Consider the following 133,237-nt stretch of genomic DNA (forward strand, 5'->3'; position numbering starts at 1 on the left):
AAAACTTTGTGCCATGAGTGTGCCTGCATATCATTCTCATTTCCACATAATTTTAAAGTAGCCCTAGGGGGATTGCACTCTGTTCTGGAAAATATTTCTCTGTCCCATTGCAATGTTATTTTGTCAGCAAAGAAGAAATAACAAAACACAAAATATTAAGCATAGAAATTACGTAGACACATTCTTATTGGTCATACTTACAATCAGTTCTTCAGAGTTTGCCATTTAGTTAATTATACTCCAAGAGCCCGAGGTCTTCATATGGCTTTCAGTTAGATTCTTGTTGTTGTTGTTCAGTTATTCAGTCACGACCTTGTGGACTATTCTGTCCATGAAGTTTTCTTGGCAAAGATGCTGAAATGGTTTGCCATTTCCTTCTCCAGTGGATTAAGGCAAACAAAGGTTAAGTGACTTACCCACGGTCACGTAGCTGGTAACTATCTAAGGCCACATTTGAACTTGGGTCTTCCTGACTCCAGGCCTAGCACTCTATCCACTGGGTCACCTAGATGCCTCTCAGTTAGACTCTAAGCCCCTCCAAAGGCAGGCCACATCTTATACCTTTTTCTGTATCTCCCACAGTTCATACCACAAATATCCTAACAAATACCCAGATTGATATCAGATAGGAAGAAGTCAACCTGGGGACTGATCTCAGAAGGATTTTCATAAAATCCAATCAGGGAAGAACCTTATGAGGCTTGAAAGGTAAAAGGTCAAAGGATTTGACACCCAGTGCTACAGCCAGTAACAGAACTCAGGTCTCCAGAGTACTCACGTTAAAGTCCTTACTACTCTCTATCAGGACACTTCTGCTAAGATTCCTGGGAAAGAGATGGTCTGATATCTCAAAGGCCAAAGCCTGGGGAAAAGCAGGCACTTTGGATAAAACAAAAATTATCACCAAAAAGAGATTTCCTCATAGGGGACAGAAAAAACATTCTAATAAGGTCTCTGCTGCACCCATTCATTCTTGCCATGCTTTTCAACTACCAAGGTTAGAAACCCAGCCAAAAACAATAGCATAAAATAATTAGCAACCCAATAGTTATTTAAATGTAAACTGAATGCAGTGCTTTGGGTTCTACCAAGAGAATCACCCTCCCGTTGGGAATAGATGGAATCATCTGAGGAAATAAACCTTTTCCTTCTCTAATATATATTTTGTTATATGTTTGAAAGATGGAAGGTTTGCTGAACTCCAGTGATACTTACAGAGACATGTTTGGGGCAAATACCTCTGCAGGGTGCATTCCCTTCAGAGCGATCATTAGTGGTTTAGAGGAAAAGCAAATGTGGATAGATAACTAGTAGTTACTAATTAGTATATATCATAGGGCTTGGCATCCTCTAGACAGCCCCATCATTTCTTCGTCTTCAGAGGACTTCAGCATAATTTTTTTTCTTTTAGGCTGAGATTCCCTATCTCATTCAGACTATAAATGTAGTAGAAATTCCCTGATAGAACCCAATATCAATTGGCATGAAATCTTTAACCTGCTCTACTTTTCAGATGCAGGCTGGCAGGGCCCTCCTTGGGCAGTTTGGTGGTCCTGGGGGCTCACCATATTGTTGTTAGGACACCCAAGGTGGACAATGTGAATACCCAAATTTAACCCCTGAAACCTATGCAACACATCAGCCTCAATTCTGAATAGTAGATTACAAGCACCACACTGTTATTTAGGAACCTCTAAGTCAGTGAGAATCAAAACAGAGTGACAGGATGGGAAGACTGTCAGACCTTAAACTAGGACACCTGGCCTTGAATCCTGCCTCATACATTTAACTGGCTATGTCACTGTGGACAAATCACCTCATCCATCTCAGCCTCAGAGCTCTGGTGTAAAATGAGGATAATGCTTGTACTGCCTGACTCACTAGGTTCTGGGAGGGAAGTTCTGTTTTAAGCTTTAAAGTATTATCCAAATAGGAACATAATTTTTCCTTGTCCCACTTGAATTCGGTCTCTCTACCCCACTCTTGGGGGGAAAAAAATTCTTCCTTACGAATTACCCTCCTAGGGCAGCTAAGTGGTATGATAGCTAGAGCACCAGAACTAGAGTCATGAAGACCTAAGTTCAAATTCAGCCTCAGACCTTTAGTAGCCATGTAACCCTGGGTACTTCAAGTCACTTCACCCTGTTTGCCTCAGTTTTCTCATCTGTAAAATAAGCTGGAGAAGGAAATGGCAAATCACTACAGTATCTTTGCCAAGAAAACCCCAAATGAGGTCATAAAGAGTTGGTCACAACTGAAATTACTAAACAAATCACCCTCCAGTATTTACCAGATCAGTCATCCCTTTTAGGTATTCAATTACCATTTCTGGGCTCTTCAGGAAACTCTTTTAGTTTTTCAACATCTCTCTAGGAGTCATATGAGAAACATTTGAAGGCTATATCCCAACTGCAAAAAGTCTTTGCCAAAAAGGCAGTTGTCTTATCTGCACAAACATTTCCACCAAAGTAATGGGTAGTTGAATAGACTCTAAACAAATATTTATTTCTACCAAAAATGCAAAAAATAAAATTTGCAAAATGTAAAAAATTAATCCACAATCTCAAAGATGCCTGAAAATTGAACTTGCTAAATTAATGAAGTCAAAACAATTTCTTAGATCTTTGTGATTTTTTTTTTTGGAGGCATGGCAATTAGGGTTAAGTGATTTGCCCAGGGTCACACAGCTAGTAAGTGTCTGAGGCCAGATTTGAACTCAGGTCCTCCTGACTCCAAGGCTGGTACTCTATCACTGTACTACCTAGTTGTCCCAGACCTTTATGATTCCCAAGCAAACACTCCCATGAACTTGATAATGCCAAATGGAAAGAACCTAGTTATTCCTGGGGAAAGGGGCAAAATATGACATAGAAAATCACATAGCTCTCTTACTCAACCATCACTTATATTTGTATAGTAATTTATAATTTCCAAGGCATTTCCACATCCATGTTCTGCTTTGATTCTTGTAACAAAATTGGGAAGACAGGTAGTGCAGGAATTTCCATTTTATGGAGAAGGAAAATGAGGCTCAGAGAAGTTGACTTTCTCAAGATCACATGAATCCAAAATCAGTACTTGAACCCAAATTTTCTGACCCTAAGTCCAATGTGTGAGATTCCATTCTCTATATTTACTATGCTACCACCTCCTTGACATTGTTAGAAAGTGAGAGACCATTCTATCTGGTCTCGATGATTAGGACCTTAGAGATTCCCTTTTCTCAATCATTCAGTCACAGAGCAGAAACTCTGTCTAACATTGTTACACCAGTGAAATCTAGTTACAATGAATATAAGAGCATAGGATTTAAGAGGTAGATGGGAATATCGAAATTAACTGATCCATACACTTATTTTACAAATTAAGAAGGAAATTGAGGAAGTGACTTGCCTAATATTAGACAGGCAGAAAAATTTGTAATCGCTAAGATTCAAAGCAAGGTACTCATATCCAAATTATGTGGGTTTTTTTAATTAATCACTTTCTCCATTGTTCTTGGAGAAAGGACCTTGGTCTAACATAGTTGTACCCAATTTTAACTCACATTTATATTAACAATGCATTTTTATATACTTTATTATGGTTTGGGTTTCACAACTCCTTTGTGGAGTCAGGCAGGGCAAGAATTCCCACTTTTCAGATGAGGAAACTGAGGAACAAATGTCCATCAATGTCATCCTTGATCTGGAAAACTTAGAGCAAAAGAAAAAAGTCAATAACAGCATTCAGTATGTATAGGCAGGTAGGTAGAAGTTATCACTAAAGGGTCGCAAATATGTAAGAGAATTGGCTAGGTTGCAAGCTGACATTAATAAAATTTTGCACACTGATGCTGACTGTATTTTAGCTGCCAGCTCACTGGGAAGAATCTGGCTAAAGCTACAGGAACACTACCACACAAGTCAAGACTATTATGTTGCCAGTAGAGTTGGCCCCTGGCAAACCTGTGAATTTGATAAAGTTTTTCTTCATCACCACATCTCTCCCTTCTGTCTTCCACCCTCCTCTTCTGGAATGATTTTCTCCATCCTATGTGCCTAGTACCTTCATCTTGCAATTCCCTGGCTGTTCAGCACATGTGCTATACACACATACAAACAAGCAGCATCCCATGCTCTGGGCCAGGGACTGTCAACCCTTGAGAACCAGGGTATGAGATGGCCCACCCCAGGCAAGAGGCATAGAAACACTATTCAGCCCAAACAGCACTAGATTTCTAGCCAGACAACTTCTGCTCAAATCCTTGCCCTACCATTTATCTTCATGATGACCTGGGGTGAGTCCTAAGATCTCTGGGGCCAGAAATATCTCCCCAACACTTCCCACTAATTAGAAAATTCATATGGATTAGGAAGGTCTCCAACACCTTAGCATAAATTACTTTAATAGGATAGTGAAATATTGAGGAGTGTGGGGGAATGGTGCAATAGCAGAGAAAGTGATGAATTTGGAGTCAGAGACCAGGGTTCAAATCCAAACATTTCACTTGTGACTTTGGGCAAGTTATGTAAGCTATCTCTCTGGGTCTCAATTTCCGAATATGTACAATGAAGTAGTTGAACAAGATGATTTTAAGGTTCCTTGCAGCTTTAAATCTATGATACTATTGTCCATTCTGATTAAAATCAATTATATGGAGAGAAACAGATCATTAATTAAAGCTATAAGTGGGAACAAGGAAGGAGGGATAACTTTGAAGTAATAAAAGCTTTCAGAAAAGGTAAACCTAGGTGTGGGCTTTGACAAGATACCTAAGTATCTCTGGGACAGTGGATAGGGAGCATTAAAAGGTAAAAAATACAGAAAGGGAATTCAGATGGCAACAAAGTTGAATTTCATCTACTTTGCAATTTCCCAGGTGGATGCTGACTTTAACTCCCAGCCTACCCACAATTTCAAGCTACTGAAGCTTAAAACTACAGTAAGACTTTTGAGGAACACTATATTTTTAGCCAGTCCAATCATTCTGTCAAAATCCTGGCTTAGTCCAGGCAAATGTCTGACCCATTAGCACAGATTAGTTCGTGTATCACCAGTTCCAAGGAACACATTAGCAACTGCTTTTTAATAGGGAATTTCTGGAGACAGTGTCTTACTATGAATGAATGACTCCAGCCTAAGAATTGCTGGCAATCCACTAAGAAAAATACATTTTGTCAGGAAGGCCTTCCAGTCCCACCCCGCCCCCAATTGTACCACATCTCTACTGGTCCAGGTTGGATACCACTGTAACCTAAGGACACAGAAGTCTGCTTCTCTGTTTATTTCATCTCCAGTCTTCCAGCCAATCCTTGGGACAGGGGTATGGGGAGAGGGGATACAGTATGTGGGATTCCACTTCATTGTCGGGGTTTTTTATCTTTAAAATTTTACAACCAACATATATTATGATACTAATCAATAAATGACCATGGTGAAATTTAGGTCTTACAACTTACAACTTTCTAGCCTTTGGATATCAACAGTATCTTCTTCCTTATTTATTAAAGCTGAGGTTTATTAGAAACACAAAGAAGTATGAGTCAATAACCTTGCCAAAGACAGGTGGCAGATGAATGATCCAGTCTTCCTTGCATGTTAGTGGCCAGGGATGAGTGTGAGACTGAGTATAAACCAATTCCATATACCCTCTCATACAAAGGGCAGGTAGATCAGCTACAACTAGTAATGGGAAAATTAACCTTTGCCCCAGGACACCAATAGTGTACTTCCATGATTCCTCCCTTAGCAACTGCCATCCCCACAATGTACCACATAATCCTCCAGAGGTGAAACTGCCCCCAGCTGCCACCACCAGGGTCCTATCACCACCAAGCCCCTCTCTCAGGATTGCCTTTCCCCCAATCCTTGATGGCAAAGACTCTAAGAGAAGGAGGCAACTGAGCCCTGGGACTGTGCTGATGGCGGCACTATCCTCTGCACTGATGCTCCCCCCTTCCTCCACATGAATTTGCTCCAAACGTAGTTTCAGCTAGCTATAGCTCACCAAGGGGGAAGGGAACCATAGCAGTGAGCAACTGGCCTGTGAGTCACCAAAAAAAATCCACACAAATGCTGTCAGTATGTAAGCTATAAGTTGCCAGATCCCAGAGCCCAAGCTGGAAGCCCAAGCCACAGAAGTATACTACAGATAAGCAACTGCAAAAATTTCTCTTCTTAAATCACCTTGGTTGGGATCCATGGGGGATGAGTAACTGAGGTCACTGGTCCAGACTGGGCAGCATCTGGGCAGCATGGCCCAGTGAAAAGATGACAAGGACCTAAGTTCAAATACAGGTTCCAACACTTCTAGGAACCTCAGAGATATTTAAGGTCATTTTTTTTTCCATCCATAAAATGGAGATGTCAATACCTGAAATACTAAATGTGAGAAAAACATTTTGAGCTGTACTGGAAGAACACTAGACTTAGAGTCAGAAAGGGCCTGAGTTCAAGTCTTTCCTTTGATGTTCACTAGCTGTGTGACCTTGGGCAAGTCACTTAACTCCTCTAATTCTCAATTTCCTCATCTGTAAAATCGGAATAAGAATACCTATGGAATATACCTCCTAAGGTTGAGGTGACGACCAAATGAGATAATACATGGAGAGCATTTTTTAAGCCTTAAATTTATATATAAATGTCAGCTACTGTTATTATCTTATTCTTATTAATAAATCATATAATGCTCTGTGAATTCAACAGTAATTCCACAAGCATTTATTAAATGTCTATAGTATACTGATGCTGTACTAGGCACTGGGAATATAATGACTAAAATGAAAACAGTCCCTGCCCTCAAAAAGCTTACATTCTACTGGGTGAGGGGGGTGAGAATAATAGGCATAAAGAAAATCCAACACAAAATTTATAGAAAACTAAATAAAAATAATGAAGGGGAAAGGGAGACCACTAATAACAGGAAAGTCCTCACATAGGAGACAGCACTTGAACTGAGCCTTGAAGGGACCCAGAAATGCCAAGAAGCTGAGGTGAGGAGGGAGAACGTTTCAGGCCTGGACAAGGGCATGGAATGTGGAAATGGAATGTCATTTAATATAAATAGCAGTTATTATTATTATTGGATGAGATATGGTGCCATAGTGCACAGAGCAATGGGTCTGGAGTCAGGAAGACTCATCTTTGTGAGTTCAAATCTGGCCTCAGACACTTACTAGCTGTGTGACTCTGGACAAGTCACTTAACCCCGTTTGCCTCAGTTTCCTCATCTGAAAAATGAGCTGGAGAAGGAAGTGGCAAACTACTCCAGTATCTTTGCCAAGAAAACCCCAAACAGGGTTATAAAGAGCCAGACATGGCTGAAAACAACTGAATAGCAACAACATATAAGTTGCAGCAAATGCTATAGTATGTTATATCATATCAGCAAAGCTCTGTTACAGTTCTACCAAAGTCAACAATAGCACATTCTATACTTTCCATGGTTTTAAGTAACTGAGTGACAAAATCAATGCCACCCCTCAAGTAACTAGGGGCATAATGTGCCCTGCCAGTACCGGTCCAATTTATTGCTGGGTTCTACTATCAAGGGAATGTTACCATTGATTCTAGGGCCAAACTTCATATAACTTTTTATACCATCACTCACTAAAGAAAGAAACCCAATTTTCTTATTTGTTTCAATGACAGGCTGATATGTGACTGCTTCCTAACTGGATTACCATGAAAATGTTTCAAATCTCTTAGGATAAAATTCCTAAAGGAAAAATCATTTGAAGTGTTCTGAGGGAGTAAGCTGTTTTTTAATTATCCTTTAAAATAAATAAGGCTGTACCCTCATTCTTCATTATCCTACTTTGATGCTCCATTCTCCAGAGGAAGTCTGGATTGGACTTATTTTTCCTTTTTCACTCTAGTTTAATAGCAGAATTTTGACGTCTGCAGGAAGATTCCCCCAACTCCCATCTTGTGAATTTACTACACTTACTTATATGACTCTAAAATTTTCCTTAATACAACGTTTGTTTTTAAATATCCCACATCATGAGCTTTGAAGTGAAACTCGGGGTACTGCATGAACCTAGAACCAGGACTTGATTTCAGCCAGAATAGTCACTTTCTCTTTCAGCCTGAGTTCCCATAAAGATCTAAGACCTGTGGGATCCACTGCCCAGGAACTATGGATTAAGGGAACTTCAACCCTGTGACTAAGTTTTTCTCTTAGGTCTTGTTTTCTATTTTTCAGTTTTGTTTTGTTTTCATTTCTCATGCTAGGGGGTCAGCTTGTTGGTACTAATATAGGCAGCTTTCCTGAAACTCACTGGGCCTCAAAATCATTCCCTGGTAGTAGAATAAGGAGGATCATTAACTCTTACTAATCATTAAAAATAAAAGGCTATGAAGTTTTGACACTAAAACAGTCTGCCCCCAGGAGAGTGCACGAAATCACTAGTAGAAGCATTTTTGAGTAAGGCTGAAATCTGACATGATGGGACAGGCAAGCTGAGTATAATTTGACCTTTAAAGCTTAGGGCAGGGGCACCCTCAGACAAACACTGCAGGGTCCGTCAGGACAGAGCCTTCTTTCTACTTAGGGTGATCAAAGGCTGTGCTTGGGTGGCATAATTAAGCATAAGTTTTCTTCTAGTATCCTGTCATACCTAAAACAAAAGGTTCTTATTTCAGTCCTGTTTTTAGTGGTTTTCATTTTTACAAGTCTTAGCTTTGATTAGGTCTGTGTGCAATCCTCCTTTGAAAACACCATGTTCCAGAAAATTAACAGTTTCTCTTCCAGGTTTGGGTCCTTTCTCCAAAGGATGGTTTTTTAAAAATTATCCCTAAAATTTTTTGCAGGTTGTTAGCAGCTAAGACCATGGTGCAAAACAGTAATCCTCCAAGCCTGTCAAGATGTAGTCAAAATCATGAATACAAAGCCCAGGATCTTGGACAATACTCAGCCCTTAATGCTAGGAGGAGGTAGGGGTAGGAAGGCTTTCATTGGGACAGAGCTCTTCCACAACAATTTTACGGTTGTAACTGAAAACTTGGAAATGTTATAAATTGCCCTCATCTTAATACATACTTTTCTATAACATACTTCTGCATTATTTACTACATGCACCAATTAATTTCTAAAACTAATAAGCTCTCTGCAAAATTTACAATAAACAAGTCAGGAACTGCTGCCTCGTTTAAAAAGGTGGATGAGAAAAGTTTAAATTTCAAATCTTTTCCCCTTTGTGCAACACTGAAAGTCTCAACATTCCTTGATTGCTCCCCCCCGGGAAAATTTTTCATTAGTTTAATTTCCTCATGGAAATACTTCAAATCTCTCAGGATGTAGATTTTAAGGAGAAATCATTTCAAGTGATTAAGAGAGTAATCTCTGGTTTTTCATTTGCTTTTCATCATTATCTTTTAAAATATACAAGGCGGTCTCTTTCTTCTACCCTGGTTTCCTTTAAGTCCCAACTAAAATCCTAGCCTCAGGAAGCCTTTTCCAATCCCTCTTAATTCTAGTGCCCTCCCTCTCTCAATTATTTCCTATTTGTCCTGTAGATGGCTTGCTTTGTATATTTTTTGTTGTATATTTTGTTTGTTTGTTGTCTCCCCCATTAGATTTCTTTTGCATCTTTTTGCATCCCCAGTGGCTGGCACATAGGAGATAGTACTAAGTGTTTAAAGACCGTCTGATTTCTTCAGTGAAATAAGACCTAGACTTGACATCTGATCAAATCCTGATTTCTACCTACTACCTACTGGTTATATTATATCACATCACAGGGCCTCAAGTTATCTCAACTACAGAATGGGGATAAAACATGCACTACCTACCTCAGCTGTAAGGAACAGTTGAGACAACACGTGGAAAAGTGCTTTGCAAAATAAATTATTTTGTAAATATACTGTGTTCTCATCGTTATTATTGCACATCTTATTTTGGAACTTTTTTTTTTGCTAAAGAATTTCTTGGTTCCTTTTTCTGTATTCCATACAACTTGAGTGATTAAAGTGACATTGTCCTTCTCTTTTGTTCCTTTCCTGTGCCCACCTCTGATTTGCCCTCTTTGTGTACTAGCATACCTCTGACAAAATCATATCCCACCCTAAAGCAACAAAAATTTGCTATGGCAATCAACTATCATATTATTTTAAATATTGTTCCTATGGAATTATCTGCCCCCCTATAGTCTATGTTCTCCAAATACCGTGCTTTTGTGGAACTGAATGATGATATTACACTCATGATGACAATCTCCTACATGCATTTTACAACTGTGTATCGGCTGATGGTTAACAAAGTATTTTCACATTATCTCCTTTTAGTCTAACAACAACAATGCAAAGCAAGCTGGGCAAGTCTCTCTGTTTTTCAAATAAGGAACTGAAGGCTCAGGGAGAGGTTAAGTGATTTGCCCAGGGTCACCAAGCTAATAAGTAGCAGAGCTGGGACTAGATCCCAAGACTTCTGATTTCCCAAGTCTAATGTGCTATCCATTATACCACACTCCCCCTCCATTATAATGGTATTTGGGAATAGTTGTACTCCTGACCCTTAGAGAGGCTCTTTATCTTAATTCATAATTTCTAAATAGTCTAATCCTGAGCTCAACCCAAAACAGACTGATCCTACACATTGAATTTAAATACTGTTCAGATCCTCGGGAATTTTTATAATGATACTGTGACTTCCCATGGCTGGACTGAATAACTCTTGGTATAAAGTCTCTAAATTTGGCCAGATACTCTATCAAGCCAGTTCCTAACTTGGGTATTTCCTGGGAGTCACTGAAGCATCCCTGGAAGCTTTATTTCAAATCCACAGCAGGGTACCATTCAATAAGTTACAGCAAGAATTACAGCAGCTGCCAGAGATGTCCAATTTACATGGGGATTAGTTTGGGCCTTCGAAGAGTCTAGCACTTTGGATTTTAGAGACTTTGAGCCAGAGCAGATGCATAATGTGACACAGCTCTGGGATATTGCCACAGAAAAATACATTGAAAGTTCACCAGCAGCTTTTTCATGATTTTTTAAAAAGAGTCTCTAAGATAAACTAAAATCATTTTAAAAATAATTTTCTAGGAGAAGAGCAATTCTGAAAAACCCTTGCTTTCTGCATATCTATTTCTAGTTTTCTAGTAGAGAAAAGACAATTTACCAAAAAAAGGGGGGGGGTTGGGTTGTACTGAACAGGCAAAACTTCTTTGAAACCCCATTGCCTTTGACGGTTCGAATGCTGCTGCTTTTCTGTCCAGTACGTCTGAATGAATATTTTAAAGTTTGGATATTAACTATACTTTGTGGTATCACTAAAATAGATGCAACTACATTAATGCAGCATTTCAAAGACATTCCATTGCTCTAATGGCCAAAACACACAGATGTTTCTGTTCAATTATCATCATTATCTTTCATGAAAAGTATATAGCCTAGGGATGTGGGAAAATAGGGTGAAAGGGAGAAAGCCACAGCTTAAAAGAAGACAACCTCCTATTTCCTGGTTGCTCTCCCATCCTTTCACTTTCCCTTTTAGGAAATAAACTTCTCTAATCCCTCATTTTGAGCCTCAGAACTATGTAGACCTTTCTAGGTCTACCTGCTTAGCTACCAGCCAGGTAGCTAAGAAAGTACCTCTCCAATACTTTCCTTCCTATAGTTAGGACATAAATGGCAGTGATTGGATGGACTTCTGATATCTTTCTTTGCTCATGCTTCTTAGTTCTTGTCTCATGTTATTAGGTAAGGGTGGTGGTGATGGGAATAATTATAGAGCTAAGAGGAATCTGAGAGATCATACAGTCCAAATTCATTTTAGAGATGGGGCAACTTGGGCCAAAAGAAAAAAAATGACTTAGCCAAGGTCACATGGTAAGCTAGTCACAAAGACTACATAAAAACTTAGCTCTCATCACTCCCAGCTCTGTAATTTTTCCCCCACGAAAAACTACCTTTTACCCCCATGTTGCAAATCTCCAATAGCCTTTATTGATCAAATTCAAGATGATGCTTTTGTCTGTAATAGAGTTTGGATTCTTGTAGTGCCTCTTTCTTTGTATATAAGTTTTTACTTGGAAATCAGGTAGTAGGATGTCAACATTCCTTACTTTCCTATATGTATGCACACATATAAATGTGATTTTAAAAAATGGTCACTGCATAGTTTTTAAATAATTAAAGAACATTGGGACTACTCTCTTTAAAGTTATTCCAATTTTAGCCTTTTGGGGACTTTAAACCAAATCGTAAATGTATATGTGTTACGGTTCTTCTGTCACTGAATGGTCACTGTCCTCTATTTCATACATTGGTAGAAATGTACATTTATGGTAGGTCAGGAAAAAAAATCTTAAGAGCCTTGAGTGATTTCATTGATGTTCTATTCTTCTAAGCCAGGACAAGCAAATGGGGGATGGGGGAGAGAGAGGGAGACAAGAGGGAGAAAAAGAGAGAGAGAACGAATTAATTTTGATAGTCTTAAATTATGAATTAGTGTTTTAAAATTCATTAATTCCAAAATGATTGCAGAGAATTTTAGAGCTGGTCACTGTTTCCCAGTTATTAATACCCAAAGAATCTCTGGACTGTTTATCATGATACTTTTGAAAAATGGTGTTCTAATCTAGCTCTTTCCTCCAGTTATTTCCCTCTTCCCTTGTCTGCCTTTTTAAAAAATGGTAAGGCTGAACTTATAACGTATTTAGGGGGAAAAAAGAAGTCAACCGTCTGTCTTTAAGGATATACACTAATGACGAAAGATAGGCCCCAAATTTACCAACCAATGTGGATCATTATAAATTCCTTTATAGCATTTAGAAAATGTGTCTGTCTTTCTTCAAAAGTCTGTTTCTCTATTGTTGGGGACAACGGGGCTCGTACTTTAAAGCCACATTTTAAATTGTTTAGGATGTACTTGTTAAGTTACTGAATTAAATTATATACTCCCTAATCACATTTCTCATCTGGAACCATTCACAAGAATCCTTAAGAAAGGACCAGTTGTAGTGGGGTTTTTTACATGTACCCTGAATCTCATGCTTCTCCTCTTTTCTTAATATATGAGACAGAAGAAAAAAAAAAGATCACCGGGAAAGAGTTTCCTTGTAAATCACTAATTTTTCTCCTAGTTTATGTGAATCTCTCCATTTCCCCTACTTGGGAGCTTATCTCCATTTCAAAGGCATCATCTGGTGGTCATTTTCTCACAGTCGAAAACAACCAAAATTTTAAAGCAAACTGAGAAGGCTAAGAAAGAGGAAGTTTAAGATACATTCCTGAATTGTTTAAATTGCTGCAATTCTTCCCCTAGAATATGGATGGTTCGATCATCCTGATGGAAACCCATCATTCAATATAAATGCCCAGCTGAACCCTTTACCTTCAGGACATCTAATTTATTAGCCTGACAAACAGAAGTAACTGGTACTAAATTAATCTCAGTGAGAACACTTTTAGCAAATGGTAAAAACATTTCTATCTCACTCCTTTTCCTCAGTGATATAAAACAACACATCCTCTAAGTAGAACCACCTAAGGATGAGAATCAGAATGAATTTAACAGAGATCGATTTTAAGCTGAGCACTATCTAAAAAGGGAGCTTCTATGGGCAGCATTCACAATTCAACACAAGGGAAACTTACTTTCTATTACATCAACTACAGGCCCACAACACCTACAGACATGATTCTCAGGAAATTATTTCAGAGTAAAGAAAGACTGAAAACTTTTGCAGCCCCTATAATGTATAATGATTTTCCACCACTAGCTGGCTTGCAACAGAGGTTACAATGTTTTATTATTATTAACAATAATAATAATAGTGGTGGTAGTAGTAGTAGTAGTAGTAGTAGTAGTAGTAGTAGTAGTGGTGGTGGTGGTGGTGGTGGTGGGTGGTGTGGTGGTGGTGGTGGTGGTGGAGGTGGTGGTGGCAGTGGCAGTAGTAGTAGTAATATGCCTCCAGATCTGTTAGCTATCATGAGACAACATGGTGTCTCCTACACAGTGATCACAGAACCTTTGCCATATGGAATTTCTTATCCGCAAAGTTACTGTGACAGTTTTTTAAATCTAGCCCTATCAAATTCCAAAATGTCAAAGTACTGTCATTTCCTTTTAAAGGCTTTTAAAAACAAAAGATGAGCTGTGACTGGTGAAGGGGGAAGGGAGTGGGAGAAAGAGACCATAAACTAATTAGAATGTGTGTCCTGTCTCAGTTTTTTCAAAGAGGACCCTCCAGGGAGTGTTTGAGAGAAATCTAAGTTGAAGAAGAAATACCTAAATACCATCTCAAAGTTCCTAAGTACAGCCCATTTTGGGGCCGTTCATCACCCTCCTACTAGAGCTGGTACACAGATGGAACCACTAGGTAATGGAAAAGACTGAATAAATAGGAATCATTTTATTTCTGGTCAGGGATTCTCCATCCATTCATCAAAATTAGTGAATGAAAATGTTAAAAACTGGGTAAGGCAGGTATTGGTATCCTTTTAAAAGCCAGGATCTTACATAGCAGACTGTCTATATTTGGTTTTAAATAAACCCACGTTACATGAAGTGGAAAACCACTTCCCCTCTTATGAAGATGTTACACACCTGGCTTGGAACTTGTTGGAAAAAGAGATGTTATATAAATCCCAGGTATTATGTATAGGAACATACAACTAACCATTTGAGGAAGTATGTAAGTTTCTTGAAGACGTAAGTTGGATTTTTTCATATGAAAGGATAGTCAAGGTATTTGGTCATATGTATGTACTGCCTGGGGATCTCTTCCACTCACTTTATACAATAAATCTAGACACACTAATTCTAATAAGCCTAATAATATTCACTTCCCCAAACACATAACATCAGAACACTCATTCTTTCCAAAACTTAGCCAGAAAACAAATAGTTTAGGAGTTGGTTTATATATATATATACATATATATATATATATGTATATATATATATGTATATGAGCATCTTTTAAATCTGCATTCTTTTTCAAGCAATGTAATCTACCGTCTTTTCAGCATTCTGTGCACAGGCTAATTACTGAGCATCTCAGTTTGCACTTACATGGTTTTCCTTCACCGAACTGGATTTTCTTAAGAAATATTAACAATGGATGATTTACATCACTAACCTTGTCCTGCGCGTGCAAAAACTAGCTTTTTGCTCATACTCCCTTACACACCATCTACTCACACCCACACCTCTCCTGCACAAACACACACAAGCAAAGTAAATGCTATTTTATCCTCACATTTGCTAACCTCTGCTTGAATGAATGCATCTCCATCTGACCTTTTAATAATAGCTACTGAAACAGCCGGGTCGGCAGGATTCGTGTTGAAAACTGGTGAATATTTTATTCAACCTGCAACCTCTGCATTTCTTCCTCAGAAATTTCTTTGGTCAAAGTCAAAATCTGGCTATACATATGAAGCATTTGCAGTGCAGAATTGAGATGTCCCGGTAGAAACCTAAAAATGCGGGCATCTTTTACACATTTTATCTCACTCAGTTCATCGTAAACCAGTGAATGCGACAGGGATGCACCAGCCCTCTCGGACTTACCTTCCCTGGCTTTTAGCAAGACAGTGTTGGCAACAATGTTTTCCAGCTCCATTGACAGTAGCAGTCTTTGCAAGGTAGCAGCTCGGCAGTGGGATGTCAATTTCTAAAGGTGCTGCTGAGAATGGGAAGCCTTCTTTGCCTACCGCATGATTCCTTTTTATCCCTTTGAGTTTTTCTCCTCAATAAAGAGCCGAGGCTTCTTCCTCCCTCTGTTTTCCCCCCTCCCCCCCTCCCTCAACAATTTCCCCCCCCACCCCCCACCCTCCGTATTTCTCGGTCACTCCATTCTCCTCCCCTCAGGCTCTCTGATGGTTTAATGTTTCATATGCGTCTGCCTCCACTCTGTCCCTCCCGGGGGTGTGGCGGCGGGTTCCACGGCAATGCGCAGGCGCCATCCTTGGAGTTTGTTCATTCCACAGCGCTAGTGGAGACAGGGGATCCTGGGATTTGTAGTCTCCCTTCCCTTCCCTCCTTCCCTGTGCCCCTCCTCTCTCCCCATCCTTACTCTGACCGCTGAGATCCCCAATGCTAGGAGAGTGCGTATGTGTGCATGCGTGTGTGTGTGTGTGTGTATGTGTGTGTGTGTGTGTGTGTGTGTGTGTGTGTGTGTGTGTGAGAGAGAGAGAGAGAGAGAGAGAGAGAGAGAGAGAGAGAGAGAGAGAGAGAGAGAGAGAGAGAGAGATGAGAGAGAGAGAGAGATGGCGAGGGGATTCCCTTTCTCCTAAAAACTGATCGAATCGTGATTAACTAAAACTTCTCCTGTGATTTCCGAGGAGTGCAACTTATACCAAGCTAATGACTTTCTCACTACCAATTCCATGGGGAGGAGAAGGCGGGGGGGGGGGTTGGGAGAAGGCGGAGGTACTAGGCAAATGAAAAGGATTCCAAGGTCTTTTTAAATCACTTAAAACTTCTCTGTCTCTCTCTGTCTCTGTCTCTGTCTCTCTCTCTCTCTCTCTCTGTCTCTGTCTCTGTCTCTGTCTCTGTCTCTGTCTCTGTCTCTCTCTTTCTCTCTCCTGTCTCTCTTCTCTCTCTCTCTCTCTACGTCACCATGTCCCTTCCTAACGCCCCTACCAAAAAGTCGAGAACTTTTCAGGTCCCTGCTTTTCTCATTTCGAGATCTGATGAGAGAAGCAGGGGCCGATGAAAGGTGGGAAAGCGGAGTTAACCAAATACGCTCACGGCCAAACCCCATCAGCCTTTGCCAAAAGCCGTTTGCAAACTATGTTCCAGCACTTGAAGTTTCTTTGGGGTGGGAGGAAGGTCAAACTGTACCAAGCTAACACTTATTAATAGTGCTTGTGAAACGTTGGACTTTGGGTGGCTCTCGAATTTGGGCTTTCGGTTTTTAATTTCTCACTGGATAAGAGGGGTCTAGAGTGAGCTAACAGTGAGAAATGCAAGTGTCTGAGTGTCTACAGAGAAGGAAGGAAGGAAGGAGCTGCATTCCACTCCCCATCCCCCAGGTCTCCGGCTCTTAACACTACTGCAAACGAACTATGCGTGCGACCAACCCCTCCAGACTATGCCAGAAGCGATCCAGTAAACCTGGCTGGGAAACCAGGCAGCCAGCCCAGCCGTCCTGGGTTCTGCGCAAGATGCCGCCTAATTATTTTTTCAGATGTTTACACACACACACACACACACACACACACACACACACACACACACACACACGTCCTATTGCAGATCCGCTCTCAGTGGCTCACGGTTGACAAAAGCTCGAAGTACTTTGTTTCCTGTCAGTGTGTGTTGATGCTTGATAGAAAGAAGAAGAGAAAAGGGGGAAAGGTCTATAAATACGTCCGTGAGAAAGGTGACAGGCCCGCGGCTATCTCTGGTTTGGCTGGGGCGAGAATTGCCGGCGTTTTCCGTTCTCACTGGTGGATAACGTGACTCCCACCCGGAGAGCCAGCCCGGCTCCTTTCAGAGCTGAGCTCACAGCCCACAGCGTCTGTGGCCCGGCCAGGCTTGGCCTCCCAGCGCCACCCAGTGGCACAAAAAGAACTTAGTGGTCCTGCGGTCGCTGCCTTTGAAAACTACTTGGCTGAATTATGATTCCCACTTTCTACACTAGACTTTTTAGCAGCACGGGCTTGCAAAAAAGCGCCCCCGGTCATTTTTTTAAGAGCCAGCCTAGTGTTCTGTGACACAAGTTATACACTTGTTTTAATGCCTCCAAGCAGCTAACATTAGTTCTACAAATAAGTATCTCTTTACAATCCAATTTATTCCTTTGTTCATTCATTCACTCATTCGACAAATATTTATCAATCTCCCACCACGTAAAGAGGACTTGGCTAGGCACTGAGGGAATACAAAATTCAGATAAGATGGTCTCTGTTTTCTTTGAGTCTAGTAAGAGAAATGAGACACAGAGAACTATGATATAATCAACTAACAAGAATTTATTAATGGCTTTCTGGCTGCCAGATACTGCCACATTCTAGAGAGGAAGAAAGAAAGAATAGAAATTGTCCCTGCCCTGAAGAGTACTTACATGAAAAGGGCTTTGGAAGGGTACAAAATAAAGTGCTCTGAGGTCCTTAGAGGACCTCAGGAAGGGGGTCAGAGAAGGCTTCAAGGAAGAGGTAACATTTGGAATTGAGGAGTAAAAGGAATGTGGGAATACAAAAGGTGAGGGCTGAGAGGAAGGACATTGCAAAGACTCCCAGAAAGTAGAGGGTAATGTGTGTTGCAGGCAGACACCAGTTCTTTAAATTAAATAGAATGGGGGCAGCGAGGTGGCACAGTGGTGTACCAGCCCTGGAGCCAGGAGGACCTGAGTTCAAATTTGGGCTCAGACATATGACACTCACTAGCTGTGTGACTCTGGGCACGTCACTTAACCCCAATTGCCTCACAAAAAAGTTAAAACAGAATTAATCAAACAAGTTAGAACCTCGGAGTTGATCCAGCAAAACCCCTATTTTAGCCTGGCATTCAAAGCCTTGCAAAATCCAGAACTACCCTGTCACTCACCTTATCTACTGCACTACTCCCCTTCATACATTCTGCTTCTGCCACACTAAATTATTCACATATTTGGATACATCAGAGCACGTTCTGTATTATCAGTCTTTATGCACTCCATTAGGCAGTACAAAAGAGAACTGGCCTGGAAGTGGAAGACCTGGGTTCAAGTCCTGCCTCTGACAAATACTGGCTGTGTAACCCTAAGCACATCACAACTCAGTGCTCTAGGGAGCTCTATGACGCTATAAATTAAAGAGAGTCGCTCATCTGTATTGTTGGAAGGAGTTTCCTCACCCCAGAATTCCCTATACCAGTGAGATCACAGGCCTAGGCTCTCTTCTGATTTATGTCTATAATGATGTTCTTCCCCTGTGTCTAATTATGTCTTTTGAAATCCGATAAATCCTTTAAGGCCCAGTTCAAATGACCTATTCCAAGAAGTCTTACCTGATGCCTATATCCTAAATGATTTTTCCTTCCTCTCACTTTGCATTTACTCATTTATTCATATAACAAATCCTTATAAACACTTTGGAAGGTGGCATAGTAAAAGTAGGAACTCAACTGAGCTCTCCCAAATTGCCCTCCAAACAACTTTAAAATAACTCCTCCAAATGAATTCTAGAGTGAAAGAACCAACAAAAGGACCAGGCGAAACACTTTCTAGCGCTCAAGACAACTTAGAAAGCCAGTATGAAAGGTCTGTCCTAGTGGGGTGAAAGTAGAATGCAGTCCAGCAAAGGTCAACCCGGCAAGCCAGCAGCAGGTCTTGGGGACAACTGAATTGGCGGCGGCGGCAGCTACTTTCAGAGCTCTCAGATCACAGATGGTCAACTGGTCAGAAGAGATTACAGGGGACCCTTTATTGGCACTGGGTGCAGGACTCTGTTGCCTTGCCAATACAAGGTTCCCAGTCACAGTCCAGGGTGAGAAGGAACACTTCTCAGAGTATGAAGGGGAGCAGGGACCCTGATCATAGTTCCAGGGCAGGAAAAAAGTGTTTGTGGTCACTCAAAGTCCAGAGCACAGGCCAGGAGAGCAGTGACCACACCTCTCCTGAGATCACACCACATTGCAAGAAACAAAAACTTACAGATCCCCAGAACTAGCTCTGAAAACAGCAGCAAAAAAAAATCTGAGGCTTGGGACAATGTTCCTTCTACTCTAGGAGCAAAGACCAACTTTAACATAAAGTTAAAAGTCAAGAAATAGGCTGGAAAAACGATAGAGCAACAACAACAAAAAATTCATCATAGAAAGTTACTACGGTGACAGCAAAGATTAAAACATAAACTCAGAAGACAACAAAGTCAAAACAGCTCCATCCAAGCCTCAAAGAAAAATGTGAATCTGTCTCAGGCTTAAAAAGAATTCCTAGAAGACCTCAAAAAGGATTTTTAAAATGAAATAAGAGAAATAGAGGGGAAAATGAGGGAAGAAATGAGAGTGATGCAAAAAAAATTCATGAAAAAAAGTCAACAGGTTGGTAAAGGAGATACCAAAAAACACTGAAGAAAATAACACCTTAATAGGCCAAATGGTAAAAGAGGCACAAAAATCCACTGAAGAAAACTCCTTAAAAAGCAGGATCGGCCAAATGGAAAAAGATGTACAAAAATTTGTTAAGGAAAGGAACCCCTTAAAAAGCAAAATTAGCCAAATGGAAAAGGAAGTACAAAAGCTCACTGAAGAAAATAATTCCTTAAAAATTACAATTGGACAAGCAGAAGCTAATGATTCCCTGATACAGCATGAAATAATAAAGCAAAGTCAAAAGAATGGTGAAAAAAATAGAAGAAAATGTGAAATATCTCATCAGAAAAACAACTAATCTGGAAAATAGAGGGAGGAGAGATCATTTAAGAATTATTGGACTAGGGGCAGCTAGGTGGTGTGGTGGATAGAGTACTGGCCCTGGAGTCAGGAGGACTTGAGTTCAAATCCAGCCTCAGACACATGACACTCATTAGCTGTGTGTCTATGGGCAAGTACATAACTGCAAATGCCTCACCAAAAAAAAAAAAAAAAAAAAAGAATTATTGTACTAACTGAAAGCCATCATAAAAAAAGGGGGCCTAGAAGTCATTTTTCCAAGAAATTATTATGAAAAACTGCCTTGATGTCCTAGAACCAGAGGGTAAAATAGAAATTGAAAGAACACCGTTCACCTCCTGAAAGAGATCCCAAAACGAAAACTCCCAAGAATATTACAGCCAAATTCTAGAGCTCCCAAGTAAAGTAAAAAATACTGCAAGCAGCCAGAAAAAAAAATTCCAATATTATTGAGCCACAGTCAGGATAACATAGGAGTTACCAGCTTCTGCATTAAAGATTGAAGGGCTTGGTATACTATATTCTGGAGGGCAAAGGAGCTAGGAATACAACCAAAAATCACCTACCCAGAAAAACTGAGTATAATCCTTCAGGGAAAAAAATGGATATTTAATGATATAGAGGACTTTCAAGCATTCCTGATGAAAAGACCATTGCTAAACAAAAAATTTGGTTTTCAAATACAAGATTCAAAAGAAACATAAAAAGGCAAATAAGAAAAAGAAATCATAAGGTATTCAATAAAGTTAAATGGTTTGCATTCTTCTATGAGAAGATGATAATTGTAACTTCTAAGAACTTTATCAATATTAGGGCAGTTAGAAGGAAGTATACATAGAGAGAGGGCATAGGTGTGAGTCGGCTATGATGGGACAAGATCTAAAAACATAAAAATAAGAGGTAAGACAGAGGGATGCACTGGGGGAAGGGAGAGGTAGAATGGAGTAAATTATCTCACATAAAAAAAGGTAAGAGCCTTTGCAGGGGAGGAAAAAACAACACTTGAACCTTACTTTCACCAGAATTGACTTAAAGAGGGAATAACATACACATTCAGTTGTTTATAGAAATCTATCTTTCCCTACAAGGAAGTAAGAGAGGAAGGAGATAAGAGAAGGTGCAAGGTGCGGGGTAGGTGTTGATAGAGGGAACAGCAGATTGAGGAAGTCAGTGGTCAGAAGAAAAACACTCTTGAGGAGAGATTGGGTGAAAGGAGAGTGAGAGAAGGATAAACAGGAGAAAAATAGGATGGAGGGAAATATACAATTAGTAATCGTAACTGTGGGAAAAAAATGTATAGCAAGTTTCTCTGATAAAGGCCTCATTTCTCAAATATATAGAGAACTGAGTCAAATTTATAAGAATACAAGCCATTCCCCAACTGATAAATGGTTAAAGGATATGAACAGAGTTGTCAGATGAAGAAATCAAAGCTATCTATAGTCAGATGAAAAAAAATGCTCTAAATCCCTATTAATTACAGAAATGTAAATTAAAACAACTCTAAGGTACCACCTTACACCTATCAAATTGGCTAATATAGGCACAGCTAGGTGGCACAGTGGATAGAGCACTGGCTTTGGAGTTAGGAAGACCTGAGTTCAAATTCAGCCTCAGACACATAACACTTACTAGCTGTGTGACTCTGAGCAAGTCACTTAACCCTAATTGCCTCATCAAAAAAAAAATCAGCAAAGAAACAGTGCATATCAGAATTCAAAAAAAAAAGTCTAGCAAATTGGCTAATAAGACAAAAAAGGAAAATGAGAAATTTGGAGAGAATGTGGGAAAATCAGGACACTGAAGTACTGTTGGTAAAGTTGTGAACTGATCCAATCATTCTGGAGAACAATTTGGAACTATGCCCAAAGGGCTATAAAATCGTGCATACCCTTTGACCCAGCAATACTACTACTAGGTGTACATCCCAAAGAGATTTTTTAAAAAACCAAAAAGGAAAAGGACCTATGTGTACAAAAATATTTATAGCAGCTCTTTTTGTAGTGGCAAAGAATTGGAAATTGAGGGGATGCCCCTCAATTGGGAAATGGCTGAACAAGCTGTGGTATATAATTGTGATAGAAAACTATTGTACTATAAGAAATGAAGAGCAGGATGCTTTTAGAAAAACCTGGAAAGTCTTTCATGAATTGATGTAAAGTGAAATGAGCAGAACTAGGAGAAGCGTACATAGTAACACCAATACTGAACTATGATCAACTGTTAATTACTTAGCTATTCTCAGCAATACAATGATCTAAGACAATTTTGAAGAACTTATGATGAAAAATGCTATCTACCTCCAGAGAAAGAACTGATAAAGTCTGAATGCAGATTGAAGCATACTTTTTTACTTTATTTTTCTTGGGTGCTTTTTTTTTTGATCTGTGTTTTCTTTTACACCATGACTAATATGGAAATGTTTTACATGACTACACATGCATAATTCATATCAATCGCTTGCTTTCTCAATGAGAGGGGAGGAGATGGGTGGATGGAGGGAGAGAGAGAATTTGGAACTTAAAATTTTTTAAATGAATGTTGAAAATGTTTTTACATGTAAATGGAAAAAATAAAATATTTTTATATTAAAATTTTGAATCTGAACTTTTAAAAATACTTTTATGTACCTGTGACATCCCATTTTGTTTCATAGTTCTACTAGATTTTAAATTCTATCAGAACAAAAACATGTCTTATTTAAGCTTTATGGCTCCTTTCTTTTCCTCCACCCTTCAAACTAGCATTGTGCTCTGCAAATATTCAGTGTCCAGTAAACGTTTATGGAATTGAAATTTGGACCCTCCCAATACCATCCTACACACAAACACACACACACACATACACACACACACACGAGTAGCCATTTACCCTCTGTTTGGAGACCAAGATTGTGTAGTGGGGGGGGAAATGAAGTTTGAGAACTTGGGTTTAAATCTTGGTTTTGCTATTATCTTTGTGACCTTTCACTTAAACCATCTGGGCCTCAGTTTCTTCATCTGTAAAATGATGGAGTATGCACAGATTATCTCTACGGTCCCTTCCAGAACTAAAACCCTAGGATTCTTTGATTTCCAATGGCAGAGAGCTCACTACCTGTAAAAGGTAGCTAGTTCCATTTGTTTTAGTTCCAATAGTTCTAATTGTTACGAGTTTCTTCCATATATTGAACTTAAAACTGTCTCCCTGCTTCTGATGTTGAAAGAAATCACAAAGAACATTGGGAACTCCATGCTAAAGAATGGAGCAAAATTCTGGAGCTTCAGGAAAAATACTGTGATAAATAGAAGCCTTGTTCATCTATGGATAATTGAGCCCTCCTATTTATTGTCAGCCCTATGTCAATGATTGTCAAATCAGGCTCCAAATTGACAGTCTTTAAAAAAAAAAACAAAAACTTCCTATCTTTTATCATATTGTCTTTGCAAATCTAACATCCCTTTTGATCTCCAGTGCTCTGGGATGGCTTTAAATGTCTTTTTCCTAATAGTCTCCTCTATGGTTTCAGAAGGATCAGAATGACCCCGAGGACACTAGAGTATTTGCTCCTCTATCTATGGTACTCATGCCAAATATCCTTTCCACCACTTTCTTCTATGATTTTCTTTCTATGGAGGTCCATCAGTCTTGTCTCAGTCAAGACCCTTTGACCATGACTTTAAAGGAGGCTCCTGAAACTAGAGTCTCAGACTTGGAAAACACTTTAATTAATGAGTAAATATCAAGTAATAATTGATTTTTGTACAGTTGTTTCTAACAAAATGTGCAGTGGGGTTGAACAGTACAAAAATTCCCATGCATTCTAATGTGGAAAATGTTCTGGCAGTGACAAACCATACATTTATACCACATCACACTTCATCTTCTCTTTAACTTCCATTAGCCTTTTGTTCATTTCACAGACTTTTCCATGTGGATCAGGCAAATGAAATATATAACTGAAGCTGGTCAGAAGTGAGATATCTTAAGGTAGGAGGTTGTGCAGTGGCTAGTCTTGAGGTTCTTTCCAGCTCTAAGATTACTCACCATAACTATGGCCAAAGGGCTACAAAAATGTGCATACCCTTTGATCCAGCAATAGCACTTCTAGGGCTATATCCCAAAGAAATCAAACAAATGGGAAAAGGACCCACATGTACAAAAATATTCATAGCAGCTCTTTTTGTGGTGGCAAAGAATTGGAAATTGAGAGGATGCCCATCAATTGGGGAATGGCTGAGCAAACTGTGGTATATGAATGTAATGGAATACTGTTGTGCTATAAATGATGAACAGGCTGACTTCAGAAAAACCTGGAAAGACTTATATGGTCTGATGCCGAGTGAAGTGAGCAGAACCAAGAGGACTTTGTACACAATAATAGCCACGTTATGCAATGAGTAATTGCATATGAACCCTTCTCAGCATTACAAGGATCTAAGACATCTCCAGAGGCCTCAGGATGGAAAATGCTGTCCACATCCAAAGAAAGAACTATGGAAGTTGAATCGCCATCACTTATTTTTACCTTCTGTTGAGTTTTGTTTCATCTTTTTGATGGTTCCTCCTATTGGTTTTCATTTTTATTTACAACTTCACTAATGTGAAAATATGTTTAATGGGTATGTAAATGTAAAGCCTATATCAGATTGTGCGCCGTCTTGGGGAGGGGGGAGAAAGGGGGAAAAAATTTTCAACTCAAAAGCATATGGAAGTGATTGTTGATAAATCAAAATAAATTAATAAAATTTTTTAAAAAATAAGATTACTCACCATAGCAAGACCAGCCTGGGACATTTTCTTGTCAAGATTAGCCTTCTATTAACAGTCTTAATATTCTGGCTTTAATGATGTCTGAACTTTCCTTGTCCTGGGTATTCATTGGCCCTTTAATATTTCATTTAAAGAGTATTGCTGGATTCCTAACCAGCTTATATACACCTGAGCTACACTCTTGGACTTGCCATTAGAAGCTGGAGAGCAGGCTAAGGTTGACAAAGAGAACCCAGTCAGTCACAAACATACTTTGGTTTTCTATACCAAAGTCAATACATTAATATCTCCTGCAACTCGCTCCTGGAAAACATATTCACCAAAGGAACCATATTCCCCAATAAAGCCAGGGGGCTCCAAGCAGCCTTGGTTCCCAGGTCAAAGCAAGAGTGGCAAGGATCTAAGCTGACTGAATTCAAAAGGCAGCAACAGAATGGTTCAATAGTTTCTGGACAAGCAAAACCATTCCTCAGCCATATCTCCTAAACCCAGGGGAATAGTTCCTGGGTGATGCCAAGGAGGTCCTAGACTAAGTGGAAGCCAAAGCTGAAGAGCAGAAGAAAGGGACAGATTGAAAACAGGAAAAGGTATAGAACGCTTTAAAATTTGCAAAGTGCTTCATACACATTATCTCATTTGAGCTTCACAATGATATTGGGAAGTAAACACCATTTTACATAGAAGAAATCTAATGCTCAGAGAAATTAAGAGACTTGTCCATTTTACACAGCCTAGTCTCAAAGGTAGGATTTTAAATAAGGTCCTCCTGTCCAACATGCCAGAGCAATGAAGGGTGAAAGGCATTTACTGACCCTAACCCAGTTAGAAGTTAGGACTGGAGACTTTTCTCTGAGGAGGGACGATGGGTAAGGGAAGACCAGGCAGCTGCTTAAATAACGCTTTCATTTGTCAGCTGCATGGGGCCTGACTAATAAAAGAGTTGAAAAACTGGAGACTAACCCCTAACTGGTTGTCTGCGGACAATCTCAAAAGAACCATAAAATTAATGCAAGGGCAGATGACAGAAACAGAGTAAGATGAGAGTATCAAGGAGAATTCTGGGACCATTCTAAGGGCATGCTATGAGAGAGCTCCAGCAGCCAGTGAGGTACAGCCGTTGCCAGGAGAAAGGGCAAGGAAAAGTGTCTCTACCTCAATTCAAACTTCCCTCAGCCTTTCAGGAGTTTTCCTTTAGCTCCCAGGCTTGGGATTTGGTGAGCAATTATACCCATTTTGCATACTGAGACTGAGAATGATTCTATTGCTTCATTTCCCCCCCCTTCTTATTTATTTTGATAGTCTGTCTCAATTAGATAATTGCTATTTGATTTATGGTTTCTGACTGGTCTGCTAGTAGAGAAGGCACTGGATTCTGGCTTAGGAAACATTTGCATAATTATTATTTCAAAGTAAAGCAAAATGTACCCAAACTGAACATGGGTAGCAATGGATTCCAGAACTGAAGAGAATCTATGCTACACTCGCAACAATCCTGTGAGATAGACAGAATAAAGCTAACCTTTATATATAACGCTTTATGAGTTGCAAAGCACTTAAATACAGTTATCCCTTCCACATCCCACCTTTCCCCATGGAGGTTTCGATATATCTTGGATCCATATAAGAAATTAAATCAGAGTTTGGGGGGAGTTTTCTGGAAGCTACAGACAATACTCTTGAAGGCCAGCAGATAACACAGAGCCTATGACCAAATATTTGGTCATAGGTACTATCAATACCCCGTAAAATAAAAAGAAAAAATTGAGATTTCTTCTCTGGTATGAGAGCCAAAAAATTTTAAGTAGATTTTACAGATCTCAGTGCCATGCCCCTAACCCCCAAGATGTGGAAAGGATAACTGTATCTCATTTTCTCATCACAACAACCCTAGGAGAAAGTTTCCATTACTAATCCTCCTTTTACAGATGAGACAGATAGAGGTAAAGTGACTTGCCCAGGGTCACAAAGCTATTAAGAATCTGAGGCAGGATTTGAATCTGATTCTTCCTAATTCTAGGTCCAGTGCTCTTTCTACTCTACCATGCTGTTTTTCTTTATTACCCCAATGAGTTCTTATTTAGACTGATTTTTTAAATTTGCTTTCTTTAAAAGTTCCTACATTGTTCCTAGTTTTGCCCTCTCAAACAACTGCCAAAAAAAAATAGCCTCAGCCACATGGCAGCCTTTCAAATATTCTGGGGGAAAAATCAGGTCCCCAATCAGTACTTTTTTGGAATAGCAGTTCTTGAAGTCCAAAGGGCAACTGTAACAGCTGGAACTTCTACAGAGTAAGTCCCCATAAACTCTAACCTGTTTCTAGATTCATGAACCTGGAAAGGATCTTAGAGCTCATCTAGATTTATTTAGTAGATGAGAAAAGTGAGATCCAGAAACATACTTAAGGTTACACAGCAAATAAATGGCAAAGCTAACACTGGAATCCACATGTTCTAACTTCAATGTCCCTTTCTATGCAGCCTCTAACTCTCATGGACTCAAGCTAGAGCCATTAGCTATCAAAATTCCCTCAGTCTTGTTTGATTGAACATTCTACAGGAAAAATGGGGAAATTGGAGGTCACTTGTGGTAGGAGCTGGCACTCTGCTGGAACCTGAGAATACTCTTCAAGGGCCTAATTGTGCTTCTGAATGCAGCTTCTCCTTCCAAACCTGCCTCATCCCTTCATTCAACCTGCTTGTTAAACTAATCACAGACTCCAAGTGGAAATTAAGTAGACCATTCAAGACCCAAATTCTATCAGTCATCTTTCCTTACACCAACCCCCATCACCACCCCAGTCCTCAATTCACGAAATCTGCAATCCTTCCTTTTCCACTGGTCCCCTCTTTTTTGATGGCAAAAACATGTCCAAATCCATCTAATTCTAGAATAATCTTCCTTTTATTCTTTCATCCCATCCAACAACCACCAATCAATCAACAAGCATTTATTGAAGCACTTCCTTTGTGCCAGGTACTGGCTTACGCACCAGAGATATAAAGACCAAGAATGCAACAATCACTTCTCTCAAGTGCTTGAAGTTTAACTTACCTCCCTTCCTCCCTTTCACTTTAAACTACATGAGAAAGTAACTTGCTCTTTATTCTTCTCTCAAGTGCTTGAAGTTTATCTTACCTCCCTTCCTCCCTTTCACTTTACACTACATGAGAAAGTAACTTGCTCTTTATTCTTCTCTCAAGTGCTTGAAGTTTAACTTACCTCCCTTCCTCCCTTTCACTTTAAACTACATGAGAAAGTAACTTGCTCTTTATTCTGATTTCAGTTCTGTCTGTGGCACCTTCATTCACCCTTTTTCTTAAGATCATAACATAGAGTTTGTCTAGATGGCTTTTGAGGTTCCTTCCGACTCTGAAATTCTGTGATCCCATGACTCCTTTGCTGATTCATGGCCCTCTAGCCCTTCACAGACTTGGACCAATGTACCTCTCTCTCGAGCCTTAGACTTTTCCCTATGCCTGGAATGCCCTTCTCCACATCCAGCCTCACTTTCACCTACTAAATTTCTGCCCATCCATTAAAGCCCATTTCAAATTCCATCTCCTCAATAAACCTTTCCATGACCCACCTCAACTTTGGTTGATGGCAATCTTCCCTCATGGACCTCATGCAACACTTGATTAACAAGTGTCTAATATAATTATGACTTAATATTCTGTGTTCTAGTTACCTGTATTGGTGTCTTGCTCCTTTGATGATACTATAAACTCTATGAAAGCAGAGGGCACATTATCTAAATTCTGTAGTGTCCTTCAGTACCCACAACAGTATTCTACACAGAGTTGTCACTTTGAAATGCTGGATCAATGAATCTAATACCCAGTTTGAATGAATGAAATGTAAAAAAAAAAATACAATAAAATACTCCAAAGAAATTATACAACTAAGGTGTTGTATATACAGTATGACAGTTAAAAAAAAAAGTCTGGGACTGGGAGTTAGGAGAAATGAATTCTAGCCCTGGATCAGTTATTAAGAAAAGCTGTATTTAAGTAGTTATGGTATTCAAAACAATGGAAGTAGTAGTCCTGATATACTTTGCCAGGATCAGACCATCTGGGGAGCACTATGTTCAGTTATAGGGCAACACATTTAATTATAACAACATTATAGCTAACATTTAAATAGAGATTTAAGGTTTGCAAAGTGCTTTTCAAATATTAACTCATTTTACCCTCAAAACAACCCTGGAGAAAAGTATTGCTATTATCCCCATTTTACAGACGGGGAAACCAAGAGAGACAGTCATTGAATGACTTGTCTAGGGTCACATAGCTAGTAAGCGTCTGAAGCTGAACTCAGGTCTTCCTGACTGCAGGCGCAGTATTCTATCCACTACAACACCTAGCTACCTCCACTTAAGAAGGATATTGATAAAAATGGAAAATGACCAGAGGATACCTAGGAAGGGGGAGGATCTTGAGATTATGTCAAGAAAGAAAAGGCCAAGAAGAAAATGGAGCTGTTTAGAAAACAGAAAACATGGTAAATATGATAACTGTCTTCAAGTACTTGAAAAGCTGTCCACAAAAAAGGGAATAGGTTTGTTCCACTTGGTCCTAGAGCAATGGATGAAAGTTGTTGGGGAGGGGCATCTCATGGGGTAGAAAAAGGGGAAGGAAGCTTACTCTGGGACACCATAGTTTTCTCTGCTACTGAAGGACTACTAATTGTTAGGGGATCTGTGAATATAGCAGGGACTAGGGTAAGAAGCATACACCAAGACTGTGCTGTTGATATCATCTAAATTTTCCACCCTGGGAGGATGTCCCAGATCTACTTATAGATCTTGTTTTGTTTTTGTTTTTGTTTTTGTTTTTGCTAGGCAATGGGGTTAAGTGACTTGCCCAGGGTCACACAGCTAATAAGTGTTATGTGTCTGAGTCCCGATTTGAACTCAGGTCCTCCTGAATCCAGGGCTGGTGCTCTATCTCCACTGTGCCACCTAGCTGCCCCCAAGTTATAGCTCTTGTAAAAGCTTCTAACAATAGAATGATTGCTTCTGAAGGGCCTCAAATTCCCCTCACCAGAGGTCTTCAAACAGATTCGTCCAATGTGCTGCAGAGGGGATTCTTGTTCACTTATAGGTTGGATGAAATACCCCTTGAATCCCCCTTCAAATGCTGAGAGTCTGTAATTCTGTAAATCACATCATGGAGTTTTCTCTTTTTTAAACACTAGCTAGTTTTATGATCAAAGTCATAAACATATTAAAGCATTTGGGATTATTACCCTATTTCAAGATGTCTGGGTTCCACTATAGAATGTTCCTTTCTCATCCCTTTTGTGACTTACAATTTATGTGTCCCTTTCTGTGACTTACAATTTATGTGTCCCTTTACCAATTTCTGGTTTCCAATTAACATTCAATTTCAGCATACCCTTCCACTTGTGACCTTGACTGAACTACTTCATGATTTTGAACCTTGTTTCTTCATCTATAAAATGAAGGGCTTAGAATAAATAGTCTCTAAATCCTTCTCAATTCTAAAAAATAAAATCCAATTTGATAAGATCATTTAGAGAAGGAAGGGATCTTTGAGATCATCTAGTCAAAGACCTTCATGTTATACTTGAGGAAATTGAGACCTAGAACTTGCCCAAAGTGACATAGGTAGTAAATGGCAGGACCAAGACCTAAACCAGAACTCCTTCTACTGTACTACACTATCCTGAATTGTAGATTCAAAATTGATAGAATTTGATTAAGTGGGAAAAAATGACCAGGCTTGTGATTACACAGCAAGAATCAGAAATTTCATTTGGTCATTTTAGAGAAAGCAAAACTACTTTCAGCAGCCTTCCTTAAGCAAAGTACTTTCAGTGAAGGAAGATTAAGAAAGTAACCAAGACATTCATTTATGTTTTATTTTGATGACTACCATTATAAAATGATGAAAAAGCCAATTTCTACTTCTATGAAAATGGACACTTATAATAGAAACGTTGCTTATACTCCTAACAACAAAGGAACATCACATCACAATGGAAAGAGGAGGCCGGAAGTACCCTCACCCTTCTCTCTAATGATCCATTATAACTGGGTGATTCACTGATGAAGAGGACATCTAGGGAGGGGCCAAGCTGATCATTAAGCAAGATTCACACATCTAACCTTCCTGAGCCCTACAAATTTTAAGTCTAACATCCTTTCAAATCCCAGAAGTAGGCTTCCAGCATCACAGAATATTCTCCTAAGAGAGGCCACTTTATGAGAGTTGTATATTGAATATACAACTGAGCCAAGCAGAATAGAACACATTTGCTTTCTGATTCACTTCTGAGATAGTCAATTGCGAGCCAAGATGGCGGAGTGAAAAGGTAGTCACTCTCACTCTCCCCTGTCAACCTCTGCAAACCCAGAAAATATCAGCCCAGGAAAAAAAAAAAACTCTGGAACACCTGAACTAGGAGAAAGACAAGGAGCAGCACTGCAGTAGCCCAGCAAAAGGATCTCTCAGTGCCTCAGCAAAAACAAGGGGACCCAGGCGGATAAGTACCCTGCGGCATTCATCTGAAAGGAGGTGAAGAAAACAACCTAAAGGCTTCCTAAAGCCTTGCTGATTCCAACTCAACACCAGGTGAGCTGTAGGAAGCCTCCAATTGTGAAGAAATCCTGAAGCCCAGGTGGTAGAGCAGGCAAACACCAACACCTGGACCTCCGAGTGCCTCAGTGAGGGCGGGGGAACCGGTGGAAACCAGCTCAGAAAACCACCAGGAGCCTCGCAGTCCACTGCAAAGGAATCTCCGGTGCATTAGCAGAACGAGGGAGACAACACTGCAGGGGGCCCCAGGCAGATAAACATCCTGCAGCAGCCATCTAAAAGGAGCAGAAGAAAGCTAAAGGAAAGGAAAAGCAGGCAACCTAGAATTGCCTGAAAGTTCCAGCCTTGCTGATTCCAGCCCAACACAAGGTAAGCTGCCAGAAACCTACAGCTCCAAATCCCAGCATAAGAGGCCCCAGAACGCAAAGCCAGTGACCAAGACCTAGGCTCCCAACACAAGAAGCTTGGGTCAGTACCCTCTGTTCCCCAGCAGGAGAGCTCAATCTCTTTAAAGGCCAGGGAATAAGGAAACACCATGAGTAAAAAGAAACGTACCATAGACTCATATTATGAGAAGAGTGAAGATCAAGACAGAAATTCTGAAGAGGACAACATTGTCAACAAACCCACATCTGCAACAACAAAAGGGAATATGAACTGGTCTGAAGCCCAAAAAGCCTTCTTAGAAGAGCTCAAGAAGGATTTTAATAGTCAAATGAGAGAGGTAAAAGAGTCCTTCAAAAATACAATTGGCCAGTTGGAAAAAAAATACACTGAAGAAAACAAGTCCCTAAAAAACACAATTGGCCAGTTGAAGAAGGAAGTACAAAAACTAACAGAAGAAAACAATCTGTTAAAAACTAGAATTGGACAAATGGAAACTAATGTCTCTATGAGAGAGCAAGAATCAGTCAAACAGAAACAAAAAAATGAAAAAATCGATGAAAATGTAAAATACCTCATCAGTAAAACAACCGACCTGGAAAATCGACTCAGGAGAGACAATTTAAAAATTATTGGACTACCTGAAAATCATGATGAAAAAAAAAAAAGAGACAGTCAATTGCATGTTCACTGTGAGATTCCATTTGGAATTCTAGACATGTAATGTTTTGCTGATTGTTCTCTTTTTTTGACAACTGTGTAAAACACCATATGCTGTAAAAGTTATCTTACTGTATAATGGAATACTCATCACCAGAAGGCTAGAAACCAGGTGATCATTTTTTTTATACCACAGAAACTCAGGAAGACAGAAAGAAGGATGGTGATGGTGATGGTGTCAGTGGAGAAATACTCACACCAAGAAAATCATGAGTTCTGAAGGAATAGAAGCAGAAGTGTTTTGAATAGCTTTCTTCCACATCATCATCATCATCATCATTAGCATTTATATAGCTCCTTAAGGTTAGTAAAGCAGTGTATATATGTCTGTATTAAGATCTTTTCATCAAAGCTCAAAGTCTCCATCTTAATGTGTTCCAGGGTAATGTGTCATCAGAATGAGTTCTTGCTGGTTTACACAGAAAAAGTTCACCAAAATATTCCATTCAGTGCTTGTAAATATGCTTTTGTATAGAGAGGCTGCCACCTAGCCACGGCAGTGGGTTGTTACACTACTAAACTCTAATAGCAAATTCAAGCTCTAACTATATATGGGACAGGTCTTAAATCACAGTTTTATGGGAAATTTAAAACATCCAGATGGGACATATGGTTGATTATTAGAATACAAATTAATCAAATCTACTATGTTCGAGATTGTGTTCTAGATGTTGTGGGTTCTTTCTTCCCTCACAGATCTAACAAACAAATTAGTTGGAAAGACAAAAGACAGACACATGAAACAACTAATGAATAATATAATGAGATTTTTTTTTTAAAGATTTGGTCTCCCTATCTTGCCCAACTGGAAGTGCAGGGGCCACTCATGGGTCTAACTCTATTCTGATCAACATAGTACCTTTGACCTGCTCTGCTTCTTCCCTGGGTTTGTACACCTCTCCTTAAGCAATCTGGTCATCCCCAGTCCAGGGGGCTCAACATACTAGTACCAAATAGTACAAACCTGGCTGCTTAGGCAGGTGGCTGCTTGAGCTCCTGAGCTCAAGAGATCCACCAGCCTTAGACCTGCTAGTAGAGGGATTGCAGGTATGTGTTACCCTTGGCTATAACAAGATTTAAATACTAGTTCAAGACAACAGAAGAAGAAATCTCTCAGGGCTCCTCTATATAAGAGTTGCATGAGTGTTACAAACAGTTAAACGCTATCAAGATCTAGAAAAGGGAAACTCTAAGCTAGGATGATGAGGAAGAAATTTTCATGGAAGAAACAGGACTTGAGCTGAGTCTTAAAGTATGGAAAAGATATGGGTAGAAAGAGGCCATCACAGAAAGAACTGGCATCAACAAAAGTACAGATCTATAAAACACAAAGTTTTGTAGATCTGAGAACATAATGAGTAGACATCAGTTTGGCTAAGGGTTCTTATAGTAAAGGATAATGTGGGAGAAGCCATTTCAGCCAGCTTTTGAAAGGCCTTGAGGTCCAGAAAGAGGAATGCAGATGTTATCCTGTAAGCAGTGGGGATCATTAATTATTCCTCTCCTTTTACCAATCCATTCTCTTCTGTGTAAAAAAGGCAGGAGGTGCTGATATACCTCTGGTACTCCTTCATGTAAAAGACAGAGCCGAATGCTTTCTGCAGCAGAAAAAAAAAATTGAAGAACTTAGTGAAAACTGTGGTTTGCCATTTCTTACAGCATTCCCAACCACCAGCCAGTCAGTCAACAAGCTTTTCTTCAGCAGTTACCATGGTATTCGCCAGGCACTGTGGTAAGTGCTAGGATACAAAGAAAGTCAAAAATATGGTCCCCGCCCTCAAGAAACTCACGTTCTAATGGGAGAACCAACGTGCAAACAACTACCCCAACAAGAGGGAAGACGCTTGAAAAAGCACCTTTCGTTGAAGGTGGGATTTAAGCAGTCTTGCTGTTGCTGTTCTTTGCCCTTCATTCTCAAAAAGAAGCAGTCTTGAAAGAAGCCAGAGAGTGGAGGTGAGGAAGGAGAACACTCCAAGCATGGAAGACAGCCAGTAAAAAGACACAGAATCGGGAGACAGAGGGTCATGTACAAAACAAGAAGGCCAGCACTACTGGATCATAGAGTACACAGAGGAGACTAAAGAGTAAGACTGGAAAGGCATGAAGAGACCAAGTTTTGAAGGGCTTTAAATGCCAAACAGAGGATTTTATACTTGATCCTGGAGGCGATAGGGAGCCATAGGAATTTATTGAGTAGGAGGTGACACCATCAGACTTTCACTTTAGGAAGATTACTGTGGCAGCTGGGTGGAGGATGGATTAGGGTAAGGAAAGACTTGATGCAGGAAGACCAACCCAAAGACTATTCGGTAGTCCAAATGTAACGTAAAGGCCTGTACTAGCCTGGTGGTCATATGAGTGGGAGAGGGGTGGGGATATGTATGAGAAATGTTATAAAAGTGGAAATTACAAGATTTAACAATGGATTGGTATGTGTGGTCAGTGAGAGTGAAAAGCTGAGGACGATACCAAGGTCTGAGGTTAGAGGACTAGGAGAACGATAGCCGTGCCCTTGACAATCATAAGGTAGTCAGTCTGGAAGAGGAGAATTTGGGGGGCGGGGGGATCAGTTGTTTTAGATATGTTGAGTTTGTAGTGTCTATGTGAGAGAAATGATTACTAATAACCTAATAACACTAATGATTTGGGGAGACCCAGAGTTCCCCCTGTCTCCAAAGTCCTCATTTTAAAAGCTCAGTCTCTGAAGGTCAGACCCCACCCAACTTTACAAGGAATCTAGTCTAAGAGGAATTCCTGCCCTTTGTGGTCTACTCAGGTTTGGGTGGGGATAAATTCTTTCATTAGATTGCCCAAAGCTGGGGATAATTTAGAAGTAAACGACATAATCAAAGTTCATTAGAATAGGTCTAGCCCCTCATTGTAATATTCATTCTCTCTCATTACTTCTTGACCAATCAGAGCTGATTGCCACCCTCTGGAACACCCACTTTTCCAAGGACATATAAGCCATGAGCCCACAGCCATGATTGTCTTTGGCATTAGGGAGTGCCATTGACCTCTTTTATTAATAAAATGATTAATTACACAGAAACCATATCTCTCAAACTTTTTAAACATCACATATGGAATATCCAGTTAGAGATGCTCAAGAGGCAGTTTGGTGTGAGGAGATTAGAACTCAAGAGAGAAATAAGGGCTGGATAAGTGAATCTGAGAATAATCTTCATGGAGATGATAAATGAATCCATAGGGGCTGATGAGATCATCAAGCAAAATAGTAGAGCAAAATAGAAGAGAAGGCCCAAGACAGAACCCGTGATGATTAGTCACCATGACCTGGATAAAGATCCAGTAAAGGAACTGGAAAAGAAGTGGTCAGACAGGTAGGAGGAGAATCAAAAGAGAATAGTATCACAAAAATCTGCAGAGGAGAAAATATCCAGAAGACAGTGATTGACAGGTCAAAGGCTGAAGGGAGGTCAAGAAGGATGATGATTGAGAAAAAGTCATTAGATTTACAATTACAAAGGTACTCCATATGAAAAGAAACATATAGACTAGTAACATCTTTCCATTTGTCATTCTACTTAATTCTCTCAGAAAAAAATAAAAGAGAGAGAATTCGGCCATTTTTCTGCTCTTAGGGTAAATGGGGACAAAGTCAGTTCATTTTTTTTTTTTACTTTGGAGAAACATCTTGGGTCATTGCCTTGAATGCTGTAGAAAGTCAGATTTTTTAAAATCCTTTTACATTTTGGAATGAGTTTTGATCTCCTTTTCAGTTACAAGGAAAAATATCAGTCATTGCTGGTTACATTTTTAAAGCTTGATGCTGATTCTTAATGACCAGTAATTCCATTAATTACCCTATAGGATTGGGTAATGTAGGACAACCCAGGGTTGTGTGTTTTTTGTTTGTTTGTTTATTTGTTTGTTTTTCAGAGAAAGGCTTCAAGAAGGAAAAAAGGAGAAATGTCAAGAGCAAGTTCAGTTTCCATTCAGTTTACAATTCTGGACAGGCCATTGTGACCTGTCTAGAAAGGTCTTCATGAGGTTTCTTTTAGGGTTCTGAGCCTGAGATTCTGTAATGGTTCACTTTGTTTTTAAACAGGTAGCAGGGGAAGCTAGAGGATCTGAGTTCAAATCCAGCCTCAGAGCAAACACTTGACACTTACTAGCTGTGTGACCCTGGGCAAGTCACTTAACCCCAATTGCCTAAAAATAAAATAAATAAACAAGTGGCATAGATTAGTAGACAGAGCAACAAAGGGCAGCATTTTGGGTCTCTTGATCCTAATCTGGGATCAGATACTGAATCATTGTGTGACCTTGGATAAGTTAGTATCCAGCCTGGATGATAGAAGAATCGAAACTATATCACAGTAGGTATTAACTGAAAAACTGGAGTTTTTTTAGACTGGAGAAGAGGAGGTGGGGAAAGAAAGAAAGAAGAGAGTATTATTCTGTTTTCAAATGTTTGAAGGGCTTTCATATAGATGACATGTCCAACTTAATCTGTTTGGCCCAAAGTGGTAGAACTGGACCAATTGGTAGAAATTACAGGAAGATTTATTTTGTTTCAAGATAACAGAAAATGTCCTAACAAGCAGAGCTGTCCACAAATGGAATAGGCTGACCTAAGAAAACGGTGAGTTCCAGGGCACTGGAGGTATTCAAATGGAGGTGGGATAAACCACTTGACAAGATTCTCCTTCAGGTACAGGTTGGCCTAGTAGGACTTTTAAGGTCACTCTGAACTTTGGATTTCCATGAATTCACAACAACCCTTTGGCCTCAGTGTTCCGTCATTAATAGAGATAACCAGTAAGAGCTCATTCTCATGTTACTGGAGAAAAAAAACAAAGCACAATGATTTTGGAGTCAAAGGGCCAGTCTTCAAAATGCTTGCTTTGCTACTTGGGACTTTGGCTTTGGGTAGATCACTTAAATTCACTTGGTCTTACTTTCTTCATCTATAAAGAGAAAATTGGCCCAAAGCGCCACTAAGGTCTCTCCTAGCTCTAAATTTATGGTCTCATGTTTTACTGGTAATCCAGCTTCAGGAACTGACTGATCTATTTGGCCTCTTCACTTGGCTTAAGACTCATAATTTAATGCCTTGTAGAAGATGATAAGAATGCCTGTAACAAAGATGAACTAGTTTATTGGCTGAGATTTATTGAGATTTTTTTTTTGAATCACAGAATGTTCTAACTTTATTTATATTAAGGGAGAAAGCAAGGAATAGAGTAGATAAATAAAGGCAATCCATGTTTAAGATAGAAGTGAAGCCATAAATTAGACAGAAGTCTCAAAAACACAAGGGACAGATTTAAGAGGTAGAAGTTAAACTGTTTTCCATCTGACAGAGAACAGGGCCTAAATAAAAGCAAGCCAGCTGTTTTAGAATATCTCCTCCCCTTTCCCCTAAAAAACCCTGAAATCTACATCCATTTCAGTAGCAGCCAAAATCAATTTACATAGTTCATCTTCCCCACAAAGACAATGTCTGATCATAGGCATCTATCTTCTAACACACTGGTCTGCTCATGTCACTCTCCTCCCCAAAAATATCTGGGAACTTCCTATTGTCTATTGTGTAAAATGCAAAATTTTTGCTTACTGCAATAAGGCCTGACCTATCACTCCATCCATTTTTTTTTCATTTTATTCTCCTTCTTGGATTCTACAATTTAATAAATGGTCTTTAAGTGGGTGCTATAGCTGAAAAATTCATCACCCTGAGTCCAACTAGGTAGCCCAACCTGCTTAGCCTTTCCAAATTTAGCTAGGTTAATCCTCAAGCAGCAGACATAAGGTCCGTCACTGGACCTGTACTCCAGGGCTTTCTAGCACAGTAGTTAGTACCTGCCAGACTTTGAGTCCTGGTGTAGAGAATATAGGTATAATTTCCACACCAGGATAATGAACCAGAGTGGAATTTCAGTGGAGAAAAGGGGGGAATATGGGCCCACAAATAAGTCTGATACTTTGTAGGATATGATAAGAGTGGAACAAAAGAGAGGCCTAAAGACATGCTAATAAAAATTTGAGAAGGCACAGTTCTCCTCTATTTGGGGAGATCAAAGAATGACATGTGGAGAAGGTAGCACTAACAGAGCCTTGAAGAAAGTATAAGATTCTGAGAGGCAGAGATCTGGAAGGTTTTCAGGTATGGGTGACAGTCCATACTTGTGTTTGAAGACAGGAGATGTGGGAACACAGTACAAGAACAGGGACGGAGCGTCTTCAACAAGGAACAGACAGACAGAACAGATTATCCAAGATGATTCACAGGCCAGGAAGAGAGAAGACAGTAGTAAGTCTGGAATACTCCATTCCTTCCTCCTGAAATTCTTTAAGGCTTAGCTTAAAAGTCATTTCCTCCTCTCAATCCTCATAGTACTTTATATCCTTTGAGGAGATGTAGGAAGCATCTCAAAACTCTAATAAGCATACCCAGTGGCCTCACTCCCCTATCATTTGTATCTATTTTTGCCCAATCTTATATCCCCTGATAAACTACAAAGGCAAAGTCAACAAAATCAAAACTTACCAGAAATGGCAGGTGGGGAAGGAGGAGGAAGGGAGGGGACACACACACACACACACACACACACACACACACACACACACACAATATGACATCAGTAAGAAGCAATTAACTTCTATAATAAACTGCTAACCAAGTTGGTCAAACATTAATGCACTGAAGTTCTACTTCACATCCATTACATTGGCAAAGTTGACAAAAAAAGGAAAATAACAAATGCTGGAGGTGCTGGAGGAAAATGGCACTATTGTTGGAGTTATGAACTGGTCTTGCCATGCTGGAAAGCAATATGGAACTACACCCCAGAAGTTATGAAATTGTACATGCCCTTTGACCTAGCATTAGCACGACTAGGTCTATGCCCCAAAGGGATCGAAGAAGGAGGGAAAAGACCCATAAAAAAAGAAGGGGAAAGGGAATAAGCATTTAGAGAGTGCCTATGATGTGCTATTCACTGTGCTAAGCACAACCCTGGGAGGGAGGTGCTATTATTATCCCCATTTTACAGTTGAGGCAAACAGAGATTTTGTATCTTGTTATGTTACACAGCTAGCTAGTATCTGAGGCTGGATTGAACTCAGTTCTTCTGGCTCCAGGCTTAATACTCTATCAAATGTGCCAGCCAGCTGCCTTTATAAAATATACAAAATGTGCTCTTTTTTGGAGATGGGAAAAAAATGGGAAACTGCTGGAGTACCCATCAATTGGGGATTAGTTAAACAAGTTATGCCAAATCAATGGGATGGAATGCCATTGGTGCTGTAAAAAATAATGAAAAGATGGTTTCAGAGAAACCTGGGAAGATTTATATGACCTGATGCAGACTGAAGTGAGTAGACACAGGAGAACAATTTATACAATAACAACAACATTAATAACACAAACAACTTTGAAACTCTAATCAGTACAGTGATCACCCAAGATTCCACTCGACTCACCATGAAACATGCTATCTCCTTACAGAGAAGTGATAGATCAGAGTACAGATTGTTATGTTTGTCCTTCCTTCTCAAAGAGGACCACGACATCAGGAAGATGATGACACGACCTGTAAGTGACTTTGATTTGAGTGAAGGAGGGCTGTGCAAGGTCACTAGCCTCACTTTCTACTCCAGAGCCATCTGGGTCCAGTGGCCAGATATTCATCAGGACGAATGGAGATGGCCCTGGATGCAGTGGGAGACCTTGACCCTTTTAAGCTAAGGTCTTTTCACATTCTCACTTTGAGTGAATAGGGCTCTTTAAGAAGTGATTCAAAGGATGGCCTCTTTAATAAAAAGAAAAAAAAATCAAACTGGGAGGGGAAGACCCTCAGGGTTGCTGGCCAAAAGAGAAACAGTTAGTACTTACATTCACTCTGAGCCAGGAGTGCCCAAAAGAAACTATTAAGTGGTGCTTGGGCAGGGACTTATTGTCCAATCTATGAGCTCCATAGTGAATTGGGTTTAAGGGGAGAGGAGGGGGGAAAGGGAGAGACATAAGCTGAGTCACCCAATCGGAACTGGCCAGCTGGGTCTCTATTCAGGAAGCTTGGACTGCTCATATGTTGTGTTTGTCCTTCATTCTCAAAGAGGACCACAACATCGGGGAGATGATGACATGCCTTGCAACTGACTTTGATTTGAGTGAGGGAGGGCTGTGCAAGGTCACCACCCTCACTTTCTCCTCTAGAGCCATCTGGTACAGATTGAGACATGTATATATACACACACATATACATATATGGAGAGAGAGAAAATGAGAGAGGGAGGGAGAGGGGGGCTAATTCAGGTATTTGTTGTGCTTGACTACATATATATGTTAAAAGCGCTTTATTTTTCTTTCCTTTTCAGTAGAGGAGGAAGGTGGGAGGGAGAGAAAGTGAATTCTGGTTAACTGGAAAATAAAATTTAAGTTTTAAAAATCTGGGGAAAAAAAGAAAAATTAATAGTATCAAAATCTTGTGAACTCAGTGCCAAATCACTTAAGGGATTGCTGCAAAAGGACAAATTACAAACTGAAAGTTTTTGTGTTGTTTAAAAAAAGGCATTAAATTGGTCATCCTAGTTTCTTATTCTTTGCATACCCCACAGCACCTAGCACAAGGACTTTTATATAACAGGTATTTAATAAATGTTTGTTGAATTAAATTTTGATAAAAAGGCTCTTTGATATGTCTACCTCAGAGAACTGCTAAAGAAAACTGTGAAGCGCTATGTAAATATTGATATTACTATTTTGTTAATTATTATCTAGTCCCTTATTTCACTTATGAGAACCTGAACCCCAGAATGGGGAAGAAACTTACTCAAGATCACCATTTAGAGCAGGGTCTGGCAACCAGGTGGAATTGAATGACACACTTTTGTAATTATACTTTGTATCCCAGAAGGCCTTGGCAGTGTGCACTAAATACTTGCTTACTTGACAGGCAGACTTCACAATATTCTCAGTAGATAAAATTCACAGTCGGGAAACTATGAAAGACAATGTGATACAATTCAACTTGCCAAACGTTTACAGACTGCCTACTCCGTGCGAGGGTCTGAAGTTCAGGAAGTAGTAAAAAAAAAAAGTGTGAGTAAGGCAGTATTGTGGCCTGGCAGATCTGGAAAAGGAGAGATATGGGACTGTAGGGCAACCTGAAGACTTAGGGGAGAAAAGGGGACTTAAGATAAGGAGAGGCCGGTTGAAATGGGCAGCTCTAGAAAAAAGGCGAGAAATAGCCTCTTCTTCCCCCTCCACTTTCTCCCTCTCCAGCGCCAGGTTCACCCAATTACCTTCACCCCAGTCCCAGGATTCTGGACCCGCCCCCCAGACCTGGGCCCTCTTTCCGCCTCGGCCCCACCTCCAGCGGCTCGTGGCCAGCATGCCCCTCCTCCCACCCTCTGGCCCTGGAATGGGTTGCTCTCTGGCCCCGCGCTGGTCCTAGCTCAGTGACCCTTTCCTCCAGTGTCCTGCCCGCAGCCCACCCCAACCTGCTCCATCCTACATTCACTCTCTGACCCTCGGGCCCTCCTCTAACCTTGAATTAGTGGCCTGGCCTCAGTGGATCTGAGCACACCCCGGCACCCACCCCGCAGCATCCCTGGGCCCTGCCCCTGGCCCCAAAACCACGCCCCTGTCCCGCCTCTCCTAGATTTCCCCGCGAGTCGCAGGCCCTCCCCACGCTTGGAAGATGGCGGCTTCCTTGGGAAGGTTACTTCGGGCTTCGGTGAGTGGCCGGGGGCGAGGGATGGAGGCGGCGTGGGTCCGGGAGACGGTCTCCCTGTTATACTGGCTCACGCTTCCTCCTCCGGCCCGGAGAAAAGTCCAGCCCCGGGGCCTGGCTGCAGAACAGGGCTGAGAGGGTCGCTGCCCGCCCCATGGCACTAGATAGAGACCTCCTGCGCTGTCCACCTGCCTGCATGCCAGGAACAGAGAGCGGCCCTCTGCTAAGGCAGCGCCAGTCCCCTCCTTCCAATTCCGTCCCCTTTGCCCTCTTCCCCTCCTGCCCCCTATCCGTGCCATTCCTCTAGCTCCCAGAGCAATGACTAGCCCTCAAAATAGTGCCCATCCCCCCATGCCACTTCATTCCTCCCCATGCCGTAGGGCAATACCTATCCGCCCTTTCTGGGTCTCAATCCGGCACCCTACCCCAATCTTGTTTTACCTTCTTTCTCCTAATCCAGTTTACCTCTTACTTAGCTCTCCCCTCCCCCTTCCATTTTTTCTCTCATGTACACAATCTACAGCTGCTGCTATCTCTCTTTTCACTCCCTTTTTGCTGCTAACGATCCTTTTGCCAGGAACAGCCCAGATAGGTCAATGTGACAAATGCCTGACCTTTTCTCGCCTATTAGTAGGGTTTAATTCAACAGGCACTATATGGCTGGCACTGTGCTAGATGCCTAGGATACAAAATGACAATTTCTGCCCACAAGGGAATTTTGGAAAGGTCTTCTTTTCCTAATTAAAACTATTGTTTGTATAGAAATAGGCCTGTGTTCAGAATATAACGCCTAGAAGGCTGCCTAAATAAATAAAATGCTCTAGACTGGGGTGCTGGATTAGCAAGCACTGTCTATTGGTAATGCTGTACCCCTTTTCTTAGGGGCACCTAGGTGGCACAGTGGCTGGAGCTCTGGGCTTGAAGTCAGGAAGGAAACTCCTCTTCCTGAGTTCAAATCCAGCCTTGGACACATACTAGCTGTGTGACCCTGTGAGTCACTTAATTTTGCCTCAGTTTCCTCATCTGTAAAATGAGCTGGAGAAGGAATAGCATACCACTCTAGTATCTTTGCTAAGAAAACCCCAAACTGGGTTACTGAACAACAAAAAACCCCTTTTGTAACAGATCCCTTTTCTCTGCGTTGTCTTGTACGGCAGAAAGACGTTAAAAGTTTGGAGAACTGAAAAATGATAAGCTCTTTTTTACTAATTAGAATTGCTCAGTGGGACCAGGGGCATTTAGAGATGTTAGGTCCCCTATAATCACTTTTCTCTAAGTTACTGCTGGTTTCCTGATTCTAGCCCTACAACAGAATTGTGTGTGTGTGTGTGTGTGTGTGTGTGTGTGTGTGTGTTTCCTTAATTAGCAATAAGAAAAATAATGTTTCACTTAACAGGTCACTCAGCATGTGAACTTCTTTCCCTTGGGCATTTCTGCAGCCTTTAGGCCTGTTGCTGATAGAAACACATTCCCAGCCAACATAATGCCCATGAGTGCTACCCATTCAAGATTTTCTTTCAGCACCAGTAAGTCCTTCTCTCCCTTATGCTCCATTGTTGGGACAAAAGTAGAAAATGACACATTTCTAAATGTCAGTTTTCTTGGGTGGATGTTACAGGTTTTGCAGCTGAGCCCTCAATATTTTTCGGTTCAGTATTTTATTATTTATATTGTAAATGTTTGCAAACATCCATCATATTCAACATAAAATAGAAATTCATTTTGAGACTCATATTGTATGCCATAGGCTATGAGCTTTGCTACAATCAAATTTCAAAAATATAAAGAATTTTTTAATGGCTTTGAAAATGTGTGTATATAAGTATAATATAACTGAATTTACTTAACTTGTGCAGGAGCAGGTTAGTAAGTTTAGCCTTTATATAGAAAGTTCTTAAAGTCAGACTTTAAATACCTTGAAAAATCTTTTGGAAGCTTTGTCTAGTAACATATATGTGTGTACCTATTTATGGAAGGAAGACTTGTCTTGAGCTGAAACTTGATTGACATCTGTATTAATTATTAATGAATGGTTTCCTTAAGCACTGAAAGGTAGATGACTTTTGGGTTCACAGCCAGTGGGACTTGAACTCAGATCTCCAATAGTAATTTATATATATAAATATTTTTAAGGTTCTTCAACTTATGTGCCTGCTGTAACTCAACATGCACCACATTTTAAGGGTACAGCTGTTGTCAATGGAGAATTCAAAGAAATAAGCCTTGATGACTTTAAAGGCAAATATTTGGTGCTTTTCTTCTATCCTCTTGATTTGTAAGTATAATTTCCATAATGTTTTTATGTTATGCTTGGTCAGGCAGATAGTCTCCTCTCTCCTATTAGAGCCTTCTCATATTTTCCAGAGTGAGGAATTTCTTAAGAGTGTTATCTGTAACATCCTTGGGTACAGCTTGAGTCTGGTACTAGTTAAGAAGTAATAACACTTAGGAATGAGAATCATTCCATATAAAGATTATAGTTTTAAAGTAGTTGAACTCATATATGCAAAAGTATCATTGTAAAAGTTCCTGTTTCTAATTAGTTCTAAAACTTAAGTACTTTTATTATTTATGCAAAATTTGTCCATTACTTCAAATGATCCATCATTTCATTGATATGAGCCCTTATTCTACCAACACACACTTCACGACTCCATGACCACTTCATAAATGATCTTTATGAATTGCTGTGACCATGTAAATCATAAACTAGTGGAAAACCTTCTAGAAGTTTTTCCAAATTTTAGGGGACTGTATGATGTGGAGAAAAGGAGTACTAGATTTGTGTCAGAGGACCTGTATTCAAATTCTGATTTAGTGGAGGTACATATAAGATTGTCCTAATCACCTTTTTTTCCCCTTCTAGCACTTTTGTGTGTCCAACAGAAATTGTTGCTTTTAGTGACAAAGCTAACGAATTTCACGATGTGAACTGTGAAGTAGTTGCGGTTTCAGTGGATTCCCACTTTAGCCATCTTGCCTGGATAAATACACCAAGAAAGGTATGACTGAACTGTAGACTACTATTTTATTCCTAGGCTCATCAATTAATCACAATTTTACCCACTTCAACACACTTTCTTTCATACTTAAAACAATAACACTTACATTCTTATTTCTATGAATTTGAGCATCTTACCCTTAACCATTACTCAAATAGTCCTCCAAAGACTTGGACACATAGAAAGTAAAAGGGCCCATGAGACCACTATAAGGAATGCCACTCTAATTTTTTGTTAGAGTATGTTGACAGTCTTAAAATGTTACTTGTTGAATTCTTAGAAATCTCCCGTATTGTATAAATTACTACATGAATATTTAGAAACCTCTTCTGTTAAATCCAAAGACCATCAATCAGCATAGGAAAAATACAAAAAGTACAGGAGAGTAAGATAAAGGGTAAATTACTCCTATCATTGATTTCCTTTCTCTCTTTTCATAGGCACAAATACTCAAGGTAATTTCAGTATTATAAGGTGTTAGAGACTTTTCTGTAAATTAAAAAAATAATAGAGCCTTCTTCAGAATTTACTTAGAACAACAAATTCCAGCTAAGCTACTAGATTTGAATTATTGCTTTTTCTTACAATTTACTAATAACAGGCTGCTACTTCAGTATTCCTCCTATTTTATCTTCTGCTGCATAAGTCTTCAATCAGAGGAGAATTTAAAGATTTGGGAGAATGTTATATAATCATTTCATTTATGCAACAATATTTTAATAATTTGTAAAGTTTTAAATTGTTTCCTACTGACTGTTAAGTAAGGGCATTATGTAAGGGCATTATGACCTTAGTTATTTGGGATTTGTTTTCTTATAAATTTAAATAGATGAGTTCATCTTTATCTTTTTGAGGTCATGTGTTTTCCAAGGTCAAATAGTTTTATCCAAGCCTTCTAAATCACAGTATTACCCAATAATATTTTGACAAGGAAGGTTATACATAGAGGCAAACTGGAAAGAATTTCTTTTTATAAGCATTAATTAACAATTGGTATGTGAAAGGAGAGGATGGCTTACTATATGTTTGGAATTTCCCTTAAAATAGTAAATGTATTTATTAATCTATAATTTTTATATTCTAGCATCAAGAGTGTTGGTTAAGTCATGTAATAATACTAGTTTTTAAAAATTTTAATTAGAGTGGCGGTTTAGGTCATATGAATATTGCGCTCCTATCAGATTTAACCAAACAAATTTCCCGGGACTATGGTGTTCTGCTGGAAGGACCTGGTGTTGCATTAAGGTAATCACTTGTTACTTGTTAACCTTAATTTGCCTGTGTAACTTAATGCCACACTAATTCTTACAGGTATAAAACTTGATAAAGCATTTTAAAAATATTTATTATTATTATTGCTAATAATAACAATAGCTAGCTTTCATATAACGCTGTAAGATTCACAAAGCACTTTACAAATCTTATCTCATTTTATCTTCATAATAACCCAGAGAGATCAGTGCTAATCTTTCAAAAATCATTTTATTCAACAAGTGTCAAATGCTGGGGAGACTAAAGATTAGTTAGCTTATTTAGCAGGAAAAGATAAGAACCAGTAGCTGTAATAGGAGGCAGAATGTGATAAATGCTATAAATGAGTGCTGTGAAGGTTCAGAAGAGGTCTCCTTGTCTAACCAGATGTGATTTGTATCAAGAACGAATTTGTGGAGGAGGTAGCCTTTGAGGTGGGTCTTGAACCCATGGAGTTGTTGTGGGGATCATGTAAAATAATGTTTGTGAAAGCACTTGAAAAATTGTAAATACCAGATAAGTGTAAGGTAGTAGTATTGTTACAGCTCATAATAATAGCTCATTTTGTATACTGCTTTCTGGTTTACAATAAAAATAACAGCTGATATTTATAAAGTGTTTCAAGGTACAAGCATTTTCTCATTTAGTCCTCACAACAACCCTGGAATGGAGGTGCTATTACTTTCCCCGTTCTAACAGTTGAGGAAACTGAGGCTGAGAGAGGTTAAGTGATTTACCCAGGTTACCCAGCTAGTACATGTCTGAGGGAGAATTGAAACTCAGCTTTTCCTGACTCAAAATCAAGCATTCTATTCATAGGCAGCACTGCCTCTAATGAGGAAAATGCTTTCTTCATAACAATCTTGTGAGATAGGTAGTGCAAGTATTATTTTTCTTTTGCAGATAAGGGAATGTTTTTGAGGGCAGAGACTGTTTTTGATTTTGTTTATATTCTCCTTCACTGTGCACTAGTAGACAATTAATAAATTTGGATTGAATTGAATACATGTTAAAAGACACGTCCAAGGTCATAGAACGAATAATTGTTAGAGATGAGATGCTAATCCAAGTGTTTGGATAACTCCAGTGCTCTTTCCACTATATCTTGCCTCCTTTCTATTCTGTGAATTCTCTTAGTTCTCCTCTCTCCATTCCACTGACTGACCTATTCATTACATAAAGGTATTCCCCCAAGGTTATTCTTTGATCTTCTCCCCTTTTTGCCATATTCTCTCCTTTTGTAATTTCATTCACTTCCCTGGTTTCTACTGTTGTCTCTATAATTGACTCCCGACCTCTTCTGTAGCCATCCATTCTAATTTCCTGCTAAAAGCGAATCTGAAAAACAAATACTTACTAATTGACTAAGAATTGCAGGCATCAAAAGGACAAGGAAAATTCATTTCTGAGAGACCAATTCTTCTCTGCCCAAATACTAAGAGGTAATTCTTTCCATGCAGAGGTCTCTTCTTAATTGACCCTAATGGAGTTATCAAACACATGAGTGTCAATGATCTCCCAGTGGGCCGAAGTGTGGAAGAAACTCTTCGTTTGGTGAAGGCATTCCAGTTTGTGGAAGTGCATGGAGAGGTCTGTCCAGCAAATTGGACACCAGATTCGCCTACGGTATGTCTGGTTTTAAAATTCATTTTGGCATTCAGAAATACACCAAGAATGGAATTCATTGATCTCTTTGCTGCCAGGAGCCCTGGCCTGAAAAGTCTGTAAGGGCAAGAAAAGTGAGGCTACATATCGAATAACTAAGAATGGAAATTAAGATTCTATGTAAGTGACTGAATTTTGATCATAGATTATGTTGCGGAAGCCAGGAAGCAGGCAGGATTCCTTACTGTGGTCTTGGAAAATATTGCTGTAACTTTCTTTATGTTAAGCTATTATTTTCTCTTTTATTTAAGTTTTTTTTATCTTTCAAGTAATTAAAAAAAATTAATCTACCCTTCCCACTTATCTCCCCATCCCCAACTCCCATAAAGCAAATTTTCAAAAATCCCACAATACATATCTACATAGTCTGGCAAAACAAATTCCCATGTTAGCCATGTGCACAAATATATGTCCCTCTCTGCATTTTAAGTTCCTTACTTCTCAGGAGGTGAGTAGTGTTTCATCTTCATTCTTTTGGACTCATGGTTTATCATTGCATTAGTCAAAGTAAGTCTTTGAACAGCTTTTTTTCCCCAAAAATATCATTGTATAAATTGTTCTCCAGGTTCTTTTCACTTCACTCTGCATTAGTTCATAAAAGTCTTTCTAGGTTCCTATAAAATTGTTTCATGTCATCATTTCTTAAGGCATAATAATATCACAATTTCTTTAGCCATTCCCATCGAAAGACTGGTCCTCAGTTTCCAATTTTTAACTATCATTAAAAGAGCTGCTATAAATGTTTGTTGTTGTTTTACATATAGTGCCTTTTCCTCTTTCTTTGTTTTTTTGGGAGGAGGGGCTAATAATGGTATAGCCAGGTCACAGTTTAATAATTTTTTAAGCATAATTCCAAAATGCTTTCCAAGATGGTTGGACCACTGCACGGCCCCACCAGTGGTACCCCTTTGTACCTTTTTCCCCAAAGTCCCTCCAATATTTGTCAGTTTCCTTTTTTGTGGATCTGCTAAGTATGAGGTAGTACTTAAAAGTTCTATTTTTCTTGCTCTTTGAATCACTTTTTAAAGGTTTGAAATTAGAAACTGAATCTCTAAGGAGAATGTTAGGTTGTCAATAAGTCCTAATTGTACAACAAAAATTTGTGTATTTTCAGATCAAGCCGTCTCCAAATGCTTCCAAAGAGTACTTTGAGAAAGTGAATAAATAAAGGACACCATGTATTGAAGACCTGCATGGCTTTTTAAATTATGAAGAAACCACAAATTGGAATCTACATTAACATGCAAAAAATTACTGCATATAGAAGTGTAGAATATGTACAAGTTATGCTTATATCTGTGAATACCCCAAAATGCTCAGTTTTCATAAAATTGCCCCCCAAACTATTTAGCCTTAATAGTTGTTGCTAGTTTAAAGGATCCTTTAGTACCAAATCCTTGCTTTTCTCATAGTTCTCCTTTACAAATTACACTTACCATATAGTTTAATAATTTTTTAAAAATCTGCAAAGGGATACTTAGTTAAGGGAAAGCAGCTATACCTGTTTACCTATAACTCAAGGTCCTCAAAGCATCCTGATTAAATGTTTGCCACACCTGTTTTTTTTGCATATCGTCTTTTTTTCTCCATAAAGTGAATGTCTTGTAATTAAAGATAACTTTAAAGGTCTAATTTGACTCGTGGCACATTTGAGTATAAGACAAGTATGAAGTATATTTGCTTAAAAGAAAATCCAGAACTTACAGTGATCAAGTAGTTAATCATGGTGGGCAGACCAGAGATTGTTAATTTAGGGTTCATTTTACTATTATTTGAAGTTTGAGTGAGCTTTATGTCTTGATACATTTCAAATACTATTTAATTTCATTGTAAAAGATATCTGTTGAATCCCGGAGTTATATATAATGAAGCTTTGGCAATTATTATAACATTTATTTTTCTAGCTGAGGAATAACTCAGTGTATGTTCTTTAATCAAGAATAAAGAAATTTTAAACTATCTTGACGTTGTTGTAGCTCTTTACCTCCTGGGAGGGGAAAAGTGGAAGGGGACAGTGCAGGGGCAGGGTTGGGGAGGGGAGCCAGGGCACAGGTGGATGAGGCCTTCGAGCAGCCACCAGAGCCCTAAGAGGAACAATCACTTCTAGGAAGGTGCTATCCACTCCCTTGAAATTTCCTACCTTTGCACTAGGGACAGGATGGAGCCCAGCGTCCCTCTTGCTCAAACTCTGATATCCAAACAGAGGGTATGGAACCGGGCTGCCTTTTGGGGGACGAGGTTTTAAAGCAGAGGCTGTACAATCACTATTGCATATTTTGGGGGGATGGAGTAGGTGAGCTGAGGGGGCCTCCCAGCCCAGTGGCTTAGGGCAGCTTTGAGTAGAGTAGCAACGACCAGACGTGGAAAGAGTACTGAGATGTAGAATAGAAAAGCAAGTGGATGTTATCAGTTTCAGAATTTGCCCTCAGGCATAAAGGTTGCAAGTCACTCCTTCCGGTCTCTCTGCCCAAACTGGAGCAGTAGCCACTAAGCCGAATGGGGAATTGGAATGAAGCCCTGGGCAGCTATGTGAGCCACACCTCCTCCACCAAGGGAAGGGAAGGGGCCGGGCTTCATGGGGACAGCCCTCCTTCTTCCGTGCTCACCACCGAGCCTTCCGGCGCCGGCTGCCCAGCGATCTGAGGAATCCGCTCATGGAACCGAACTTGCACTTCTGGATCCGAGAAAGCCAAGTACAGAGCAGATGCCGAGCCGGGACAGGGTGGGATTGTCGACGGGAAAGAGTGGTGCATGCAGAGGGGCCGTCACCCCTGTCCCTGTGCAGTTTGCATTAGAGGACCCATTAGGGGCCAGCCTCAAGGGCACCCAGCTTCCCTTGCTCGCCTTGAGTCAACACCAGCTCAAGTCAGGAATTTGTGGGGGGTAGGGGAGGGAGTACCTCATCCTCTGAGTGCGCAAGACAGGCTAAGGCTTGGGCCAACCCATTTGGAGAAAGGACCAGTAAATGTTTTAGAAGCCCCTCCCAAGCATGGTCGTATGGAAAGAGTACTCGATTTGTAGCGATAGATCCTGGATTTGAACCCTGGCTTTGTCATTTATCAGCCTTGTGCAAATTAGAGCCTTCTTTTTGGACCTCAGTTTCCTCATCTGTAAATGAGATTGGACTAGGTGGCTTTAAAACTCACAACGTCCAGTTCTGAATGTCATCTGTGACAGAGCCTCTTCTAGACTCAGCTGGGTACACCATCACCCTTCTCTAGTAAATCCTTTATCTTAGGATGTTGGGGATTTCCTCTTTTTCTGCCCCCTTAGGATTTACTCCCAGATGCTACCTTCTGCGAAGTAAGCATTAGTATTAGCTTGGAGATCAAGGAGATAAGGAAAAAACTCCTTCTTTGCTTCCAGACTTCCAGTGGGATCCTTGAGGCTCTCTCTGACCTTGATCATGCCATCCACGCACACAGTCCAGGCACTTCAGCTTAGACATTCGACAGTAATCAAGAAATATCTCCATCTGCTCATTTTCTAATGCTATTAACGGCATCTGGGCAGTTAGGTGATACAGTGGATACAGCTCTGGGGTTGGAATCAGGACCATTAGGGGACAGGTCACTTAACCTATTTGTCTCAGTTTTTTCTTCTGTAAAATAGGGGTAACAGTAACAACTACCTTCAGGATTGTTGTGAGGATCAAATGAGCTAATATTTGTAATGTGCTTGGCCAATAGTAGGCACTATGTAAATGTTGGCTATTATTTTTACCATACTTTTCTAATGTTTTTTGTTTTGATTTGTTTGTTGTTTTTGTTTGTTGTTTGTTTGTAGTCTTTTGTCCAAAGATTTCTTCACTGGCTTGACATACTAGACCCAGCAAATGTACTGCTCTCTCATGTAAGTATTTTCTTAATTCAAAGCTATACCTTTGTGTTAAGATTTAATAACAATTACCTTCAAGCCCAGCTGACACCACAGGATACATTTGTTTCCAATTCTAAAAAATACTTTTATTGTACTTTTATTTATCTTAGCATTAGCTTGCCAGACTGAGGCGTTTAGATTGTTGGACAAAAAACAGGAAATAACAACTGGACAACTCTTTCTATTTTATCCATTGGGGAGGGGAAAGAAGGAAATTGAATGCATGTATATACCAAACCAGATGCCATAGAGAGTAGATGCAATGTAATAAGAGTAGCTGTTCAGACACCCAGACAATTAAAAGAGGCAAAATTCAAGAAAGCAGCCAGTGGTCAAACCCATAGCTTCAAATGTCTAAATGCAGTTGCATAAAATTTGGGCAACAAGAAAGATGAGCTAGAGGTTCTACTGAAATTGGCAAAGTTGATTGCATGTATCACCAAGATTTGGTAGGATGAAACTCATGATTGGAATGTCCATCAATGGGTATACCTTATTTTAAAAAAAAAACCTACATCCAAAGCCTCCAAGAAAAATATGAATCAGTCCCAGGCCATGGAAGAGCTCAAAAAGGATTTTGAGAACAAGTAAGAGAAGTAGAGGAAAAACTGGGAAGAGAAATGAGAGTGATGCAAGAAAAATCATGAAAAACAAGTCAACAGCTTGCTAAAGGCGACCCAAAAAATACTGAAGAAAAAAAAAAGATAGGTAGAAAGGTGACTGGGTAGATTTATAAGGCATGTTAGTTTCTTTTGTTTTTACATCTTTTTTATTTTCCAAATATATTCTCCCTCAATGCCCAGCAAGATATCTTTTATAACAAAGGGGGAAAAAAAGAGAAAAAAAAGCACTTCAGCAAAACTAAAATAACACATCAAATGAGTCTGAAAGAATGTGAAATGTGGCTTATTTGTAGACCTGCATCTCTAAAGAAGGAAGGGAAGTGAACTTTCTCTTCTGTAGAAACAATAGTGGTCATAACCATATTCCGTGTTGAGTTTTTGTTCTTTCTATGTACATTGTCATAGTCATATATGTTATTTTCCTGCTTCTGCATCATTCTGTATCACTTCATATAAGCATTCTCATGCTTCTCTGAAATTCTCATATTCATTGTTCCATATGACAAATTAATATTCCAGTCTATTCATATACCACAATTTGTTTAGCCATTCCCCAGATCAATGGGTCTACTTTGTTTCCAGTTATGTACTGCCACAAAATGTACTGCTATCAATATTTTGGTGTACATGAGACCTTTCTCCCAGAAAGGGGTATGTGCATATCAGTGGCACCACTGAGTCCACAAGCATTCATTAATTGCCTAATATGTGCCAGCTACCATATTAGGTGTTGAGATACAGTACCCCCCCAAAAAAAAGATGAAAATAGTCCCTACCCTCAAGGAACTTACAACCAGGCCCCCAGAAGGTGGGGGGGGTGGGGATGGAGAGAGAAATATGGAGAACAAAATGTACACAAATAGACTACAAAATATGTACAAAGTAAATTCAAATTAATTTATGGAGAAAACATAACAACTGGGGGGAACAAGAAAGGCTTTGTGTAGGAGGCAGCATGAGCTAAGGCTTAAAAGAGAGGGGATCCTAAAAGATAGTCGTAAGAAGGGAAATCATTACAAGCGTGGGAAAGATCAGCCTGTGAAGGAGATGGAATGTTGTCCATGGGTAACAGCAAATAGACCAGTTTGGTCAAAGCATAGTATATATGAGGAGTTATAATGTAAAAGAGGTCTGGGCTTCCAATAGCCAATGGTTTTATTTTATCCCGGAGGCAATGGGAAGCCACTGAAACTTTGTGAGCAAAAGAGTGGCATAGACAAAGCCATGCATTAGTAATATCAGTTTGGCAACTGTGTATCCCAAAGAGATCAAAGAAAGAGGAAAAGGACCTATTTGTACAAAAACAAATATTTATAGCAGCTGTTTTTGTGGTGGCAAAGAATTGGAAATTGAGAAGATGCCCATCAATTGGGAAATGGCTGAACAAGTTGTGCTATATGACTGTGATGGAAAACTATTAGAGTGCTATAAGAAAAAATGAGCAGGATGGCTCCAGAAAGACCTTGGAAGTCTTATATGAACTGATGCAAAGTGAAATGAGCAGAACCAGGAAAACATTATATACAATAACAGCAATATTATAAAGATCATCAGCGTGAAAGACTTAGCTCCTCAGATCAAGACAATGATCTAAGACAGTTCCAAAGGATTCATGATGAAAAATGCTGTCTACCTCCAGACAGAGCACTAACGACCTGAGTGCAAATTGAGGCATACTTTTTTCAATTTATTTTTCTTGGGGGTTTTGTGAAGTGTTTTCTTTTGTGACGTGGCTAATATGGAAATATGTTTTGCATGACTTCACATGTATTAATCTCCCATCTTCATGCATTTGCATTGGTCTATTGCATTGATCTATTGCCTGGCTTCTCAAAGGGTGAGGGAGGGAGAAAATTTGAACTCATAATTTTTAGAAATGAATGTTAAAATTCTTTTTACACATAATTGGGAAATATTTAACAAAATAAAATATATTACAAAAATATAACTGGGAAATATTTAATGAAATAAAAATATATTTTTAAAAATTTTAATGGCAGCTGTGTAGATGATGGATTGGAGAGGAGAAGGATTAGAATCTATTGCAGTAATCCAGGTGAGAGTTGCTGAGGGCCTATACTCTGATCATGTGACTGGACAGAGGGAATTGGATTCGAGTGATATAGTGGGAATAAAATCAGTATATTGGGAAGAAGGAAGAATTGAAGAGAATTATGAGGTGAGAAGCTAGGTAATAACAAAAGGGATTGTCCTTTACAGAAATAGGAAAGGGAGTGGGTCTGTGGAGGAAAGATAATAAAGTTGTGTTTTGGATATATTAAATTTGAGCTGCCCTGGGACAACTAGGTGAACCCTAAGTAACCCTTCCAGTTTTAACTATCTGTGATCTTATGATGTTTGAAATATATGGAATATAATGGACATAATTGTTTGATATTGTTATTTCTTAAATTAGGAAAAAATAAAAGCTGCAAGAGAACTGTTAAGGAGTGAACAGACACCTAAAGATCATACAGAGGACCAAAAGGTATGTAGTAGCCTATGTGTCAAAAACCTGGAAATCACCGAGTCAAGGTAACCATGGGCATCTCTCTGAATACTATATCTGATTGAGGTTTGATCTATAGATAATGATGAAGGCATCATGTTTTTAATGTCTTATTTATTAAAATATCTCAGTTTTAGAGGCGGCTAGGTAGTGCAGTGGGTAGAGCACTAGCCCTGGAGTCAGGAGGACCCAAGTTCAAATCCGGCATCAGACATTTAACACTAGCTGTGTGACACTAGGCAAGTCACTTAACCCCAATTGCCTCACCAAAAAAAAATATTTCAGTTTTAAAACTAAATGAAACTTCTCTCTTACTACAAGCGACTAGCGCTCATCTATGGACATGTGGAACAGTACTTGCAATTGCCATTACTCTTTTTTGTGGTGACCACCTATACATAGAGCACTCCCTTTAAGTCAGAGGCAAACTTGATTGAGAATATAGGCAGTCCTGGCTCTTCACAGCAATGCAAGGATCTAAGACAACTTCAAAAGACTCATGATGGAAATTGCTACCCACATCCAGAGAAAGAACTATGGAGTCTGAATGCAAATGGAAGCATTCTATTTGCTCTCCTTTTCCTTTGTTGTTTTGTTTTACTGCTTCATTCTCGTGGTTCCTCCCTTTAGTTCTAATTGTTCTTTACGTCATGAATAATGGAAAAATATGCGTAATACATTTGCATAAATAGAGCCTATATCAGATTGTGCGCCATCTTGGGGAGGTGGTAGGAGAGGGAGAGGGAGAAAATTTTAAACTCAAAATCTTATGGAAGCGAATGTTGAAAACTAAAAATAAATTAATTAATTTTTTAAAAAGAGAGAATATAGGCAGTCCTTAAAGTTTGAAAAGATTTCCATTCCTGAAAAATGTCCTGTAAACCAAAGTCAAATATGATTTCTTCAATGATATAGTGTTATAATAAACTATACTCCTACCTAAAAACTTGATATTTGCCTTTTTATAGAAATAAACACAGACACCATTTAAAATTTAATCCAACAAAATTTATTAGGTACATATAATTTGCAAGACATTTATCATTTTTTTAAAATCAGCTATGAATACTGTTCCTGTCTGCTGTACAAGAGAGCCAAAACTAGAATTAGGTGATCAAAAGCTTTGGTCCTGGGCATGAACATAAAGATGATGTTAACAATACTTACACTCTTTTAGCACTGTTGAAACAACTGAGCTTGAAAACTAGTTGCCAAAAATAATAAATTATAATAATGAGCTAGCAGATAGAAATACTCCCATCTCCATCCCTCCCCCAACTAATAAACTCCACTTTCCCTCAGTAGAACGGATAGACTTCTATCCCCTTCTCCCAGGTCAGTGTTCCAGAGTTTATTCCCCCCCCGCAAAAGAAACCCCATTACCAACTAAATATGGACTGGGCTTAAGAATTATTAGCTGTAGCTCTTCCTTTTCTCTTTGGAAAGAATGGTTTATTACATTCTGATCCTGTTGCTTTGCTCAAACTATGCTTTTGCCTTTGATTTTGACTCCTTTGAACGCAACAGAAAAAAAAAAGACTCCTTTCTTATCTCTGAGGAGGGCAAAAGGCAGCCAGTTATTGAGACTGTAGCAAAAATGCCAAGAGAGAAGACTGGAAAGGGACTATGTCTTTAAAAAGATAAAACTAATTTTTTTTTTTCTCATTGGGTTAGATACAGAAAGCCTGGAAACAGAGCCTGGTAAGTTTAAGAAAAGCTTTACTGACATAATCTTTGTAATTGTTATAACTTCTTTCAGAGAAAAAACATTTAATTCTTTGTTCTCTTAAAGGCAACAGTGCATCCTGATACTGGGAGTGTAATTCCTATGTTATTTAGGCCTGCAGGTGAGTTGGTTAGAGTTCCTCAGCAGATGTTCAAAAGTCTTGTTGCAAGCACTGAATCCTATATAAAATTAAAAACAAAAAACTTTGCCCACCTAATTTTCATTTCCTTCTTAAGAAGGATTTATAAGGAGGGGGCTGGTAACCATGGGAATAGTTGGGGGACCTGGGGATATTTGGCATACAGAAAATAGCATGTGTGCATCTATGTGTGTGTATGTGTGTGTGTGTGTGTGTCTGTATGTGTACTAAAATGTTCAATGAGAATCTGCATTTGGCTTTGATACATTAACATAATTAAGACTTAATAATAAATGATGTAATAATGACATATAGATATATTACATAATGTATTAATATAATTCCTGTATTAACAACGACAAATACTAATTCTCATTGAATATTTTTTACACCTGTATAACTTATTGGGAATAATCTGCACTCATCTTAGGCCTTTGTCTAAAACATTTTATTAGCAAGAGTCTCATCTCATCCATCTCAGAGTTGCCTTCTCAAAAGCAACAATTTAACATTGCTGGGAACTTTCCTCTTAAGACTTAAGGACCGTACCAAAAAAAACCCCACAAACAAACAAACAAACAAACAAAGACTTAAGAACCATAGGACTTAAGACTTAAGGACCATAATTTAAGTAAAACCTTTAGATGGAGACTTAGATAGCTTAAGACAAATTCTGGCTCTTTTACAAAAATATAAAATTAAAACTTTTACTGAGTTTGGTTGTTCCAGAGTACTTATAATCAAGGGGTTTTCTTTTTTTGCATTTTTTCCTCTGTTACTAGGTGGTAAAAGGTTTATTATTCCTCCACATCAGAGTTTCTCTAAGAATATCCTAAAAAGAAATATTTTTAATAAAATTCTTTGTTAAATTATATTTTCATTAGCAGTATTAATAGTAAGTGCTTCATCAGCTTGTTTGTTGTGATTAGCTTACTTGTTCTTCTAAACAATAATAGTAATAATGATGATAATTATATGAGCATACATTCTAATACTTCTATCTAATTTTTTAAAAAACCATAATTTTTTTATCCACATGTGTAATAGTCCAGAGAATATTATAAATGTTTAAAAAATTATAAAATGTAAAAATGGGCAGCTAGGTGGCACAGTGGATAGAGCACCAGACCTAGATTCAGGAGGACCTGAGTTCAAATCCAGCCTCAGACACAAAACACTCACTAGCTATGTGACCCTGAGCAAGTCACTTAACCATATTTGCCTAGCCAAAAAAAAAAGGTAGTATATCACTTTGTTTCTCCCAGTATCATTTCTTTCTCAACTTTAATAATGAAAAAGATGAGAATGAGATGAATAACCAAGAACGATAACAGACTGAGGGGTGGGGAACTTGTGCCCTCGAGGCCACTAGCCTCGAGGGTACAGGTTCTCCACCCTTGATTAGATAAATAAACTCACATACTACAAACACAGACCTAAAAATATACTGGAAAACTCAACGAATAACCTGTAGTGGGCACAGACCTTTATCACAAACTGAACAGTTGCTCACAATTGCCCAGACATCACATTGACCAATAAAAATTTAGGAACATTGTTTTTAGTGAGTATCAGCATACCAAAATCCCAAGCTACATGGGACAAAAAGTTTTCAAACCATAGAGACCAGGCATAAGAAATTAAAATCTAGAACAAAGGAAGTGCCTTTCATCCCTGTTATCCTGCCTGCTACTGAAACTGTACCAAGGACACTTTTAGTGAGCCTAATAAGTCAAAAGAGCCACTTATCTTACCCACCTGTACAATAGTCCATAGCATATTAAATAGAAAAGAATAATAGCAGGATAGTAACCTGTCCTAAGTTTGTTTCTCCTTGAGCCCCCTCAAAAACAATGAGAAGAATGAGATAAAAATAGCTTATTTCTAGAAAGCGCTTTAAGGTTTGCAAAGTACTTTCTTCACACCAACCATTATGGGGTCAGTTCAGAATGATAACCATGAGGTACTGCCAGATCCTGAATCATCAAAATGATTCCATTGTTTTCATTTTACTGGACTTAGTTAGGAAAATGAAAGTGGACTCCTACTAGTCCAAAGGCAGCAGGGTGTAATAATAACGATGCTAATACCTTCCCTGTATATAGCACTTTAATGCTTATGAACTACTTTATGTCTACTGTCACATAATATTCTTCTGTAAAATGAAAGCGTTGAATTAAATTATCCCCAATGATCATTCCAGCTCCAAAATTCTATTGAATGTTCAATGATTTTAGAAAAAAAAATTGTAACCAAGGTAGAAATAAAAGTTTTTTTAGGTTCATTATTCTTTCCCACACTTTTCCTTTATATGATCGATTAATTACAAAGCATTTGGCCTATACTAATGATCCTTTTCTTCTTCATTAGCTTTCTTGCCTATTACCGGACCTTTGGTAAGTAGCCAAAAATAGACATTTTAAAGATATCATCATTGTGCATAATTTTTAATTATTCCCACATACTATTTATTTTCACATTGGCAAATAGAAAGATATTACTAGTTATCTTGATCCATTCATTCTCGATAACAATGTGGAACTATGCCCAAAAGGCTATAAAACTTTGCATGTCCTTTGACCTAGCAATATCCCTATCATCTCTGTATCCCAAAGAGATCAAAGAAAAGGGAAAAGAACCCGTATGTACAAAATTATTTATAGCAGCTGTTTTTGTGGTGGCAAAAAATTGGAAATTGAGGGGATGTCCATCAGTTGGAGAATGGCTGAATAAGTTGTGGTATATGAATGTGATGGAATACCGTTGTGCTAGAAGAAATGATGAGCAGGATGATTTCATTTTGGGAAGTCTTATCTGAACTGATGCAAAGTGAAGTGAGCAGAACCAGGAGACCATTGCACACAGTAACAGCAAAACTATAAAGATGATCACTTGTGAAAGACTTAACTACTCTAATCAAGACAATGATATAAAATAATTCCTAAAGACCCATGATGAAAAATGCTGTCTACTTCCAGAGGGAGAACTGATGAATTCTAAGTGCAGATTGAAGCATACTTTTTTCACTTTATTTTTCTTGCTTTTTTTTCAACATGTCTAATATAAAAATATATTTTACATGACCTCACATGTATAATCAGTATCTTATTGCTTGTCTTCTCAAGGGATGGGGGAGGGGCAAGAGGGAGGGAATTTGGAATTTGAAATTTTTAAAAGTGAATGTTAAAAATAAAATTTTAAAATATGTAGGAAAAAAAAGACTTGTTATCTAGTTTGATAATTTCTAAGAGGCAATTATGGTATAATGGAAAGAAGCTTATCTTAGAACTGAGGCGACCTGAGGTTTAGGCCCTGTTTCTGCTGTTCTCTGTTTGTTCTGGTATAAGTCACAGTCTCACTCTGGGACCACAGTTTCCTCATGTGTTACAAAGACCTTTCCAACTCTAACTTTATGTGTATATTGCTAGTTATCTTTTATGTTTATATAATAAACACTGTGTTTAGCACAGTACCTGGCACATAATAGGTGCATAATAAATGTTTATCAATTATTGACTAACATTTCTTCAACTAGACTTAAATACCTTGAGGGCAGAGACAGTGCTGTTCATTTTCTCTCCTACAGTGCCTAGCACACTGTCTTGCTCATTGGAGATGCTTAATAAATATCATTTGTTGGTTAGTCTTCCATTCTGTTTTACTCACCTTGCCCTATCCTAGTGTCCTTCTGAATCTACTCAGCCACATCAAATTATAGATTGATCATAGAACTTAGCGCTAAAAGTAGACTGTAAGCTCCTCGAGGGCAGGGACTATTTTTGGTTTTGCTTTTAAACTGCTAAGGCTAGTTCAATTCCTGGAACATAGACACTATGCTTGTTGAATTGAATTGCTGAAGGAACCCAAGGTCATCTAGTCCATTCCCTCATTTTACAGGTGAGGAAACTAAGGCCAGAGAAGTTAAAGTCACACAGGCAGTAAAATCCTGCGCCCAAGTCTTCTCACTGCAAATCTTTGTTCTTTCCAGTACAGTACAATGTCAATGCACCCCTTACTGTCTGGTCCATGTACGAGCTGAGGTAAGCAGGGTTTAGTAAAAGGAACTCACTTTTCCATTTGTTTCCCTCATGCAAGGTATTCCTATTTCTGCAAAAATATAAAGGAATAAAGGCTGCTCTTTTCCCTCAGGTAACAGCTGTTTCTATTTTATGATCAGTAAATGATTTTATGCTTGAATTAAAAAATAATACCTCTACATTATTTCCTGCAGTTTTTCATCCATGCATATAATACTGAATTCAGCATAACAAATGGAAATGTAATTCATGTAAGTAAGCAATTAACCTCTTATTTTTGCATCATCCCTTAGGGAATTTATTATAATCCACAAATAATGAATAAGTGATCCACTAAATGTGTAATTTGATTTTTTTTTCCCTTTAGGCAAAATACTCTCTTGAACAACAACTTCTTGGGATGACTACAATTATTTCTACAACATTTTTTGGAGTAGGTATTTTTTAAGACCCATTGAATCACATTCTGATTTCTCAAACCAGATGTTTATGTAAAACTGACATAATTCTTCATATTTATCATGATGTTTATCTCTAGACAGCTTAAATAATATTCTTACATTATGCCAGAGTTGCAAGAGGTAATGAAGTCCAAAAGACCTGACTCGTACATATATTAACGTTGTGCTTTTGGGCAAATCATTTAACTTCTCAGTTGCCAATATGCATCAGAAGAAGAAGGTTTCACATAGAAAATTCCCTACATGAATGAAATCACCGGTCTGGACTGAAAAAGAAAAAATTGTGGTTAGGGAAAATATCACCTTTGGGATTGATTTGGTAGCTTCCTTTGTACTTGGGGGAAATTTTTATCAGTTGGGAAATTAGGTTCATTTAATTCATTTGAAAACTATGAATTAATAATAAAAATATAAAATATTTAGTCATAATTGAACTTTTTACACAAATGTTTGGTCCTTATTTTCTACACACACATAAAATCATAATTGCAGCTTTTCTCTTTACTATATGAGAGCATTCTAAACATATGTAGGTAAGATTAATTTATTTTTTCCTCTGTGATTTCATTAACATAGGGCACTCTCTAGGGGCAAACTCCCTCTATTATTGTAGTTCAGTAACTGTTATGCAATTTATAATCTCAGAAATATTATAAGAGAGAGACAAGAGAGCATAGGGGACAGAGAATTGGCCTTGGAGGCAGAAAAAACTGATCCTACTTCAGACTCATGCTGACTGTGTGACCCTGGGAAAGGAATTTAAAATTAAATTGTACAATAAAATATAAATTCCAAATCTGCATTGAAACCAGAAAAACAAATTCAATGTCATTGTTATCATTTCTCAGAACTCCTGAAGTCATAAATCACAATCAATATTAATAATTCAAATTTATCTAGTACTTTACTGTTTTATCCATTGTCTTGTTTGAAATCTTGGTCTTTACATCCAAGTCAATAGTTCAATTATAGGATGATCACATTATAATTCTAATGTTTCCACCAGTATCCTAACCAACTGGCTTCACACATGGCTTCTATGTTGAAATAGGCTAGCTAAGTGTGCAGTTAATTTTCAGTGCCAATTGAATATAACCTCTAGTAGTGACCCTGACCCCTCTACCAAGATGAGCCTTCCTTCCTCAAATCTCATACAGCACTCTGTGTTTTGCTTCTCCATTTATCAAGCTCTGTTTTGTATTGTAATTATTTGTGTATGTGCTAAATCCCTCTCCCAACTCTATCCACACTAGACCTGTAAGGCCCCTGAGAGCAGGGACTGTATATTATTCAGCTTCGTAACTCTTCTCATACCTACCACAACATTCTGTACAGAGTAGGTACATTATAAATGTACGTCAAATTATAATGACTTAATATTTCTTCTCTGGTTTCCTAGATATCCCCTCTTTTGTTGATGAATCGATACACATTAAAAGGATCTGCTGTTCAGGATGTTGTTACCAAAATATTGCCTATCCCCTTTCTGGGTAAGTAGATGAGAACTGGAAACATACAGCAGTGGGCTCGTTTTTACCTACCTTGGGTCATCATGAAAAGAGACACATCTTCCTCCCTATTCCTTTGCACAGATAGTTCACTCCATTCCTATCTATATTGTGCCTGATCTTGAAGGACCTCAGAACAAAGCTACCTTTTATATCCTGCCTGTTCAGATCCCAGATTGTATTCATTTCCTACTTTCAGATTGTAAATGTTTTATGGGCTATTTCTCTTTCACCACTTTGCACAACATCATAGTAGAAAGAAAATATCTTGCTTCTCTAACCCGACTCCCACTTTTTGATCATATAAATTTTAAATGCAATGACCAAGCAAATCTCAGCTCTGCTACTTATCACCTGTCTGGTTTGGGGCATATCATCTAAGCCTTAGGTTTCACATTTATAAAATGAAGCTGTTGGACTGGTTGATGCCTCTTAGGTCCCTCCCAGCTCTATCTCTATGATCCTATAATCTTGGTTTCAGAGAACAGGTAAAACACACTTCCTTCCTAGGGGTACTAGAGCAGAAAGTCACATAGACTGTCAGTTAGAGTGACTGTGTTGGTTAGTTTTGCTAAGTAGGATTTCTTTGTTAAAAAGGAAGGCTCTTTGGGTGGGCAGCAATATATTGGGAAGTAATTATGGTGTAAAAAATGCCTCAAAAATTTTTTAAATTCTGTTTTTTGATAAATTTTATTATTTATTTTAAACTTAAATACAAAACAAGAAAAGAAGAAAAACATTGCCATGTACACAGCACAAAGGATTCAATATAAAACGATACATTTCCATTTCAAGAAAACCTATATAATAAATACTACACATTGTTTTCAAAGCTGCTCAGCTTTTCTTTGCTTTCTTGTAGGGTTTTTTTTGTTTTTTGCTATGCACTTTTTACTTAATTTTCCCCCCTCCCTCATCTGCCCATCCAAAAGAAGGCAACAATTAAATGTGGATATATATATACACAGATATCTATAAACATACAAATACACACACACATATATATGTAAGACCATACTACACTTACTTCTACTTGTCATCTGTTTCTCTGAAGGTGGATAGCACCTTCTTTTATAAGTCCAAGTTTTCCCATGTTTTTCTAAATCAAGCAACTCATCATTCCTACACTACAGCAATATTCCAACCCAACCACATCCTATCTGAGAGATTGTCTATGAAAGTTTTCCCCCAATTTTCTGTATTCCTTCTATACTTGGCTGCATGGGTTTTATTTATACAAGAAAATTTTAATTTAAAATAATCAAAATTATCCATTTTATACTTCAACAATGCTCTCACCTTATAATATAGTTTAAGGTCTGATACTGCTAAACCTACTTCCTTTGCATCTTATTTTCCATGTTTTCTTTGAAGTCCCTGAACTTTTGTTCTTCCATATGAACTTTGTTATTATTTATTCTAATTCAGTAAAATAATTTTTCAGCAATTTAATTGAGATGGCGTTGAATAAATAGATTAGTTAGATAAAATTGTCATTTTATTGGCCTTACTTACCCATGAACAATAAATGTTACTTCAATTATTTAGATCTGATTTTATTTGTATGAAAAGTATTTTATGTTTATGTTCATATAGTTCCTGTGTCTGTTTTGGCAGGTACTCTCAAGTATTTTACATTGTCTAGCTATTTTAAATGGTCTAAAACAATATTAAATAATATTGCTGACACATAGTGTAGTTTCCCTATTTTTCTCTTTTGATTAAAACTGTTGTAGCTTTAACTTTGTCTGAGATCATGATTACTACCCTTGCACTTTTTACATAATAAATCCTACTCTTGACCTTTATTTTATCTTTGTGTGTATCACTCATTTTTATAGCATTTCCTGAAAGCAACATACTGTTGAATTCAAATTTTTAATCTACTATCAGTTTCCATTTTATAGGCAAATTCATCCCATTCACATTCTAAGTTATAATTACTTGTTGTTTATTTTCCTTCTTCCTATTTTTCCTTACTGTCCTCCTCACCTTATTCCTATCCCTCCTCACACCTATGCTTTACTTCTACCTGCTACTTTGCCTTTCTATTCTTACCCACCCCTCCAAGAGTCTCTCCCTTATCCTCTCCCCCCACCCTATCCCTTTGCCCTCTGATTTCCTTCTGTATTTAGAAGACTGTTACACTTTTCTGGATATATATGTTGTTCCCTCTTTCCCAATGAGAGTAAGATTCCATCACTAGCCGCCCCTCTCCACTAGCTTCTTCTGTATCAGTTTTTCCTTTTATGCCTCATTTGTATAAGATAATTATTCCTTTTTATCTCTCCCTACAGTTTTATGTTTTAATCACTTCCTCATATACAGCTCAGCCCAAGCCTTTTTCTCAAACTACCAAAATAATGACAGTCATAAGAGTACTGATAATATTTTTACATATAAGAAGTAAGCAATTTGATCTCATTGAGTCTCTTATAATTGGTCTTTAATGTTTACCTTATGTTTTTCTTGGATGTTATATGTTGAATTTGCCCTTAAGTTCTGTTGTTTTTGTCACAAATGCCTGAGAGTCTTTCAGTTCATTAAATATCCTTTTTTTTTTCAATTAGGATTATAGTTAACTTTGCTGGGTAAGTTACCCTTGGTTGTAACCCTAGCCATTTTGCTCTGCAAAATATAGTATTCTAAGACCTACAGTCCTTCAATATAGTAGCTGCTAGGTCTTGTGTAATTCTTATTGTGGCTCCATGATATTTAAATTGGTTTTTTTTTTCTGGTTGCTTCCTTATTATTTCCTTTCTTAATATTTTCTCCTTGAAACTGGGAGCTTTTAAACTTTGATATTCCTGTAAGTTTTCCTCCTGGGATCTCTTTCAAGTAGTGATGGTGGATTTTTTCTATTTCTGCTTTGCCTTCTTGTTCTAGAACTTCAGGCCAATTTTCCTTGATAATTTCTTGTAATATTACAACAAGATTCTGTTTTTAATCATAATTTTCAGGTAGTCCAACTGTTCTTATATTATTTCTCCTTTATCTGTTTTACAGATCAGTTCTTTTTCTGTTGAGATGTTTCCCATTCTCTTCTATTTTTTTTATTCTTTTGATTTTATTATTTCTCGATGTCTTAGAATGTCTTTAGCTTGCTTTTGCCCAATTCTAGTTTTCAAGGAATTATTTTCTTCCTTAAGTTTTTGGTTGTATATTTCAAGTAATTCTTTTCATAATTTTCTTGGATTGCTCAATTTTTTTTTCTAATTTTTCCTTGATCTCTTTTATTTGATTTCTAAAGTTTCTTTTAAGTTCCTCCAAGAACTCTTTTTGTGCTTGGGACCATTTGACATTTAAAGAAGTGACTTTTTTCTGTATTTTGCTAGGCAATGGGGTTAAGTGACTTGCCCAGAGTCACACAGCTAATAAGTGTCATGTGTCTGAGGCCAGATTTGAACTCAGGTCTTCATGACTCCAGGGCTGGTGCTCTATCCCCTGCACCACCTAGCTGCCCCTAGGAATGACTTTTTTTGATCCATTATCTTCCTCCGAATATGAACCCAGATCTTCTCTATCCTCATTGTAGCTATCTATGGTTGGTTTCTTTCTCCTTTGCTTATTCATTTTTATTTTCACTTTGTTGTTGTTGTTGTTTTTTAAGCAGCTATTAGTGTAATCAAGTTAGAGTCCAGAGGCATGGGGAACAATGCCCCAAGTTTCCAGTTCTTCTTTACTGTCTCAGGGCCCAGCCTTGAGCTTTCCACTCCTAGCCACACTGTCTGGCAGATGATCTTGTTCCCTGCAGTCCCTCTGGTGGCTGCAAACTACATCTGTCCTCTCTGCCCTGGAACTGAAACCAGGGACTCTGCTCTCCTTCAAGTGCCCACAGCCAACAGCTACACTCAGCAGGTGTGTGCTAGCGCCTTGTCCCAGCAGCTGCAGCCTGGGATGTGTCTGGTCAGCACAGCTGTGCTTGGCATCCCTCGACAGTGGAAGGGCCTTCAATCTTCTCCTCCTCAGCCATCAGACTCCCCCCCTTACCTCCCCTCCCCCACAATTGGTGAAATGACAGTTTCTAAGGCTGAGGCTGCCACCCAGCCCAGGTGCCTCCAGGGCTCGTTGTTGATTCTGCAGAGTCAGCCTGAAGGTATTTGCACTTCATTCAGGCTTAACCTCCTTCCCAGGAGGTCAGGTCTTTACTGGGGTGGGGTGGGGATGGGATGGGGTGTGGGTGTGGGGGAGTCTTCTCAAGTTGTCTTAGGAGAACAACTACTTAACCCTAACTTGTTATTTCCACTGCTTTATGTTCTCTCTGAGGCAAGGTTCTGTCTCTTTTTGTCTAGGAAATTTGGAGAACTGAAAGTTTTCTAACCTATTCCTCCATCTTCCCAGAATCCTCTCTAAATTCATATTTTTAAAAGAAATCCCATGGATTTTCCATGGGAGGTGGAGGATATGGGTAATATTCAGCCTCCCTCATATTTTAAGTGTTTTGTCAGTCCTTCAGAGATTTTTCTTTCTCTTTAGCAATGACTTAATTTGCAGTATAGCTAAGGTTGATAAAAAGATAAATATTTCAGTTGACTGGAAACACAAGCAACATAAGAAAATTAAATAGTTATTTCATTGAATTCTTAGGTTGGCCAGAGTGTAGATTTAGTTATTCCTGCTGCAAATCTCTGTTTGGAATATTTTGACATGTTCTAAGTGTGACAAAATTATGTCCCAGGTAAATTTAGCTGACTAGAAAGCAATCTCCATGTTTTATTTTGCTTTTGAATACTACAGCCTTTTTAAGTACATTTAATGTGGTGGTGAGCAGAAGCCATGAGTACCAGAATGGAATTCGAGTCATGGACAAGAATGGGAATGTTGTAGGATTGTCACAGGAAGCTGGGGCAAAGGTAGGTGGACCATTGTAGAGCTCTCCTATCTGCTAACACTTCAGGCAAAGGACTGAATATTCTTTTTTGAGAAGAGAGAGGAAGTCTTTCTCCTCTTATCCACTTCCCGGCTTCCTCCAGTATGTTACTTTGCATTTTGTGTTCTGATATTTGGTTGATATGAATTATAATTGTCATGTTTATCTCTGTGAGTGCAAGGAGATTTTGTTTTTCAAATACAGTTGGCATTGTGCCAGGCTGTGGTAGATCAGGCAGTGCTAGTTTAGATGGCCAACACAATAGATGGGGAACAGTAGCATTTCTCTACCTATTCTCTTTTGTACTTCAAATTGAGAAGATTTTAACTCTATCCCACTAGAAGCTTTTTGGACCTTAAATGATCCCAACCTTCTCTTCTAAGTAAATCTTTTAGAAAGAAGTTCCCAAGACAAGTGACCCTGGGGGTTTTCTTACTGCTTCTTAGGTAGGAATTTGTGTGTGTGTGTGTGTGTGTGTGTGTGTGTGTGTGTGTGTGTGTGTTGAAAAGGTTTTGTTGAAGAGAAGGCTGTGAGCTTTAACCATTGTGGTTAAACTTTAATATTTATGGTGTAGTTCCTTTCTTGCCTTCATTTCACAAAGGCATTTTGTTTTTCATATTTGAAGGCTATAATTAGTGGTGACCATTATAACCAAAAGTTTTTAGAGGAAGAAAAAAGATAGAGGATCTGATGCTTAAAATTTGTCACTTTATTTTTTTGCTGAGGCAATGGGGGTTAAGTGACTTGCCCAGGGTCACACAGCTAGTAAGGGTCAAGTGTCTGAGGTCAAATTTGAACTCAAAAGTCCTCCTGACTCCAAGGCCAGGGCTCTATCCATTGCACCACCTAGCTGCCCCCGAATTTGTCACTTTAGAATAGTGTTAAAATTTTATAGCTTCCTGACTTTACTTTGCACTTTCTTTAGGCAGTTGGAGAAACGCATTGTCTAGAGGTTTGCTCTTTGGGACTTCAATGCTTCTTTCAAGTGTCTTTTCATACTTTTTGGAAAGGTAAGAGCTAACTCACTGCTGTCTAAGTAAGACTCATTTCAAAAAAGTAGAAATCTTACATCTCAATTTTTATAGAAAAAGACAAATATACTTTTAAAAAGTTGTTTCAGGGGGCAGCTAGGTGGTGTAGTGGATAGAGCACCGGCCCTGGATTCAGGAGGACCTGAGTTCAAATCCAGCCTCAGACACATAGTACTTACTAGCTGTGGGACCCTGGACAAGTCACTTAACCCCATTGCCTAGCTAAAAAAAAAAAGTTATTTCAGTACCATCCTCCTCCTTTCCCTCTCCCCCTCCCCAGTTTTTCAGAATAGCAAAACCAGTTAAAATTGGGATGAGTAAGTTGGAGAGTGGGGAGATAGTGAATATATAGAACCATGGATTTCAAGACAGAGCACCTGGGTTTGGATGCTGGCTCTATCACTGCACTATCTCTGTCACACCTAGATGTCTTAGCAAGTAACATCTTTTCTCTGACCTCACTTCCCTCATTGTAAAATGATAAGTTTAGATTACATTAATGTCCTCCAGAGTTTTCCAATTATACATCCCTACCAGTAAAAAATTTTTGAGTACATACTCTAATATGTGTGTGTGTTATTTATAAATTACACTTGTATTTTAAATTATTATTGTAGTATTTAAAGTATAATTATTAAATTATAAAATATAAATAAAAAATAAAATAATATCAAAGTATATATGGTAATTAAAGTATTATAAAATACACATGTATTATAAAACTTACACAAAATAGAAATTTAATAAGGAAAAGATAAAGATGGTATCACATTTGATCTTAGAATCAGCAGGAGAACACTGAGTTTATTGAGTAAGGAGACAACATGGTGAGGCCTGCATTTTAGGAAAATAATTTTGACAGCAATGTGAAGGATAATTTGGAAAGAGGAGAGACTTGAAGCAAGGAGACCAGTTAAGGAGCTTTTGGAATAGTCCAGTTGAGAAATGAAAAGACTCTGATCTAGGATGATGGTTAAGTGAATAGAGAAAAGGGGTCATATGCAAGAGATGTCCATGGATGTAGAAAGAATGAAATCTGGCAGCAGGTTAGCTGTGTGGAATGAGGGAGAGTGAGGAAATGAGGATGATGTGAAGATTGTAAACCTGGTGCCTGGAAGGATGGTGGTGCCTTCAGCAGAAACAAAGAAGTTTGGAAGAGAGATGGGTTTGGAAGGAAGATAATGTAATGAATTGTTATGAAAACCATGACCCATCCAGGACAGATTATCCTCTATAATTTACTTTGTCCCACTCAAGATGAAAAGAGTTCCTCATTAATCAATGCCCACTGTTTGAGAGGCACTTGCTGCAGCCATGAGGACATCTGGTGAGGGGAGGGAATGTGTGTGCCAGGGGAGTTGGGGTGTATGTGTGTGTGTGTTTGTGTGATGTGAGATTTTTCCCTGCACCACCTGCTGCTGTGGACATCTATGTAGTAGTTAGCTTATATTTGCCCTGAGGGGCTGATGTCTGATTCAGGAGAGGGAATTTTGGGTTCTTGCACAATAAAGAGAGGGGCAGAGTAGGAGAAGAGCTGGGGAATATGGGTAGATGTGGTTTTGTTAGAAACAAAACAACTAATAAACAAGCATTTATTAAATGCCTACTGTGTACCAGGTACTATGTTAGGAACTGGGGATAAAAATGTAAAAAATAAATAATCCCCAGCCACAGGAAACTTGCATTTTAATTAAGAAGACAATATACATATACACACATATGCATGTATGTATCTATATATACATATGTATATATACATATATGTATATAATGTGTCTCTATAAATAGAATAAATATAATGTAGTTCAATGCAAGGTAGTTTGGGAAGGAGGCACTAGCAGTTAGAGGTGAGATCAGGAGTCACGCCACATACCCATACCATCTCCTAGTCCTCACTTTGGAGACCACATGATCTCCAGCAGACTCAATGGGCGGGCTTACCTCCCTTATCAAAAACAAATGTGAGAAAAAGGACTTTTTGATACTCTGACTACTAAAGTTTGTCCCTAAAAGAATGTAGCTAGAAACCCGAGATATATCCGTGCCTTCCTTGGCTACTCTGCCTTTTTAATGAGTCAACACCCTTTTAAAAACATCCAACCTGCTGGTTCTCATTATTTGGAGCTCCACCCAGTGCATCCTTCCTCCTCTCCTTCAGGATGGGCCTTCTGGTTGAGAAAGTGTTCCCCAACATCTGCTAGATGAGCAACAAGAAGGCAGCAGGTCAGAACATGGGGTTACCTAATATAACTCTAGGACCACAGTATACATCATTTGGTGGGGCTTGGTGGGGCTATGGGAACAGACTCAAATAAAATAGCAATGAAGTTGATAAAACTAGTGACTCTGATATCATTATGTCAGACTGTAAAATGCCTGCTTCAGAAGCTAATATAATTTTGTAGCAAGCTTTAGGAGGTATAACTTTCTTTCCGTAGGACCAACCTTGTCCGTCAAAATCCAAAGCTTCTGATGGTCATGAAGTTAAATGTGACTCTTCTGGTAATGGGATTGATGGTACCAGTTTCATTTTGTCTGTTTCCACAGACAGGACAGGTAAGTCCCTTTTGAATATTTAATGAGAATCACTTAAATTCAACCTTTTTTGAGTCCTGCCTCAGGAGAGTAGAGATTATCTTATTTCATTATTGTCTTCTTATCAATTAATTTGGGACCTTCTACATACCAGGAGCTTAATAAATATTTGCTAATTTGAATTGAAGGAATCAGAAACTTCAAAATGAATAAGTGTGTGGCATCTTAAATTCCTTTGACTTTCCTAGGTATCTCTCCCTCCATTTCCATCTTCTATACCTGCAAGTCATTGCTTCATGTTGTTTAATTGTTTCAGTCATGTCCAACTCTTTATGACTCCATTTGGAGTTTTCTTGGCAAAGATAGTAAACCACTAGAGTAATTTACTATTTCCTTCTCTAGCTTATTTTACAAATGAGGAAACTAAGGCAAACAGAGGCCAGGGTCACACAGCTAGTAAGTGTCTGAGGTCAGATTTGAACTCAGGAAGATGAGTTTTCCTGATCTAGACCCTACACTCTATCCACTGTGCCATCTTGCTGCCCCTGGTCATTATTACATTCATTAATTCCCTGAAGACCATAATAGAGGCTTGATACAGCAGTTCCTCCATAGTGCAGCCCCCTGCAAATCGTGTTATGGTGATCTTGAATGTTATGTCATTTATATCTACCATCAAAGTGAAATTGGGGATGGGGGATAAGAGGAAAGCCAGAATTTATTAACACTCTTGGGAGGAAGCATATGTCTGTGATGCTCCTGTGCTCATTTTAGGGGATAGGCATAGGCATAGGCATAAGAGGCTTTTTAAATATAGCATTACTGGGAGATCATGTGGCATAGTGAAGAGTGCTGGACTTGGAACCAGAAGAGACTTGAGTTTGATGCCCATCTGTGACACATTCTATGTGTTTAACTGTAAGCAAGTCATAGTAACTTCTCTCAGCCTGTTGCATTTTTTTTTCTTTGAATCCCCAGCACTTATCAGTTCCTGGCACATAGTAGATATGTAATAAATGCTTATTGATTGAGCCTCAGTTTCCTCATCTATAAAATCAGGGTAAAGATACCTGCTTACCTCACATGACTCTTGATGACCAAATAGATCACATACTGTAAAGTGTTTTGAAAACTTTAAAGTACATTGAGTACTTTTATTAAAGTATATTTAAAGTACATGTAAAGTATATAAAGCACATTTATAGATAGTAAATTTAATATATAATGCATTAGTATAGAGACATGTGTATATGTAGTATGTGTATATGTATATACATATATGTATGCATATGTGTATACATTTATGTATATGCATGTATACATGACTGTTAGGGAGAAGTAGAGAGGGAGAAAAAGGGAGAGGCAGCTGTGTTGTAGTGGATAGAGAGCTGTCCTCAGAACCAGGAACACCTGGGTTCAAGTCTTATCTCCAACATAAACTAGACATGGGACTTAAGCAAGTCAATCCCCTCTTGTTGCATAAGGATGCCTATTGATCTAGAAAACCACATGTGTTTACAATTTTTTTTAATATGTCAGCACATGAAAATCAGATAGGCACCACATTTTAATCTGGCTTGGTCGCACTTGGGAGTATTGTGGGCCACATGCACCCAGGGGCCATGGGTGTGACCCCTTTGCTCTAGGCTATTCTCTGACATCTAAGTTGCCCAGAAGAAGCCAGCCTTCATTGTTGGAGGGAGTCTCCTTACCTGGAAAGTTCCCTATACCAATTAAATGCAGCTCTTATCTCTTATCCCTGTAAATGTCAGTGATTATCTGGCAAAGGAAGGCAGATCCAGTACTTTTTGCCATAAAAATAGCTCAGATTTACATAGCACCTTTAGGTGTACAAAGTGTCTTACTTATACTATACTTTAAGCTTTGATAGCTTTAAACTGCACCAAGACTTTTTGAGACACCCCGTATTATCTCATTTGATCCTCTCAACAATACTGTGAATTAGATGCAATAATTATCCCTGTTTTACAGATGAGAAAACAGATTGAGAAAGACTGGAGTGGTTTGCTGAGGGTAGCTAATAAGTGTTTGAGACAGGATTCGAATTCAGACCTTCCTGTCTCCAAGTCTAGCGCACTATACACTATGTTACCTAACTACCTCTGGATATAAAAGCCTCTTTGTAAGATGGGTACTTTTGCATTTCACACACTGACTTCTTTAGGATCTAGTCCATTAAAAAACTAGAGACCTTCGGGGCAGACTCATTTCAAAAAAGTAGAAATCTTACATCTCAATTTTTATAGAAAAAGACAAATACTGCTTTAAAAAAGTTATTTCAGGGGGCAGCTAGGTGGCGAAGTGAATAGAGCACTGGCTGTGGAGTCAAGAGGACCTGAGTTCAAATCCAGCCTCAGACCAAATACTTGATACTTACTAGCTGTGTAACCCCGGGCAAGTCACTTAACCCCAATTGCCAAAAAAAAAAAACCCCAAACCAAAAAACTTTGGGTTCCAAATTTTCTCCCTACCTCCCTCCCCACTCACCCTCATTTGGAAGGCAAGCAACTCAATACAGGTTATATGTGTGTAGTCATGCAAAACACTTCCATAGTAGTCATGTAAAAAACTAAGTATATTTCCCTTAATCCTATCCCACCCCCCATTTATTCTATTCTCTCTTTTGACCCTGTCCCTCCTTAGAAGTCACTCACTGCTTCTTGAGCAGTTCTCCCCTAATACAGCCTCTAACAGACATGCCATTGATTTCATAGACCCCCAAAACGTTTTCAGCCTAGAACATGGATTGGCAACCCCTGGAATGGATGCAGTGGTTGAGTTTCATGGCAACTGTGCATTGAGAGAGGAACATAAATGATGGGGTTGGGGGGAACCTAAGCCCACCACTGTCATCTTTGTCCCAAGACACTGCCCCAAACCGTGGGCACCTAGACTTAATTCTGCTTTACTGTGGGACCATGCAGGAACTCTAGGATGTGGCCAGTCAGGCCTTTGCCAGTGACCTAAACTGCTTTACACTTGAGGGCAGCCTGACTTCCAAGATCCTGGATGGCTATAACAGGGGAAGCTACATACAGGTTGCCATCTTACTGGTGAACTCTTGTTTGGAACATGAAATATAAATGTATATGTAATATACATGCTATTTATATATAAATGTGTAAAATATATTTATGTGAACAAGAAAATAAGCCAAAAAGTTTTAATAAGTTTTAGAAGTAATGAATCCTAGATAGAGCATATAGGTAGAGATTTAAAAAAAAAAAAACCTTGTTCTTTATAGCGATACTCTATTTCAGGTTTAGTCTTTCACAATGATGAACACTCTTTCTCAAAGACACTGTGACATTTTAAAACATACTAGTTAATAGCATGGTATACTATCAAATAGACATGAAAAGGCCAAAAATTTAATATAGCTTTAAGATGGACTTTTTTTCATGTGCATCTTAATTAGTATGTTTTAAAACATTGTCATGGTGTCTTTGTGAGACTTGTAAAAGGCTAAGCTTGAAATAAAGTATCTCTATAAAATAACAAAGTTGTTTTGCTTTGTCTTATTTACCTCCATTTCTAGGGCAACAAAGAAACTATATCATAAATCTTACTAATTTGTCTTTGTTTTTCAGATACAGCGAAGCTCTCTAGAACCAAAAATCCAGTCCTTGACAGAGGAAACAGATCTCTTTTATAACAGAGGACTTTAAAGACCAGTTTGAAATTTCAACATGGCTTGTCTTCTCACAGAACTTATTCACAGAGGCTTAGAATTAGAAGGAAGCTAGAGCAGACCAACCCTGTACCTGAGTACCCAAAAAAGTCCCTCCCCTAAAATACTATTTTCTCAAGATTCCAGGCTTATATGTCTATGCCTTTTCTCTCTGTGAAATTGATAACAGTGAAGCTTTAGGGTCTTTGTATGTCACAGATAGCAATCTTTTTTGAGATATGGATCAACCTCAAGAGCTGTGGAAGTCACTTTCATTCACTGTCTGGAGACCTAGCTGATCAAGATACTTTACACCAATAGAGAGCTTGAAGGAAAGAACAAAGTTGCTCTGCCTTAGCTGGATCCTCAGCCAGCACTTAATATCATTTTTTGGCTCTAGCACAGTTTCCATTTACTTGGGAGGCTGGAATCAGAATCAGATCACTGTGTCAAACAAATTTAGTATATTTTTGTCATTGGGTGGGAGATATATGTGTGTGTGTTTATATGTATGTATATTTAAAAAAAACACAGGGTTGGGGAGAGGAGAGAATTTGTTTAGTTTTACACATTGAACCCCCAAGAGGTTGTACCTGTCCTGTGATGGAATTTTTTTTATAGATACTCCTCTGAAATTACTATTTATTAAAATTTTTATAAAACCTATTGTTCAGTGTTTGAAAAGTAGATTAGTAATGCTCACCATCCCTGACATACTGTTAATGGCATTAATTTCCTTTTTATAAATTATGATTTTGACTTGAGATTAGATGTAACAATATGCTTAAACACCAAACACCCATCAAGCTAATAACCAAACAGGCAACAGTTTTCTTCTCTCTGGGAAAGAAGGGTACTCAACTCATGCTATAGAACAAATTGTCTTTTGTGAAATCATGTAACAGAGACCTTGCCAAACTGATGAACTCTATTTAAGTCAGTATTTTAAACACAGAGTTGATGATCCAGAGGGATAACTTTTACGGGTAAACAAGAGAAGCTTCAAAAAGTTTTCCATTATATAAAGAAGATCTAGAGCTATAGTTATACTGGGTAAAACATACCAGTTCAGCGTATTCTTGGTCAGGGTGACACACACACACACTCTCTCTCTCTCTTCAGTATTTATACTTAATTAGATCAGTGACCTTGCCAGTGCTGAGATTCACATAATGGTGCAGATTACAAGCCTTCTATGTCTTCTCATACTATATTATTTTTGTCCATGTTCTTCCATAGAGCTTCCAGAAAGACCTGCCCAGGGTGCTGGAGGTCATCTTCTAGTTCTTCTATCTACTGGGTACCAGTATAGCAATTGAGCTATTTGGTATCCTTCACTTTTCCTACAGAACCAGCCTACATTCATTTCAGACCACACATTCCTTGAATAGCTGCCCTTATGCCACTTTTTATAACTAGATTGTCATTGCTGCAAACTTATATTCTTCCAAAGATTTACAATCACACAGTATCACCAGGAGAACACTGATTGTGTGTGTGTGTGTGTGTGTGTGTATTTTAAAGAGGGTTTTCTCATGCAATTCAAAGTAAGATGATAAAAGATGGAAATAGTAGGTTTGGAGGTAAGGAACTATAAGACAAGCATGTTAATGACACTGTTGGTGCAACTGTGAATTGGTCTAATCTTTATGAAAAATAATTTGGAATTAGGTGAGAAAAATCACTAAACTGTTCATATACCCTTTGATCTAGCAATTCCACTGCTATATATATGTCCTCTCCCCCCAAAAGCCAAAGATTTAGGAAGGTATCCCATGTATAACAAAATATTTATGGCAGTACTTTCTACAATAGTAAAAAACTGAAAACAGACTGCCCATTGATGGAGAATGGCTGAACAAATTGTGGTAAATGAACGAAGCAGACTATTGCCACACCACAAGAAAGAATGCGTGTCAAGGAATTCAGAGAAACAAGGGAATTAGTCAACATTTATATGATGCTTTAAGGTTTGCAAATTCCAGGGAGAATGATATACTGTACACAGTGCCTAAATATTGTAAAATACATATAACACTGAAAAGTGATCAAGTTCTAATTATAATTAACCTCTGTCCTGGAGAACTGATGATAAAACATATCTTACTCCTTAAGTAGAGAAGTGAAGAATGACAGATGTGGAAGATAGGATAGATACGTACTTAGTGTGTTAGTTGATTTTCCTTAAATTTTTTTCTCTTATAAGCAAGTGTTCAAGAAAGGGAAAAGTTAAAGTAAAAATAACATGCAGTACAAAAGGCAAAACTGCAAAACTTTTATTTTTAAATAAATGAAGTTTTGTGTCAAGGAATAGCTGGAAATCATTTAAAATACCGAACAGCTACCAGAGCCAGGCCTCCATACCACTTCCTGTCCATGCCCCTATCATGCTGCCTCCATTCCAGCCATCATTCCCATCTCCCCACCTCCCATCTTTGGACTCCACCCAGGCCACTGACCTCTGTTAAGCGAGCTTTTACCTTATCCTGGCTAGAATCAGGTTTTTAAGCCACATCCCAGCCATGTCCTTCAGGGCAAAGGTTTGTCTTCCTTGGTTTTGTACTCCTAGTCCTTGGCACAGGACCTGGCACATAGAAAGTGTTTTATAAATGTCTGAAGCTATCTAAATAGCATCTTGTATTCTTTGTACCATTAAGTCAACTGAGTGAAGGTCAGTCTCACAAAGATTTTGTAAAGATAAGGAAGTAAGAGTATAGGCCAGCAATTACTATATGTCCTTTCAATCATCTTTTTGGGGTAGTAAATATTATCCATGATGATTTCTGTCCTTTGCTATCCTCTCCCTGATAGACCTGGCAAAATGATTCTCCAGTGTTTTCAAATCAGTCTTTCCTCCAGCACAGATATTTTTCTCTGAATTCTTAGTCTGACCTGGCTCATCTTCTCATAAAGCATGTTAGGGACTGAGGTATTTGATCCAAATGTGAAACCAAATGGTTTCATTGTCTTTGATGGCTGATCAATCAGTAGGCATTATGTGCCTATGTGCCAGGCACTTTGCTAGTCACTGGGGATGCAAAATGAAATGGTTCCTGTCCTCAAGGAGGTTATAGTCTAGTCTATAACATGTAAACATATAAATAAATGGAAAATCAGTACAAAGTATTGGAGGCACCTAGGGCCATTGGGACCCTCATGTGGGAGATTGCTATAAAAATGTTAACCAATCTATTCCATCACCTTTTCTCCTCCTGCTAATATATAAATATTCTGAGTATGATAGAAATTAGTTGAATGCATTGAAAAGCTTTCTGTTAACTCATTTTTACTTCTCCTGTTCTTTGCTATTTTATGACATGATATTGGTCTCAACTATGCTTCAATTATCTTCTATCAACCTCAATTATGCTCAACTATCCAGTATAGGGACTGGATTTAACTGGTGCTTTCACTTATACAGGCAACTCCAGGATGAAGAAATTCCCTCAACAAATGCTGCACAGCACCTTAATCTGCAACTTACAGTCTTTTAGAATTGCCTAGCGATCTTGTCAGGTGGAGTGATTTGCCAGTATGTGTCAGAGGCAGGATTTAAACTCAGGTCTCCGAGGCCAGCTCTCACCAGTACACCATGCTATCAGTGTTTTACAAATGAGATTGTACCCTAAAACTGGTGCTGCTCTAGGCTGCCACTTCCCTCTAAATGTCAAAATTATTGAGTATGTGCTGGCTTTCTTTTTATTAAATGTATCCCCAGTGGTTAGCAAATTCCTGGCACATAGTAGGTGCTCAATAAATGTTTATTGGATTGGATTGGCTATGGTGGTTTCCTGGCCCTTTTGGTCTTCTTGTGGTTTTTCACTGCTTAAATTTCTACCAAAAATAGTTATAGCCTTTTCCACTTTCCATTTTTGGACATCAATGGCTTTTCTGAATAGAATTGCTTTAATTGTTCATAGTGTCTTTTCATATTTACCTTTCTTCTAATTCTCCAAGGGTTTTGTTCTTGTCTTTTAACTAGCTGATCTGACTACACACAAACAGCTGATTCTAGTATGAATTCCATGTGATATGGTCAAAGAATTCATCACTTAATTAGCCAATCTATTTGTTATGAGCCTTTCTGAACCTACCTGGGATTATCCCTGGGTAACAGTCTGTCTCCAAGACCATACCTGAAGCCTTGATAGATTGCTAGAATCCACCAGAGTTTGTAGCATGGCTAGCATCACTAACATGACCTTTGAGAAACCAGGATCATCTGGTTTCCTTACACTTTATTAAAACATTGGAATATGGACTTGTATGGACTGATGCTGAGTAAAGTGAGCAGAACCAGGAGAACGTTGTACACAGTAACAGCCACATCGTGTGATAACTAACTTTGATAGACTTAGCTCTTCTCAGCAATTTAAAGATCTAAGACTTCTCCAAAAGTCTCATGATGGAAAACACTATCTACATCCAGAGGAAGAACCACGGTGTTTGAATGCAGATTGAAGCATACTATTTGCTCTTTTTTTCCTTCTGTTTTGTTTCATTTCTTCTTTCTTGTGGTTTCACCTATTGGTTCTAATTCTTCTTTACAACATGACTAATGTGAAAATATGTTTAATAGGAATATATATGTAGAGCCTATAGCAGACTGCATGCCATCTTGGGGAGGGAAGCAGGGAGGGAGAGGAAGAAATTTTAAAACTCAAAAGCTTATGGAAGTAAATCTTGAAATATAAAAATAAATTAATTAAAAAATTTAAAAAATTGGAATATGATACTGTGATGACTCTACTAAAATGGAGTTAAATAAAGAGAACACTATGAATGTATAGAATGTTCAAATGATGTAGGTTTTGGCTGATAAAAAAGCGAATACGTGGAAACATTAACATTTTGCTGCTATTGTTTCTGAAAGAGAAAAGGTCTGATTTGAAATTGCAGTGGAGACTTCTGGGAAAAATTATTCCAAATCCCAACTTTTGGGGGGTATAATTTACAGAATAAAATTACAAAATAAACCAAGAGATAAGGTTTTAATTGTCCAATTTAAGTATTCTTTTTGCTAATTGGTTGCAATTTTTCAATAATTCTGCTCACGGTGCCACATCTAGTCAGAGTTAATAAGAAATGAAAGGGAGGAGAGATGTCAACCACCCAAATCTTTATCAAGTATCAAAAATAATTGCATTTAACAATATAATGAATCTGTGGTTTTAAAAACTGATAAGTAGCAAATTGGACTCAGAACAAAATAGACACAAAATAAACATGTTATTCATGCTATGCATTTTTATAAAGTGCAGATTTAGTTTTCACTTGGTTCCCCTTAGTAAACATCCTTTCAATTTAAAGACCAAAATGAAAAACAAAGAAACGTTTGATTAACGTTAGCCTTCTAACACTCAGAAGAAAGTGAAAGAAGCCTTTAACTAAATTCCTTACTGAAGTCTATTTCTTGGCAAGGATTCTTAAGATGTCAGTGCTATGTTAAGAAAAAGCAAATATATGACCACATTAAACAAAATAACTGGCACACATAGTCTGAACATTCATGCTAACTTGGAGATTTTTAAAATTTTCCGATTATTAAAAGAAAATTATAGTATATGAACAAGGATAGTTGCTTTGCCATATAACCAAATTACCTATAATGAAATCCTTAAAATAGTTCCCTTAAGTTTTGGCTCTAGCAAAGATGTGATTCTCACACTTCTTTATTGACTATAAAAGTTATTTCTGACACACAGACATCTATGTATGATATACAGATTCCCCCAGGAGTATTTCTAGTACAAGGTTACTTGAAGTATACTGATGGCTTTAGGAAGCCAGATGCTTAATTCCCTAACAGTATAAATATGAACTACTAAAGTTGTCTACTCCTAAGTATAAAATCTCTGCAAACCCAATATTACAGGCAAAATGCTCAAAGGCCAAGAAAATGGACTTTTTGATACAAGAAAGTGCTCCTGCAGTGTCTTTTTAATGATCTTTGAGACAATTCTACAGAATTTCTTTGTCTGGCTCAGAAAGTAGAGGTCCTCATGAGGAAGTCAAGTTCTTCGCAGAAGATTACAAAGCAAAATTTCAGGCTGCTTACTGAAAATAAACCATTATTATTATTATGGCTATGTAATGAGATAAACTGGACTGTTTCTATATTACTAAATTGAAGGCTTTCTGGTTTTCTGTAACTTTGAAAAGCATCTGTTAGTTTTGTTCCTATGCCAGGATCCAAGTGGTCACATTATGTGGGGTAGTTCACCATTTTGTTCAACTCTACTGACTTTATAAAACAGTGAGAAAAGAGAAAATGAGAAGTGTTTCCAGAGGCGCATCAGTGTATTACAAATCAAAGGTCAAAACTTTCAAATAAATCATTAAAAATAGAATTTTTCCTTCGCTACTTTTAGAATTTGACATTAGTGGATCATCATAGTGAAGGAGAGCTTCATGCCGACCATCAGCTGTACAGTCTATTGTGGAATCAGATTTTAAGCATTTGTTCAGCAGCTGCAAGATGACACAGAAAATTTTCTGTAGCTGGTGGAAATCGTTTTTGTTTCAGTGACTCAAAGCTGAGTTTTGGTTTCTCTCCATCATCAGAAACTTCTGCAAATGATGCCAGGTTGGCCAAGATTTCTCTTGTTTTAAGTGAAATATCCTTTAACAGAAGAAAGAAATATGTACATTAGAACTGAAAAAACTGAGGCCCAAATTCTTTACCAAAGTTAACAGCTGGGAGGCAACTTTGGAGGATACTGGATGTGTGCATGTGCTTGGGTGTGTGTGTGTGTGTGTGTGTGTGTGTGTGTGTGTGTGTGTGTGTGACACGTGTGTACTGGGGTGTGTGTGTGTCTGTGCATGTGTTCCTGGGGTGGGTGTACATATGTGTACCTATATGTGTATATGCTTGGGAAGGGTGTGTATATACTTGTGTGTGTGTGTGTGTATGTGTGTATGCACACATCTGTGCATGTGCTCTTGAGGTGTGTATATATGCATGTACCTGTGTGTGACTAAGATGTGCGTATGTGCATGCGCTTGTGTGTGCACTTGGGGGGTGCTTGTGGTGTCATGTGTGTGGGTGTTTAGGGTCTGTATGTGGGTTCATGTGTGTACTTGGGGTGTGGGGGAGTGTACATGCATGCAAAGAATTAAATATATTTATTTGACCTGTGACTAGCACTGAATGGAATAAGGGGGTTTTCTGTTTAGACTATGGACCAGCTTGGGGCTCTATATAGTCAAGTTCCAGGTCCTGTGACTGAGAAATTCCACCAGTATGTATTAAATTCTTCCAGTGGGCTAGATGCTGGGGTATGTGCTGGCATACAGAGGCAAACAGAACAGTTCCTGCCCTCCAGGGAGCTTACACTCCCATGAGGAGATGTATAACATGTACACAGACAAGTAAATACATGGTAGGTAATCTGAGGAGGATAATCTGGAGAGGCGTTAAGTATGGGGCAAAAATGATAGAGTGGGGAGTCAGAAAAGACCTGGATTCCTGTGCTACCTTCAACACCCACTAAATGTAAGACCTTAGGTAAGACACTCAACCTCTCCTGGTCTCATTTTCCTCTTCTATAAAATGAGAACAACCAGTTCTACTTCCTTTCTTCTTCCTCATCTACTTTTTCTAATTGAGTCATAAAGTAATCAGCCAATCAGGGAAGGGGAGGTTGGGAGTAGGCAAGGAAGAAGAAAAGAATGCAGATAACTTATAGATTCACCAATGTTTGACTATTTAGGCATATCTTATGTGACATTTACCTTGACCACTACATTGTAATAATGTTATTAATATATAACAACCAACTCCCACCATAATGCTATGAAATATCACTTTTAACACCCCTGGGTCAATTGCCCAACAAACAAATTACCTAGGGAATTGGTCCTCTTTAATGGCATTGTGCTTAGTGTCATATTTACAAAGTGCTAGGAGATAATGTAAAAAGAGTGGAAAATTCTATTTCAAGATGCTTTACTTAAGTAGTAGGCCCTAACTGCAATCCTCCCTCAAAAAACTCCCTTTTTCTGAACTTTCCTTTTTTTAAAATTCTGAACTTAAGAAGTAAAACAAGCATTTCCATAACAAAGTGGAATGTGTGTGTGTGTGTGTGTGTGTGTGTGTGTGTGTGTGTGTGTGTGTGTGAGAGAGAGACAGAGAGAGAGAGAGAGAGAGAGAGAGAGAGAGATAGGACCTTTGCATTTAATTTGGGTATTTATAAGAGAATGACTTGGTCACTCAAAGTTGTTCTCAAAACAATATTGCTTACCACTACTACGTCTGTATCCAAAAGAGATCATAAAAAGGGGAAAGGACTCATGTGTACAAAAATATTTATAGCAGCTTTTTTTGTGGTGGCAAAGAATTGGAAATTGAAGGAATGCCCATTAATTGGAGAATCGATGAACAAATTGTAGCATGTGATTGTAATAGAATACTTTTATGCTATAAGAATGATGAGCAGGTAGACTTCAGAAAAACCTGGAAAGATTTACACGAACTGATGCTGAGTGAAGTGAACAGAACCAGGAGAACATTATACACAGCAACAGTAACATTTTGTGATGATTAACTATGATAGACTTAGCTCTTCTTAGCAATACAATGATCCAAGACAATTCTAAAAGACTCATGATAGAAAAGCTAACCACATCCAGAGAAAGAACTATGGAGTCTGAATGCAGATCGAAGATTATTATTTTCACTTTTTTGTTGTTCTTTGTTTCTTTTTTCTCACGGTTTTTCCTTTTTGTTCTGATTCTTCTTTCACAATATGACTAATGTGGAAATGCGTTAACATGACTGTACATGTGCAACCTATATCAGATTGCTTGTTGTCTTGGGGAGAGGGAAAGGGAGGGATAAAAAGTTGGAACTCAAAATTTTACAAAAATGAATGTTGAAAACTATCTTTACATGTAACTGGAAAAAAATAAAATACTATTACAGAAAAAAACAATATTGCTGTTACTGTATATGACATTCTCTTGGTTCTGCTCATTTCATTCTTTATTAATTTGTGCAAGTCTTTCTGTGTTTTTCTAAAATCATCGAGCTCATCATTTCTTACAGCACAGTAATATTCCATCATAAACATATGCCACAATTTGTTTAGCCACTCCCCAACTGACGGGCATCCCTGCAGTTCTGACCTTCCTTATTGCTGTGGAGGGTACCACCATCATCCTCCTGGTCATCCAAAGCCAGACCTAAATCTTATCCCCCACTCCCCACACATAGGCCAATCTTACTGAATCAACAAGCCGAGTCCCACTGCTCCTGTCATCACAGGATATCTCTTTTCTCTAGTCTCAGAGCTGCTGCCCTGGGACATGTTTCCATTGCTTCACACCTGGTCTTCTTCTCTTAGTTCTCTCCCCACTCTCACCCATCATCACCACAGCGCTGACCAGGTCACTCCTCTCCTCACTGAGCTCGCTCTTGCTCTCCAGGTTGTCCACAAACCAGGCACGTGGGCCTCCTTGCTGTTCCTTGAACACAACACTCCACCTCCCAGCCCCGTGTCTGGCCTGAGCTCCTTCATCTCCACCTCCCGGCTTCCTTCCAGACTCAGTTCAGATCTCAGCTTCTGCAAGGAGCCTTTTGGTAGGCTCCTCTCCCTCACCAATGCTAGAGCTTCCCTCTGAAGTTGTCTTCCACTTCCACTATCTTATATGCATGTTGCTTCCCCCATTAGAATGTGAGCTCCTTGAAGACAGGGACCACGTTTTTGCTAGTCTTTGTATCTTCAATACTCAGCATAGTGCCTAGCATATAGCAAGCATCTATAATAAATGTTTGTTGACTATCTTCTCTATCCTACTCTCCACAATGGCTACTCCAAATCTCTTTTCATCTCTCCTCAAACAGCATCCCTTCCCCCAACCTTCTCACCTGAGGCCTTTGCATCATTCTTTGCCGAGAAAAAAAAAATCAAGGCTATCAAGAACTACTTTTTTCTCCTCTTCTCACCTGCCCATCCTTCACCTCACAACCCCCGACATCATTCCTTACTATTTCATCCTTTATTCCAGGCCACACAATTTCCTCCATCCTCAAAGATCCCCATCAGATCCCTCCATCCCTGCTAACCTCCCTCCTTCTTAGCCAAGCTCACTGAGAAGGCCATCTACATGCAGTGCCTCCACTTTATCTCCTAAACCCTCTCCAACATAGCTTCTAACCTCAACATTCCTCTGAAATGACTCCTTCCAAATGACCAATGACCTTTTAAAAACCCAAACCTGGTGGCCCTTCCTCACCCATTATCCTCCTCTACACTTGGCGGCACCTGACACTGTGAACCACTCTCTCTTCCTTGATGCTCCCAGTATTCTCTCCTAATTTTCTTCCTCACTCTCTCACTATTCCTTCTTCTCCTCCTCTGCTTCTGCACTGCTTAGCACATCAGAAGACTTTAAAGTGTTTGTGGATTGACTGATTTAGAGAATCAAAGAATTACCTTAATCACTTGGCTGTCTGACTTTTCTGGGTCTTCTGCAGATTGAACAATTAGTTGACCAATTTCTTTGTGTAGCTTCCCCATTGTCATGGCTTCTGTGATATACCAAAAATAGTAATGTCAGGAAGAGATTTGGAAATTTGCAGAATAAGATTCCTTAAGTACTTGTTATGTTTGCAGATATAAGGGAAATAATCATCTCTTATGTCTACAAACATAACAAGTAGTTAAGGAAACTTTCAAAATACAAATAACAACCACAAAGACTTTTGCTATCACAGAAAAATAATACCATGCTAGGAAGTAATGCATGTGTTCCATGTCAAAATTGAAGGGAAAACAAAATACAAATTAGTTGGCTCTTCAAACATATGCTTGCTGCAAACACTGGGACCATATGAACACAATTACAAAACACTTTTCACACAAATAAAGGCACATTCAAAGAATTGGAGAAATATTAATTGCTCATGAGTAGGCTGAGTCAATACAATAAAAATGATAATTCTAACTAAGTTAATTTACTTATTCAGTGCCATACCAATCAAACTACCAAAGAATTATTTTATAGACCTAGAAAAAATAATTTTACAAAATTACCTGGAAGAACAAAGGGGTCAAGAATATCAAGGGAATCAATGAAAAAAAATGTGAAAGAAGCCAGCCTAGCAATACCAAGATTTTAAACTATATTTAAAAACAGTAATCATGAAAACAACTGGGTACTAGCTAAGAAATAGAGTTGTGGATCAGTGGAATAGATTAGGTACACAGTTCACAGTGGTAAATGACCACAGTAATCTACTGTTTGATAAAATCAAAGAGTTAAGTTGTAGGGGCAAGAACTAACTATTTGACAAAAAGTTGCTTGGAAAACTGGAAAGCAGTTTGGCAAAAACTAGGCATAAACCATTGAATCACAACTGTATACCAAGATAAGGTCAAAATAGATAAATGATTTAGATATAAAGGGTGACAGCATAAGTAAATTAGGGAAGCATGAGACAATTTACCTGTCAGATTTACAGATAAGGTAACAGTTTATGACCAAACAAGAGACAGGGAGGATCACAGGAGGTAAAATGGATAACTTTGATTATATGAAATTTAAAAGGTTTTGCACAAATAAAACCAATGCAGCCAAAATTAGAAGGAAAGCAAGAAACTGGAGGGAAAAAATTTATAGTAAGTTTCTCTGATAAAGTCTTCATTTCTCAACTATATGAGGAGCTAAGCCAAATTTATAAAAATAACAACTATTCCTAAATTAAACAAGTTGTCAAAGGATATGAACAGGCAGTTTTCAGAAGAAGAAATCAAATCAATGGTCATATGAAAAAATTCTCTAAATCACTACTGATTAGAAAAATGCAAATTAAAATAATTCTGAGATAATACCTCACACTTAGCAGATTAGTTAACATGACAGAAAAGGAACATGACAAATGTTGGAAGGGATGTGGAAAAACAGGTACACTAATGCACTATTAGTGGAGTTGTAAACTGGTCTAAACATTTTAGAGAACAATGTGGAACTATGCCCAAAGGGCTATAAAACTGTGCATGCCCTCTGACCCAGCAATTCTGCTACTACTAGGTCTATATATATAAAAAAAAAGAGATAAAAAATGTACAAAATTATTTATAGCAGATGTTTTTGTGGTGGCGAAGAATTGGACAGCCATCAATTGGGGAATGGCTGAGCAAATCATGGTATATGATCATGACAGAATACTGTTATGCTACAAGAAATGAGCAGGATGATTTCATCTTGGGAAGTTTTATATGAACTGATGCAAAGTGAAGTGAGCAGAACCAGGAGACTATTGTACACAGTTAACAGCAAAACTACAGTTTTGCTACAGGAACTACAGGAAGGTCAACTGTGAAAGATCTAGTTACTCTGATCAAGACGGTGATCCGAGACAATTCCAAAGGACCCATGATGAAAAATGCTATCCAGTGCCAGAGAGAGAACTGTTGAACTCTGAGAGGAGATTGAGGCATATTTTTTTACTTTCTTTATTTGTGTGTGTGTGTCTGTGTCTGTGTGTTTTCTTTTGTGACATAAATAATATGGAAATATACTTTGCATGACTTCCCATGTACAATCAAAGAAAAAAATATGCTTGCTGTCAGTACGAAAGCCCCATTTTCTCTGTTTCTTAAAATAAAACCAAGCTAAGGCTCTCGAATATTACTACATGGAGCACAGCTCTAAAACAACGAGATACGGTCCTTGTGCTCCTTGTGGAATCAGTCTGATTACCTTACAAGCACAATTTATGCTGTTAAAATTGTCTTGCTGGCAAGAGTGTTATGAAAGACACATTTCTTCTCAGCTCTGTAGAGTTCATACTATGCCATCAATGCACAAAAGCCCCCTAAAAACAGGAGGAAACAATCAACAGGAACCAGTTCAGTTATGCATGTTCTTGCCTTCTAACTATGAAACATTGGTATTTCACTCCAAATACAGTTATAACAAAATGCTGTCCTGTTGACTCCAACTGGGATAACATATTCATAGAACCAGACAGTTCCAAGTTAATAGGAGAATCCTGGGTGTTACACTTCAGCAACTCAAGTGGTCCCAAATGTTTTTCTGACTTTCATTTAGCCATGATTTTTCAAGAAGAAATAACTTAAAAGATTTTAATTCTCATGCCCAGAAGCTGCCGGAGTAAAACTTCAACCAAAACCCACCAAACCAAAACCTTTATTTTATTAGATGTTTCTATTTAATCCTCAGGTAACCAGAAAATTTGATGAGCCTGAATTTATCACTCTAAGAGAAGTCTGCTTAATCTCAGGTTTCCTGCATTCACACTCATTGGGCACCATCAGCATCATTCTACTAACTAGGCTATATTACTGAAGAAGAAATATTTTGGACGTGTAACCAATGTTACACTAAGAATACACAGAGCTTGTTTGCCAGCTTCCTCCCACCACATGTGCTTTGTCAGCATCCTGTAACTCTGGACCTTCCCATGTCCAGTGAAGGAAGGCTTGTCCTTCTCCACCCTGTCATCAAGTTGATTGCTTCCATGAGGCATCCAAAGAAGGGGAGCTCAGTAAGGTGAGCTTAAGCCTGAACCTCTGGCTATTTTGTGTCCCTTTACCTGATCACAGGTAGTTCTTGAGATGACCACGACCAAGCTTTCAGGTAACCTTGTAAGCTTAAATGGCCTGCTGATTTTTGGGTCATTAGTGATTGCCAGATGTTCTTGGGAAGAAGTTCCTGGTAACTACCACAGCACTCTTAGAAAAGATGACCTCTAGCTGGATAACCAGCCCCATCCTGGCCTGGCTTGCCAGAAGACACCAACTGTGATGGGCTGGTGCAGAATCAGGGTGAAATCTGACATGCCTAATACAGAAGTGGGGAATGTGGACAGTCCTGGTAACTGAATTACATTTTTATGGTCTTATGTCTCAACATCCCAACAGAATACAACAGCAGTTACTACCACTGCTCATGTAAGATTCTGTCAATGCACACTGAGCACAACAAGAGTTATAAGTTTCTAAATTTTTCTGTTAACACAAGCTGATGAGAGGGACTTCTGCTTCCAGGAGCCAACATGGCAGAGTAAGAAGTTAAGTCCCTCTTATCTTCCCTTATTAACCTCTGAAAGCCCAGAAAATATTGCCCTAGGAAAAACCCTGGAATAGCTGAACCAGAAGAAAGATGAGGTGCAGAAGTCCAGTAGCCCAGGTAGCTTGCTTGAGGGATTAATGGGAAAGGCCCCTCTAGCCCTGGGGGAAGGAGAGCAGTACAGAACAGGAGGCGTCCCAGCAAGCTCTCGGAAAGCCCCACCTCAGAATACCAGGAGGACATCCTGAAACCCAGATGGTGGAACAGGCAAACACCAACACCAAGACCCTCAAGTGCCTCAGTGAGGGCAGGGAACCGGTGGAAACCAGCTTGGAAAACCACCAGGTGCCTCGGCATTTGACAGCAACCGGCTCTTAAAGTGCCTCAGCAAAACTAAGGGAAGCAGGGCGTAGCTAGGTGGTACAGTGGATAGAGCACCAGCCCTGAAGTCAGGAAGACCTGAGTTCAAATCTGGCCTCAGACCAAACACTTGACCCTTACTAGCTGTGTGACCCGGGGCAAGTCACTTAACCCCAATTGCCTAAAAAAGACAAAATAAAACCAAAACAACAACAACAACAAAACAAAACAACTAAGGGAAGCAGCGCTCCAAGAGGCCCCAGGCGGATAAACATCCTGTAACATCCATCTGAAAGGAGCTAAAAAAGTGAAAGGAAGGAAAGGCCTGAGTGAGCAGGAAATCTCCAGGAGCCACCCTACCTAAGCCTACCCCTAGAGTTCCAGTGTTTGCTGATTCCAGCCCAACACCAGGTAAGCTGCCAGAACCCTATAGCCTCCAACTGTCAGCATCTGAGGCCCCAGCACACAAAGCCAGTGACCAGGCCCTAGGCCCCCAACACAAGAAGCTTGGGTCAGTGCCCTCTGATCCCCAGCAAGAGAGCTCAATATCTTTAAAGGCCAGGAAATAAGCAAACACCATGAGCAAAAAGAAACAAATGACAGATTTGTATTATGGGAAGAGTGAAGATCAAGGCAGAAATTCTGAAGGGGACAACACTGTCAACAAACCCACATCTGGAACCTCAAAAGGGAATATGAACTGGTCTGAACCCAAAGAGCCTTCTTGGAAGAGCTCAAGAAGGATTTTAAAAGTCAAATGAGAGAGGTAGAAGAAAAAATGGGAAAGGCAATAAGAGATAAGCAAGAGAGAGTCAATAGCTTAGAAAAAGAAGGATAAAAATTAACTGTAGAAAACAAGTCCTTAAAAAAATACAATTGGCCGATTGGAAACAAAGTACACTGAAGAAAACAAGTCCCTAAAAAATGCAATTAGCCAAATGGGGAAGTAGGTAAAAATCTAATAGAAGAAAACAATTTGTTAAAAATTAGAGTTGGGCAAATGAAAGCTAAGGACTCTATGAGACAGTAAAAATCAATAAAACAAAAACAAAAGAATGAAAAAATTGATGAAAATGTAAAATACCTCATTGGTAAAACAACTGACCTGGAAAATCGATCCAGGAGAAACAATTTAAAAAATTATTGAAAATCACTATGAAAAAAAGAGCCTGGACAGTATCTTTCAGGAAATCATCAAGGAAAACTACCCTGAGGTCCTAGAACCACAGGGTAAAATAGCCATAGAAAGAATCAACTGATCACCTTCAGAAAGAGATCCGAAACTGAAAAATGCCAAGGAATATAGTAGCCACATTCCAGAATTACCAGGTCAAAGTGAAAATACTGCAAGCAGCCAGAAAGAAACAATTTAAATATTATGGAACCACAGTCAGGATTACATAGGACCTTGCAGCTTCTATAGTAAAAGACTGTAGGGCATGGAATACAATATTTCATAAGGCAAAGGAGCTTGGATTACAACCATGGATCAACTACAAAGTGAAAATGAGCTTGATCTTTCAGGGGAGGAGATGGATATTCAACAAAATAGGGGACTTCCAAACCTTCCTACTTTTTAAAAAGACCAGAGCTCAACAGAAAATTTGATCTTCAAATACAAGACTCAAGAGAGACATAAAAAGGTAAACAGGACAGAAAGAAACAACATGTTATTAATAAGGGCAAACTGTTTACATTCCTACAAGGGAAGATGATACTTGTAACCCTTGAGAACTGTATTGTTATTATGCCATGTTAAAGGGGCATACATAAAGAGGGGGATATTAGTTGACTTTGATGTAATGATAAAAAAAAATCTAATCAAGTGGGTTAAATGGATCCAAGTAAGTGGATTAATCTGATCTAAGAAAACGTACGGAAAGAAAAGGAAAGGAGGAGGCAGACAAGGGTAAATTACAATTACAGAAAAGTCAAAAAACCTATTACAGCAGAGGGAAAGAAGGAGATGAGCATTGTTTGAACCTTACTCTCAGATTTGGCTCAAGAAGGGAATAACATAATCAGTTAGGTACTAATATTGATAGACTTAACCCTTCTCAGCAATACAAGGATCTAAGACATCTCCAAGGGTCTCATGATGGCAAATGCTATCCACATTCAAAGAAAGAACTATGGAGTTTGAATGCCAATCGAAGTATACTATTTGCTATTTTTTTTTCTTCTGTTGTGTTTTGTTTCCTCTTTCTGGTGGTTCCTCCTATTGGTTCTAATTCTTACTTACAACATCACTAATGTGAAAATATGTTTAATAGGAATGTATATGTATAGCCTATATCAGATTGCATTCCATCTTGAGGAGGGAGGTGGGGAGGGAGAGGGAGAAAAATTTAAAACTCAAAAGCTTATGGAAGTGATTGTTGATAACTCAAAATAAATTAATTTTTTAAAAAAAGCTGGTTAAGAGCTCATTTTGTGTTTCTTTTCTGTGTAAGAATAAATACCTGTTCTACATCATACACTGAGTACCTTTCTATTCCCCTCTTTGGAGAGACACTAGTCATGAACCAAACAATAACCTTTAAATAGACTTTCCAAGGGTGTATAAAGAGCCAGATATTTTGATGTAAGGTTTCTTAACCCCTCTCATTAGAGGCCAGGCTTCCACTGGGACTGGACCCCGTAGAGAGAGTGGCATCAATCCAGAAATGAAGGACCTCCTTAGCAGAGAATGCGAGGACAAGTGACACACCAGCTTCTTGGGCCTAGCAGCAGTTATTAGTCATAGAGACAATACATTATATGAAATCTCTCCAGCACCTACAAAGCAGGTCATACAGTTCGTGAAGTACTGTTTCTTGAACAACCAACCTGAAAGATAGAGTTGCTCTTGGCATGTGTCCTATGTTAACAAAGTTACAAAACAAAGAACTAACCTTTTGCAGGTTGAGAAACTGTAATCTCACTATCTGCCAGATTCACAAATACATCATAAAGATCAGGTCTGTTGCTCACCTCAGGGTCCACAAATCCAGCAATGTAACCTGTGCAACAAAAAACAAGGTTACTCAGGGACTGGAGACAGGCAGGAAGAACAGTCCAATTATGAACAAGTTAAAAGGAACAATGTCTAAAATTTCTGCAACTGCTACAGTACTAAACTGCCTTATTCACTATGGGAATAATATTACAAATGACCCACCATGCCCTTTCACAAATTCATACCACTCAAAGTGTCCCAACTTCAGGATTTCACAGAGGACCAAAAGTGGAATTTAAAGGCATTCCATTAATTTGCAGCTATTCAACTGGAAACTATGCCCAAAGAGATGTTAAACTGTGCATACCTTTTGACCCAGGAAAACCTCTACCAAGTTTCTATCCCCAAAGACATCAAAGAAAGAGGAACAGGAACCATATATATGAAAACATTTATAGGTGCTCTTTTTGTGGTGGCAAAGAATAGGAAATTGAGGGGGTGTTCATCAACCAGGGAATGGTTGAACAAGGTATAGAAGATGAATGTAATGCAATACTACTGCGCCATAAGAAATGATGAAAAGCATAGTTTCAGAGAAACCTGGGAAGACTTGTATGGAGAGATCCAGAGTGAAGAGGGGAGGACCAAGGAAGCAGCTAGTAAAGCAACAACAATATTGTAAAAATGAATAACTTTGAAAGACTTTGATATCAAGATTTCACCATAATTTCAAAGAATTCATGAAGAAACATGCTGCCCACCTACTGAGAGAAGCAATGAACTCAATGTGCAGACGTAGACTTTTTTTTTTACATAGTCAGTATAAGAATTTGTTTTGCTTATTTGTAACTGGGGTTTTGCTTTTCTTGCTCTCTCAGTAGGGGACAGATAAGGGAAAGTAGGTAAAATAAAATGTAATTTAGAAAACAATTAAAAATAATGCACTGCTATTCATATCAGGAGTGATGACAATAGAAAGAAAAAACAAGGTTTTTGTTTGTTTTGAAATTCTCTTTTGGGGGGCAGCTGCTTTTTTTAAAGTCATATTCAAATGATTAGCTTTCTCAGAGTAGGTCTTTTTAACCAGCTAACCCAAACATTAGTAGGCTTTTGGATTTTGAAATCCAATATTTTTTTTCCTTTAGTCACCTAGTATTATTTTATGTAGAGTATCACCAGAAAACAGAGTCAGTGTGACATGGTAGACAGAGGGTTAGCCCCAGAGTCAGAATGAGCAAGGTTCAGGTCATGCTTCTGAAACATATTAGCAGAATAAACCAGGGTAAGTCATAACCTCCCAATGCCCCAGGCCTCTCTCTAAGACTAAAAATTGCAAGAGTTGTAGGTTTGCATTGCAGTGGGTATTTCCTAACTAAGAATTCCATATTCTGATGAAATCACATGTTGGGGAGGGGGTGAAGCCACTGGCACCACAGAATCACACTGGAATAGCTGCTTCACAGGGCTACTGTGAGAAAGGATATTTGTAAACCTTCAAGTCTTATACAAATTTAAGTTGTTATATAGCATTGTAATAATAACAACCATATGGTATGCGATGATGTAGTTATTAGTAGTCATATATGCCCAATGACCTTATCTTAAAGATAAAGTTTAGTTCTTTTCTTGAATGAAAGAGTATGACAGGGAATATAAAGAGTATAAAATAACCTAAGGCAAACGTACAGGGTGTCTTTTAAATTAGGCCCAAAACAAAATAATAATGGCCAAAGGAACTAAATAGTCTCTGACAAAATTTTGACCTACATCAACAAGTGAAAATCCTTAACAAACTGAATTTAACAAGAAATAAAAGACACTCTATGTTATAATCCCTTGGTTCTAGTTCAAACATTTTTCTTATCATTACAAACACCACTGCTACCTGTGCAAGTCTTCAGTGCTTCCAATTCGTCAGTATTAAGGTGCACGTAGGAATGAAGAATTGACCAATCCTGTCGATGCCATACCAAGGCAGGTAGAGTCCTGCAGGAATCAAATCAGGAGTTCAGATAATAAAGTTAGCTGAACTAATTAAATACCCTGGTACCAAGCATAAAAGAGATATGGAAGAGTCCTTAGGGACCATCCCATAAGTACACAGCTTTAGAATGGAAAGCGTTCTTAGAAATCATCTAGGCCAACCCCCTCATTTACAGACTTGGAAAGTGGTGTTTCTTCTGTCCTATAAACTAAAATATTTGTTTTTCAATATTCAGTCTTTTATAGTCACAAAACTATAACATTTTAATGCTTTCATTTAGTAATTTAACTCAGTAAGAGTATGGTACTAATGAGGTCACAGTTGTAGCTTTCTGAGCCTCTGTTGCAGACTCAGGCTGCTCCCATAAGTACCATTCCCAGTCGTCTCCTGTTCCCCACTGCTATTTTCAGACAAAATAACTAGTGAGCGTGGAATCAATACAAGCTGATCATCAATTAGAAATACACAAAAGAACAAGGTCAAAGATCAGTAGCATCAACTTCATTTACAAAGGGGCTGAAATTGGTACTTTAAAATAGCAGAATGACAAGTTGATTTTTTTTAATTGTGCTATTATTTTCTTTTTAAAAAAATACTGAAAAAAAAATCTCCATCAGCCAGTAAGATTGATAACAGGCCTGGTACATCCACATACAACCTGGATGAGATCCATAGCTTTATATCTCAAAAGTATTTTGAAATTAACAGATTTTTAAAAATACATACGTATAAAAATACTCAACTGACTTGAAGGGACCAAATATAACAAACATTAAGAAGGCCCTGGAAAAATACATAGCATAGCCTTAGCCTTCAAAGAACTTTAAGAAGGGACAAGATCTTAAAAAAAAGAAAGTATAATACAAAATAGAACGGGATATTGGTTAAAAAGAAGAAATTCACACAAAGAGTTACTAGAAAACAGAGGGAGATATTGCTTTGCTGAGGGTATAAGGCAGAATCCCTTAAGGAGAGCTTCACAGAATCTGTCTGTATCCTTAAATGTAGTACAATGTCTTGGGTCTGGGAAGGGATACAGATTATTTTGACTACTCTGTGAAGGACCTATATCACTCCCCTAACACAATATCCTGTAATCAGTTTAAGGACACGAACTCTGCAAATAGGTAGAAAGCAGCACTCATATGATAGAATCTACAGTGGCAACAGTGTAAATCAATTAATAAACACTTAGTGAGCACCTACCATGTGCCAGGCACTTTGTTTGGCATTAGGGATATGAAGGCAAACATGAGACAGTTTTTGCCCTATAGGAACTTCAGTTATACTGGGGCAGGGGAGACATGACATAAATATAGATCACTGATAAGGAGGGAGCCATTAACCACTGGGTGAGTCGGGAAAGGCCCAGAGAAGGACAGATCAAAGCAAAATTGTGGAGCTGGGAGAAGCAATTACATTCCAGATGTGGGGAAGAGCATGAACAAAGACAGGAACCAATGACAACTGCATCCTGAAGAGAGCTCAAGATTCTGTGCTCTGGAGGTAAAGAGGGAGGACGGTCCAGGCATAAGACAAATTTCTTAAAAGGAATGGAGTAAGGAGTTTGAATGTCATTTACAGGGACCAGATGTGGTCTGGAAGTCAAGAAAACAGTTCTGGTCTAGGTTCTATGACTAATTAGTTGTGTTGGACTACACAAGTCACTTTCTGTCTCTGGGTCTGGTCAAATTCTCTCATTTTTGGATTAGAAAATGGAAGCACTGAGAGGGTAAGAACTCTACCTAAATGGACACAGCAGGTTAGTAGCAGAACTATGTAGTATCACAAATAACTCTGGCAATGTCACTCTTCAAAAATCTTCAACAACTTCCTATTATTTACTAGGTAAAGTAAAAATGCCTAGATCTGGCATTAAAAGCATGCCACGATTCTACCCAACATCCCCTTCCCCTATGCTCTCATAGGCTCTGTCTTCATTTACGCTGTTCCCTGTATCTGGAGTGTAACTGTTGTCCCAGCTCTACAATTCTCCCTTGATCCGTCCTTTAAATACCAAAATATATGGCACCACTTCAGGGTAACCTTCCCAGATCTCCCTTTCCCCAATCTATAGCAATTTTTCCCCTTGGACCTCACATAGCACTTAGTGTTAGAACTCTCTAACATGCCTATCAGGGCAGCTAGGTGGTGCAGTAGATAGAATGCTAGGTCTGGTGTCAGGAAGACTCCTCTTCCTGAGTTCAAATATGGCCTCAGACACTTACTAGCTGCGTGACCTTGGGCAAGTCACTCAGCCCTGTTTGCCTCAGTTCCTCATTTGTAAAATAAGCTGGAGAAGAAAATAGCAAGCCACTGTAGTATCTCTGCCAATCTCTTTGTGGCCTCAAATGAGGTCACAAAGAGTCAGACATGACTGAAACAACTGAACAACAATAAAAATATGCCTATCATGTAATATTGAATATCACAGATATCTGTTCTGGTGTTTTACCTTCCCCACTATATTTTAAGCTTTGTCAGGGCAAGAAATAGGTCTTATTCAAACTCTATATCCCACCCCCCCATTCCAGGACCTGGCATAGTGCTCTTTGGCATACAGCAAGTGCTTAATAAATATTTGCTGAATAAAATGATAAATGAACAATATGAGACCAAAACTTAGCTCACCTGACTCCTCCTCTACCTCTAATTAAAGTCACATAAGATTTCAAACTTCTCTGTTCAATAAGACTTATTATAGGTAACTCAAGTTGAATTTTCATTTCTGTAGTAAAATCTTGAAGTAACATAGCATATCTTATTTACTATGGCAGGCCTTTAAAAAAAAAAGATGGAGACAGAGCCAAGATGACAGAGTAGCATGAAGAATTACAGCAGAGGTTCCCACTCCATAATACCTCCAAACAGATCTAGAAAATATGCCAGACTGAGTCCTGATAAGGGAATCCAAGGAAAAATAAAATCAGCGAATCATTTTCAGGCCCAGGTAAGCTATAGGGAGACAGAGAGGCCTGGAGACACTGGGGATGGGGTCTAGTGTGGCACAGCCTCATCCAGTATTCTAGCACAGAGAAAGGCTGTGCACAAGGACAAAAAACAGTCCTAAATCCAACCAAGTGGGGCCCAACCTTGTGTACAGTACAGAAACAGAAGACAACTGGGGCTGGACTGCTTATTGCCCTGTTCTGGTCCACAGATCTGAAGGCACCGAGGCCTAGGGGTGGCTATCCATGATACAGATGTGCTTAGGGGTCCTAGGCTATATACTGGAGCAAGAAGCAAGTTCAGAAGCAAAGAGCAGCTATGTGGTTCTGACCCAAAAAGAAAAGCAAGGTCTCAGTTTCATCCTTCAGCCTAGACTGAAGCTGGCAGCAGAAAAACCAGGTCAGGAATCTCAGACCAAAGGAAACTCCTGCAGTTATGACTCTGAAACAGCAGAGCTTTCCAGTTGGTTGAAAGTGGCTGGTTCTACTGGTAAGTCAACAGAAGCAAGCCCACAGGTATGCTTTTAAGGCTTAAACGCAGGTCAAGAGCTTGTAGAGTTCAGACCAGGAGGGTAGAAATTAGACTGTGCCCTGGAGTAGAACGTTTGGGAGCACTAAAAGCCTGCAAGTCCCCAGGCTGAGCTGTCCCTATGATCTTTGAATAACACAACACTCAATATCCCCAAGAAAGCAGTAGTGGCCCAAACTTTCCTTCAGAAGTACACAGAGTCCAGCCCTAACATCAAATCTGAAGTCAGGAAGTAGGTCAGAAGAATGAACAAACAAAAAAAAGAAGTCCACCATAAAGAGTTATTACGATGGCCAGGAAGCTTAAGACACAAATGCAGAAGAAAATGACTCCAAAATACCTATAAGCAAAGCCTCAAAGAAAACCAGTTTGGCTACAAGTTCAATTAGAATTCCTAAAAGAGAGAGAAAGCATGAGTTTAAAAATGTTTTTATAAATGAATAATACTAGAAGGAAAAAAATGGAAAAACTCTATAGGAGAAAGAATTAGAAAGGAATCAAAAGCTTGGCACAGGAGATACAAAGATTTACCCAAGCAACATACTCCCTAAAAATCAGAATGAACCAAATAGAAGTTAATGATTCTGTAAGACAAGAAGAAATATTTTTTTTTAAAAGTCAAAAGACTGAAGAAAATGTAAGGGTATCTCAGAGTAAAAATGACTAACCTGGAAAACAAATATAAGAGAAAAAAATTAAGAATCATTGGACTACTTGAAAGCTATGACCAAAAAAAGAGTCTAGACATTGCTTTTTTTAATAAACTCTTAAAAGAAAACTGCCCAGATGTCTTAGAATCAGGAGGCAATATCAAAACAGAAAGAAACCACTAGTCACCTTCTGAAAAACCCAATATGAAAATGCCCAGGATCATTATAGCCCAAATCCAAAGCTTCAGGATCAAATACAAAGCAGAGAAAGAATGAATTCAAATCCCAAGGAGCAAATCAGGATCACACAAGATTTAGCAGCCACTACATAAAGAAGTGGTGAGCCTGGAATACAACATTACAGAAGTCAAAAGGGTACAGGCTTACAGCGAAGAATAACTTAACCTAAGAAAAATAACTATAATCCTACAGGGGGAAAATGTACTTTTAATGAAAGACAGAACTTCTAAGAATTCCTGATAAAAAGACAAGAGTTTCCTAGAATTCTACTGCCATTCCTCTTTCAATTATTTCCTGTTTATCCTATATATAGCTTGTTTGTACACATTTGTTTGTTTCTTGTCTCTCCCATTAACTTGTGAGCTCCTTGAGGGCACATACTGCTGTTTGCCTCTTTTTCTATTCTTAGCACTAAACACAGTGCCTGGCACATGGTCAGGGCTTAATAAAAGTTTGACTGGCTGACTGAACGTGGGACTCAAGGGAAGCACAAGAAGGTAAATGTGAATGAGCAATCATAAGGGACTAAACAAAGACCAACTATTTACAAACTAATGCAGGGAGATGATACCTGTGTCACCTCCGAACTCTATCATCATCAGGGGTCATAGACAGGAGTTACTAGATAGAAGGCCTGGGAGTGGTTCTCTTATGTTTTGATGATCTTAAAAGAATAGGAAGATAGGGGGCGGCTAGGTGGCACAGTGGATAGAGCACTGGCCCTGAAGTCAGGAGGACCTGAGTTCAAATTTGACCTCAGACCAAACACTTGACACTTACTAGCTGTGTGACCCTGGGCAAGTCACTTAACCCCAACTGCCTAAAAACAAACAAACAAACAAACAAACAAATAAATAAATGAAAGAATAGGAAGATAGGAAGGGAGAAGAATGCACTGGAGTGGGGTGGGGGAAAGAAGGGAAAGAATAGGATACGAAAAATTACATTATATAATTAGGGTGCACAAATAGAAGTCTACATATAAAAGGAGCAAGACAGAGGGGATGAGTTGGTAACTGAACCTTACTTTCACCTAAACTAGTTAATGAAGAAAAAAAAATACATATATACACATGCACATAGAAATAAATTTCAATGAACAGGGAAACAGGAGGGAGAGGGGAAGGTAATGAGGAAGGCCATATCAAGAGAGGAACTAGTCCTAGGCAAAACAAACTCTAAGGATGTATGAATATATATATGGCAATTCTTTTTTGCAGAGGCAAAGAACTGGAAATTGAGAGGTGTCCATCAATTGAGGAATGGCCGAACGAGTTATGGCACATAAATGTTAACAGAATCATACTGTGCTCTAAGAAATGATAAAGGGGGTGGTCTCAGAGGAACTTGGTAATACTTCTATGAACCAATCCAGAGTGAACAGAATTAAGAACATAATTGTTACAGAGACAACAATATTGTAATGACAACTTTGAAAGACTTAGGAACTTCCAATGAATGCAATGACTAACCACCATTCCAGAAGACTCATGATGAAATAGCTAAGCAAGTCCAGTCACTTAGAGCGACTTAGGGTGATGGAATGACAGTGCAGATTAAGACACATTTTGTTGACGTGGCCAAAGTAGAAATTTGTTTTGCTTAACTCTACATGTTTATAATAATGGTTTTATTTTTCTTTCTCAAGAATACAGAAGGTGGATTTTATTGATTAAAAAAAATTAAAAAGTAATGAAAAGGTATAATCTTGAACTTAAATGTCATAAAAGAATTAAAATTTAAATTAAAAAAATGTTTAAATACAATAACTTATTTTATGCTAGTCATTCAAAAATTCTTTCTTCTCAAAGGTCAGTGGATTTAGGGGATTTCTATTATTGTCATTTCCCTTTAAATAGAGAAGTATTAAAATACATCCCTTTTATGCAACCACTTTTTTTTATTAATTAATTTATTTTTAATTTTCAAGAATCCCTTCCATAAGCTTTTGGGTTTTAAATTTTTCTCTCCTTCTCTCCTCTACTCTCTCCCCAAGATGGCATGCAATCTGATATAGGCTCTATATATATACATTCCTATTAAACATATTTTCACATTAGTCATGTTGTAAGGAAGAATTAGAACCAATACGAGGAACCACAAGAAAGAGGAAACAAAACAAAACAGAAGAAAAAAAAATGAGCAAATAGTATGCTTCACTCTGCATTCAGACTTCATAATTCTTTCTCTGGATATGGATAGCATTTTCCACCGTGAGACTTTTAGAGATGTCTTAGATCCTTACATTGCTGAGAAGAGATAAGTCTATCAAAGCTGATCATCACACAATGTGGATATTACTGTGTACAACGTTATACTGGTTCTGCTCACTTTACTCAGCATCAGTCTATACAAGTCTTTCCAGGTTTTTATGAAGTCTGCTTGCTCATCATTTCTTATAGCACAATAGTATTCCATTACATTCGTATACCACAACTTGTTCAGCCATTCCCAAATCGATGGGCATCCCCTCAATTTCCAATTCTTTGCCACCACAGAATGAGCTACTGTAAATATTTTTGTATTGTGGGTCCTTTTCCCATTTTTATGATCTCTTTGGGATACAGCCCTAGAAGTGGTATTGCTGGGTCAGAGGATATGCACATTTTTATAGCCCTTTGGGCATAGTTCCAAATTGTTCTCCAAAATGGCTGGATCATTTCACAATTCCACCAAAAATGCATTAGTGGTCCAATTTTCCTACATCTTCTCCAACATTTATCATTTTCCTGTTTTGTCATGTTGGCCAATCTGATAGGTGTGATATGGTACCTCAGAGTTGTTTTGATTTGCATTTCTTTAATCAATAGTGATTTAGAACATATGCAACCACTTTTAAAGCTGTTTCCTTTGCTTAAGATCACCAAAAGCTCTCATCATTTAGGTTTAAGGCAAACACAAACGTGATTTTTTTTCATCCAAAGTATGGAATTTATAAAACTCATAACTGAGTCTTTAAAAAAATTTTTTTTTACATAACTGCATCTTCAAAGGGCCTGAAAGAGGAAATAGCATTTTCCAAGTGAAGTAGGCAGTTTTTGTATTACTACTATCTCCATTTTACAGTCAAAGAAACTGAGACTCAGAGGAGTTAAATGACTTGATGGCATTCATACAGCAAGTGGGCAGCAAAACTTAGATTCAAATGTTAATTTCTTGACCCCAAATCTACTGTTCCTTCCACTAAATCATGTCATCCTAAATCATAAGAAGAATGTGTAAGAAATTATTTCTTTCTTAGGACGAAGTTTTTCCCCCTTTTCTACTTTCTCATCCAGAAATCAACCAGTGTGAGAAATCTTAGGCAGAGATTTACCCAGCCCAAGATCTAATCAATCAGTAAAAGAAATTCTAAGTTTGGGCTAATGGGTGCATTCCTGCTCATTGTGTATGCTCAGACAAGTATGGGAAAATGTGTAGCCTCCCTTTTGTCAGACTGGTGATACAGAAATTGTTAAGTCCCTTTGACCAAGATTTGGATGACTAAGTCACGTACCCCAACGCTCTCATTGTAATATTCACTTTCTCACTGATTGTTGACCAGTCAGAGCTGATTTCCACTCTGTGGAAAAGGTTTCAGTTATGGTCGTGGTTTGTCCTTCGTTCTTGAAGAGGACCATGACATCAGCAAGATGATGACATGACTTGCATTGAATTGGATTTGAGAGAAGGAGGGCTGTGCAAAGTCACCAGCCTCACTTTCTCCTCCAAAGCCATGTGGGTCCAGTGGCCAGACACAGATCAGGATGACTGCAGATGACCCAGGATTTTGGCCTTTTTAAGGTAAGGCCTTTCCGAGTTCTCACTTTGAGTGAGGCTGTGCCCATTCAGCGAATAGGCCTATTGAAAAAGTGAGTCCCCTTTAATAAAAAAAAAAATCAAACTGGGAGGAGAAGACCCTCAAACTTGCTGGGCAAAAGAGAAACTATTACTATTTACATTCACTCTGAGCCAGGAGGACCCAAAAAGTAACCATTAAGTGGTGCTTGTGCAGGGCAGGGACCTATTGTCCCATCCATGAGATCCAGAGAGAATATTTAAGGCATGGTCTTTGAGAAAGAAATCTAGCCAATAAACCGCGACTCACTCAAACCCTGAGGAACACCTACTCTTCCAAAAGCATATAAAATGTGAGCCCACTGCCATGAGGGGGTCTTTGGTCTAAGAGAGATGGCCAAATGACCATCCTTTTATAATAATGCTGGCATTATTAATAAAATTATTAAATCACCTGGAAATTATGTCTGTTAACCTTTTTAAATACCACAAATGTAACATATGCTCTCTAATGTCCCTTCCAACTCTATGCCTAGGTAAAGATCTTTCAAACACTGCATTTACTCCAAACATTCACCAAAAACACAGTAAAAAGCCCCAAACAATATTCTGAACAGTACTACTGTCAATCTATTTAAAAATGTTGAATCATGGGTGCAATACCTTGTAAACTCCTGGACAGCTTCTATTCTAGGGTGGTAGACCACAATTCTCTTCTTTAGCATCAGAGCAGTATATAAGATGACAGTTTCCATTCCAAATTGAGACACCACATCTTCAAAAAAAATTTTTTTATTTATTACATTAAAACATAAGGAAATAAAGTTTTTACTAGGAAAAAAACCATCTTTGTCAAAAAAATACACTTCAAGCTATTCTGTTTTTTAATACAGAGACAAATTATTAAATAAATTTTGCAATTACACAAATATCTAAACTTTCATACATACATCTGTACCAGATTAACATAATGATATGTCCAACTTATGACTCCATACTACAAGACCAGCCCGAGCAGGCAAACATATATATGATATGATTTGAAAGAGTATCAAGACAGGGTCTCCTGTGTCAAAATATCATCTCCACTGGCTGTCACACCACTACCAAAGCTTCATTCCTTTCAGTCTTGAAAAGCTGTTAGGTCCTTAAGAATTCTTTCTAAAACACTAATACCTCTGAAATATAGCCCACCTTAGACAGACAGCATTAACATTTTGGCAGGATACAGCAGAAATGGAACATAGGGTATTATAATAATATGGGCACAAAGAGGCAAGATAAGACAAAAGGTGTCTAGGAGAGGTGAGAGAGTAGTAACAATCTTCAAGACTGACCCTGTGGGAACAGTTTGGCCACCAAACACTTGCATAGTCAAATGTTCTCAATCCCCTGATTTCCTGAAGTTTCTAACCCCACCATTTACAGCCCTCTGTGGTTCTAGAGTTCTGCAGCACAGAGAACAAAGATAGGTTAGAAGGTTGGGGCAGGAAGAGATCATAGAGGCCTTACGCAGGCTACAGAACCATGGGGATGAAAGAGACAATGGAATCCTAGATGATATTGGGTTTGAGGTATCTGAGGAGACCCTGGGTAGATGGATGGGGAGATTAAATTTTTTTTTAAATAAAAGAGACAAGGATTCTGGGCTATGAGCCACTAGGAGCCAAAAGCCATGAAATTCATGAATTGGTGAAGGTATATTCAGGTAATAAAAGAGTCACAATAAGTAGACAAAATTTTCCATTTTGCTTACCTTTGATAGAACCTGCAAGGTATGCTTTTCGAGCATCAAAATCTTTGCTAAGGAAAGAGCCATTTTCCTCACTCTGACATATCCCCTTTGTAAGAACTGCAATATAACTTTCCATCATTTTAACTGGACTCCCATGTTTTAAGTACATTCTATAAGGAAAAAAAGAGAATAACTGTCCTTTCATCAAGAATAAACCACGCAAAGAACAAATCAGTATCTGTCCTGGGTACCATCCAGTAGCTTATTAAAGACCTGTTTTAATTGCATTTTATCCTCATATATGAGGTGGTTTAAGTTTAGGCAGTGGAGTGAATGAGAACTCTCTAAGGTTTCTGAAAGTCCTACAAAACAACATTAATTCCATGCCCTGAGAACCTCCCTCCCAACTCCTTTTATGTCTTACATTCATAAGTCTGTGTTCTTATATAATCATTTCCCCCACCATCTCTGGATTACCTTCAGGGTCCAGTTTAAATTTCACTTCTACTTGAAACCTTCCCTTATCTCTTAACCAGAAGAGGCAAGCAGACAGGGGCCTGGTCTTCGAGTCAGGAAGACCTGAGTTTGAATGGAGGTCTGATGAAAAGAGTGCTGGAATGTGGAGTGAGGAGTGACCTGAGTTCAAATCCCACCTCTCACATGGATTAGCTATATGACCAAACCAAATCAGCTTCTTTCTCTGATCCTCAATTTCCCTGCAAAATGGGTATAGTATTACCTGTAGTGAGGATTCAATAAGGGAATGTATGAAAAGTGCTTGGTTAACAAAATGCTATATTAATGTCAGCTATTATTATTTCAGCCCTAGATGTTAGAAAAATTTTCTGCAGTGTTAATCTACTTTTTTGTAAATGTGGGATAATGAACACAACTGAATCTTTCTTAAATGATTGAGAATTATGCAATTCCTTGGGGCCATCACTAAGAAGACCTGTGTTTGCACAAGACTGCAGCTCTAGAAAATGCAAGGGGGCAGCTAGGTGGCACAGCGGATAGAGCACCAGCCCTGGAGTCAGGGGGACCTGCATTCAAATCTGGCCTCAGACACAACACTTACCAGCTGTGTGATTCTGGGAAAGTCACTTAACCTCAACTACCTCAACAAAAAAAACGAAAAAAGAAAATGCAAGAGATTGGGCTGAATGTATCAACTCCAAGAGATGGCCCAGAACTTGATTTTTTTTGTTAAGAACCTGCTATGAGGTGGTTCTCTTATTTGCCTCTTTCTCTTAAAAGTGTGTGAGGGTGGGGAAACCTAAGTGAGATTCCCTCTACTTTCCCTTCTACCTCTACCTTAGGGTAATTCCATCATATTCTAGATCACTGATATCTTCTGAAAAATAGGACAGAGCAGGATTACTGAAGGACAGATGTGGAAGATGATCTGAAATCGGCTTCTTCTCTGCTGAGGTTTGTTGCACTACCAAGAGTAATTTCCTATAATCTATACATATGTGTACATTAAACACAAGTTTCATACAGACCTGCACAATATCCTAGTAAAGGCAGCATACTTCTCGGGGTTAAAATCTTTGGCAGTCAAAACAATAGAAAAATGAGTCACCTGTCCAAAAGAAAAAGAGAAACATGCTTTTTAAAAGATCCTTTAACGGAAGGAATGTTGCTATTATAATAAAACAAAGAGACAATAAGGCATATAAAGAAACAGACAAAATCTGTAAACATTCAACTGAATGTTTTTTATATTTAACATTCAAAAACTTCACTCTCTAAGAAAAATCATCAGAAAGTCTCACTTGGATACAAAAGATATATGGAGTCAGGTCTAACTTCAACCACCTTCCATAAAGCAGACTTGATAATGTCAAGCAAAACCAAGATTTCATTATGATGTTCACTAATATAACTACTTTTTTTTTCACTAAAACCATGAAACATCAAGCAAAATTCTCAAACATGCTAAATGAAGCCTATATCCTTGCCATACTTTAAAAAGGGATGCCCAAATGATTGCACCATATAATCAAGCACACTTTGATAAGTTTCATGAACCTACATAGACCTGTTAAACTGTCTATAGTTCATTCATAATATAAAATACAAATAAAATCCAATTTTCCATTCAAAGTAAAGCATTCTACATTCTAAGGAGATCAAAGAAAGAAAATATATATGCAAAAATATAAATATAAAATACAAATTATATATATACATAATATATAAATATATAAAATATAAAAATAACAGTTCTTTTTATGCTGAGAAAGAACTGGAAAGTAAGGGCATACCCAGCAAATGGGGAATGATAGAATAAATTACGGTATGTGAATATAATGGTATATTCACTATTATGCCATAAAAAAATGAAGAAAGATGATTTCAGAGAAATGCAGGAAGACTTATATGGACTGATGCAGAGCAAAGTGAGGAGAGCTCTAACTTATACAACAACATTATCAAGAAAAATAAATTTGAAAAAACCAATGAATGCAACCATCAATCACAGTTCCAGGGGACAGATGAAGAAGCACGTCATTCGCCTCTTAACAGATAGATAATGGACTCAAGGAGCAGAGTAAGATGTGCATTTTGTACACTCAGTCAATGTGGACATTTCTTTTGCTTGATTATGCATATTTGTTTATGAAAGTTTTGATTTTCTTATTTTTTTCCCCCAGAAGCAAGAAAGAAAGGCAGCTATGTGATACAGTGGATAGAGCAGCAGGCCTGGGGTCAGGAACCCATCTTCCTGGGTTCAAATCCAGCCTCAGACATTTCCTAGCTGTGTGACCCTGGACAAGTCACCTAACCCTGTTTGCCTCAGTTCTTCTTCTGTAAAATGAGCTGGAGAAGGAAATGGCAAACCACTCCAGTACTTTTGCCACAAAAAACCCAAATGGGGTCACAAAGAGTCAGACATAACTGGACAGCAACAAGCAGGCCAGAAAGAGAGGTGGGAGGGAGAAAATGCTTGATAAGTTGAAAAAATTTAATTTAAAATGCTTAAAAAAATACATTTCCCACGAATATCTTAGCCAGTTTCCATACTGATTTTATCACTTTTATAACAAATGCTTTCAGAAAGCCTAATTAGATATGCATGTGGCCCCTGGATATGTGTATCTATAGTATAATCCTGGACTATGTATGTTTAAATTAATTTTTTATCAAACTGACTATACATATGTCTGTTTTTGACATTATGCATAGTCCTTTTTGATCACATGAAGTTTGATTTGTAGATATTTGTATAGATTAACTTGTATACATGGTTGTCTCCTTAATAAACAGCCTGACCATTAAAAAAATTTTTTCTGAACAACCCAAACAAAGTATGATATATCAGCTTCTGAACTATAAGAATAACCTTCAAACCATGGGTTTTGTACCTGGAGTCTGTGAACTTTTTAAAAATATATTTTAGATAGTTAAATTTCAATATAATTGATTTCCTGGGTGATCCTATGTATTTTATTTTATATATTTAAAAACATTAGCTGAAAAAGGCTCGAAAGGCTTCCCTGGATTGCCAAAAGGATACATGATTTAAAAAAAAAAGATTAAGAACCCCTATGCTAAATCTTGCTATTTTCTGATTTGACAAACATGAATTACCCATATTTTTTAACTTGGCAGATTTTACTGAAACTTGAAAGCCTGAATGAATGAAATATTTAATATAAACCTATTTAAGACATTATCATTACTTCTTTAAAAAGGGCTTTGAGAGATCTCAATCTATGGTTTTTAAAGTGAAATTCCTTCATTTAGAAGCAAAAACACACAAAATCCACAATCTAAAGCAACTAGGTGTAGGAGGGAGACAAGGTATTAGAGAGTAATCTTTTCCTTTAGAGATCACATATCACTGTAGCAAAAGTCAGGAAAAACTTGGTTCAAACCCAGGCTCAGACACTTGTGTGAGTCTGGCCAAGTCACATAACCTCTCTGGGCCTCAGTTTCCTCATTTATAAAATAAGAGAACTGGATTTGACCTCTGAGGTCTCCTCCAACTCTAAATCTATGCTCCTATCATCCTGGACTGATGCTCAACTTCACTTTAAAGGCAGCCAACTAACACTATTGCCTCTCAAATGATTAAAGTCCATAATGACTATTTGCTCTGTTTTCAATCTCCTTTATTGCTGTTAGCATTAAAGTTTAAAACAAAATATCCGAAGTAATTTAATATTTTTCTTATGTATGCATGGGATCACGGAGAAATGTTACAAATAGGAATTTTGCAAATAGAAAAGTGTGAAATAATGAGGTTTTTTTGTATCTGAAATAATGTCCAAATCTCATTATTTCTAAAAAGAAAAATGTCCTTATTATATAGGACATAAACATTTTAACCTTTCCTTAAAATTACTTTTGTTAACAGAATGGGAGAAAAAAACATACAAACTTTAAATCAATGTCAGGGTTTCTTGATATAAAATCGAAAATGCGTAATAAAGAAAATGCTAACTTTTTCAAACAAGCACAATGAATAATAAAATGATGTGACTAATGAGGGAAGAGGGAATAGCATAAGCATTCATATAATGCTTACTATGTACCAGGCACCATGCTAAGTGCTTTACAATTATTATCTCATTTCATCCTCACAACAATCCCAAGACATAGATGCTCTTATTACCCCCATTTTCCAAATGAGTAAATTGAGGCAAAGAGAGCTGTGTGCCCAGGGTCACACAGCTCCTACGTATCTGAGGCTGGATTTGAACTCAAGTCTTTCTGACTCGAGCACTGCACCACCCCCTAGCTGCCTCTGAAAACTAAATCTCGTGTAAATAAATGGTTTTCATCTACAAGTCAGGTGACTTCCATTACATACTAGCTGTGTGACTCTGGACAAGTCATGGTACCTTTTCAACTCATTAAGACTGAAATTACAAATTATCTGCCCAGGTGCATTGAAGGAGGATGATTATACATGAAGAATTCTTCACACCAATAAAATCACAGATTCAGACAAAAAAAAAGAAAAATACTCATTATTATGAATCTTTCCTACTCATCTATAAAGTAGTCAGTTTCTTTGATCTAAAAGGTGGCAGTATTTTTTGTTGATGAAATATTTACAGGTTTTATATTTATCTTAGTCATGAAGATAGAATACAGGACCTGGAGTCAGGAAGATTTGAGTTCAAAACCTGCTTTAGATACTACCTATGCGACCCTGGGCAACTCACCTAACCTGGGCCTCATTTTTCTCATCTCCAAAAAGGGTATAATAGTAGTACCTACTTCACAAGGTTGTTATGAGGATCAAGGGAGATAATATCTATAAAGTGCTTTGCAAACCTTAAAGCATTACATAAAGGCTAGCAATCATTATCATTATTATTACAAGAAAATATAAAAGACTTTTGGCTTCTACCTACTTTTCAATCATACCTTTTGTAAAACAGAAGAATCTGGAACTTCCGTTGTTGTAACATAGAACCATGATCTTCTATACTGGCCGTATATAAAGGTGTGAAGCTGTTGATTTTCATCTGTGAGGCAGCATTTTCTCAAAAGCATGTCCCTTAATTCAGCTGTGGTGGAAGGATAACACCAGACCCACAGAGTATCTCCATTTGTGTCTTTTTCTATGGTGGAAAGATGTTCACTGTGAGAATGTCAAACAGCATTAAGGAAGTGAATTGATTGGTTAATTAAGAGCAGTTTTCCCGAATAGTCTGCTATCCACTTAACTCTGAAATTCTGAATATGTAAGCAAGCCATTTCTGGCCTGGGTTTCAGTTTACCTGTTGGTTAAAAAGAAGGGGTTGGACTTAGGGGTGGGGAACCTTCAGCTTCAAGGTCACATGTGGCCCTCTAGGTCCTCAAGTTTGGCCTTGTGACTGAATCCAAACTTCATAGAACAATTTCAAAGGGCTGCCCTTGAGGACCTGGAAGGCCACATGTGACCTCAAGGCCACAAGTTCCCTACCCCTGGACTAGGTGCTTTCTAAGGGTCTTTTCCAGCTCTGATAGTCAATGGTTCTATTTAAAAGCATCCATTCATAGTCATGTTATTAAAGTGACATTTTATACAAATCTATTCCAATATTTACCATGTAAGGTTTTTTTTCTCCCAAGTTATATTTGACATCCTGTACTTCATTTAAAAAGTTGGAGTGTTCTTTTGTTTTTTTTAATTCAATCATCATTTTAGGTTCCCATCTAAATAGAAAGGTCCTAGTTAGGATCACAGATTCAATGACAGTACCTCAGAGGTCACCTTCTTGTTTTTTACAGAAATTCGAGGCAGAGAAGTTAAATGATTTGCCCCCAGATTCACTGATAGTAAATGGCAGTTAGGATAAGGATCTAGTTCCCAACTCCAAATTAAGCATTCCTTCCAATTTATAATTTTTTTCAAGACAGCATAAAAGCTGATTTCAGTGCCTATACATAAAAATAATATGAGGAAGCAGCAACATATTTTTTAAACTCGATACAGAAGACAAAAATAACTAGGTGAATTTATTTTTAAATTAATTTTTACTTTCAGGCATATCAACAAATAATAAAAGATTCCTAGAGACAACATATTAAATTATATTCATATTTCAGCTACAAATCAAACACATTCATACTAAAGTTGCAATCAAGGAAATACCATGTCCAAAATAAAAACTGCAGGGATGTATGAGATATAACACTTCTTGCATTTATGCAAGAAAAAAAGGCTTCAAAGATGATCCCAAAATCAACTTTTAATTTGGGTGTGTGCCATCTTCGATAAATGTTTTCAGTTAAAACCAGATTTCAACATGCTACAAACCATAAATTTCACCAAAGTGGTTTTTCCGCTAAACTTGAGAAATCAACTTATGGAAATCTAACAGATGTGGGTTTCAGTTAGAAAGTATGTCATAGGGGAAACCATTCACTTCAGTCCTTTGGCAACATCCCCCCCACAAGGGGCCATCGATGTCCTGAAGTCAGAAGACTGGAGATCAAAATATTAGCTTAGTCGCTTTCTAGCCATGTGACTAGTTTCCTTCTCAATAAAGTGAGGACAACAATATTTGCCAATTACCACTTCACTGGGGCTGGACTTAGGGAAACCACTTTGTAAAGGACTGCGCAAATGTGGGTTAGTGATAATAATAATACCAAAGGGAAGGAAAATATTTTCTCCAGCTTGACTTCAATACAACTCAGTAGAACAACTTTCATCACGTACAATTCTTAAACTAGAATTTTTTTAAAATCTCAGCAGCGATAACTTGACAGCAGGCTGCAGAAAATTCCATTCAGTCATATCTATTATAAATCTCAGCCTATCAAATGGGGGTGGGAAGGAATCTTTGTAGAAGCATAGATTCAAAGGTAGAAGGAACCTCAGAGGTCATGAGCATCATTTTACAAATGAGGTAACTGAGGCCCAGAATGGTCATGTATGTAGCAAAGTTTTATAACAATATAAATTATAATAATAATAATAGCACTTAAAAATTGAAAAATATTTCTTCCATCATACATACGATTCTAATGCTGGAAAGATTTTTTTCTTTTTCAGCAGAGGAGAGGTTGGGGAAGGAGGAGGAAGCAAGTAGGAAGGTCGGGGAGAAATTAAATGAAAAGTAGTGACTGGGCGCCTGCCGGCAGCAGAAAATCACATTCATTCAACCTACAGCCGTGCCTAGAGTATCAGATGAAAGGGGGGAAGGGGCCTTCCAAAGCCTCAAAACACATTCCTCCTAATTAAATCTTGGCTGGATGTGATCCCTCCCCTGAGGACAGATACGAGGCCCAGCGATCTCAAAGCACTTTGAGGACCCTAGTTTTTCCAAATACCCAGTTCCTCTCGCACGGACCCCTCCCCGCAGCGGGGGCGGGGGGGTTGAACACCGGGGGGGGGGCCGGAGAGAAGCGGGGGGGGGGAGCTTCGTCCCCCGGGGCACCTCGCTAGGAGGGCAGAGGAGAGCGGGGACCCGGGGGAGGGGAGGGGGCAGGGGGGGTGCGGAGCCCGCGGCGGGCGGGCGGGGCTCGCGGCGCTCACCGATCAGACCCACTCCCAGCATCAGCTGAGTCTCCGCCGCCTCCGCCGCGGCCATGTTTCCCCACCGCCTCGCCCGCAGAGTTGAGCCCCGCCCCGCCGGAGCCCCGCCCCGCCCTTCTCCTTCTTCCTCCCCCCTCCTCTCTTCACCTCCTCCCTGCTCCTCCCTACACCTTCCTCTCTTCTTCTTCCTCCCTCCTTCCTCCCCTCCTTCTCCGCTGTCCTCCCCCTTCTTCCCTCCATTCTTCTGCCTACCTCCTGCCCTCCTCCTCTCCCTCCCCCCTTCTTCCTCCCCTCCTCTCCTCCCTTCCCCTCCCCTCCCTCTCTTTCCCTTCCCTCTTCTTCCTTCTCCTTCCATTCTACCTGCCCCTTCTTCTCTCCCCCTTTCTCCTCCCCTTTCCTTCCCCTTCTCCTCTTCCTCCCCCTCCCCCTCCCTCCCTCTCTTTCCCTTCCCTCTTCTTCCTCCTTTTCCCTTCATTCTGCCTATACTCCTTCTCTCCCCCTTTCTTCTCCCCTCCTTCCCTCTTCTCCTCTTTCCCTCCCTCCCTCTCTTTCCCTTTCCTCTTCTTCCTCCTTTTCCCTTCCTTCATTCTGCCTACCCCTCCTTCTCTCCCCCTTTGTCTTTCCTTCCCCTCCTCTGCTTTCTCTTTTCCTCCCTTTCTCTCCTCCTCTTCACTATCTTTCACCTCTCAGACTCTTCCTCCCTTTCCTCCTCCTTTCTTTCTTCTCCCTCCTCCTTTCCTCCACTCTTCTTCTCCTCTTTCCCTTCCATCTCTTCTTCTCCTTCTGTTCCCACCTCATGGTCCTTTCCCCTTCCTCTCCCACCTTTCTCCTACCGGACTCTTCCTCCTCCTTTCCTCTTCCCTTCTCCCTATGCCTTTTCCTCATCCCTTTACACTTCTCCCTGTCTCTGTTCCTCTTCCCCTTCCCCTTCCTTCTTGCTAAATTATCTGAAATAAAAGAAACTGAGGCACAAAAACTTCAAAGCATATTGACTTAGTGACAAGTGATAATTTAGTCACACTTGCCAATAAATCAAAGTAAAAAAAACCCTCAATGATTAATGACCCTGAGCAGAGTTTATAGAGTATTCTTATAGGCATAAATGAGGAATATCAGAAATGAAGCTGGTGGGTTGGAGTATTCTGGGACTTTCCATTGTTATTGTAGAAGTCAAGAACAGGGAACTTCCACAAGAATGGGGAGCTTTGACAGGTGAGTAACACTCAAAGTGTGGAGATTTTCCAGCCACAGGTGACTTGTAGTCCCTATGACTTATAAGTTATAATTTTGCTTTTACTAGAAATAAGAAACTTAGCCTGTTAGCTGAACTATGCAAGAACTATATAAAAAGAGAAGTTGGCTAGTAGGCAGGCTTCTAGAGCCACCATCTTGTCAGCCTGCACAGAATCTCATACATACTTCTGAACCTACTATGATGTATGAGAACTAAACTATATATGTAATTAAAAATATGATTAAAAATAAATGATCAATAACTGAATAATATTTCACAATTACCCCCTTTGATTCTTGAGAGATATATCTCCCTTGAGTCACCTTACCTAAAACCTAAACTATATTGGCAGAAAGCATGATCACAAAAGCAGAAGGGCAAGTTAGAAATCATATAATTTGGCATATTCTTGTTCCTGGGGTGCGTCATTTCTAACTAACACATGGACTCTAACTACCATAACATATTTAGGAATCAAATTTAAGCATGCTTTACCATGACAATTAGCACAGAGTTGAACACAGGGAGGGAGAATGATAATGATAGTCAGTATAGCAAGGGGCTACTTAGTTACAGTGACTGATATGCCACTTTCTTGAAACCAGGAAAATAGCAAAGAATAATATCAGCCTCAAAAAACAAAGTGAGAAAGGGTTTGTTGTGGGCCTGGGCCTGTTCTGGCAAACCTAGAAATGATGACCCAAAATTTATGAAACCAAATATGAATGGCAAGGAGAAAAGTATCCATCTACCCATAAATTTCTGACCCTTTCTGCTTTCAGAGAACTTACTGCTACTTGGGATAGGAATAAAACTAAACTATCTATGGCTATGGGGCAGGTTTTATGTGTGAACAATGTATCCAAGAGTCCTTTAATCTTAATTACAATTGCCAGAAACACTTGGCAAGGGCCTTCCCAGGCAGGTTGAGCCCTACTGGTTCGTTGGGAATTTTTTGATGTAAAAGTCCAAAAGCCTAGTTTGTACTGCAGCTCCCATGCTGTGAAGTTCTTTCAACCTGTTTTGTAATTCTTGGATATAGGAAGCAATAGATGTACGTTTTTAGAACAAGCCAAGTTCGCAGAACAGCTCTGAAGGGACTTCTTCCTTCCAGATCTTCTTCTCAGATTCCAAGAGTTTAATAAACAGTCAATATAATTTGATACAACTTTCTAGCTCAAGCCTTATGTTTCTTATTTCATTAATAGACATATGAGAACATCAAATTAAGAACACATAATTTACCTGAAATGTCAGAGAATTTCAATCTCTCATGAGGTTCTGAATTGGAAGATAAATCTTTCTTTCTCTTAAAATAAATAATCAGATAGATGCTTCAAAGAGGAAAATACTTTCACCCTCTTCACAATTATCAATGCAATTTTATATTTAAATTCTTAATCCAATCTTGAAAAACCATGTTTCACATATCCCACCAATTCCCCCCACCACCACCATACTAAGGATATTATTATATCAATACAATGAAAGGCTGTTATATTAATCTCCTATAAACTAAATACCCCATCAATTGTAAGGCTTCATGGTCTCTATTTGTAATTCAAAGGACAATTTAAAATGATTCCTTACTATAATAGTACTATACTAGCATATATTATTTCAGTCAAAAGTCACCAATAGTGTTCATCTCTTATGTTTATTACAATGAAAAAATAAGTCATCATTGTACATTTGCCCTTATCAATGAAATTTGCTGGGGGGGAAAAAGAGAGGGATATAGCAGCATTAATAGTGTTCATTAGTCCTGTTTGATATCAGGTATGAGTCATAGGCAGCCAACTGAATGACAGAATGTTATAGCCAGGCTCCGAATTCAGCAGGTGGGAAAATGTCTTATGGGAAATTGAGTCAAGGGGGTCCTTACCTTAGTCTTCCTAAGGTCACCTCTATATGCACACTATTCCCCAGAGACAGATATCCACTGGTATGAGTTCACAGAAGCCACTCCCATAGAGTGCTGACATTTTTTTGGAATGAGAGGTCAGACACACTTGAAATCGAAACTTAGAAATATATCAAATTAAAGTCCTACAAGATTCTGCCTTAAATAGCAAAACTTCATTAATCATGTTATGGATGATATAATTATTGTTTCATGTGACAATAATCATTAAAAGTGTTGGTCCAAATTCCTACAGTACTCATTAATAAAGTTTTCATACATTCATTATAGTTGTTGGAGGCACAATTCACCACCTGCACATATGTTCTAAAGTATATTTAAATAAATACATGATAGGTTTTAAAACTTCCCCTTGGTCTGCTCTGATGGAGAGGCAAGCTTGTTGAATGTTGGCTAAGTTGGATAAACAGCACTGCATTCTGGAGTTTTACATGAATACAGTGAACAGTAGTTCATACACAAAGAGTAGTTGGTTCAAAAATGTACCTTTACTACATACTAATTATTACATGATTTTCTAAATGATCTTATATGAAACTCACTTATTATTTAAAGTTTAGTTCATAAATTTCTCTCCTTTGGCTGAGAGACATCATAGTTTGTGTGCTTGGTTAATAGTTCTGACTATTCCTGTGCTTGGTTAATGGTTCTGATCTTACTTTGTATTTGGAACTCTCCTGTATCGCCTCCAAGATGTAAATTGCCCAAAGATCTCTTGTTAGCTTTCTGTGTGTCTGTTGACCTTTATCCTTAGGAAGTATTTCTTTCCCTTAGCTTTCAGATACCCTTCCAGGTAGTACCCACAGTAATGTTTTACCAAGTGCACTCTGTGGTCATCAGCATACCCAGGGTTCGCCTTTGACTAATGAAGGGGGGGATATTAAGGCACCCCCTGAACTTGTCTTCTTGAGTTGACATATTTTCCAGACACATTGGATCTAGAGTATGCAGGAGTCCTTGAATGTGTCAAAGACAAAGACCCCTCTCCCCCTCCCAGCTGACATCATTTGTTGTTTGCACCCCAAGCTGGACTCCCTGTGTGTCCTTGGGAATCGAGATAGGTGCCAGTCAGTCTGCTCCAGACTGAAAAATTGTGCAGTTGGGACCCTTGTAGATAAGCAGACCATTCTATCTTCATAGTCTAGCAGTTGCCAAGAGAAAAGAATGCTGCTTTTGCCATCCTACTTCCTTATGTTCCTCCTCCCTTTCTTTTGTCTTTCTCCTCCCCTTCAGGAGGGGATTAATCCTTTCTCCACCCCTACTGCTTTTTCCCTCCTCTCATGCCACTCCCATTTGGAAAGGGGTTGCTGTCTACTTTTCTCCCCTTTTGCAATTTCATAAACATGCAAGCTGTTTGGATTGTGAACTCATTGTACCTGTATAGGAGTTCCACATGCATATTCATTTGTCTTGTAATAAATCCAGTTACAAGGCATATCTCATGGACTTGTGATATTTTTTTTGGATAACATTTCTTAAACTGCAGAACTTCTGCATTTCACAATACACTGTCAGCCCGGCTGGTAAGATCTCATAGCTTAGTTCAAGATCTCCCAAGAGGACTTTGCTATACTTTTTTTTCCAACTCATACATTGTTCGTTAATGTAATGCTAAGCACCTTAGAATCACTTAATTTCTCCAACAACTCTGGGAGGTGGATATTATTATTTATTATCCTCTTTCCAGATAAAAAGGCTGATTATATTCTCTAATATAATACAATGTAGCTTTAAAACAAAATTTTCAACCAAATCAGTTTTTTATTTATTGTTACTAAATAACTAAACGTCGTTTTCCACAAACGTCCATTGTTTTTAGTTGGCTCCTATTAAACAAAATTCATGGTAATGCTCCTGAGCCACCATAGCTGCTTCCTTATTTCTTTGAATCACCCAAAGAGCCAAATCAATTCATTTTATTTTTCTAACTAAACCTTACCAGTGTACCCCAAGGCATTTCTCAAAAAAATTCCCCAAATCTTTTTTTTTCTCCTTTTTTTAGTAGGATCAAAACCATTCCTCAAATCTTCTTTTTCAAAACTTGAACCCCTTTTCTTTCAAGCCCTGCATTCACACTGTGTCAATATAGAGTCCAACTTTTTAAAAATTCTCTCTCTATCCATTCTTCTCTCATCCCTATTTGCTTAAACTGTCATCTTTTCTTTCATTTTATAAAAACTCTTCAAAACTGGATGTTTCTTGTTACCTTATCCAATACTTCTGTTACTTTCTTCTACTTGCTTAATTATTCTAGTCTTTATTTTCCAATCATATCCAAGAGTGCCTACAGATTTAATCTTTGTCCTGTATACTTTAGCACAGGTTTTCATTATACAAAATCAATTAATTATAATACAGTCACCCTTTTTTGGTTCCTTAGGGTTTACAAATTCACAATTCATTCCAGTTTCTTTAAGGCTCATGATTTTGGGTTGGTTTTTTGGATGAGGCAATTGGTATTAAGTGACTTGCCCAGGGTCACACACAACTAGTAAGTGTCAAGTATCTGAGGCCACATTTGAACTCAGGTCCTCCTGACTCCAAGGCCTAAGCTCTATCCACTGTGCCACCTAGCTGCCCCTTTGGTTTTTTTTAAGTGATAGTCCAGTAAACTCAAATATAACTTACTGAGCACAACTGCAAAGTTTAAAATCCCTCTTAGTTCTTCGTTGATGACCTTGGAGAAAAAGTCATCTATCTCCATCTCAAAGATAACCTCTTTCATACTGGAAATGTGTTCAACCACCTGTTGCGTGGCCAAGGCCTAACTCTGGCACAGGAATGTCGTAGAAATTGGTATCTTAAAGGTTCTTTGCTTTTTCTCTCACAGCAGGAAGTTATTTTTTTTTAACTACCTACCTTATTATGTCATTAGGAGATTTAGAAGTCGGGATATTACCAGTCTCCTCTATTACATTTACAATTTATGACAGTCTGGTGGCTAGTGTCCTACTGTTTACCTAAAATTAATTATTCTGTTTACTAGTTGTAATAATGTATTTGAAATTTTATCAACAAAAAAGTATAGTTTAGTAACAATATCAAATTCCTTTAGCCTAATTTGCCAATCGGGTTCACCCACTGAAAGTGCATGTTTTTTAAGATAGACACACTTTGGTAAAGTCTTCCTCCCTGTTTTTTTTTCAAGGAAGTCTCCACTAAAAAACAGAATTCATGAAATTCTGCTTTTCTAGACTCTAATAAAGTACACAGGAAGATTTTTAAAAGAGAAATAACCATTTTACTTCTTTAAAAGCTCTTTCTTCCCCAGGGAATAACTTCTCTAATAAAAAGTTTTTTTCTAAAAAGCCCTTTTCTTCTCCACTAATGTGGAGGATAACTTCTCTAATAAAAAAAAAAAGCCCAGGACACAGTGGGTGAACTTGGCCTTTCTAAATTAGTCTTTCCCAGTTCTCAGTTTGTCTGAGGCCACACCTATTCAGTGACTAAGGGCTAGGTAAGAATTGAGACAAAAAGATGGCTCAATTTACCATCACAAAGATATCAGTCTGGGAGGGGAAAGACTCTCAGAGTTTCAGTCTGAACAGAAAACAATTGCTATTTACACTCATTGTAAGCCATTAAAAACTAAACAATGAGCCACTGAGGCTTAGGTTGGGGCTATTCTTGCCCATTCAATGAAAGCCAGAGTGATTTAGGTTTAAAGGCAAAACGCAATGGGCTTTTTAAAAGTCTGTCTTTTCAGAGCTATATTTCAGAAAGCAAAAATGAAAATTGCTCAGAACAAAAAGTAAATTGTCCCAATTTTGGGGGGGAAAAAAGAAATAAGAGGAAGAAGAAGGAAAAGGAGAAGAAAAAGAATAGCAGCATCCCCCAATTTCTGCTTGAATTGACAGGTTAGATCTCCAGAAGGCAGTTAATACTATTCTCAGATAACATATTAATGACAGTTAATATAAAGTATTCTCCTAAAAACCTGGTTCACTCCTTGCCACAAATACACACAGCTGAGGCACACATGTAAGAAATATGTGTGACAAGGTTTAACTCACAACACCTGCTCTGAAAGTCCTTCTTTCTATATTGAGACTTCATGCAGAACCCTTGGTGGTGGTGGTGGTGATTCATCAGTTTTTCTTGAAAAGGATCAATGACATCATGAGGTGATTTCTTGATTGGTGCATGGATTGGATATGAGTGAGGCAGAGCTGCACAAAGTTGTCTCTTCCTTTAGAGGAGAGAGCTTGAGAGCTGGGACTGGGTTTGGTTTGGTTTTTTTCTTTATTTGTATCTCCAGGGTTTATCTGAGTATCTGCTACCTTTTAGGCACTTAATAAATGTTTGCTGCCTTGACTGCCTCTCCTAACTCCACTTACCCTCCTGGGGTTCCCCCTCCCCCTCTTACTATAATCAATGGAGAGACCTCGAAGATGTTGATTAAGAGAGCTACTGTTCCCTCCTGTGGGAGGGAAGGGAGTGCAGCTGTAAAAAGCAATAAAAGCACTGAACTTTTAATTGCCACCCTGAGAGTTGCTGACTAGAGGCCAACCTCTACCTAGGGAGAGACTGCAGATAAGATAGTCACTCCTAGAAGAAGAGATGGGAGAGGATTATATTTAATGCAGAAATAAAGTCCTAGGCTAGGAGAAGGGCCATCTCTTCCTTAAAGACCCAGAGTAAAGGAGAGTAAATGAAGATGTAGACAGACTTGGAGAGTTCACTATTTGGCTGCCACTGTGCAGAAAGTACTGTTCCCACTCTGTTCTGCACCCAGAACTCTGTTCTTAAGAAGTTCACTTCTAAGAAAGCTTGCTTCTAATGATACATGTGTGCTTAACTCAGTAAACCCCAACCCAAAGCCCTGGAAGGGGATGGTTTTATTTATAGTTCACAGACTGAGGCATCCACCAAAAAAGAAAGAAATTTTTTTAAAAAGGTACTCAAGATTCTATTTGAATATAAACAGGAAATTTATTCCTACACATAAAACTATTGGTAAACATAAGACACTCAGAAGCATGCATTTGACAGAACAAACAAACCAGTATGAAAAACTTAACTATTACTATGATCCACTGAGAGGCTGATAATTAAACTTCATCAGAACATAAGGTAGCTACAGGCCAATTAATTACATTTCACTGTCCAAACCACTTCTGGTACATGTGGCTTGAGCCACACCTGTTGTTGTTGGTTCTCTTCTCCAGTGATGAAGCTTTCCCTGCCACCATACCACTCTTCCTTTCATTGGGCCCAGGACCTCCAAACCAATCTCAGGCTCCCAAGGTCACCTGACAGCTTGGATTTCTCACCCTGAGAACTGTGTTCAGTCACTTACTCAGGAAAGGAAGCACAAAGAGGAAAACACTGTCATTCCTAGGCCCAAGCTTATCTAGTAGAGTCTGAACTCCTTGTGGGCCTGGGGTGAGGGGGGAGAAGGGGCACTCTCTGTATGAGAGTAAAAGCACAGGGACAATTAGCCACTCAAGAGAGTGACAGCCAAACCCATCCCTTGTCCCTAGGTTGGGAAAACAATCAGAGGATTTCTCAGGGTTTACTACTTCAAACTGAAATGCAAAAATCCTTTCTGAGCTGGGCCACTTCATGACCACAAACCATCCCCCAAATTCCATGTGGTCCTGTGAACCAGGAGTGGCAACTCTGAGCATGCTCCATGTGGGAGGATGGCCCTGCTACATCAACAGAGTAGGCCAAAGAGCACAAGGGAGTCAAGGGTGGAGGACATGTAGGCTTGAATTGGTCTGTAATAATGGTCTAGTTGGAGTACAATTTATTGGTTGAGTTTTCTATGCTATTTTGAGGTCAGTACTTATATTGAGAGATTCATCCTGTCTCTTGTATAAAAGGTAATAACATTCTAATATATGATTCTAGCCAGACAATTCTAGTTCATGTCTTACTATGTATTCAACTGGTGCTAAATTTCTGTAGCCAGTAGTGGATAATCACCAAGTCCAGATTCCTTCTAGATTACTCAGTGGAACAGCTAGGTGTTGCTATGGAGAGAGCACGGGGCCTGGAGTCATAAAGACCTGAGTTTAAGTCCAGCCTCAGATACTTACCAGCTGTGTGACCTTGGGCAAGTCACTTATCTTCTGTCTGCCTCAGTTTCCTCAACCATAAAATAGGTAATAGTACTACCTATCTTGAAGGGTGGTTGTCAGGATCAGATAAGAGAATATTTGTAAAAAGCACTTAGCACAGTGCCTGGCACATAGTAGGTACTTAATAAATGTTTATTCCCCTATGCCCTATCCCATATAGCCTATGCCTAATAGCTAACCATTCATACCCTTTGACCAAGCAATACCACTACTAGATCTGAATCCCAAAAAGGTGAAAAACAAAAAGAAAAAGAACTTATATGTACAAAAATGTTTCTAGCAGCTCTTTTAGTGGTGGCAGAGTTGGAAATTGAGGGGCTGTCCATCAGTTGGGGAATGGCTAAACACGTTGTTGTATATGATTGTGATGGAATACTATTGTGCTATAAGAAATGATGAACAGAATGCTCTCAGAGAAACCTAAAAAGACTTACATGAACTGACTAAAATGAAGTAAGCAGAACCAGGAGAACAGTGTACAAGTAACAGCAATATTGTATGATGATCAGCTGTGAATGACTTAGCTATTCTCAGCAATACAATGATCCAAGACAATTCTGAGGGACTTGTGATGAAAAAAACTATACACCTTCAGAGAAGGAATTGATGGAATTTGAATGAAGATTGAAGCATACTTTTCCTTTATTTTTTTTCTTGTTTATTGTATGTGTTTTCTTTTACAACATGACTAGCACGAAAATATATTATGCATGACTGTACATGTATAACCTATATCAAATTGTTGCCTTCTCAATGAGAAGAGTGGGGAGGGAGAAAATTTGGAACTCAAAACTTTTTTAAAAACAAGTGTTAAAATTGTTTTTACATGTAATTAGGGAAAAAATATCAAATTAAACATAAATAAATAAATGTTTGTTCCCTTCCCCTCTGTAATTTCTGTTGTTGCTCTTCTTATTATTGTTATTAACCAGATCAATGATTTCATTATGTAGGGAGTTCCAAGTGACTTTCTTTGTCAATGTACCTTCTCTGCAGCTTATAGTATTGAGAGTTACAAAGTTGCCAGAGGAGATCCCTAGACAATAAACCCAGATCTTCCTGGGTTGGAGGCCACCACTTCATTCACTGTACCCACTTGCTTTGGTAGTAGTAGTTGTCATCGTAGAAGTCGTAGAAGTAGCCGCAGTGTTACCTTGTTCTAATTTTTTCCAGTGAGGTTATGATAGAAACTTTCCTGGGATAAGCCTTTATCCTGCTTTTATTCCTTTGTGTTCTAAGGCCTATTGCACAGGAGATTAACATAACCACTTTTTGTAGCTGAATGAAAGTATTAGCATATAAGCTCATCCTTTATGGGTTCTCTATGAGCATCCTCAGTACAAAGTCCAGTAGGAAACAATTCAACCAGGATGCATGGGCCTCAGTCAGTTACTATGTAATTTAGATCCCTATATATTTGTCCCATGGAGCTTAGAGATTGGGGTACTTGGGATGGTGAAATCTATTAAAAATGTTGCTCTTAAATTTTTTATGAATCTATTTTTTGGCTAGGTAATTGTGGACAATAGTTCTGAAGTCTGTGATAATGGTCCAGTTTCTGTTCTGTTACTGGTTGTATTCTCTGGGATATTATGAGATCTGAATCTGAAACATGAGGATTTATCTGTCAATCTGTGGGAAAAACAGCAATAAAGTTTTGATGTATAATTATAGCCACTAGGTCACATCTTGCTAGGTATTTGATAGGTGCTAAAGTTTGCAGCTGTCAAGAATATGTTACCTGGCTTCTGCTGTTTGCCTGCATAATATACATTAATCACTAATTATGAGGCTCCTTAAGGATAACCCTTCTGTAATTATCATTATTGTTGTCACTGTTGTTATTAGAGCTTCTGCCTATTCTCTCAAATAAATATTGTAAATGAGTGTGCTGAAATTTGTAAAGGGTCATTCTGCTCCCTTCTTAAGTTGCTGCAAATGGAAGGCACAAATTGGGACTGAGTAGGACCTAGATTTTGAGTATTAGAATATTGGATCCCAGGGAAAACTAAAATGTCCACCACTGGTGTTTGTACTCTGGCCAGGTCTTAAAAATAAAATATTTAAGATTGTGATAAACCTTTTTGGTTTGAATTCTCTCTTCTAAGCCCCTTCCTCTACCCTACCTGCCTTAAAGCACATTAGCTGGCAACAAACCAAAATAAAGGTGTCAGGTTGAAGATTCAGTCTGTAGTAAGGCTTGTTCCCTGTTCCTGAGGGACCAATGACATCACAGAAGACATCTTGACTTGTGTGTGATTTAAGTGAGGCAGAATTGCACAAAGTCATTGTCCTCACCCTCTCTTCCTGAGTTATTGAAGTCCAGTGGCAGGACAAAAGTCAAGAGGACTGGTGATGACCCAAGATGCAATAGATGACGTTGGCATCTTCAATACCTGATTGAGCTCTAATTGCTCCACAGCACCTGCTTCAGCTGTCTTCATAGCCATTGGAATAAATTGTTCTCATCCACCCATTCCCTGTAAGGAAGCCTTTACATGCTTGGTGTAGACATCCCCCTAACTCATCAGCTGGTTTGAGGCATATTGGTTATCCTCAACCTGGTTTAGCCCGTCTACTGAAATGTTTTACCAGAGTGTGGCCACTGCCTCATCCTATAGCTTGGAGCCAAAGGTGAGAGTTGAGTGACAGGTGGACACCAAAGGTAGATGAGCAGCCTTGAAAAGGATTTGGCAAATCCCCAGATCAGGGCTGCTAGTCCTCCCTGAACACCCCAATTACCCTTTCTGAATAGTACTTATTGATGCTTAAAGGATCTGTGATCTTTCTCAGTGATATTCCCTCCACAGCAGATTACAGACTTCTTTGTCTTCATATAGAATCAGTCTTGGATAAACACCTCTATGGTCTAGGAGAGATCAAGTATGAGTAAGCCTTTGACTTAACTTGACACACAGTCCAAATGCTCTCCAATCTCCAACTACCTTTGGACATCATTGATTATAGAGCTGGAAAAGAGCCTTAGAAATCATGTAGCATAGATCCCTTACTTTACAGGTGAGAAAATTGGGGCTCAGAGAGAATAAAATGATTAGCCACCATCATAGCAGCTAGCAATGAAATAATATTAGCTGAAATAATATTTGTAAAAGGTGCTTAGCACAGTGCTTGGCACATAGTAGGTTCTATATAACTGCTTATTCCCTTCTCTGATCTAGTGGCAGGGTAAAGACTAAAACCTTAATCTCTTTCTCTCTTTTCGGGCTTCAATCCATACTCAGTTCATCAGTTCTCTCTCTGGAGGTTGATAGCATTTTTCATCATGAGTCTTTTGGAATTACCTTGGATTGTTGTCTCAAATTGGTGGAGACAATGACGACTGGAAGCTGTGTGCCTACATGAGGCTTGTAGAGAGTTTTAGAGAGGAGAGACATTCTTGACTCCTTCTTCAATGGAGAGAACAAATGGTTTCAGATTCTCTTTGGGGAACAAAGGAGCAAAAAGTCTTTGAGAAGCAGCAGATATGTAGAAGAGCAGGTACATCAATATGTCCTTGATTTCCAGGTTGCCTCTCCAAAGCCCCTGAGAAGTTCTCTCCTAGGTGAGATCAAGGCTTCTCTACTGGTTGAGTGAAATCTCATCTTACATCTAAAGAGCTCATCCACCCTTAAGTATTTTCTGCTATATTCTAGTCTGTGGAACTTGTCTGATTTCTGTTTGCTATCTGTTTTTGTGTTTACTCACTATTCACTATTTGTAATGGTCTTTTATATAGCAAGCATTGAGAGGGATTGTTCAAGACAAAATGGAGAAAGGGCCTTTTACCAGTAAATAATTAAGGGCAATAACCAGAAAGAGTAACTTCTAGTAACTACTCTTAACAAAGAGTATACATATATATATCCAGGATAAAGACTACATACACACACACACACACACACACACACACACACACACACCCCCCAATTGGCTTTTTTAAAATTGTAAACTTAAATACAAAATGAGAAAAGAAAAGGGAAAAAAATATTGCCATGTACACAGCAGACCATAAAAGAGGATTCAATATAAAATAATAAATATCCATTTAAAGAAAACCTATATAATAAAACTACACTTTGTTTTCATAGCTACCCAGCTTTTCTTTGCTTCCTTTTTGGTTTTCTTTTGTTCTCTGCTGAGCACTTTTTACTTTATTTTTCCCCCTTCCTCCCCCCACCACCCTAAAGAAGGCTACAATTAAGTGTGGAGATATATATATATATATATATATATATATATATATATATATATATATATATATACATATATATACATATATATACACACATATATATACACACACACACACACACACATACACACACACATACACATAAACATAGATATCTGTAAACATACACATATATACATGTATACATATACACACTCATACAGATATATGTAAGACCATACTATGCTTATTTCTACCTGTCGTCTGTTTCTCTGAAGGTGGATAGTATCTTCCTTCATAAGTCCAAGTCTTACCATGTTTTTCTTAATCAACTTACTCCTACACCACAGCAATATTCCAACCCAATCACATCTTATCTGAGAGATTGTCTATGAAAGCATTCCCCCCTTAATTTTCTGCATTCCTTCTATTCTTGGCTGCATAGGTTTTACTTATGCAAGAAAATTTTAATTTAAAATAATCAAAATTATTCTTTTTACACTTCAACAATGCTCTTACCTCATAATATAGTTTAAGGTCTGAAACTGCTGAATCTATTTCCTTTACATCTTTTCCCCCCTGGTTTCTTTGACGTTCCTGACCTTTTGTTCTTCCAAATGACTTTGTAATTATTTTTTCTAACTCAATAAAATAATTTTTAGTAATTTAATTGGGATGATATTGAATAAATAGATTAGTTAGGTTAAATTGCCATTTTAAAAATTACATTGGCTTTACCTACCCATGAGCAATAAATATTGTTTCAATTATTTAGATCTGATTTTATTTGTATAAAAAGCATTTTATGTTTAAGTTCATATAATTCCTGTGTCTGTTTTGGCAGGTATATGCTCTGGCATTTTATATCATGTAGGTATTTTAAATGGTCTAAAGCAATGTTGAATAATATTGCTGAGTTTCTCTATTTTTAGTGTAGTTTCTCTATTTTTCACTTTTCATTAAATCTATTTTAACTTTGAGATCATGATTACTATCCCTGCTTTTTTTACATACTAAATGCTACTCCTGCCCTTTATCTTTGCATGCATTTCTCATTTTTATAGCATTTCCAGAAAACAACATATTTGTTGAATTCAAATTATTAATCTGCTATCCATTTCTGTCTTATGAGTAAATTCGTCCCATTCACATTCTAAGCTACAATTACTTGTTATGTATTTTCCTCCTTCCTATTTTTCCTCACCTTCTCACCTATTTACTCTATCCCTCCTTACACCTCTGCTTTACTTCTACTGGCTACCTTGCTCTCCTATTGCTTAACCTACCCACCCCTCTAAGAGTCCCTCTCTTATCTTCTTCCCTCAACCCTATCCCCTTGCCCTCTTATTTCTTTCTGAAGTTAGACCTTTATGCCTATATATATATATATATATATATATATATATATATAATATATATAATACATATATATATATATATATATATATACATATATACATATATATGTGTATGTATATATATATATAATTCCATCTTTAACACATTCCCACTGAGAGTAAGGTTGCATCACTACCTGCCCTCCCCCCTACAAGCAGGACACAGTGTCTTTGCTGCTGGATCAATTCTCTACTGTGCTGTGTCAAGTAGGTCATTCCTTATGGCTGGCTGGTCACAAGATTTGGCTACTTTTGGCTCTCGTTTCTGGCTGTTATAAGTCAAATTTTGGCTTGACTATATACTATGTAGTTGGAGACATGTAATGGAGTTCATCTGTTCCTTTTGGCTCATTGTGTTTATTTTTTTCCAGATCTTAGGTAAATGGGTACTGGAGATAGAATAGACAAGTTTATGACCTATAGTACAGGTTATTAAAAGTATTAAAGTATTACTCCCACTTTTCAGATGCAGAAGCTGAAGCCTGCAGAGATGGAGTGAGTTGTCTAAGGTCATCCAGCTATCAAGAAGTAGAGTCATAACTCAAACCTTGCTCATCTGGTTCCAAAGCCAGTATTCTTAATTTTGTTCCCTCTCTTGTTCTGCTTTATTTTTTTCAAGTAGCAAGCATGAGCAAAGTATAACAAACAACTTCCTAAAACAAAACCCTTGATATGTATCTCCATAGTCTGCCAAAAACAAATTCTCATATTAGCCTTCTCTGAAAATGTAGGGAATATACCTTTATAACCTGGAGTAATATGTTATATAGTATCCACTAGTTCCTTGGTATCATACCTTTGGGTACAGCAGAGAATAAGGGGTGGGCAAGTTGCTGAAAGATACATTTAAAAATGATTTTTAAAAAATAAATATGTATATTTTAATGCCAGAAAATATGTTTTTCATGCTTCATAAATATTTTGTGTTAAGTCAAGTCAGATATACTATATGAAGTGCCTCTAGCAGATAGTAAGACAGAGGAACATAATTTTTAAACTCAAGAGAGAATAAATTTCAAACCTTGCTTAAAGCATACATATGACTTGTACCAGTTATGCCCTTGAGTGCTAAATGCAGTGATAATAAGCAGCAAATAGTTTTCCTATCTGATATGTCAAAAAAGTTGCCAGGCTTATACATATTAAACTTAATAGCTTTAATTATTTGGGCAATGTTATTATATCAACAGTTCCCTTTTGAGTGTCCATAAGAGATACAGAGAACATACCAAATATCAACTCATCCTCATTGTATACAAAAGTGGACTCATTATCTTCTTTACAAATTTGTTCTTCTTCCTAATTTCTCTCTCTTCAGAGAGAGACTCTTCTTTTCATAAACCTTAAAGTCATTTCAATTCATAATTTCTGGCATTTATGTAAACCTTTAAGTTTGCAAAACACATATCTCATTTTACTCACAATACCCTGTGAGGTAAGGTGTTATCTCAATTTTGTTAATGAGGAAACTGAGGCTCAGAGAGTAATTCCACCTTCTAATAGGAAATCTTTCACAGTTCCCCAAAATGCTAGTGCCTTTCCCTTAATTATTTCCTATTTCCCTTATATAGCTTGTTTGTACATAGTTGTTTTCATGTTGTCTTTCTTATCAGATAGTTAGCTCCTTGAGATCAGGAATTGTCTTTTGCCTTTCAATGTATGCCTGGCACTTAGTACGCAGTGCCTGGCACATAGTAGGTGCTTAATAAATGTTTATTGACTGATTGACACAGCTAATAAACATTAGGGATAGTTCCAAGTCTGTCATTCTATTCTGCTCTTTCATCCCCCAAGTTGAGAAATGACAAACTTCTGTTGATCTTTCCTTTGAAATATCTTTTATATCTATTTTATTAGATATAAATATTAGATAGATATTTTATATCTATCCTTTTTTTTTCTACTTCCACTACTTTAATCACAACATTCCAGGATTCCTGCAAAAGCCACCTAGAAAGTTCCCTTATTCAAGTCTCTCCCCATCTCTAAAACATCTTAGATCCCGTTACCAGATTATTCTTGAATACCACTGCATCATTCTTTTACTCACAATCTTCAATGGCTGCCTAATTTCTCCAGTTTAAAGTCTACATTTCTACACCTACCTAGCATTCAAGGTTTCCTAAGACCTAGCCTCTGTCCCACTTGAACAAATTTATTTCTAACTCATCCCTAAAGTACACCTTCTGCTCTATTCATACAGTCTACCAGTACAGTTTGACATCTTCTCTGCAAGTTAAGAGTCGTAGACATTTGCAAAGGATATAAACAAGCAGTTCTCAGATGAAGAAATTAAAGTCATCTATAGTCATATGAAAAAATGCTGTAAATCACTATTGATTAGAGAAATGCAAATCAAAATAACTCTGAGGTACCACATCACACCCATCAGATTGGTCAAGATGACAAAATAAGAAAAGGATCAATGTTGGAGAAGATGTGGGAAAATTGGAAAACTAATGCATTGTTGGTGGAGTTGTGAAATGATACAACCATTTTGGAGAGCAATTTGGAACTATACCCAAAGGGCTATAAAAAGTGCTTACCCTTTGACCTGGCAACAGCCCTTCTAGGGCTATATCCCAAAGAGATCATACAAGTGGGAAAAAGAGCCACGTGTACAAAAATATTTATAGCAGCTCTTTCTGTGGTGGCAAAGAATTGGAAATTGAGAGGATGCCCATCAACTGGGGAATAGCTGAACAAGTCGTGGCATATGAATGTAATGGAACACTATTGTGTTATAAGAAATGATGAATAGGCTGACTTCAGAAAAACCTGGAAAGACTTGTATGGTCTGTTGCTGAATGAGGTGAGCAGAACCAAGAGGACTTCGTACACAATAACAGCCACATTGTTTGATGATTAATATTGATAAACTTAACCCTCCCCAGCAATACAAGGACCTAAGACATCTCCAAAGGCCTCGTGATGGAAAATGCTATCCACAAAGAAGAAAGAACTATGGAGTTTGAAACTATGGAGTTTGAATGCAGATTGAAGCATATTATTTGCTATTTTTTTTCCTTCTCTTGAGTTTTGTTTCCTCTTTCTGGTGGTTCCTCCTATTGGTTCTAATTCTTACTTACGACATCACTAATGTGAAAATATGTTTAATAGGAATGTATATGTATAGCCTATATCAGACTGTGTGCCATCTTGGGGAGGGTGGTGGGGAGGAAGGGGGAGAAAAATTTTAAACTCGAAAGCATATGGAAGTGATTGTTGATAAGTCAAAATAAATAAAATAAAAATTAAATAAAGAGTCTTAGACATTTGATTATGATGGTGACACACTGAGTCACTTGCTCAGGTTCATGCAGCCAGAATGTGTCAGAAATAGGACCCGAATTCAGATTTTCCTGGCCAGAAGGCCAGCTCACTAACCTGTATTGCTGCATTGCTTTCTAGGATGAAAATTTCTTATACTGTACTGAGCTGAGATCTTTCTTTCCATAACTTCTTCCTATTGCACCTGGCTCTATCCTCTGACCCTAAGCAGAATAAGTCTAGTAAGTGCTGATGAAATCCAGGGGATGCTAGGTCTGTAGCATTTCCCTGAGCCACCTATCTAATAGCCCTGTCAAAAAAGAGTTCCCTGCTAATCATAATGTTTAAGATCTTTTTAACTGAAGCTTTAACTTGCAAACCACACCCAAAGCCACAATGCGTGTCATCATGTTTATTCTGCTTGCCAGGTAATAGTTGGTTGCATATCTTTGGCTGTACCCTCAAACTAAAATAGAATTAGCAATCTATGGCACATATGCTGTAGAGGAGATGCCTTCATATATTCTGTGAAACCCAGGCCAATTGCTGCTGACATTCCCCTCTTCTTGTTGCTGAGAGTTTTGTGTCTGCTTGAGAGAGGTGCCCTTGTATCTCCATTTCCCCCTCACTTCTTGTCCCAGCTCCCCCCCATCCTCCCCTCCAGAACTGTATGGTTGCAACTTCCTTTTCTGATCTGAGGTTGAACCATCATTATATCAAAAGTACATGAGCATTCCATCTCTTTGCAGGGGCTTCAGAAAATACTAACTGGACCCCAAGGACTTCAGGAGAGTTAAAGAAGTATGGTGCTTCAAGCAAATGAAATTGTTTCTTTGACTACATTTATTTTCTTATTTTTGTTCTGTTTTTAGACAAGTAATTTTCCTTCCTTTATTGTTCTTAAACATAATGAAATATTTATATCATGCCCATCTCTTTAATCTTGACTTAATCATCACAGGCACACTGCTCTTGATCTTGTCCTATAAAACAGTTCCTACAGCCTCTTATTACTTCTTGATGCTTTTATCTAAACTTCTTCTCATTTATTTTTCCCAGGGTTGGAGGTGCTCACAAATACCAAATTATGAGTTCAGTTTTAGGAATTATGTGGAGTAGAGTCTGTAATATATGGCAGAAAAGACATCATATAAAATAAAAGCAAAAATAGACATATATAGTTCAATGGATTCTTGCTGTCACCAGCTGTTACCAGGAATCTGTCTCTACTAGGGCAGATCTCAATCGTTCATTTCTTCTCACTGTGTGTGATTCTTGTTCCCAACCTTCCATAAATGTTGCACAGAGGCTCTGCCTAAAGAGCAGAAAGTCTTCTCCCTCTTTCATGGTGCAGCAGTGCAGTAACCTAGCTGTCCATATATTCTTCCTCACTCTCACAACATGACCAGCCCACCTCTTTTACAGTCACACAAGCCACTGATAAGGTTTTTTAGACTATTACGATGTGCAAGCTGTTGGTCATATACTGCACCCTACTTACAACAGCCACCAAGCATCTTTCCATTTTATGTACAATTTTCATTTTTCTGAGACTGTGGTGTTTCATGATTCACAGCTATATTGCATCATGAGGAGAACGTTGTCATGGTTTGGAGCTGCAAGAACTGCAATATCAGAAGAGTCTTCAAGAAGGAGAAATTATAGGAGCAAAGAATTTGATCTGGAAACCCTTAGAAATAATCTATTTCAGTGGTTTCCTGTTTGGTGGTTTTCAGACCCGTTAGGGGTTTGTGACAATAGTCCAAGGAGACCATATTAAACATTGTTTAGTGGCACCTTAAGCAGTAAATAATTGCAGAATATCATAAGTAGCATATTAAATGATCCTGGGGGTTCTACAACACAATTTCCCTGTTGTTGAAAGAGGTCTTAGAATAAAATACTTTGGGTACCACTGACCTATTCCAATCCCTCCGGTTTTTGTTTGTTTTTTAGGCAATTGGGGTTAAGTAACTTGTCCAGGCTCACATAGCTAGTAAGTGTCACGTGTTTGGTCTGAGGCCTGATTTGAACTAAGGTCTTCCTGACTCCAAGGCTGGTGCTCTATCCACTGTGTCACCTAGCTGCCCCAATCCCTCTTTTTTACAGATAACTTACAGTTTTAATTCTAAATTTGGTGCTCTCACAGGGGTCAGGAAACCCCGCCCCTTGAATCTTGCAAGAAGCTCCCTTTCTCCAATTCCATTATGAATCCTAGTTATTTCTTACAGTCTGATGTGTTTTCTTCTCCAGCATGCAGCTGGAGAATGTCCCATAACTCTAGGACTCCCATAACTCTAGAGGATCAGAAGAGCACCCACTTTTTCTCCCATTGTCTCAGGTCACTTTCAGTTCCCTCTCAGACAACTGGTTGGGGTTATGAAATTACCTGGGATTGATTCCATAAACATAGAAGAGGAGGAGGAGTAAACCACATGTTTTCTCAGCATTACTGCATACAAAGGAGAGAAAGACCAGTAGTTCCTGCTATATTAGGACTCATTTAAATCTGTTGAAATAGTTGAATAAACAAAACTCAGGTACCTATTCTCCCCTCCCTCCCCTACCCAATTTTGTGCCTGTTAGATTCCACTCATTCAGTGCAA

At 38.5% G+C, this 133,237-nt stretch overlaps 3 protein-coding genes and 1 long non-coding RNA gene across 7 annotated transcripts in view; 2 read left to right on the forward strand and 2 right to left on the reverse strand.

Annotated features, from left to right (window-relative positions):
• The window catches only part of LOC144456176 (uncharacterized), a 17,394-nt gene extending 1,667 nt beyond the window's left edge, over positions 1-15,727 (reverse strand). The window contains exons 1-2 of the long non-coding RNA XR_013485087.1: positions 15,506-15,727; positions 202-2,176 (exon numbers count right to left, since the gene is read on the reverse strand). This is a non-coding gene — a long non-coding RNA (uncharacterized LOC144456176). The remainder of the gene's footprint in view (positions 1-201; positions 2,177-15,505) is intronic.
• Positions 15,728-42,334: 26,607 nt separating this feature from the next.
• On the forward strand, positions 42,335-50,314 carry PRDX3 (peroxiredoxin 3). The gene is made up of 7 exons (XM_020988206.2): positions 42,335-42,440; positions 43,834-43,963; positions 44,571-44,712; positions 45,304-45,439; positions 46,581-46,684; positions 48,151-48,316; positions 49,470-50,314. Exons 1-7 carry the CDS (start codon positions 42,405-42,407, stop codon positions 49,521-49,523), a joined length of 768 nt encoding a protein of 255 aa, XP_020843865.1. The 5' UTR covers positions 42,335-42,404; the 3' UTR covers positions 49,524-50,314.
• A 611-nt stretch (positions 50,315-50,925) lies between these two features.
• Positions 50,926-76,030, forward strand: SFXN4 (sideroflexin 4). Of its 3 annotated transcripts, XM_078151033.1 has the most exons (14): positions 50,926-51,077; positions 52,142-52,207; positions 55,274-55,345; positions 57,041-57,067; positions 57,159-57,213; positions 59,602-59,627; positions 61,327-61,380; positions 61,463-61,519; positions 61,636-61,701; positions 63,129-63,219; positions 67,975-68,090; positions 69,033-69,117; positions 71,297-71,361; positions 71,577-71,663. In XM_078151033.1, the coding sequence occupies exons 1-13, from the start codon at positions 50,931-50,933 to the stop codon at positions 71,341-71,343; spliced, it is 909 nt and encodes a 302-aa protein (XP_078007159.1). In that variant the 5' UTR covers positions 50,926-50,930; the 3' UTR covers positions 71,344-71,361; positions 71,577-71,663. The 3 variants fall into 3 exon arrangements, with proteins under 3 accessions (XP_078007159.1, XP_078007158.1, XP_078007160.1); XM_078151032.1 differs by lacking the exons at positions 69,033-69,117; positions 71,297-71,361 and adding an exon at positions 75,285-76,030 and having other exon boundaries at positions 71,577-71,694; XM_078151034.1 differs by lacking the exon at positions 71,297-71,361 and having other exon boundaries at positions 71,577-71,693.
• A 4,438-nt stretch (positions 76,031-80,468) lies between these two features.
• Positions 80,469-112,643, reverse strand: DENND10 (DENN domain containing 10). 2 transcript variants are annotated; one of them, XM_020988204.2, is made up of 9 exons: positions 112,550-112,643; positions 109,948-110,144; positions 106,068-106,147; positions 104,584-104,732; positions 103,491-103,602; positions 94,585-94,685; positions 92,656-92,763; positions 85,801-85,895; positions 80,469-81,986 (listed from the first exon to the last, which is right to left on the reverse strand). In XM_020988204.2, the coding sequence occupies exons 1-9, from the start codon at positions 112,602-112,604 to the stop codon at positions 81,810-81,812; spliced, it is 1,074 nt and encodes a 357-aa protein (XP_020843863.1). In that variant the 5' UTR covers positions 112,605-112,643; the 3' UTR covers positions 80,469-81,809. The 2 variants fall into 2 exon arrangements, with proteins under 2 accessions (XP_020843863.1, XP_020843862.1); XM_020988203.2 differs by having other exon boundaries at positions 94,582-94,685.
• Positions 112,644-133,237: the final 20,594 nt, after the last annotated feature.

This window comes from Phascolarctos cinereus, unplaced genomic scaffold, assembly GCF_003287225.1.
Source record: "Phascolarctos cinereus isolate Bilbo 61053 unplaced genomic scaffold, phaCin_HiC Scaffold_3;HRSCAF=262, whole genome shotgun sequence".
NCBI classification, from domain to species: Eukaryota; Metazoa; Chordata; class Mammalia; order Diprotodontia; family Phascolarctidae; genus Phascolarctos; species Phascolarctos cinereus.

What these genes read in the sequence shown, in the direction of transcription:
- PRDX3 (XM_020988206.2), top strand. Translation starts at nt 42,405, where the DNA reads ATGGCGGCTTCCTTGGGAAGGTTACTTCGGGCTTCG. An exon ending in GGACCTGGTGTTGCATTAAG is followed by an intron (nt 46,685 to 48,150) that starts GTAATCACTTGT and finishes CTTTCCATGCAG; the next exon opens with AGGTCTCTTCTTAATTGACC. An exon ending in GGACACCAGATTCGCCTACG is followed by an intron (nt 48,317 to 49,469) that starts GTATGTCTGGTT and finishes GTGTATTTTCAG; the next exon opens with ATCAAGCCGTCTCCAAATGC.
- SFXN4 (XM_078151032.1), top strand. Translation starts at nt 50,931, where the DNA reads ATGGGGACAGCCCTCCTTCTTCCGTGCTCACCACCGAGCCTTCCGGCG. An exon ending in ATCATACAGAGGACCAAAAG is followed by an intron (nt 55,346 to 57,040) that starts GTATGTAGTAGC and finishes TCATTGGGTTAG; the next exon opens with ATACAGAAAGCCTGGAAACA. An exon ending in AAGCCTGGAAACAGAGCCTG is followed by an intron (nt 57,068 to 57,158) that starts GTAAGTTTAAGA and finishes GTTCTCTTAAAG; the next exon opens with GCAACAGTGCATCCTGATAC.
- DENND10 (XM_020988203.2), bottom strand. Translation starts at nt 112,604, where the DNA reads ATGGCCGCGGCGGAGGCGGCGGAGACTCAGCTGATGCTGGGAGTGGGT. An exon ending in CCTTGCAGGTTCTATCAAAG is followed by an intron (nt 103,603 to 104,583) that starts GTAAGCAAAATG and finishes TTTTTTTTGAAG; the next exon opens with ATGTGGTGTCTCAATTTGGA. An exon ending in ACTGAAGACTTGCACAGGTA is followed by an intron (nt 92,764 to 94,581) that starts GCAGTGGTGTTT and finishes TTTGTTGCACAG; the next exon opens with GTTACATTGCTGGATTTGTG.